Source organism: Bombus bifarius, unplaced genomic scaffold (assembly GCF_011952205.1).
Source record: "Bombus bifarius isolate JDL3187 unplaced genomic scaffold, Bbif_JDL3187 scf7180000008035, whole genome shotgun sequence".
NCBI classification, from domain to species: Eukaryota; Metazoa; Arthropoda; class Insecta; order Hymenoptera; family Apidae; genus Bombus; species Bombus bifarius.
In genome coordinates, this window is record NW_022884405.1 from 89,379 (window position 1) to 233,557 (window position 144,179).

The window sequence follows — 144,179 nt, forward strand, 5'->3', positions numbered from 1 at the left end:
TACACATAAAGTTGGACGAACGAAAGAAATAACAGCGAATGCGGAATTTCTAATTAAATTTTCAAACCGCTCATTTAACCGGTCCTGGCAAGATTAGCGTTAACCTGTCAGGTACGCTATTCAATAATTTATTCGAAGTTTCGTTTTGAACGTCTACCCACGCGCATTTCATTCCTTTCAAGATTCAACGATATTTTCTATACGTGGCTTCTCTTCTTGGTCGTAAAGTTTCCTCGCTAGAATTCCCCACAGGTTCTCGATCGAGTTCAGATCAGGATTCGATGCTGGCCATGGTAACAATTCTATTTTAAAATCACTTTATTGTAACGGTGACTGTATGAATAGCAGCATTGTTTCGTTGAAAAATTGTCTTTTTGTTTTCTAGGTATTTTGCTTATGAAACGCAATGGTTCGCCATGTAACGTCTCCTCATATCCCATAGCCTTCAATCTACCCTTTGTCCTGAAATATCTAGCCTAATCTACCTGAAGACAATTTTCCGTGACATATCCAGACAGGATCAGTGGTTTCTTCGAGATACCGAAGAATTAATATCGAAAATGTGGCTGATTGTATAATTATTCGTATAGTCATATACTTAAATATGCTACGAGTAGATGTAGAATAGGAAAATCTACTTGTCCACTATTACGTTCCATAGTAAAAACTTCTATATCCTTTTTCAGTCACACTTTGTCCTTCGCTTTGTTTCATTTAGCCGTTCGTTTTCCAGTTCCTTATAGCTTTGACATTCTGCAGCGAGCTCGCATTAAGAACCTGCTCGTAATCCTCGTTCTCATAAACCTCATCTTCCTCTTTCGTTTTCTATGTATTTTGTCCTTTAAATGTTTTTCGTCTTTTCTTTTTATCGCTCCTACTATTAACTTCCATTATAGGTTTTGTACCTTTTATTCCATTTTTACGTTTTTAATCAATACTCTATATTTTTCTGCATTATTCCTCCTTTAAAATTTTAATCCTTCGCAATGTTGCCCTGCTTATTTATTTCCCCATTTTCTTTTATATGCTTGTCACCTTCCTCAATACAGAAATCTTTAATATGTCTTTAATAAGTTGTAATAATAATAAGTAAATCTTTTAATAAATAAGTAAACTTATATTTACAAATAAATAAACTTTACTTACTTAAGTAAATCTTAAGTAAGTGCTTGTCACCTTCCTCAATACAGAAATCTGTAATATGTCTTTAATAAGTTGTAATAATAGTAAGTAAATCTTTTAATAAATAAGTAAACTTATATTTACAAATAAGTAAACTTTACTTACTTAAGTAAATGTTAAGTAAGTTAATAAGTAAATCTTTAATAAGTCGTGTGTGTTAAATAGTCAGCTGTACATCAATTTCTCAAGAACCGACGTATTCCTTTTGCAGAAAAATTTGCTTCGCTGTCGATAGCCATTATTGACGAGGGCAATTTCATTTCGATCGCATATAATGTTTATCGACGAGAGAAATTTCAATTTGGTCGTTCAGAATGGCGTAAAGTGTTGTTTCGCGTTCGACTGAAACGATTCTTCGCGTCCGCATTGAAACTGCACTGTGTTTTTGCTGCACTGAAAGAAAAGGGCAACTAAAAGGAAAGGCGATCTCTCCACTCTGATTTGTTCAATTGAATTTTAATTTAGACTTTTTATTGTAAATAAAAAAATCAATAAATACGATTCTCTACCGAATGAAAAGGTTTTTTCGAAATTCGCATTGTTCCAATTTATTGAACATCGAAGCGCCGAATAATTTTCTCTCGAATTTGATATCGTTCGTAATTTGAGCCAAAAGTTATACTATTCGTAACGATGAAATATAAACTTCAAAAGCGAAAACCTAATCCGAACGAAATCAATGTTTTCCTCGTCGACAACTACTATGTGTCGTATCGAAATACAATTTCTCCTACCGATGACTGTTACGAGCTATCGAAATAAATTTCCCTCGTCGATAATAGTTATAGGAAATGAAAATGATTTTTCGGCCACTCGGTACGGTTGGTCCACAAATTCGTGCGGTTCTAATTTCATACCGCGTATTATCTCGTAACAATTGGCTGCCTGTCATCTATGATTTATACGTCATTCGATAGCTTTTGTTTTCTTCTTTCACGCGATCCTATGTTTTTCAGTACTATGCCGATAATAAAGCGACTAATTGTTTAAAAAGCATGGAAATTAACAAAAGACGAACATTTCCGAGATGTTTGCAAATTTGAGAAAAGCGGCGCTTCAAAATGTCGCGAGGCAAGTTCTCCGTCATCCTACTTACCGCACTTCGTTCCAACCACTTAATTATCATTCATTTCCCTTCAAGATGGTTGAAGTGGCGTTTCCTTCCACAACGATGCGAAATTCCGAAAATGACCGAAAGATCGTTTCGCTTCAAAAATCGCGGAGTTCTTCAAGCGAGCAATCTAAAAATTACCGGGACGTTGGCAACAAATTGTAAATAACGGAAGAAAATATGTAGTAGATGAATTTGTGTTAAATATTTGAAAAAAGTGGACATCTTTTTACATTCAATAACACAGCCGCATCTCATAGACCAACTCATATATATATATACATGATATATATATAATATAATAATAGTTGTTATCCTATGAATTTTTTCATTTTCTATTTTATGACTAAACATATATATATGATTATTATTTGTAAAAACATTTTAGTCGAAGAAATAGTTGTTATTCTATGAATTTTTTCAGTTTATATTTTATGATTAAACATATATATATATAATTATTATTTGTAAAAACGTTTTAGTCGAAGAAATAGTTGTTATTCTATGAATTTTTTCAGTTTATATTTTATGATTAAACATATATGTATGATTATTATTTGTAAAAACATTTTAGCCGAAAAACAGTTGTTATTCTGTGAATTTTTTCATTTTCTATTTTATGACTAAACATATATATATGATTATTATTTGTAAAAACATTTTAGTCGAAGAAATAGTTGTTATTCTATGAATTTTGTCATTATATTTTATGATTAAACATATATATATGATTATTATTTGTAAAAACATTTTAGTCGAAAAAACAGTTGTTATTCTATGAATTTTTTCATTTTCTATTTTTTTATTAAACATATATATATGTGATTATTATTTGTAAAAACATTTTAGCCGAAAAAACAGTTGTTATTCTATGAATTTTTTCATTTTCTATTTTATGACTAAACATATATATATGATTATTATTTGTAAAAACATTTTAGCCGAAAAAACAGTTGTTATTCTATGAATTTTTTCATTTTCTATTTTATGAATAAATATATATATATGATTATTATTTGTAAAAACATTTTAGTCGAAGAAACAGTTGTTATTCTATGAATTTTTCATTTTGGTAGTGGCAGTTATGGTCCCTGATATACAGCATCGTTTTCCTTTCCATTATTTTCGCTTTCTTTCGTTTTGTTTCTCGCCATTTCTTTCCGTCAGAGATCATCGATGTCACGAAGAATTCTCGTTTCGTTTATTTTACGATCGACAATGGTCATTGGTGGCGCGAACGAAAAGACAAGTTACTTCTTGGAACCTGCACTTTCGCACTCTTTATAAAGCTACTGCCGTGGCGCCTCTTTTAAACGCTTAATGACTTTCTTTCGTGTCGCGCTGGCAAAAAATCAACTTAGGATTGTGCGGCCACGGAATACAATGAGCGGATTCCGGTGGCCTTAAAGTGGCAGTAATGATTCCCTGGACTATTATGATGATATACGGGTCGCTGGAGAGAAAATGCGCTTTTTCTCTGCGACTCACATTTTTGCGTTACTCTAACGAACATTATATTACTATCTCGCATTACGTAATAACGAGGCAAAAGTAATTTGCGAATCAGGAATGAAAATGCAATTTGTAATTATTAGACTGCGGATATTTACGCAAATTCGTTAACTAAAAAAGTGGGACTTTGGGGAACACCTGTTTTTCTTATTGAATATTATGACGAGTACTGATAGCTACTTTGCATACAATTTTACATATTTTCGCTTATAATGTAATGTGTAGAAATTCTTGAACGATTTCAACCAAAAACACTAAGATCCTTAATAGATGCACCTTGGTATATCACCAACGAAACAATCCACCGCGAGCTCAAGATACTCACTGTCAAAGAAGAAATATTCAAGTTCAGAAGCAGATATAACACGAGAGTCAACAACCACCACAACTCATTAGTCACCCAACTACTTGACACGATGGACCAGATCCGCAGACTAAAAAGAAAATACCCTTTAGATTGAAGCATTAGATTCAACTAGAATCAACATAATATAAATTATTATAAATCAAGTTATTGTACCACGCCACATAAAGTTACTTAAAATTCTCAACTGGAATTGATTGTAAATACTCTACCAAAAAAAAAGAAAAAAAAATAATATAATGTCTACTATTGCATAATGTGTATATGCATTTCTGTAAATTCGAATTCGAATTAATAAAACAACGTTATTTAATATAACAACAACGGTAAATAATGCAGGAAATGATGAAACTTCTGCACTCACTTAGTATGTAAATATTTAATAATCAAAATGAAGCATACGATGACGATTTTACATATAAAAGTTCGCAGGATAAAATTTCATATATTGAACAGTTAATATAAAATTCAATTACGTTTAGAAAATGTTAAACTTTCGCGATCATCTTCTTCTTAGATCTTCGAACTTAGGATTAGATTTGGGTTTTGAGTGAAAATTTTCAGGTTTTCTCTGAAAAAGTGCGCATTGCAATGTTCGCGAAACATCAGAAATTGAGATCAGAAGAATCGCAAATACGTCGTCAGTTAATTTTTTACAAATTATGCTACACATGATTAAATAGGAAAGTACTATTTATTTTATAATTTCGTTTATTTCAATAGTATTACTTTATTATATTTAGTAGGTTATTATACTTGTATCTTCTTATTCAACAGGCAAATTTTGTATGGCCACGTGTCTACGTGTTGTAGCAGGTATAACGAAGTCGTAAATTAAAGTGTTAACTAACTGCACCCGTTGATCTCGCCATATATAGTGTCACGCGGTATATAGAAGCCCTTTGAACCTTCGACTTCAAAAGTCTTTCATTAAAACTCTTGCTCACAGTATTTCATTAGAACCTTACGGTATTAAGTTTCCTCGTCTCTTGCTCAATAACCTGCAATTCTTGCTTAATAATTTGCAATTGTCAGAGTTAAGACGTATATTTCCAGGAGAGACAGGAAGAGCTGACTTTGAGTTCGCGATCTTGCAGGATCTTTGGAATTCTTATGCGCTCTAAAATGTCCAAAACGTTCAAAATATCAAAAATTCCCAAAATGTATTTCCCAACTCTCGAAACACGTCAACTTCACTTTCTGTCCGATTTTACAATCTCTTCCACCAATACTACATATCAAAAAATTTACAATTTCACAATCTAAGGTGACTGTGCCAAATTAATTAATTTATTTGTAAAATATATGTAATTGTAGCGACTGATACCTTAGCAGGTTACGTAACGATGAAGAATAAATAAATCAAAAAATGTACGTGTATTATCGGGTCTCAACTTGCAAGGAAAATCACCAAATTTTAACATTTAGTTATCAGGTCCTTGATCGTGAGAGCCGCGACTATCGTATTGAACTTGACAAATAACTAATGGCTACGTAATTATTTACTAACTAACGACACTAATCTAAGGTGACTGTGCCAAATTAATTAATTTATTTGTAAAATATATGTAATTGTAGTGACTGATACCTTAGCAGGTTACGTAACGATGAAGAATAAATAAATCAAAAAATGTACGTGTATTATCGACTCTGAGCTTGCAAGGAAAAGTAATCACAATTACTTGTGGATATTTAATCTGCACAGAAACGTTATTAATGACGCGTGCATTAAACAGCAAAGTAATCCGAGAGCCAAGTAAGAACGGAATGCTCATCGAACGTTTAATTTTCGAAAGTATTTTCCCAGTGATTGCAACTTGGTTTACTTTGTTCGCCAATACATAAATCTAAAGGAAGCTCACGCCGAGTAAAGTTCTCCACTTTCGATTTAATCGTCCCTCTGAGTCTCTTTGGCTTCCTTCGTGGTTCTTCGTTCCTGTACCAAAGAATGAATGCGGCAAGTAATATTCGTAATGAAGTCTCTGTGCATGGAAATGTATAGTCCTCCGAGTGTTTCTCATGATTACAATTAATCTTGCGTTGCTTTTAAAGCATGTTTCGCGCGGAAGCGATATCACTGGCAACGTTCTTAATGCAAATTTGTTTCTTACGAAACATTCTTCGCGATCCTTCAGCTTCTCAACATATTTCAACTATTTTATTCGACGTTGCAAAATTAAACGTTACGTATCAAACTTTACGCAAACTGAATATTCCCAATTCATCCATTTGAATTTAACCGCGCTACGTCTTTTCGGTCATTTTCGACCCAGTCACGTTTTCCGCCAGCCTTCAAAATGTGTCTTCAGTCTCGAGAAAATACGAACAACAGTCTTATTGGTACGTATAATGTATGTTAAACATCGGTTTAAAATACCATAAATTCTTCTTCTTTGCTAAAATAAAGGCAAGATCGAAATATAAAAACACGAGGACAGTGGCGGGGTAAAATAATTTGTATTACTCGTCTTTAAACGTTGAACAGCTTTTCGATGCAATCTGTGCCGCGCACCATCGTTTCAGCGTGACTTCTTTTCATTCGCAGCATTCGATGACGCACGCTGTCATTCGTTTTATATTCGCTGAAAATATCACTGACCCGAACGAAAAATTCAGCGGGTATCAAAAACAGTAGATATATGAGCCACACGCAGAAATCGAACTGTTCAATTCCATCAAGATTAATCGTTCAGCATCTACGGTTGATTAGTTTGATTTCTGGCCGATTTATACAGCGGCAAACAGGGTAAATTGAAAAGCGCATTCTTTTCTTATTTTATTGTTTTCAACGTTCGGATCTATCAATGGACGTATTAGTACGGATATATGAATCACGTTAATTCATTTATGGCTATCGCTAGACGCCTGTGTACGCATTCTCTGCATTTTTCCGCTTTTAAATTTCCGATAAACGCGTAAAAATCCGCAGTCCGATAATTTTTATAATTCCTATAATCATATCTATATGTTAATTGCAGTTGGCTTCTTCGAATCATTAGCATATCAGTATTAGCATATCTCAATATGCTATCTTTCACATACCTACATACTTTCCTACCATTCTATCATTACAGTTATTTTCTGTTGCACCGTTTACCATCGAGTATTTCTTTTTTTTTTCTCTTTCGTTCTTACTTTTGAATCATATTTCCTGCCATTGTCAAATTTATCACCGATTATAACACATTTATACAAATCCATAAATAAGTGAAATATTCTAATCGTTTCACGCTTCTTCGTTCGCATAAATTTACTGCTAACTCTAACTAAGTAGTAAGCGGCATTTTTTTGGTAAAAAGTTTCAACTTTGAAAATTTTTGTTAGAATTTAATCTCGGAATTAAGATTAATAATCTGTGGAAGACACAACGTTTGTGTTGAAATAATATTATGTGATATTTATTAAACAATTATTGCAGGGAATATAAGCGAGTGTTGTGGAATGTAGACAGTTGGCTAGTTATTCTCAGACTGACTGACTTAGTGACCCATGGCCCTTGAAAAGGTTTTGAACCCCACTCTCTATGCAGTAAAGAGTTTGAGAGAGATTTAAAGTTTATTGAGTCCAGAAAATACAGTCTTAGGTACATTATTCACAATAAACATGAATTTTTGTAATGGTATGTTAGGCAAAGGTACCGATACGCGGCGGTACGACGTAGCCATGCTGTATTATGTGTCGGCGCTTTACATTTTTCGTTGTATGATACAGTTTTTGGGTTTAAGCCTCTGGGGAGCGGAGCTTTTTTATGTATTTTTTTTTTATTTTTCTGTCCTGAAAACTTGGTCGCAAAACAGGACGCTTCGGTAGTTTGCTTTTTGGGTGCTGTGTAATTTTGGGGAGGGGTGGGATGAGAGGGATGGGAGGGGGGGGTGTCAAATAGGATTATTTACAAATATTTACAGTGTATGCAGTAAAGAGTGTGACCTGAGTAGATGTCTGTGTGACGTCACATGTGCCACGGAACCTTCTAGTAGCTTCTCGACGTGTCCAATGTTCCATCCATATCCTTACGCTTCTTCCGCCGAATTCTCGAAAGAGCATGCACGCGCTAGCCGCCGCGGTACATCTCACGAACGCACGCTAGTGAGGATATCCGTTCGATCAATCACCTCATCTGTATGCGATTAATATCGTTGTATTCCAACAATTTTACGTAGAGTGTCGACTCTAACATTTGGACGCTGACATTTGGCCAGCGCTTGACGACACGTTGTCGTCACCGCACGTGAAGGCGTCAATCATAAGAAAAACATAAGGAAACGCTCTAAAAATTTGATGTTATGTCGAGTTTCTCTAGAAAACGTGCCGGCTATTGATCTTTGGAATTATATTAGAGATACGAGAGACACGTATTCTGCGATATCTTAAACAATTTTGCTCTCGTTTATACGCTAATTCAACCGGATATAAAATGAATAAAAAATCTGGCTGCGTGTAGTTCTTACGTATACGCACATGCAACGTGAAATCGTCGTTCTTACTCGTTAAATTACAGTACAAACTGGCTATAATACGTGCATTTGACTGCAATTTGTAGATTACTACCAAGGCTCTACCTAGGTACACAGCTGAGATTTAACTCGATTCCAAATGGGTGCACATAATCCATCCGGTACATTTAATGGAGTTAGTCGCGTTCTGGTTATGGCAGAGCATTATGAATAAGCTCCTATGTAATACCATAGTTGCTGTTACTTTATATAGACATACTTTGCGTACAAAGAGAATTAGGCGATCGAGATGGAGATCTTCTGAAAAACAATCATCGAATACAGTTATCCTAGAACACAGTTGCGAGCTTATATATCTCATACGTGAGAAAATATTGCTTTCAACCTTCTCTTTTCTTCTTTTTTCATTTACAAAAGGGTTTCTTGCAACTAAGAAACTTTTCGAGATTAGTATAATTAATTCTATATAAATATAGAAATTTACATGTAGTTTGTCTGTATCTTATATTCAGAGAATATACTCTAGTTTGGTAGAAATAGAGATAATCATGAAAAGGTAGCGCAAAGTTATACTTGATCCAAAAACTCGAGCTCCAACTATTTTGCATCGCATTCTAATCATCACAAGGGCAAACTTGTGAAAGGAATTGCAGACTGCAATTGGACCGTACTTTCTTTAAAACATGCTATTAACTGCCCCATATGAACTGTTTGACTTTGTGCCAAAGAACCATTAGTTTGTGGGATATTTATCATCTACCATTCTGTCTTGCTTTGCAAATTTTTCAATAAAACCGTTGAGATGCTTTAGGATTATTCTTCAAAGAAATCGAGCAACTCCGGCGAACGACAGAATATTTAAATGAATAATATTTTATTTGAAGCCGAAGCTGATGTTTGCAATTGAGAATAACAAATTTATGCAAAATTTATATTTGGCCGGACTTCGAAGGTAATAAAAAATAAGAAGAACAGCTTGCTCGATTCCAAACTTCGATTGATTGATCAGCATAATTAAAAATTATTTAAACTATCCTACAGCTAGGTCAGAATTTAAAGAAAATGAAGATAAAGTCCTCTTCGGCCTTCTTTTCTTTCATTTTCTTCAACTTTCCCATCACGTGTCGGATAAACGCTAACATTTTTTCTTCTTTGAGAGATGCTTTTAAACGTTCTGCAAGAATTTTTAACATCCTCCTTTCTTATTCCAGGTTCTGCTGAGTCCAAATCTCATAAAGCAGAAACACGCAATTCCGACACACCAGTCGCTAAGTGATACTAAATTTGCGAAAAGTGTATCTAAAATGCATCCAGTGAAAGATAAGTGCAACGAATATTCAAACATATAATTGGAAACGAGAAACAGAATCGAATCGTCTTTCTTTTTGAGATTGCAAGAGAAAGAATTTTTCAGGAGAAGGTTTGATACAATATGTAGAAGATTCAACTGCTATTAGAAATTGCTATTATTTACGTGAAACGTTATACGTGCATATTGTACACGGTAACTATCCCATGAGACTCATGACGATATGATGGCGAAATGAAGTCATAAATATGCGGTTGAAATTGGCCCCATGGATTTCGCAGCTTGTTGAAAACTCAGGAGGAAAACTACCCGGCAATCTTTTTTCAAACAATTTGATCAAGTTTTAATGGTGAACACACGTCGAAATATCGGCACGCTTGTATACATGTACGTACAACAGACGATTAGTAAGAAAATGAACGCATAACGTATTAATATTGAACAACCGCGCAGCATTTCACTCTTTACGAGCTACCATGTAACGGTAGATAAACGACGCACGCAAAATTCCGTCGAAATTGTGAATTTAATTTCACTCCGTAAAATGTATTCCAATTTCTTTCAATTTTTAGAAGAATGTCATTCATTTCAAAATTATATTCTTTGCGATTACTGTAGGTCATTCGCTGTGTGTTTATCTCGTAATAAAATTCTTCTCGGGTCAGCGTTCTACTGTGATATTAGTCGGCCAATATATCGGTAGGAAACAAAAATTCGAACTGTAACGTGGCAAATAAATGGAAACTTGAATTTTACGAAATATTCGACTAATATCGTGTTTTACGAGTGGCTGCACAGAAGAAATTCATCGTTCCTTTTCTATATTAATTTTGCACGTCATCGGCCATCGCACTTCATTAAACATCGTTCGTAGCTCGTAGTATAACGAAGAAAAAGTAAAAAAGTATAAAGTAGCTGTAACATATACTTCGCTCAGACTTTACTTTGAGATCGAAACTTTTAGCGAAACCATTTAGCGATCCTTTCCAGTGTACCCATACAAAAGAATTTAATTTCGTTCCGCAAAGTGTATTTCAATCGTCTTCTTTTTGCAATGTAAGACAGTAAAACGTAAGCTTAGGTAACGAAATTTCTAGGCTATCGAAAATTGAAGCCGAAAATACAAAAATTCAATTGATAGGTTTGCCTGGAAATAAGAGAGTAAAACAAAATGAAGTTGAGAACGTAAAACGCGCAGACCAAATCGTAGAGGCGAAACTACATTTCGTGTTACTTGCTCTACTGGCTTTTACAACAGAGGAGGATATATTACTCGCAGCTCTATCATGGAAAATGTTGTAAAACCAGCATATTTCGAGATGCGATAAAATGTCGGAGGGAACGACCATTTTGATATTTTTCCGTCACGCTGCCGCTTATATGCAAATGGTATTTCCTTTGTGCCTTTTAAATCTTGAAAATTCTGCTACATTCGAAAGAACATTCCTCTTCGTCACTGTTTTATGCATTTTAGAAACAGTTCTGTAGCTTGCCGTATAATTGTAATTTTATTATTCTTTTATGCCAAGTTAGAAAGTCCCATTGTTCGAATTATCCTATTAACCAGGGACCATAACAGTTCTAACCAAAAATGAACAAAATTACGACATAAGAATTAGATTAATTGATAATTTTCAACTTGGATTAGTTTAATTAATTCTGGTTGCGTATAATTCCTCAAAAACGATTAAACTGTTGTTTGGTTATCGACAAATATTATCCGCGAGAGAATTTCCTTTGGTCGTCAATAATCATTATTTGTAAGAGAATTTTCTTTTCATCGCTAATAACCATTATTCGTGGCGGAATTTTTCTAGTTTCCGATAATCATTATATGTATATGAGAATTTTTTCTCTTGTCTTTAAGCATTATCCGTGAGAGAATTTTTTCGTCGCCAATAACCGTTAATCGTGGCGGAATTTTTTTTTTATTATCGGACGAATATTTATCGGTAAGCAAAAAAATCCTCTCAGCAAGGTCCGAAAACGATTTTTGGAAAAAATGCACTTCCATTCCAACATATATAAGATACGTACGATAATGTCTGATAAAAGTTCAGTACTTCTAGGAAAGTAAGGTATTTTCACGAGATTTAGGATTGGACACATATTAGAGTGCTATGGACGCATATATGCGTCTGGCGAAAGCTATCGGTGTGGACTAAGGACACACATATGCGTTTTCTGTAAGTGTCCGGCATGGACTAAGGACGCATATATGCGTTTGTCAATTTTTCCGAACACCTACGCAGAAGTAATACTATTACGTTTGTGTGAGATAAATATAAATGCATTTCTTATACATAATGCATATATTTTATATCAAAAATCTACTGCTTCGAAACAAAAATTTAGTGAATTTCATTTAGCGTTGATAAGAGACATTTTACGAAAATATTTCCAACGTAGAAGCATGGTAGGAGGAGGGAAGAGAAAGTCTGAGGATTTACCATTTCGTTTAATCGATAGGCATTTTCCATCAAAATGCCCTAATCGTGCCTGCACAACGCAATTATCAAGAAGAAAATGTGTCGTTTGTGTGAGAAATAAGAGAAGGAGCGACACGCGATACGAATGCAGAAAATACGATGTCGGATTATGTATGGATAATTGTTTTGAAATTTTTCACACACAACTGAATTATTAACTCGTGTTATATTTACTAAATTTAGTTTTCTAGTTCATCGTTTTCTAGTTTATCACCCAAATTCTAGTTCATTGTAAATTTCAATGTTTATAATAAATAATTAATGCTAAAAAATAACGCTCTTGAATCATTTAATCTCGTGCAAAATAATTACTATAACTTACTACGATTTGCGTTTCGAATAGTCAATCAACAGAGCTCGGTCTAGCGAAAAAGCACTCCGTCCACAGCGATCGTCAACGCTGGCCGCGAGTATTCAGCACTTTAAGAGTTAAACTGATACATCCTTGTCTTGTAATTAAAAACGAGTCAACTACGTGCAATCACTGCAACTGTACTCTGTCTGTAGATCGTCTTAATTGTAGCAACGTCTCCCAATAGAAAATTAAATTTCCTCTTGCAAACGAGATTCAGATATATTTAAATAATAAAAAGCATTGCGAGAATCTTTCTCATTTTATCAAATACATTAATTTGTATCACCAATTATGATATCGTAAGCTACCAACTTAGTTCTAACATGTATTATATTAATTTAAGCTTCGAGTTGTACCATACTATATACAACTGTACCATATCGTACTGTGATTGTACGTATGTTCGAGATGTATAGATATTATTTAATATATAAGTTCGTAAGTTATTGTATTTTACACTTTGTTTTTTTGTACATATATTCTCGTTATGTATTTTGTTAATCGCTAAATTCCAGGACAAATGGCCGGGCGTAAATAAAACGAATAATAAAATAAAGATAATCCGTGCGTTGTCAAGTATGATTAAATTGTCATCGCTTCACGAGAACGGATATCCACACGTGTGGATGTTATGCAATAAAGTTGAAGTGAAAAGGTAAGGCTTCCTCAATAATAAACTGTAGGTAGAGGTGTCGGCCTTTCAGGCTTAAATTCTACTTTAATGTCCACTTTCAGAAAAGCCATAGGATACCGAGAGCTTCGCCGACTCCTTTTATTGTCAGAAGACAAGTTTCGCTATGAAGTAGACGATACGGCCGTGATAGCGGTGAAAAGTGTAAATTAGAATCATACCTTGAGATATGATTCGTAGGTGGCAGTCTTAAACAAAGTGGTTTCAGACGTCGTCCCTGACGATCATGGTATGTTTAAAACATTTATGCAAAAGCACTGTTACATTACCAATGTACTTACGCAAATTACTCATGCAAATGCATTGTTAAAATATAGCGATTTTTAATCCTTTTTACGGCAAATGAGCATGAAAATTACAGTAATGCAACGACGTAAGTAAACATAGAAGTATGTACATACGTTTGCTTGTAATTTGTTTGTAGTTGTATCGAGGACAATCGATAAAACTACATTTTATGAAATTCTTCGTTCTTTATATCCTTTGTGAATCTATTCTTTGCGCATTTACGCTATAATATTATTGAAAAATTGTTAACAAATTATTCTACGTGTATCGTAAGACTGTCATATAAATTTGTCTTTGTATTTCAAACCATATTAAACCGTATTAAACGTATTAAATTGAATTGTATTAAAAGTGTAATCAGAACGATGATATTTTATAACGCGTTTATATTTAATCTGCAGTTATAAAATTTGCCAAAATTCGGTCTGTATGATACGTAGTATCATTTAGTGACAATCGTAAAACTACATAAAACAGATCAAAGGTATACAGAGCAATGTATACACTAGAATATCGAAGTTTCATCATTTTTTAATGTCTGTAAGTTATAATACAAACATCGTAATTCATTAAAGAGTACAAATACATTTTGAAATTTAATTCTCAATGAAAAATATTTCTGGTTCACTTTACATCGTGTAATTGTAACCTGCATAAGCATACTTATGAAATATCCTAAGTATAATGTATTGATAGCGAAAAAGGGCAACGTATCTCGCACAAGAGAAACTTCTTCTATGGATATAACTAAAGCAAAAGACAAAAGAGAGGGATGATTATGAAAGAGAAAATCGCGATTGGGCCAGGTAACTCATGACTCACGATTACAAATGAAAGAGCGTGTCGCGCCAAAATTGCACATATTTCTCTGGAAAGTTATACGTTAACTTAATGAGCAAGTTACGCGGATTAGAATTTACGACGCGAGTAGTGTGCTTGCTGCTGACGACTTTTATTCCCACCAACTGGTATAAAGTAAAACGTTTCGAATATCACGTATAAATTAATTGACGTAACAGCAATTCTTGATTTATTTAATTCAGAGAATTTCACAAATATTTCACAAGAGAGTATCACAGATATGCATATGTTTGTCCATAAAAACGTTACATTATGATTTGAGCGGGAGAATTTTAATAAGACAGTAATTAAAAATGAAAACGACCTGCTAAGTTCAACAACGTAAATCCTTTAAGAGTATCGTTTAAAATAAATACTTTAAAAAGTATATAAAGTATAGTAAGTAAGATAAACAGGCGGAAGTTCATAGAAATTTCAAAGATATAATTATTAAGACAAGCAGTACTTCGATAAAGAAAAAGTATATTTAGTTAAATGAAAGGATTTTCATTATATCGGATCGACCTAAAACATAAAAATGTTTTCCTTTAAAAAATAGAAACGTGTTATCATGTTCTTCCCCTGTAGATTTCAAATGCAACATTTAATTTATTTAAGTAACATTTAATGTTACTGGAATACAAATGGGAAAAGATACTATATATCCTTGAGAAACATCCAGGCGATCGATATTATCGTTGATATTATTGTCGATATTCTGTATGGGAAGAGCAATTATACAGGGTGGTTGGTAACTGGTGGTACAAGCGGAAAGGGGGTGATTCTACGCGAAAAAAGAAGTCGAAAATATAGAATAAAAATTTTTCGTTTGAGGCTTTGTCTGCGAGAAAATCGACTTTGAGTTTTCGCTCGGTACGCGTGCGGTACGTTATAACGGATCTCACTGTAGATCGTTGTCTTGATGGAAAAATTAGAAAAAAAAAATTGAATAGAATCACCCCCTTTCCGCTTGTACCACCAGTTACCAACTACCCTGTATATAAGTATATTTGTAATAATAAATAAATACGCAAAGCGAAACTAGTAACCTAACAAAAAGATCAAGACTGCGTAGAAAACATGCCAATGATCTTTTTCCTCAACATAATACGTTCTAACTCTGTGCTGATGTTTTCTAATGAAAAATGCATTTACGTGATATATAATCACGCTAAATCAACTTATGTCCTTACTGGACAAATTGTAAAGTTTCTCGAAGTTATGAAACAGACATTGTCAATATTTAGGGTTCTCAACGTTGCATTAGCAATACAAATGGTTCGTCTAGAATGTCTCTCATATACAGTGACGTTGAGAACTCTGAATATCGACAACAATATGGACGATAATATTGATCGTCTGAACGCTCCTTGCGAATAGTATAGTAATAATCTCTACACTATAAATGAAAATCGTCTCACCTTTCCCTCGGATGAACAGTGGACAACTTCTTATAGATCAGCTCACTTACCTGAAAAGAAACAATAGAATTCGTCAAGGCACTCAACAAACAAATGCACAATAAAAAATAACAAAAAAGATGACATAAATATGCAAATTACTTCTTTGCTCTTAACATATTGCGACTCTCTGAAGCAAAAAGCTAGAACAGCGTTGAACGTTCGTTCCCAATTTCCCGTTGGGAAATTGTATCGTGAAGCCCACGAAGCGTGGCTTCATAGTAAGGGACGATTCACGTTAAGGAACACGGTACGGTCAGATCACATGGAGTCAGGCACCGGTGAAAATCGCTTACACGCAATCCAACGAGAGCATCTACAGTAGCCGGTTCGGTCAACTCAAATGAAAATCTCTTGACCGGTGCCTGACCTGACGTCATCTCACAGCACCTTTGACCGCTTGTCTGAATCAAGCTTTAGTGCGAATACCTCGGTAAAATCCTACATTCTAATTGATCGTGATACGATAGAACCTTTGACCGTCAGTGTGAAACAGGTTTTACACGTAATCCAACGAAAGCATTCACAGCAGGCAATTCGATCAAGTCGAATGAACATTTCTTGACCTGTGCCTGACTTGACGAGATCTGACTGTACCGTGATCGCTACTCTGAATCGAGCTTAAGTACGTTTCCATGCAGCGGTCATTGTAAAGTAACGTGCATCTGTCCAAGTGTTCGCGAAAAAGCAGTGAGTCGTTTTCATCATGACGACTGGTATTAACATTGTCGATGGCAAGACGTACGTTGCAGCTATAAACCTAAATGCAGATCAGTCGTTGTCCGCGTGATATCCTTCAGATCATACGTCTTTCTTTGTTTTGACGATTAAAAGAACAACAAGGGCAGCTTCTTGGATCTCTTCAGGGTCACAGCTTCTTCCTCACCGCTCGACGTTTTAATAATCAGACAAAAGATATCTTACGGTACATTTTGTAGCTTGAACGTCACAGATGGACGTATCGTCACGTCTAGTAGACTACGTTTACGCTTTTATGAAGCGACGCTTCGTGGACAGTGGGTCCAATAGCGAAGCCAGAAAAGTCAGCACAAAGGTTCCACTGTCTTTAATCGGCCAAATTAGCTTTTTATCGATCCGACAGGGAATCGACGCCGCTTCAGGAGGACAGACGACGGTGGTTGATTCTGCGAAAGGACGACCAGCTAGGCTTTCTCGTAATTAGTTTCAGGAACGTGGAAAAGCCGCCAACAAGATTGCCACTGTTCTAAAGTTACTGTCCCAAGGCATTCGGTGACCAAGCGCGAATTGAAGCTTCGAACAATTGGATCGTTCGAAAAAAGAGAAACATCCTAACGACGAAAAAAAACATATTCCGTGTCCTATTTGATTCTACTGTTGCGAACGTGAACAATTGTACAGATATTGTACAACGTAACACATTCACTGTCATTACAATTACCGATGACCGACAAGGTGCAAACGGAAAGTTATGTGCTGGTCACGAGTCACGAGTGACCATGACCGGTGAATGTATTAAAACCTATGATGCGAGCTGCATACATTACAGTAATAGAATGGTTTACGCAGTTAATGACGTGGGAATCTCTTGACTTTCTCCTTTCTCCAATGATGTAAGAGATATTCAATTTAATATAATTCCCTTCAAAAAACATGGATAGGATAAAGAACGATGATTTATCCAGCATGTAAATGATAGTATAATGTATAGATAATATATATATTATATCGTATATATTATATCATATATCTATATTGCCTTATATTATATTATAATTAATAATTGATATAATTATTACATTATATATATTATATAAGATGACATAAATTAATGACGTTCACATATGCAGGTTCTTTCCTATGTGTAAGAGACAAAAATTACAGATGATTAAATTTGCAAATCGGTAAATCGTTTTTGTTGAGGTGTAGCAGCATAGGAGTCAGAGGACGACGCGAGTCGAGAGCGACTCATGCTGTTGTTTTGTCTCAGGACATTGACTCAGCCTTGACGCAGAAATGTAATGTTGCCGCTACGTGCAACCATCGAATGAAGACGAATTTGAATTTGTCGACTCTCCCCCGACCAGTATAAATAAACGGACGCGATCGCCAGCGATTCAGTATCGAACAGCATCGTACAGTATCTACAGAGTATCTCCGAGTATCTCACGAGTATTTATCGAGTTACGCGACGAGCATTAACGAGTATTTATTCCGCGATTTTATTCTGCGATTTATATTTCGTACTAACGACTCACGTATACGGCTGTACATTAATTTATTTATTTATTAACTTCTTCAAGAAAAACTCTACATCTTTATTTATGTACATCCGTGACCCGGAGACTGCTATTACGCAGAAATATTCTAAATAAGGAGTGGTGCATATTATTGTACCCTTGAATATACATTATGTTTTGGGTTGCAAGGTCTAGGAACAAAGGTACTAATAAACAGATTTCTATTTATGTTCCCTGTAGCCCCTAGCCAAAGCTATAAGCTTAACTTTTTTTGGTAATGTCCTTTTGCTATAAATGTATGAACGTGCTCCCTATCATTCCATTGTATTGTAACACTAAGAGAGTAAGGATCTGAATCAGCATAAGCTTGTACATTATACTTATACCTTTGATTATTTCAATATACTTTTCCATTACAAATTCATCCACTCGTTCTTCAATCAGTCGACCTCAACCTCGACAGTTTTCATTCTCCCTTCGTTACACAATGCCAGGATACGTTGCAGAAAAATTATAGAAGCGTGATCGTTCGCAATTACGATTCCAAATTGCTAATTTGAAATTAGACGCAAGTGACATGGATATTTCGAGAACAAGAACGCGTTCGATGATACTTGCTATTATTAATATCAATTCACTGGATTCATTATAGTTTATTTACCACGGCCTGACTCTTCGGGCGAATCGATCTTGCAGAACGAGAAGTCTATAAATGTAACTAATAGACTCGTTCTCTTTTATCGCATATTGACCAGTGTGCGCATCTGCACTCGTGCACCGTATGTTACTCGTAACTTACGCGATATGGAAATATAGCTTCGACTTATCGTAGACAGGAGAAGCCTGCTTTATTGTGGTACCCGTACTATGTAGGTATGTACATACGTACATATTTGATGAATTGTATGGTGCAACGTCAACTTCCGATGATAGACAGCACATTTCACGGCTAACTGCATACATGAAACGTAAATCGACCTTTCAAATATGGTTTACTGTTAGACAGTGGCGGGCAAAAGTAATATTATATCAATACTGACTTTGTTCTACTAAACGCTCTTCATCGTGCTGATAACTATCATCTATATTATATCTATGTGTAACGTAATTGTTCTTGTCAACTGCAACTCATTTTTCTAAAATTTTGCTGTTTCCTGTATCGCCTGCCTTTTAAACTTTCTTTCGTCCTACGCTGGATATTAAACAATAAAAATGTTATATTGCGTATCCGGAGGTTTAGTGTTCAAACTTTGCCAATGTGCTTTACAAATAAGTAGTAAAAAGAATGATAAACCGTCTTGTAGCGAAAAGTGCATAAATGCTTCGTTAAAAAATTGTAACGAAAATATGAAACGCGAAATATGAGATACGTACGTCGTACGTCTCTTAGTCTAACACGTTCGAACCGACATGACCCACCGGCGGGTCACAACCTATACTTCTATCTGGCAGCGTGGGCCACCGGTGCGTCACACCTCTCTTTTACCATCAGGCGGCGTGCCCCACCAGTGATTCGCGTCGTGTTTTCAATTTAAATTCATAAAATTGTAATTTAACGAAAACTGGAATAAAATGCACGCCATTGGAGAATGCGCGTATGGACAAGCACGATGTTCATAGCACGTGTTAATACAAGATAGATAGCATAATTATGCTGTATGGTGGCAAATGTACGCCGTTTCGTCTCAGTTTCATTCTGGCTCGTGAAGTAATACAATAACATCGCTGTTGTGCTAAGTAAAAGGGGCGTATCCGCAACTTTCGTCCAAATCAAGCCATTTCTACCAGACAGCGAAAAGAAGAAAACTAGTTTATCCGTGCGTTTATTAAACAAGACTTTATAAACAAGATTTTATAAACACATTAAACAAGAAAGTCGTATCTGCATTGAAACTGAATTGATTGTTAAATACCAAAAGTCAGTTTTCTCAGGATCATCTTTTCGCCAGAAACGCCTATTTGACACGACAGATCATCCAATAGTTTTTATCGCTACGTATACCTTAACTTTTCCAGAGAAAGCAAAATCTAAACAAAAACATGGAAAAAGCGAAGAATTTTTGAAAATTTCTGACAGAAAACGACCCAGTATCCGGATGAAGGATTAAATATTTCACGCGAGAAAGCATTTCAAGCAACGCATATCGCACTAACAAACGAATTGAAATTGTGCCGTGTAATAATTATCGAACGCTTCTCCAGAATAGTAATTCCAAATTATCTAGAACAGATGTAGCTCGTAAATAAAGTGGAACACGCGAAAAGTGACTTCTCGATGTATACTAACCAAAGATAAATTATCCTCATAATGCGTTTCCCAACATTGATAAACGCGAATAGAGCGCCGCTTAACCTGTATAAATTTCTCGTTGATCTTTGCTATTTGTAGGTGATATCGTTTGGCGTTATTCGCATCGCAGCACAGATAATTGTACCTACACGGTTCTCTCGAAAAATGAACTTCCGCTTTACTTCGTCGTGTTTTTATTCAGATAACATGCATCTGCGTATATGGTTCAACTTGTTGTATAAGAGCAGCGCAATATCGAATTTATTACCCGCAATGGCTTCGCAAACTGCTATCACATTCATGATACTTTACAACGCGCTCGGGATTATCCATTTCAGCTATAATTGAAGCAGAGAATAGTAGAAAAGATGGGCCGCTTGAAACTGCTAATATACGCGCTATCGTTCTTCCTTCTTGTTAATTTCAAACATCGAAATTTCATATGGACGATATGATTTGGATGAATGTTTTCAATTAATCAATATACCTGACGTTTCAACATCTATCAAGCTTCTACTGTGCACAAAGACCTGCGAACTGTATTAAATACTATCAATCCTGCGCGATATGGTTTTTCGCTAACGTGTTATGTCTAACGAGTCTTTCATTCCCTAGTTTGATTTTTTATCGTTGTGAATTTTAAAAAAATCCAGAAGACTTTTGAGATACTTATCGTTACTTATCATAATCTGCAATTTACTCGAAGTAAAGGCAAGCGATACATTAGCCAAATCTGTAAACTTCTTAGCGATAAAAATAAATGTTTGACGAGGGGTTACGAAAAAATGGGAATTTGCTTGACGAAGGTACGCACTTTTGTAATAAATAAATAGTTAAAAAAAGGCAATTGCAGGGCTTCATTCGTAAGACTACGATCTTTGGAAAGAGTATGAAGAAATTCGTCTCCTTTGAGACCTAAATTTGCATGATTTTTGAGTGGAAAGGATTTATTAAAATTGTAAAAGTTACAAAATATATAAAATGAATATTTTGAAATGAATTGAACGAAGTAAATGGTATTTGAACAAATCAAAGCCTTTGCCCAAAGCTCAAAGGTGCAAGTAGCTGCAAGTTTTCTTAGAAGAGTCTGACACGTTCGTTTCGGACAAATCAAACAAAGAAAATTTCGCCTGGAACTCGCATTTCGCGACCAATTACGTTGGCGGATAATTAAATACTATTTTGAATATTTATGACATAATGAAAAATATCGACGATGAAATATAATGAATTATTGGATAATGAAAAAGATCGACAAATGGCTATCTTTTCTACGACTATTTTTGAAACCTTTATTATATAAAGGTAATTACTCTACCATTAATTATCCTGTTAATTATATAAGATAAAAAAGATACTTCTCTCCTTATATGAAAAGTATATACTATATTTAAATTAACAGTACTGTTTATATAAACCATATAGAAATTACAGTTGTCATAGATTAGAATATAATTATTATATCGTTAGAGTCGATAATATAGAAATTAATTGAATTAGACCGCATATTGTAATCATCATAGGTAACTTAGGTGTGGAAGCATGATTTAGGATCGAATCCCACGACCCAGGGGGTCGATGTTATCAACTCGCGCAACCTGCTTATTGAATCTCACGGCTCACTGTACCACCGATCATTGAATATCATGTCACAGTCACAGTTAGCTTCTCACAAAGCAAGTCATTCGTCTTTAATAAATACAATATTGAAGTCGTATCTTCTCACGCACGTATTTTTAACAATGAAGAATACGGTGGAAGATAAAAGAAAGTTTCAAATCGATATACTACGAATTTTTGTACTAAAACTTTTTAACATATTATGTGGTATATGTTCATTTATTCGTCGCTCTTATTAAGTGTGGATCCATTTCGTAAAACTATGTTCGTTTATACTTCTTATTTCGTAATTTTTCTTTTATCCGCCATTGTACATGCATTTTTGAAATCGGCAAAAATTCTGTTAAATTCCTGGAAACTCACAATTGGAATCAATAAGAAGGTTTATATAAATGAAGAATAAAGACGTATACGGTCAACTTTTATACGAGCTTTTTTTAAATTGCAAAGATGCAAAGATGCAAAGATACAAAGATGGAAAAATACAAAGATGCAGAGATGGAGAAATACAAAGATACAAAGATGCAAAATACAAAGATGCAAAGATACAAAGATGCAAAATACAAAGATGCAAAGATGGAAAAATACAGAGATGCAAAGATACAAAGCTGCAAAGACGCAAAGATGCAAAAATACAAAGATGCAAAGAGGCAAAGTACAAAGATGCAAAGATGCAAAGATGCAAAGATTCAAAGATGCAAAGATGCAAAGATGCAAAGATACAAAGATGCAAAGATGCAAAATACAAAGATGCAAAGATGCAAAGCTGCAAAGATACAATTTTACATGATCGTTTTAATATTGTGCAAGATTTAAATTGCAGATAAGTTGAAGGAAAATAATTCGGGCCAGTAAAAGGTGAAGCTATTTTAGAATTGAAATAGGTAAAACAAATAGATTCACATTAAGTCGATAGAAAACTATTGTAGAACTACTATGTTGAACTATCATCGAACTTATAGAATTCAATCTACAATGTTACTCATTGAATGTAAAAAAACAAAAGTACATATCCGTAGCAAACTACTGAAAAAAGGCTATATATATTACGAGTTTTGTAATGAAAACAATATCACTAAAACGGTAGTTAGCAATTAAGAAACAAAACAGAGATCTGTTGATAAGGACGAAAATAATTTGAGACACCATACGTCTTCCATAAAATTGATTTTGTGTTACTTTTTACGAAAAAGCATTTTCTTATACGAAAAATTACTAATTATAAAAAAAATGAGAAAGATGTTGAATAGAATACAACTAATAAACGATACATAGTTTCATTTGCAAAAATAACTGCGTTGTTATTATATTTTGGAAATAAAGCAACCGTAAGAAGAAACATACGGAGAATCTTAAAATGCTTCAACAATTTGCCAGAAAATTTCACTTCTAAGCAAAGTAGAAATAATTTTGCAGTGTAAATATATCAGATATTTATCGTCAAATTACAAGGATAAAACAGGAGGTTCCTAATTCACGTTACGAACAGCTGACTCTTATGTGTAATTGTCCCGACGGAAGTGGATTGCGAGCAAGGAAATTAATTCCGCTGGTCGTAATTGGCCTAGCTTCCATAGCCGAAAAGTAAACCCCGGAATTAGAATGCATCACCATTAATTACACGGCTATAAAGAACAGTGGCTGATCTGGAGCAACAAGATTACATCTTTTCCTTATACTGACGCAACATAGATACAAGTAGAATATCAAGTTCAGTATGTTTCGCTATACCGCTAACAAAATTGTAGGATAATTGGTAAATAGAAAATACCATAATTTTGAAATTTAAATATAAAACAATTATTACCTTTCTAATATTTATTTACTCAAATTACACTCTGTGGACGATGAGTATGTGGAAATTTCGTGATGTTAATTTAAATTTAATACCAAGTCTAATACCACTGTTTTTGCTTTTTAACTATTTTACTATAAATCTGTTAATTTATTCATATCGTACGCGTTTCATGCGCACCGTATTAGTAAAACACTAAACAAACTAAAATTTGCAAGAGTTTTGGAAACAATCGTAATGAGTACGTGTCTTAGAGTAATGAAAAGTGTATATATCGTAAGATATAATATTAAAAAATATATTTTCATACAGTCATAACATAATCTAGAACTTAGTAACGAATGAATAAAGACTAGCAGCGAGAATGTAAGAAGACGAGGAAGATACAAAGCAGATTTTAATTATTTCGAATTGATCCTAATGTTTGTAAATTTTCTACTTCAGTGCAATCCAATATAAAGTTAAATTAGCTATTTAAAAATAAAGAAATGAATCAAGATCACGTCTATTTTGTATTCCTAGTGGAATAGCGTTCGTTTAGACAATTTCAACGATCTCTCAATCGTTCGCAAGATCATTCAATGATAAATAAAGGAGTAAAACAATGAGTCTTACGTCATCTCATAAGAGATGCTTCAAGTGATAGGTGTTTGGATCGATACAACATTCTAATCATACGGTTTTCCACATCTCAAAATTGTTTATAGCGGCACTGAGCCTCTGCTTCGTACACGTGACATTGCGCTTCTTCAATCACTTTAATTACAATTATACATAGGCAACGCAAAGTATGTGGAAAAGCGAAACGAAATGATAACGCATGTAAATAGCAACTTTAGTTGCTAACAAAATTTAAGACTTCCTTTCATTGCGATGCGTAGATCCTTCCAGTGGATCTTTCAATTCATTTGCAAAGGTCTTTGAACATCAGAAGATACTATGCGCCAGAAAAAAAGCAACAATGGTACAAGATACGGGATGAAGATTTATTGCAACTTGTGTTACAGTCAATCTGGAAATGATAACAATAGGTATACGGGCTTCATCAACAAGTAGAAGATTACAATGTTGCATTGAGGCAACAAACATCGCTTCGACCAACTCTTATGACATAGGACTTGTTATTTTGCTCTTTGTTATTTAGTATCAAAGAGGTCGTTGAAATTCTTTAAGCACACGCTATTCTATTGTAAATAAAAAAAGTATAGCATGCCATTTAAAAAAATAGAGATGAAGTTGAAATTTTAGAGAAACCTCCACCTACAAAGGAATTGTTACCACTATGTTTATGGCCCCTGGAATTTTGTAAAAGGAAAAGAGATATTTACCATATATTCGACTATCATATGTACCTTATACTTGTTACTAAAATGCAAATGTTTATGCAAATTCATAATTTTTACAAGCGTATATAAACAAATGGGACCTAAGTAAAAATATGTTTCACTCACAAAATTTTGCTACACTTTGGATATTTTCTACATTTTGTATATCCTATGTACATTCCATAAGATACTGCATGTGCTAATCAACTTATTAATAATTAAGAGTTGAATGTATATATTCATCCTTGTCGTTTTCTGTTGTAAAGGTAATACATCCATCGAAGTATCCATGTTTGAGTAGATGTCACTGTATTTTAAATAGAAAAACAATTGCTGATATATAAAACTATTCTCAAACCGACATGGGCGTACGCCTACCAATTATGGGGCACCGTCTCGAACTCCAATATACAATCAATAAAGAGATGGCAAAATAAAAAGTTGTGGGCCATTTTGAATGTAGATTGGTACACGTGGAACAAACAAATAAATAAAGCAACCGGTATGTCCACTGTAAAAGAAGAAATCGCCAGATACAGCAGGCTACATTAACAACGGCTGAAGAATTACTCCAACAGCCTGGTCACGAAATTACTATAGCATACGTTACTGATTGTACATCGTGGTGAAAAATTTGTCAATATTTCAGTCGCTGGTTTACACGACATATTGAGGAGAAATGTTTAAAAAATGGGAATTGCATAATGCAATTTACGTGTACAAGTTACGTGTACACGTTATTCTATATTTTCGACTTCTTTTTTCGCGTAGAATCACCCCCTTTCCACCACCAGTTACCAACCATCCTGTATATATAAACTATTGCAATATATTTTGATATATACAATACAATATATAGGAAATCCATAGACAAAATTGAAAAAATAGAAAAAAGATACAAAATTGTCACAATAGATAATAATAAAGGGAACAATATACAAAATATTGCTCTGATTAGCGATTCCAATGGACATAAACAAAGTTACGATATCGATTAATTTTGATACATTTAGAAACAGGAGAAGAATATCTACAATTCGAACGAGTGCCTTGAGGCTTCCACGGTTATTCTCTAGACTGCGGATTTTTATGCGTTTGCGGAAAATTCGAAAGTGTAGAAATATACACAATGCATATGTACATAACTCTGCAAATTCCATCATGCACGCAACAACGCCTTATTCCCATGAATATTCTATTTTCCAGTTGCCCCCGGTGGTTTCTGCTTTCGATTGTCACCTGTATCTACATTGCCTACACTCATTTTTCATTGCCCATAACGCAGCGCTAATTCAACGACACAAACGTCAGTCCGAAACGACGTTACTTTCTGGAATTCTTAATAAAAAGTTGAATAAAAAATTCCCAATAGACGTAACAGGCAGTGTAATGGTTCAAAGGCCAACAATAATTGCTTGCTCGCTATTACCGCGTGTCGTATTCCGTACTTAGATCAGAGTTTATGAGTTACGCAAGATTTAGAGCCGAAATTCCCACTTCCTGAGACACTCAGGTGAGTTAAAGCCTCGTGCTTTACTTGGGAATTAACCGTTGCCGCGCGTTCATCGGTCGCGCGATACCTTCGCTCGTAATTTACCTCGGCTGCGGTGCGTTGTACGATGAGAAGACGTTTGCAACGAAGAGGTAACACGTCGTTTGCCAAAGGGACAAGAAATTTCAAATTTGGTGGTCAGGTGATGTGACGTTAAACGAGGGTGCTTCTAATAGTTGGCAGCGAGCGGTGCACAATGAACGTTATTTTACCGCGAGTTCGGTGCAGTGACACTGCGTGTGACAGATCTAACAGTTGTCGTGAATTATGAGAGACAGTAGCATAAGCGGAGATTAACAACGGATCAAGAGCATCTTACTACGTTATTCTTTTCACCGTCTCAAATTATTGTAGTTTGCATGGTGAATAATTAGAACATGATTAATTCATGATACATATTATTAGAATATTGGGACATAGTTATTAAATGTTTCAGGCTTTTGTGTTTTAGACAATCCTCACAAATTCTTGAATACTCTTTCAAGCTTCTAGAATATCGTCCAATAGCTGTTATCGCCTCATGGATAAGGCAAAGTTTAAACAGAAGTGTGGGAAAAATAAAATATTACTTAAAATTACTGGTCGAAAATGACCCAGTATGCAGATGAAGGGTTAATGCTTTGTATACTTTCGAAGATATTGGACCTTCTTGGAACCAAATTTCTCTTTTAACTTGCAAGGAAAATTGTTCTTTTATCGCATTTTTTCGTATGATTTAGTTAAGAAGATACGATGCTCTACAATCTGAAATCAGTTTAAAGAAATTAACAACTTACTAGAGTATAATGTATCGTCTACGAAAGATCGTGCGTGAAAGGATCAGCCTGTAAAATGGTGATCTCGACTTCACAACCAAGAAACTAATCAAATATTTTTATCTCTCGGCAACCACTGTATCTACGAGTAACTACAACTTAAATTATCGTTTCTTGTTATCCGCAGAATGTTATATAGACAGATTAGCTACAAAAGGGTTTCAGAGCAGTCACGCACGCCTATCCATGTATCATGATACATATATGTAGCTAGCAAGGCCTATACCTCTGGTGCAGAGATGCGATCTGAAACACTTCGAACCGCTTCGAATCTGTATGTGTGGCGAGTAATTCGAATCGCTTCGAACATGATTCGAAGCTTGAAACTCTTGGAAGGCTTGATAGGTCTTGGGTTATTAAGGTCTCGAAAGGTTCGATAGTTTTGCAAGTTCCTAATATGGAAGAACGTAATCCTTTTTTCTATCGACTATGAACTTCCTTCGAAATTCCTCCTGGATTTCAAAGTCTTGATCGCATTGACAGATTTGGAAGTCTTGAGAGTTTTAATAGATTCTAACGGCTTGACGAGTATTCGGTACCTCGCGGCCTTTGAATAAGATCCTGTTGCTAAATGAATAATAAAAGCATTGTCATCTGATTGTTAACACTGTAACTGCCACGTTGGTCATATTTGACCGGCCACGGTTTCTCCTGTGACGCCACCGTGGTCGTTGATGACCGGAGCGCTTGAACTTCTTACAATTGTAAAAATTGTATGAAACTTGACAGTTAGGGCATTTTGAATAGAACCGATAAATAGAAGATACTTTGAAATAAAAAGTGCCCAATTGAGCAATTATTTTTATTAGAACATCGATAAAAACAAAATGAGAACAAATCTTGCATCTAACTGTGCACTGTGTTTGCATCCATATCTTTCAGGGGTAATCTACGAATATTATTATAAACACAGCTTAGAAAATAATCGTAAATGCTGCTTTATAATCGTACAATTGAAGTTAGAAGTGTGAACATACCTTACTATTACATATAGAACGAGCAAATACCGTTTACTAATATCTTCTACACGTTTCAACAATATATTCTGGCGTTTTGCTTACGACGAAATAACGAATGCCAATGGTTTGTTGAAATAAACGAAGCCTCGTTATAATATGTCGCTATCAACTGTTACCAAGGCGCCACGGTGGACACCCGTGACCACCAATAAGATAAACGGTCCATTGGGGAAGAATGTCGTCTTACATCATCGATTTATTATTATTTTGACAATATGTTTTGAATAATAAAAACACCCCCGTGGCGTGGCAGAAAATATAGAATAACATTTTTTTTTTTTTTAATTTTTCCATCGAAACAACGATCTACCCTGTATAATCACTCTACTACGCACACGTGCGTGTTACATTACATTATGTGCAATACTAAACTTCAAATACGACATTTTTATTCAACGAGCAATATGCACAGGTCATAAATTTTGATCGATCGCGTCCCAATTGCCGAGAAATTTCTATTTCTTTCCTATCTCTTTCCTACTTGAGGAACCTTTCCAATTTGGACATTTCAAGTGTCTGAAATGCCGCCACTGCGCGGGTGCCGCGGAAAGCAAAAGAACGAAAGCTATCCAACCGACACAGAGTTGCCATAACTGGCGATTGACGAAAGAACGCGAGTACACGTGCTCAGAGTGATGACACGGGCCATTGTAGCACGAGCGCAGAACTGGATTACATAGATGGGCGCGGCAGCGATCCACCGCGTTGGATTGTTGACATTCTTTGTATAGGTGGCCAGTACGACCATCAATTGCTTTCTTTCCAACGCCCGGCGCGAGAAGCTTATCGGGATGCAATTTCGTTCGTATGTTCCTCGAGAGTTGAACAAATGGTCGGTTGTATATCAGAGGGCGTACTTTAGAATCTCCATTGGTTCGCCCCGCCTCGTTCCTCGCTCGTGATCCAAGCAAAGAGAAAAGCACTGGAATGATCGTACCATCGTATTTTTGCAAACGCGCGACCATTAGCCGGCGAGAGAAGATCCGAGAAGGGTTGGCCCAGCCACACGAAAACAACCGACTGGAAAACGTTTTAATCGAACGGCTGGAATTACACGCACAACTACGTCGATGGGGATGCAAGCAGCGGCAATTATGATGTTAGTCGGTCGATTTATTAAAACACGCGACCGCCGTGTTTCTCGGCTGGTTAATTAGCGGTTGCAGCTTGTCGTCTTCCACGGCTGCTAATTAAAATCCTGGGATAAAATCGAGTCTGATGCTTGGCCTTTCGGTTTCGAATCTGCGATCGCACGTAAGAGAAACCGTCAACGATGGATTCTGATCGATTCGTATCGCAACACTGTTTTCGTTAAACCTCCGGCCAAATTTTCATTTTCAAGTAACAATTTCTTATTACCAGACTGCGGATGTTTTGCATTCGTGAAAAATTGGAGTGTGCGAAGATGTATAGAGTACAACGCGCAAGAATATATGAGATATTCAAAGCGTGGTAAATATTTGTAATAGATGGAGAGTGAAAAGAATGTTTATTCAGTTTCCATTGCTCTGACGATGCACACGAATGTTTAAACTTGCATGAACACCCGCGGTCTGCTTATTACACTTGTGTGATTTCCTGCTTGAATGTCACGCGTGATGTAATCTGAGCAAGGACAACGAACTTCTACGAAGAAAATACAACGAAACATATTAAGAAAGGTACTTTGTATTAAATGCGCGGTACTACAAATTGTAAGCAAAATTTCATTTGTTTACGACTTCGCGTGAAAGGAAGACCCGAAGCTGAATGTAATCACTTTCACACACGCGCGGCTGAATTAATGTATTGCGCTAACCATAATTATCGCGTCCGCCCATTCTCTTCCATTGCTTTATTAAATGCCACCGCACGAGAAAGCGATATAGAACAGCGTAAAACCGCGGTGAATTTTCAGGCTCGTTTTCTCATGACATTAAAAAACACTAAAACAAGTAAATACTTAATAATACGATGCAGCCGTATTATTATATCGAATACATTGTCCGGAACAACTCTATTTTTCGAGCAACCTGCTATTATCCTCCTATCACATACAGTCGAAACACGGATATTAAGCGGCACGAACAAGCGAAAAAACGTTGAAGATACCGTACGAACGTTAACAGAGTAATCTAGCGTTAATCCGAATGGAGCCGTTTCGATTCCACCATTAACAGCGCGCCATAATTACTACGAGCGTGCGAATGAACCGTGAGGTCATGGCAGAAAGTATCCCCATTCGGCTCGTTGTACGGTCCGGCGACCAGCAATCAACAAGATTTCGAGGACGATCGATAGCCGCGTGTCCGAACGTTCGACGTCGAGGGATTTACTACGGACGTATCATAGTTCATAACGGTACGAAAGGAAGAAACGTGATGGGGTTTAGTGGCGAGTGGCAGAATGCGGCAGACCGATTGGTCGAACGTCGACCGGAAGGGAACCAGAAGAAAGCGGAACGATAGTGTCAACGACAGATGCATCGCGATATGGATGCCACTGTTATCCGCTCGCGTTCTTTTACTCGACAAGTTATTACGGCGACCCGCAAGATGCTGATCTTCCGCTGTGCATCCAGAGCCGGCTTGACCTTTCGCGGGGTCGGGTTGAACAATTTTGCGGGGCCTGAATACACATTCAAATCCTACACTTAATTGTTTATTTACAAATGCTGTTACATATTGTGTATTTCTTATAAGCAGTTTTTTAAACAAATCCGAGTAATATTTTTTCGCATCCATAATTTTCTTTCAAGGAGCAACAAATTCAATGAAAGTACATCTGTAATATTGTATGACTTTTGCAAAAAACTATCGATGTAGTTTAATTTCTCTAAAAACTACATTTCCCTGGAAGCGCCTGGATTTTTTTATCTAAAGTAAATAGTTTCCAGGATATGAGGACTTTATGGAGTTATACTGAACTTTGATGATTTTTCTCACTTCTTTAAACTGAATCATCGCTACTAAAAAAATGTCTTGCATCTCTTAATGGTATCATCTGTTCTGTAAAAAGTTAATCAAAATCGATGTTTTTTAATTGGGTAATTTTCGTAGATCGCGGGCCCTCTCAAAACGCCGGGCCTGATTCCGGCAAACGGATAGTAGCGGATGAAAGTTTAAGCCTTGTTAACGATATCTGAGAAGAGACGAAACCGGGTACCCATCAGACAACCGGATATATGCAAATTACCCGGATACTCGTAAGACAGCCGAGTATATAGAAATTATCCAAGTACCGTGAGACGATCAGACACATAAAAATTACCCGACTACCTGTGAGGCAACTGGGTATACAAAAATTGCATACCAGCTACCCGAGTATCTCGTGAGATGCCCGAATACGATGGATGAGAGTTTTGATACCCTTCGAAGTTAGGCTACTAAGTTGTGTAATAGAGAGCATACATTGTTGATAGTCGGTTTCATGGTCGTACGTGTACATATGTGAGAACTGAAAATAAGGCTACCCGAGTACCTCGTGAGATGCCCGAATACGATGGATGAGAGTTTTGATACCCTTCGAAGTTAGGCTACTAGACTGTATAATAGAGAGCATACATTGTTGGTAGTCGGTTTCATGGTCGCACGTGTGCATATGTGAGAACTGAAAATAAGGGGACCTTGTTTCGAACGAATCAACACACACAATGCAGATGATATCAGGACAAGCGTCAATTACAGGAAAACTATTTTTTAATCAAAATAATGTGGGATGGTGTGACGTTAGCGAAAGACGTGGCTGATTGTTTATAAACGTTGTTAAGATATGTTAATGTTGTCAAGGATTATTGTGAGCGTTACTAAGGTTTGTTAAAGGAAAAATGAGCGTGGTAATGTTGTCAGAGTTGAATTAATCGTGGTCGAGAGAAGTTCATCGTGTTGCTGTGACGTAGAAATAGCGAAAAGCGAATTCGTGAAACGCGATATTATATTCGATTTTGTGAGAGTGTAACAATATTGTGTTTATCATACTTTCTTTTCTGTTAATTTATAATAAACATTCCTACAATAATAGTCATCGCAATTTACAGCTTTTTGCCAACAAGAAATAAGTCCTTCAATCCCAGTAACTTAAAATTCCGGCGTCCTAGAATTGATGAATTCTTTGAACACGTTTTCTCGAGTAGTAGCTTGATCGATGAAGATCTTCGCTTGCATGCTGTGGTCGAGGTGTTTGAAAAACTGGTAGTCTGTTAGCGATAGGTCCGGGGAATATGCTAGATGGGGCAGAATTTCTCAGCCTAATTCGTTCAACTCTAGTAGCGTTGGTTGTGTGACACGTGGCACTAAGTAGTTAAGAACCTCATTGCGAGAGTCTAACTTGTTACAAGTCCCAAAGAAAAAGTTGCTGATAGCACATTATCACGACATCTCTGTGTTTTCATAACTTTGATATCAAAGAACGTGTGTCTCGGAAGAAGTCGATATTGTCAGTGGTAAAAAATCAGAAACTGTAAATTGCTTTTGCTCAAGTGCACAAACATTGTACAGTACGAGATTGAGAAAAAGTGTTATTTTTTAATGAAATTCAGCAACGAATAAACTCACGAATTATTGGTTATTTTGTGTCTACGATACAGTACGAGAAATAGTTTATTAAAAAAGGCAGTCGTCTTAAACTTTTGACCGCCGCTGTAGCAAATAAACTTCCCATCTCCGCATCGACGACGGTTATTTTAGATTAGAGAAATTTTTCTTCTCTTCTTCGTTTCTTCATTCACAAAGTTCGCGTTCGTACCACGTCTCTGCGTTCTCGGAACGATCGATCTCTTCGCAGGAACTAATTACATATCGAAAGTCAGATCGAGATAAGTTGGTTCGAGTACTGGCGATTCAGCAGTATAAATTACATATTTGTCATTTATTACTGTGAATTACACGATAGACAGATGTTTCGTAATGTCTGCTTTCAATTATAGTTTAGCAGAGGCATTCGAAAGACGAATAACGAACATACCAAATTTTTATTTCAGACTAAACGTATTAACAAGTTTAGATTTTATGTTCTCACGATCAGTGGATGTCATGCTTGCGATCTTTTGGTAGAAAATCGTCCGATGACCTGTACCTTTGCGGTAACATTGCAGTTGACGAAACGATAGCGCAAAAGTGTAGCTCATCGCACGATTAAGAAAATTCTTCGACGATTGAGATAAGTAATTTGAAATTTTGTTGTTGAAATTTGTGATATTCAAGTAGACTCGAGACTTGAGAGTACGACATGTTAGAGATGTAGCGTTAAATGTTTTTTTTTTTCTAAATCCTTTATCTTTCTAACTGTAAGTTAAAAATTGTTTTGGCTGTTTCCATTCTCAGGACAAGCGTCTTTTTAATCTTTGACAAATACGTCGAAATTTCTATTTGCAAACATTTAATTGAAATTAAAATTTCAATAATTCTGTACAACACTAGCAGACCAAAAAGAAGCTGCTCGAGATAAATCTATGTCGTTTTAAGTACGTCCTGCTTTGTACCTACTATATTTGTTTAAGTACCTTCAACGTTATTATAACGAATTTTAAAAATATTTCTTTCTGATATTGCATTCGAATTCCGAAATGGTTTGACCACTTGAGCTGCAATTTAATTGGAGTGGTCACGTAACACTGCTTTTATCTATTGAAGAAATTTGTATAATACAAGTGGACTCTATATATTTCAATTTTTGTATACTGCAAAGATGGTCCCTTGTTATATACGTTACATTTTCATTTTGAAAAAGATTACACAAATAATTGGGACTCTTGTGTCATTTCTGTCGAACCAAACCGCTGTACTTCACAGCATATAATATGACATTATATAAAATAACGAGAATTGTACGAAGATCAGGATTGCCCGACTCGTCATCTTAAAAATTTTCCGAACTTAGCCTTCTCTCTCGAGTTATTACGCAACCTACAGCGTAAAGATTCGACGAACTTCAGAGAACTTTGTATAATTAAAAATCAATATCGTAAATACGATGGATCATATATTTAAATGGAGCTATACAATTTTATATATACCATTCGACGCAGTTTTTAATTCTCCACGAAGAGATCAAGGCACTTGTATCTGAAAGTGCTTAGTTAAAAAGATATTTCAATATTAACTGCGTCAAATTGAGTGGCTGAAACACCAGGGGAACATAAACACAGACGCGTTATCTTTCCTTGTCTTTCGTACAATAAGTTTCACAAGATTAAAGTTACAATATCTTTGAAACTAATCATTCTTCGACCTAAGTACCTCCGTACTTTTTTTTATAGAGAATTAAAAGATGCATCGAATGAGAAAAGATGAAGTTTTAATTAAAAAAAATAACTTTGACCATCAACTTGCAATCTCAAAGACACGCTCACCTAAGTAAAATTTATCACCGTCAACGTTTCCCTCGAAACAAAGTTACTTTTATTCGAAACACTTTCTCGAACGATGCATAGTTTAAGAGATGTTCGCGTCATGGTTGATTAAAACGAGACACCCTGTATACATATATATGCGATAAATATGCGCTTACGCATCTCCTTCCTCTATCGTTTACACTTCCTTTTATTTCCCCTCTTCCCACTAGGTGCTGTCTTCTTCCCTTGCACAATTTGCAGTATATTACGCTGCAGGATGCAGAACATTCATATACATGCATATGTATAGCGAGTACTTGGCAAATTAGCACCTTACACGAGCATACAAATAAGCCATCTGGCTGCGTGCATCTAACCAACCTATCTGTTTTTATCCTCGCTCTGTCTGTCTTTGGCTACCCTCTTTCCCTACGCGTGCAACATTCGTGCACGCGAGCACGCATACGGTAAACCGCATATATTTTCTATCTTTCGTTACCTTTCGTTTCTATCAGGTTTCCTGTTACATTTCAACTAATTCACATACGAAAAGCAGGACAGAATACTCGCAAGGCGATCTTCGCTCCGTTTGCAACCGATCGTTAACAAGTGGCTGCCACGAGAATTTTGTATTATTTATTAAGCCTAGGGACGACTTCCGCTTGCTTCTTACAATCTGCAGCAACTCTGATTATCATCTACAATAAAAACTCCTCTTTCATAGATAACCATCCTTCACGCGAATTTATATATTCGGTGTATGCAAAAGTCTCAGTCTTTTTTCTACTATTACTACTGTGGCGGCGCTCAACAGCAAATACCACCACTCGACACTAACTAGTGTCAGACGACGGATTGTATTAAACACGAAAAATGTAAAGCGCCGACACGTCAGTACAAAAATTCTCCGAACACCAATATGTATTTAAAACTGTATCTTGGACTAAATAAACATCATTAAAAAAAAAAAAAAAATAAAGTGTCGGACGACGGTAGCGCAGTGGTTAGCGCCTTAGGTTACGAAGATTCGGAACCCGGGTTCGAATCCCGGCGACCCCGATTTTTCTTCCACGCATCTAAATTGGAAGAAAAATAGCATTAGCGACATTTCTACAGCCAGTATCTACAATTATCACGGATATACACACACCTCGCTATAAATACATACAGTTGTTTGACGTAAGTTATATTTCTTTAGTTACATATGAATTTGTGTAAATGCCTTAAAATTCGTCATAGTTCGTTAAAAAGGACTTTTACAATTATCTGATAAACTTTCTATTTATAGAAAAGGTACTTTCTAGTTATAGGAAAGGTACCTAATTGCGTCTGCAAAGATTATTATCGTTTAGAACGAGAAAATAAGGAACGTCTTCTTGTGGAAAAATCAATTCTACGAGATAGTACTGTGATAGGTGTATAAGGATGTGATAAAAGGATGTGTTATCTGTTGTTCAGAATCGATAATTAAGCGAAGCAAAATGTATGTGGAGGCGAGCTTGGGAATCTTATCGAGGTTAGATCTTCCTCATCGATTTGTATCGACGATAGTAGTGAAACGATTTTGCAAATGAGTGCTGGGAATAGGAGACGCGTGCGAGAGCATCAGCGCGTATTATCATTATAGGTCACTATATCGGAATTGAAATGTACTCGCTTCGAACATTCAATATTAACGAGGTACGTAATATTGGTAATTATATATTTATCATACATAATGTAGGGTTATTTGTGTTTCATAAGGCTGTAATTTGATTTGTATAAAATATTTATAATTATTATAAAATGAAAATAAAATTATTATAAAGCAAGAAATATTTCTAATTGCTAAACTGCGCAGATTTATTCATTTTGGGGAAATTTAAGATTCCAATTTCTATTCAGATTCCATTTCCTTCGATCGTGTTCGTAAGAATATGAAATTGCATAAACATTCGGAACGCAACACACAGTGGAACACAATTGGCAATAAAAAATAAATATATGGACGAAGTCGTAGTTAAAAAGATTCTTTTCTATAACGATATATGTATAATATAAAATAATAAGCAAATGTTCTACGGGCAACTTGGTAATTATTATTGTTCGTTGCTGATTATTATTTTAAGTCAGGCCAATTTTTCGAGTCTGCTTTTTACTTCTTGCTTGTCTTGGTGTGTTAATTCTTTAATGAGTGGATTGCCATGATCTATGTTGCGCTTTTCCTGTTTTACTGCATCAGGTTCAATTACATCCTTGATGAATGGTACTTAAGATCTTCGTGAAGTGTCTAGTTAGAGATATACCAAGGAGCATTTGTCATGATTTGAAGGATCTTCGACTGGCAAGTTTGAAGGATCTTCTTGTTAGATGGCTTGGAGCAACCCCATAGTTCAACTCCATAAATCCAAATGGCTTTTAATACTGCCTTATATCTGATTACGTAGTTTATTGTTTAATGGCAATTGCGATCCTCCTCCAACCAGCCATGGCACCTGTTTCATCTTCAGAGTTAACTGCTACTTTTTTGGCCAAATGTAGTGCCAAGTATTTTACCTGGCATTTTATGGGTATTAAAATAATGAAATAATGGGGTTTATCGGTTTTAAAATAATGAAAAAGAAGGGAACAAGGTAAGAAGATGAGAGAACAAAATTTTATTTGGCAAAATGAGATGCTTTTGAATAGTGCGTCGTAGAGTGAAGAAGCGGAGGGCTTTTGGAAATATGAAAATCACTCCAAAAGACACAGTCTTTTAAACAAACAACAGTTATAGTGTGGGAAAATAGCGTGAAATGTTTTACACGGTTAATATCTAGTTATTTCACTAGAATTCCTTTGACGATAGTCAGACTCAGTACAGCATTAATCATTAGAAGATTAATCTTTAGAAAGACCAGTTCCAGGGAGGTCAGCAGCGAGGGTCGACATTTACAATTAAACATAGTTTCCAAATATCATTTTCGTAATCCTTCGAGTTTATAAATAGTTTCTGCGATATTTATTGATCATGGGAAAAATCAGAATCGCTGAGCTCTAATGATAGATTAAAATGTATATATTCAATTATTTATTTTAGCATTAATTTAAGATCATTTTAAGATTTAGATCTTAAGAGATTTTCGTTTTAAGACTTTCATGATTATTTTACGATTATTTTAAAATAGCTCTTATGCAAATTTAAAGGGAGATAATGCAAAGGAACTGAATAAAGCATCAAGGAAATCCCAATTTATAAAGAAATCAATGTTTCCACTAAAACCACAGTCTAATTATATTATTTCAATTAAATGGACGGTTTTAATAAAGTTTGCCTCCATTGAGTCGATCGATAGAAACATCGTTAGGGCCATCTTCAACGAAATCATTCGCAAATTGATTGTTGCAGAAGTGAATATCAATGCAAGCTTCTTAGGAGTAAAAAACTGTCATTTATGATTAGGAAAAATCTATTATACTATGTCATGGAATTATTATATTATATATTACGGATATATTATGAAATTCTCTTATAATATGCTCCTGTTAAAATTTAGTTGCTCACAGTAAATTAGGCACGTCGATCAATGTAGCATTCTCGTCCGGCATCTATTCGAAACAGCGGCGTTTTATGAATGAATAACGATGATACGGCGTGGTATGATTTACGATATACACACGAGATAAGGACACGAGATAAAAATATGATGCATTGTCGGAATCATAATTTTATAATTCGCAGTAAAAAATTGATGAAATGTTCGTACAGATTAACAAATGTGCATTCATCATAATATCAAGTACCGTGTGATTTTTACTGATACAATCAGGGAAGACAAATTCAGTCAAAAGAAATCGTCAATCGGATCAAACAGATTTTTAACTTCTTAGAACAGAATAATTTCTTTTCGTAAATCCTCCACGTTTTAATGCATCATTTCTTTTCTGCTGAAAATAAATAAATTGCTGAAAATAAAGTAAAGTACGTCGTACTTTTATTATTTGCAGGAACTAAAATCGATCTATTCGAAATTAGACGGTCCTTATTAACTTTCAGTTGAATAATTATAATATAATAATTGTAGAAACTTGCTGACGACTGATTCGGTTAACAGGTCAAGTAATTTGGTACGAGAATCTCAGTATCGAAGGAGAATTTCGGTGCAGTGAATATTTCCAATAAAAAATACATTTCAATTCTTTCGTCTAGCTATATCGTAAAACACGTTACGCTTAAATTCTTGCAGCAGGAAAATTTGGGCCAACAGAAATAACTTACATATTTCTATATCCAATAATATCCTTGATTAAATATTTCCCAAGATTAAAAAATCAAATTTATCACGTTATACATCTCGTTTACATTCTCGTATTACGTTTCACGAAAATAAAAATAACATGGTAGAAATTCCCATGAATTTTTCTTATTTTTATTCGAGAAACCTCGATAAAGGTTTATATGAAACGTAACAAAATACCAGGTTCCCACTGCGAGAGCCAATTGTACATCCAACAACGATGTTAGAAATAAAAGATTCATATAGACATGTCCTATTTGTCCTCCTTTATAAGATATAACGAATTTTGCGTGTGTGCAAAAATTACTTGTTGAAAATGTTGAAATACTAAGGATCAGAATAGAACAAGTTTTCTCTCAAATTCACGGAACACCAAAAAGTATGTAACCTTCATTCAATTCATGGCAAGACAATTTACCAAATTCACGCATATTCATTCATACCAAATTCATGGTACAGGCTTCCTTTGAAACGCGAGTTGGTCATTTTTAGCATTTTCTGTAATTACAATTAGGTAACGCAAAATAAAGACGGAAAATTCTCGTTGTCTGGCATTGACAATGCCACCATTCGTAGATTCCAAATTTCCTTCTATCGAATACAAAGTTTACATCGTGTTTCTATCTTTATCATGTAAAATGGCATATTTACAATTTCATCAATTATACGTCAAAGGGCAATTACACCAATAAAGCCCGTATTTAGTTTATTTTCAAAGATATAAATCTTACGAAGCCTGCAAAATGTACATTTTTTAGGTCGTGCTACTATCAATGCAAAGCAGCCACATGATTCTTTATATTCGTTGCTTTCTTCGTTGTTTCTAGATGTACAGTCAGCTGCCGAGGTGAGTTCCACTCGTTCTGTCACGCTCTGTACACGCGTGTACGTAAAAAAGGAAAGCGTGAAGCCTGTGTTCGATTACAGGAGCAGAGACTTCTTTGCTGTTGATTTCACGTATCGTTAAATCCGTGCGTGTCAGAGATACTAACAAATGGAAACACGTCGGACATCGTTTATTTCATTAAGTCTGCTGCATCTTGTTTCGATGCAATTTCCATCAAAGCGCGATAGGCAGCGCATCGTCTCGGTGAATAATGGTGAAATCAATTTGCGGGTAACGAGACTACGACGACGTTAAGGTTAATATCTAGTCGCTGTTAGACCGCGACGCGCAACCTTCCTTAGAACTAAATAACTTCGTCCAGTCGACAGTCTCAATTTGCGTGTAGAAACGATTAACCGTGCAACCAATGGTCTACGTTGCATGCTGCTTTCACCTACGGGGTGTCCAATTATCGCATTCCATTCAATCTTATGCTTTCTATTTTTTAGCCTGGACAACTGAAAACGAATTTGCTATTACTATGGCAATAATCGAATTCCTTGTTTGTCAAATCGGTTAACACAAAAAGTGCAGAAAACTGATCGATTTTTTTAGCACTAAAATTTCAATAATTTCAACGAAAAGGGAATTAACTACTTTGACTTGTGAGGTGGTGGCATGCTGAAAAAGATTAAAGCACAGTATCTTCTCGTCCATAACATTTTTGCCTGAAGCATCTTTTTGTAAAAGAAAATAAGAGAATAATTAAGGGTGGCAGAGTTAACTGGGACACCGTGTACATAAGTATGTATAATAAATAAAATTGTCCATCTTTCGTAACAGTTATAGAAACGTCAAATAGTCAAAAGTCCGTGAGAAGTTTAAATACTTTGAAAATGTACGCACACTCTGCGTTAATTGTCAGAAGCAGCAACAAGTACGTATAATAATAATATTCTATTATAAACTAGCAAATACTAAGCAAACGCGTCTATATAATTATATACTTTATATAATTCATATATATAATATTATATAATATAATAATATATAGGATAAATAATACCAAGCATAGCCTGTCCTCAATCGTACAGCTTATCGGTTTTAATTGGACGAGGAGAACAAGGGAAAGTAGTCAGGGAATCGTTAGTGATTTAATTATCGAGGAGTAATTAAATTTAGACACGGAAGTATCAGGCTCGGGTGAAACGCTTTAAACGTTTTATTGTCGTCAACCAGGATTATCGATTGTAACCAGCGGAAGGGTATATAGCTACCTATCTAACAAAGGAAAATTAGACAAATTTTCAATGGCGTGTATCGAAAACGAAATATCGAATTTCTATGTCAATCTTTTCCCTATGAATATTGGCGATGCGTTCCAGCAACTACGTTTAAAAAGAAAGTTATTTCGTGTGGATTTTCAGGACAATTATTTATCCATTGGTTAATCTATAGACCCCATAAGATAACTAACTACAATAAGAAATCAGACCCGTTAAACATATAAATCAACCATCGTTGACGCCTACAAATGTTAGCAGTTAGGGTCCAATGAACTTCAGAACAGTCGGAATAGTTTTTTCGTGTAATAGATAAATTCTTGCTGGCAAATAAACGCAACTAAAAAGAAATAGCAAAGAGAGATTTTAAGACAGAAAATATATAACGATTTGTGTTATAGTCCTCGGCGCGCTGATACAACGCACGGGCTCCGCAGTGGATGGGTTAAAAAAAAATATATGGCGGCAATAATAACGATAGCATCGATAATAAAAAGCAAGAAAGGGATGTAAATTGGCGAAGCGAAGACGCGAGAAGCGAAGCATTAAGGGGATCGTGAGATTTTTAATTAAATCCAAATAACAATCGCCGGTATTTCCCTATCCAATTTCATATTCAATATTTACTTTCTTCAAGGGAATTATAACGCGCGCGCGCCCAAAGGCAGTTACCTGGCGCGTAATTAACGCGTGCACGCTGTGTGAAACGATCAGTGGAACTTTAACATCGCAACAAAGTTTCAAGCGATCCGTTATCGAGACATTAAGAACGGGTTTACTTCCTTTCGAGCATCCGCAATTAAAAATATAAATTCGATTCCGCTGGATGGAATTAGTCGGCCGGCAATAAACCGTTGGTACTTTCAATCATTTCCTTTGAATGATCCTCGTATTACGAGATAAAATTATACTACCATTTTCCCACATTACCATCCCTTTTGATCGATAAAAAACGCATTTCAAAGACATTCTCTATTAAATGAAACGGTTCCTTCGACGGAATTATCCATCGTTCAAACTTATATCGAGTTCTGACCGCTTGAAATAACGTAGCGAAGTATACTCGACAAACCTGAGGCACACTCGGACTCGGTTCCTTTTCAGCTCGGCGAAGTAATCACAGGGAAATCGCAAACTCGACGCTAGCAATTATTCTAACGAAGTTACGGCCACGAATAAAATCATTATCCGTAAAATTATTCGATCGAAGCCTTTGATATACGAATCTCTACGTGCATGTATATACGTACGATAATAAACGGTGCAACGTATTTTAATTCGTCCATTGAAATCTTGAAAATAGCAATCGTATTTAGTTAAACCTTTCGATTAAATATTATGTTAGCGTGTATGTTTAATATAATAATAAGCAAACAGATTTAGAAGTTGATATTTCTTCCGTTTTTAATAAACATGTTCGAGTCGAATCGAATTAGCTAAACATTATGTTGTATCGGGGGAAAATCTCGAGTAATTAAGAAGGTCTATTTGACCATGAGACATGTGCGTGCCAGGTATACCAGAGCCAGGGTATAAAAGCTAACCGTTAGTGAGTTAACGGGCTTGAGTGTGGCCAGAGAACTGTTTTAGCGCTGCCAGCGGAGTTCTTTAGCGTTGCCGGCGGAGTTCTTTAGCGTTGCCAGCGGAGTTCTTTAGCGTTGCCAGTGGAGTTTTTTAGCGTTGCCAGCGGAGTTCTTTACTGTTGCCGTCGTTGTCGAGCTTTAATGTGGACAGAGAACTCTTTTAGTGCTGCCAGCTGAGTTCTGTAGCGTTGCCGGCGGAGTTCTTTAGCGTTGCCAGCGGAGTTCTTTAGCGTTGCCAGCGGAGTTCTTTGGTGTTGCCGTCGTTGTCGAGCTTTAATGTGGACAGAGAACTCTTTTAGTGCTGCCAGCTGAGTTCTGTAGCGTTGCCGGCGGAGTTCTTTAGCGTTGCCAGCGGAGTTCTTTAGCGTTGCCAGCGGAGTTCTTTGGTGTTGCCGTCGTTGTCGAGCTTTAATGTGGACAGAGAACTCTTTTAGTGCTGCCAGCTGAGTTCTGTAGCGTTGCCGGCGGAGTTCTTTAGCGTTGCCAGCGGAGTTCTTTAGTGTTGCCGTCGTTGTCGGGCTTTAATGTGGACAGAGAACTCTTTTAGTGCTGCCAGCGGAGTTCTTTGGTGTTGCCGGCGTTGTCGGGCTTTGGTGTGAGCAGAGAGCTCTTTTAGTGTTATCAACGTTGTCAAGAAGTGTGGTCGACGTGAAAGAGAGCCGTTATGACGAGACAAGTTAGTGACGAATGACGACTGCGTGCATATAGACGATATTGGGTCGCGTCAACGATATTGAAATAAATCATACCGTAACCAGTTGATTAGTAAACTAGTACTAGTCAGTTAACTAGCACTATATCTTATTATTTTTATCCTATAATTATGCATTACGCATTTCATGTACGCAAATTCATTTGAAAATTATTATTTCTTGTACTTTTAATGAACGTGTTGATTCAAATCTAATTAGATAAACATTCAGCGATAGGGTGATAAAATTATTTTTTTATGATAGGAAAAGTTTTACAGACAAGTGTACACACAAGTCATCGTACTTCTTAATATTTCAAAGTTCATAATTTGTAGACAGGACTAGGTCTTGCTATCATGATTGATTGTGGACAATGCAAATTGAATGTATCATTTTGAGCATTTAAATAATAGCATATTAAAACAAATGTTTCTTTACTAATTGTCCCATCTCGTAGTTGTTTCATCATTTACACCTATCGCCACATATTTTTGTGTTTTCTACCTAAAATTACGGAATCGTAAATCGTCACATTATTTATGCAGTGTTATGTCACGATAGATAAATGATCATAGAACTGTATGCACACATATCACAAGTATTATATTTGTAATTTAACAGTTAAAAATACTAATTCTATTTTTATATACATGTTTACATTTATAGATTATATATATATATTTATTATGTGCATTTGCAGTATATCCGATTTAAAATAGCGCACTCACAAAAATGCGAATAAAGTTTAGCAAATTATTTGATTTGATACAAAAGACTCGATGGAGTATTTAAATTGTTTTTGAATTATTATTTATGGATATTTCAGAATCAATTATATTCTTTCTATAATACCACGTGTTCTTATTTCTACATCATACAGATACCTTTATGAATATCAACGACTGAATCTATATCCTGTATTACGCAATTACTCTAATTAGTATTCTCCACCTTTGTACAGCTGGTTAAAAATTGTCTAACCAATAAAATCTCAGAAAATAGTTCGTCATACGGGTTACGTTCAAGCAACGAGAGACATTCTGCCGTAAGAATGTCTCTTTCTATAAGGAAAATATGAAACCATGGTGAGGAATCTTCTGCTGAGAATTCCTCTTCGAGAATGCAAGAACTGTCACGGCTTCAAAAATTCGAAGATGGTATCTCACTGGGGGTAGCCATCCACATGTTATATTATTATACCACTAAGCTATAATATTTTACCAAATGTCCTACTGGACAAATTGTAAAATGTAAATAAATAAATAAAAAAAAAACGGTTTCAAAAATACAATCTCGACCACTCACACAAGCGAATAAAAAACCACAAAATCCATCACCACATACAATTAATTAATTAATAAAAATAAAAAAGTACACTAATAATTAAGAAAGTACACTAAATAATATGGTAAACTGATATAGAACACATACGTGTTAAATTGAATGTAACAAATTGAATGTTAAGTTTATAAGTATAAATTAAAAATCGTGTTGGGCAACCGTGATTCAAACCCAGTTTGAACCAGGTTTACCGTAATTAATTTCGCATAAGTTTCAAACACATCGCGGATTCATCGTCGCGAATGAGTGTAAGCAGAATTTATGACCTCGCGAAATTCGAAAACGACAGGTTGCGCTGTATGGAATGCTACAAATGATTAATTCATAGCCTGGCACAATGAAACGCTTAAAGCGGCACCATTGTAACGTATATTTATTAAAATAATAATAAAAATCTTTTAAATTCTTTCTCGTTCGATGTAACAAATAAATAAGATGCACGAAGAATATTTAGATTTAAAGAAAAATATTTAGATTTAGATATTTACATTTAAAGTTAGCTTTCTGATAATTACTACGAGACATTGCTGTTAATTAATGTTCAAGGCTACAAACAATTGTCTAACTTAATTACTTAGTCAGAAACTTCTACAGTTATAGAATTGGAAGTTAATAAAAACAAATTAATATTCCAGTTGGTTAAATTTCAAAGACCTAATGATTTTACATCAATCTTAATCTTTGTAAGTATAAATATAATTTAATAATTACGTCAGAATTGTGTAACGTAATATAATTTATTTGCCATGGATAAAAAGATGGAAGATCTACGAATAAAGAAATTGTTATACGCAAGTAACTAGGAATTCGAAAGACGAGCTACTTGGTCTTGTGCGGTTAACACAGTATAAAACAACTATGAATAAAATTTCAGTAATTTTGAGAGCGTGGTCGTGAATTTTAATCGAGGTAAAAACACATGTCGACATCATACTTAATGCAAGCCGCATTTTCTTTTTGGTCTCGACGTAAGAGATATAAGACATAATTGCATATGCAAAGAGGGGAAAATAATGTTATGTGCTTCTCAGAGATAATAAATTAGATGAATTCCAGATAAAGCTTCGTTGTATGTGCATTTTATGTATTTCTTATCTTTAAGCGTAACGTTTACTAAATTTCTTGCTACTCTAAAGTTAGTATAATAATCCTACTATAAAGTACATCAATAATTAAAGTTTTACAAAATTACTATAAAAATATTTATATCTGAAAGACGTAAACAATGATTTTAACACGTCCCTTCATTTCTTAAATTATTTAAGTCTGACTTATATAATAAATGAAGCGAATAATCCTATTATAAAATACATCAATAATTAAGTTATACAAAATTACTATAAAAATATTTATATCTGAAAGACGTAAACAATGATTTTAACACCTCCCTTCATTTCTTAAATTATTTAAGTCTGACTTATATAATAAATGAAGCGAATAATCCTATTATAAAATACATCAACAACTAAAGTTATACAAAATTACTATAAAAATATTTATATCTGAAAGACGTAAACAGTGATTTTAACATCTCCCTTCATTTCTTAAATTATTTAAGTCTGACTTATATAATAAATGAAGCGAATAATCCTATTATAAAATACATCAATAATTATGTTATACAAAATTACTATAAAAATATTTATATCTGAAGAACGTAAACAGTGATTTTAACATCTCCCTTCATTTCTTAAATTATTTAAGTCTGACTTATATAATAAATGAAGTGAAAGTGCTTTTATATTTATCACATCTACGATTTGTAGAAGAATTTCTGTTTACAATAGTCTAAATAAACAATTTTTATATCCAAAAATAGCGAACCAAATTTTGCGAACATTTTACAGATAAAAATATGATTCATTACGTTGAAATTAAAAATTACATGCTAAAATTATTATTCTTATCGTTTCTAAAAAAAAGATAGTAAATTAGGAAGATATTTATTCTACTTGAGTTGGATCTCAATTCCAATGAAATTCTTTTAATCACTTCCGGTGTCGATAAAGTGAAATCAATACATACATTAATACGTACAGCAAGTTTTAATATAATGATATTATGAATAACAATGAGAATTATGCTAAATAATGCTGTATGTACCGTTCTTGTAATATAAACACTGAAATATTATTTATTAAGCATTATTCATGAACGCTTTGGAAAACCAACAACAAGACAGTTTAATGACAAAAATATATTGCCAAACAATTCACTAAATCTTAATATACAAGAAAAAAAACATATTCATCTCCGGCTATAATGATTCTTCGAAGCACGTTCTTATTGTTCTTCTTCTTGTTTAATTTTTAAATACACGCATATCGTTTCACATGTTTTATAAATCATCTACAAACGCAAATCGGTGATAAATTAATTCACTTTTGTCTCTAATTACCATTCTCTTATTAATAGAAATCTATAACACGTTTGATTAATTAAAAGTTGACAAATAACCGACGTTTATTCTTGCAAGCTCAATGATGTACATATTTTAGTACATATTTTAGTACATTTTAAATGGTATTTTCACATTCACTATTATAATTTCCAAGATCTAATTTACTTTGCGAAATCGAATGAACGTAAACATTAGGCAGGCAAAATCTCAGAAATCCAATCGTCGAATAAAGATACAGTAGAGCTCCATTTATCTGAATTGTCGGGGAACAAACATTTACGTAATTGGAGTTCATATAATATGAACTTGGATTCGGAGAAATGAATCAAAGCAGAAAAAGTTCAATTAATCGAGCATCAAGTAAAATTTCGCTCAGATAAATGGGCTTCGCACAAATGATGTTTTACTGCAATTACAATATATTTGTCACTGACGGAACTGACCAATTTTCCCCGCTACTTTCTATTTCTCGTTCGCGTAATAGAAGCTCACGTTCGGACAAGTAAATTGAAGCAGGAAAAATCCAATTAATCGGGTGTTAGCTAATGTTTCGTCGCAATGAATGGAGTTCAGAAAGACGAAGTTCCGCTGTAAGAAATATTTCAGCAAATAGGCGTCTGTTTACATTCACGAAAATATCTACTATTTTTCAAACAAACGCAGCCACATTGGCTCCCGAGCAGAGACGACGTCCCCTAGCACTGACCGACCCCTGTAATTCAATTTGCATTTATATTATATTAATTTAAAGAACGGTGAGAGTACAAGCTCCAAGCGACGAAGGGAAGATGGAGTTCGACGAGAGTACAAGCTTCAAGCGACGGAGGAAGTTGGGGCATAGAGGGTAGGTAAGATTCGAGATCGCGAGGTAAAAGAGAAGAAAGGCAAAAAGAAAGAAAGGAAGAAAAAAGAAGGAAACATGTAATAGATACAGTAACGAGGAAGCAGTTTACCCGCCTTGCTGACTTGAATTTCCCGAATTACGCGCGCCATGAAAGCGCGATAAAAGCATCCACTGTGCTCACAATCCACGAAGAAAGTTACGGCCCACTTCACTCCATCCTCTTCTGTCATCCGCATTTTTCCATTTCGCCTTTGAGATCCCCTGTACATCCATTTACATTCTTTTCTCCAAGACGACAGATCCGCTACAGAATCTGTTGCGAAAGAATGACCGGTATCTCGATAACGCGATCATCGATCAACAGCTTCGCCAAAATACACTCCTGTGTATGAGTATTAGGCCTCCTCACGAGGAGTTTCGTATAGCAGCGGCATTGTAACGTCAATTCACATCAGAGACCAGGCCACACACCGCGGACAGGATGGCACCCAGATGTCTGCACATCCTTGGCGCGTACCCTCAATAGTCTTAAGTACCCACCAAGGGTCTTGGAATTTTCATAGTTAAGGTCCTTCCGGCCAAGCGAGTGTTTCTTGTCTTAGATTCCCTTTTACGTTTATTGTCTGTCACGTGTTAGCATAGAAAGTTGGTTTTCTTCGCATCTGGTATGTTCCGTTAGCAACTTTATCGCTAGGGCGTCTAAAACCCTTCCTGGTCCACCAACCGTCTTATTATCCAATCGGAGACGGTGTCTACTGCCCTCGCTTCCTTAACCAAAATTGTCATCAACAAATCCGATAGTCCCGTGTCCTTAGGCACACCCACCCCTAGCCTTCCTCAGACACAGTATCGTCAGTAACACGCACTTATTCTGCACCCTTAGAATAGTCAACGTATCTTTACCGGTCTTCACCGGTTTATAACAGTCGCGTACTTAACGTATCAGTGTAACTAAGTCTTACATAACGTGGTTGGAGTGAATTGTGATTTATGTTAATTCAGTGTGTATTACATTGTGATTGCTGAATTCATAATAAAGTTTACTTAAAACAAAATTAATAGTAGTATTTTATTTCATCAACCAACCCTTAAGTTTACGTGACAGCATCTTCGTGACGACGTAATAGCAGATAGTCTAGAGCTGTTTAGTCTTGCCATAATTTACGACCTTGGCAGATTGCTCAAGAGAATGGAAAGTCGATAGCCGGCGACTCGAAATGGCCTAATTATGAGCTGTCGACGATACATACGATTGTTTACTAAACAGTGTTTAGGGCAGAGATATCTCTGCTACTCGCAAACAAATTATACCCCTTCTGAGAGGTGCCTTTGCTATGAGCCTCAGATAAATAAAAGAATATCGCCGTAGCATTCGTATCGCTGTTTCAGCGTGTAAACCTGAGCTTTATAATGGGAGCTAGCAGTTAGCTAGACGTCCCCCGTTTAGATGATGGCATGGGATGTGACCCGACGTTGCATTGCCAAAGAATAGGGACTTCGTCTGAAGGATCTGGCCATGGAAGACAGTGATGATACTGTTGGCCATGATCTCGCGTTGATGCAAAATAACGACGCAGAGGCTTGTAGGGACCTATGCATTGCAAGATGAACATAATGTGTTAAGAATCATACGTATTGGTCCTCACAGTCTCCTAACTTAAATCTCGTTGCAAGTGTTCAATTGCAAGTGAAATGGATGCAGAACTTACAATTAGAGAAGTTTATTAAACATCTGAATCGACATTTTTAATTAATTACGGATAGAAACAGTAGAAAATTGTATAACGTGATCGTTAGAGCAGCAGTCGAGAGCATCGTTGTATACGTTGTGCACTAGCATGAGTAATTAAGATGAGCACAATTTATAATGTCTGGCCATTGTGAATAAAGTCAAACATCATAATGACTAATCCGAACCTAATCTAAACCTGATTCGAAAAGAATATGCGTAGCTTTATTCCTAATGCCTGGACAGTTTACTAAGTTCTATCATTATCAGTCTTCGCTAGGTAATGACCGGTCATTATGAATAATAACCGATTTGTCACTTGGCCCGTAACATACGAAGTCCAACACAAAGGAAAGAACACTGACCTCATAGGTCTGGAACCAAGAGTGTGAGGACAAAGATGAAGAAACAGTTACAGAAGATGCATTATTGACTAGCAATAACGTTACAAAACTTAGTTTGACTGCTTCACTTATTGCCAGTGAATGCATTTTCAAATATATACGTGTCTTTACACTCGGTTTAAAATTCCAGGCTACAAAAGTGCTTGAAAAGCTAGTCAGTTCTGGATTCCTGCGACGTCTACCTCCTGCCAAGGATCAAGTCAGTGATCAAAGGAACTCATTCTTTGTCGATAGGAAGTATGAAAGCAAGAACAATCGAGATCTCGACGATCTTACGAAATATGACCCGTGGAATTGCTTTGAACATGGGCAGCATCGTCTGTAACTGTATGTCAACACAGAAGTCAGCTACCATGAAGGCAATTGTCGTCAATTTTCTGAATTTGTTTGATGGGAACAGTTGCAGTGTCGTTTTCTTGTTTGATGAGATGAGATTTTTATTACACGATGAGAACACAGCAGTAGAACCGCGATGCATTCGAATCAGCTGCCATCAAAAGTTCACGGAACCCACGTGAAGACTAAAAGGAAGACTACTACCCGCTTGAAGACTAAAAAGGAAACATCCACACGACCCAGTTTCAGCATAAATGATTACTTCGATAAATCTTGATCCGGCTACTCGGTGATCAAGTTTATACACGCAGATTGCATTATGAAATTTCTATTTGCACGTGTAAACCGCATAAATCTCTTACGGTAATAATAATAAAAAAAGAAAGATTAATATGGTCGTTACAAAGGTATGAACGTGTACAACCTATGCTTATGTGTATGCATTGACAATCTGTGATGGTTCAATGGCGATGACCACTCAAGTGCTACAAATCCTAACGGCTACGTTAATCTGTCAAATGTCCTGACGGACAAATTGCAGAGGAAGAATATGGAAAATAAAGAAATTATAACAAAATCAATGAAAAGATTATAACATTGGACCTATAAATTCTCTATATATCTTAAGATTCTATAGCTTCTATCTGCCTTTACGTAAATTCCTAGATAACCTGGATAACAATTCTGAAATATTTTTACAGCTTTCTGTTTTGTCACTTTCTATAGATGTTCGAATACATACGAAGGGGAGTGTGTGTCGCTTAACACTAGAGCTGCCGATAGTTAACACGAAGCTATTTTTACCAAAATCAATCAAAATGACTGGTCTTTAAAAAATACGCAATAATAGAATATTTTTATATTTATTAATTTATTACTTTCTTACACAAGCAATTCCATGTTATATAGTACATTTTTGGAATTATTAATCCATCTAGGACCATGATCCTTAGACGAGGGTTGACACAATTTATAAAATTGTAGAACCAGTTATTTTGACTGATGTGGTATTTCTAGTGTTAGCATCTAGCGATCTAGCAACAGATCCGGAATTTTCCTAATAACTGATATCGTCATATCGAATGATACGCGGTAAAAATTTTAATAACGTGTGGCAAATTGTACAAAACAGGGAAACTGGTTAATTGGAGTTCGATAAACAGATTGCAGGACCCTTTTGGTATAAGTATCCTTGATACAAAATTATTTCGAGTTCGAATACATAAGGAACAAAATAAAATTCATTATATTATTCTTTTAGTTATCGTTGCGAAAGTCATCGCATTATTGCGGAAACAAATATAACATGAAGTAAGAATTTGAAAATAAAATTGTAAAACCGGTCAATCTGACTGATGTGGTAGTTCCAGTGTTAAATGGCAGGGGTGAGAATTCGCGTTAAGCTACGCACCAGCATAGCGGTTTCTGCGGACTAAATGTTCCATGTTTTGGCGGAGATAAGCTTGAAACCATGAAGAATGTAACCCGCACATTGGGCACGTGTATCCCGACAAGAGAATTTGCTGGACGCGAAAGAAACACGGCAAGCTATTACAGAGCTCAGGTTGCATAGAAAGTGACGTAACCGTAGATAAACGTAGAACGGGTTAACTTTGAGTAACGTGACAAGCATCATCGCTCCACGACTTCCTATCGGTACCCATAGCTAGCTTTACCTGATACGTGTAAGCGACGTATGCTTCGTTGTTTTGAAGCGTTTCCTATGCAAATAAAACGCAACTGAAATTGATATTCCTGTTTGGAACGTGATGAAATCGAGAGGTCCGATTAATACAGTGAGCATACGCCTCAGAAAAATGAAGTTTGTATCATATTGCTTTACCTACACACTTATCCACGTCCTTTTACTCTTCATTTCTATCCCTACGTATTTTCTAATTTATCGATCAATTTTCAATTCATGCGACGTATGTAATGTAAGAGTTTCGGAATAAATTTCGTGACAATCCAAAGTGTATACTCACTTTTGACCGTGGCTGTAAGTTCAAAGTTGGTGAAACCAAAGAAAGTTTAATGGAAAATGTATTCACGACAAAGATTAGAAGACAAGGATAAGAATTGAAAGACATTGGTCACATCTTTGTTCAGAGGCTTCTGTTTCTGTTTAACATCGATATTTGAGTCTCTCAAAATCGGAATTCAGAATCGTCGAACTAAGGATACAGATAATAGTTAATTCTACGATAAATGTAAAGAATTATGTTTATAATATCATCAAACTTTCTATACGTTTTAATTTACAGACTCGATCTATATGACTTTTGAACGATTCATTTATAAAACAGTTCGCGATAAATCACTGTCTGGCGTTTGAAAAGAAAGTAATTCTATCCGCTCAGCACGTCGCCATAAGTTTCAACAATCAAGGTTTTACCATGGATAATTTGTCCAGTTCGATCGAAAATCGATCAAAATGATCGCTATCTGATCAGTGTGTGTGTAATGGCCACTGGAACGTCGACTGTTATTATTCCAAAATTTCAACTTACTCGTTTGGTAGGAACAGATCGTTGAAACGTATGTATCGCGCTATCTTCGATCTCTGAAAGGTCTCGCAACATGTTCTCCAAAGCGATGCGTTCTTTGCAATCTAAGAGGATTAAAAAGTATAAATCTCGTTTGCATTCTTCGCGGTTGAGCCTCGATTAAAGATTTCCGTTGATCGACGATAAGATACTGGAAATGCGAAGTTATGCGCTTTGCGCGAATGTATTGTGTCGACAAGCGTAACTCGCAAGCCCGTTAAGAGAGCGTCTCACATTGGCTCGCATAAATGCGCGGCTCATTGGCGGTATACATCATATAGATCATAAGATGATGATAAACTGGACGTAGCATCGAATGTCGATTGACCTATGACCTATTTGCACGATGCATGCAGTCTGTCAATAGCTGTGCAAGAAATGAAGATGATGAAAGATAGGGAAGATACGCTCCGTTGCTTAAGATATACGTTAGCCTCTCGCGGACGGTACACGTAATGTGCAGAATGCAACGCGAGCCTAAATAAATAGTTGCCACGGCTCTATGAATACGCGTGTCCGACCTTTTTCGATATTAATGCATAACGAATTAGCTGCATTAAGGTTACATTTTGCGGACTCGCGATATAATAAATTAAAGATCGAATGAGAAGCTGGCGATTTCAGATAAATGCGGGCTCCGTTACGCAGAAACCTATCAACCCTAAACATTGTAAAAAATTGATCAGACACAGTGTGTATCTTGGAACGTTAATTATCTTTATTGGGGAAAAGGTTTCTAAAACTACCAAGCCATATAATCTCTTTGGTCTTGTAATTATCTTACAGGAAACTTCGAAACCATTCGGTTGTGCAAAATGAATTCTTCGATCCTTTTGAAATAATAAATCTGAAGAAAGTTACTCGTGCCAGATACTCTGACATTGTGATCAAATTTAGGGTCAATATTTCATTGTCGTGTGTAGGGTAAAATTAAGCGATTATTTGTTTTTAACTAAAATCCTACGCGTACACTGTACTGTATAATTTTAATTATTCAAGTTCGATTAATAAAGTTCGTCGCATATGGGACACCGTGGTACGTTGGCTAAAGTTAGATGACTATTTGTTTCTAACTGAAATCTATTCATACAATTGACCGTATGATTTTGATTATTTAAGTTTGATTAATAAAATTCGTTGCACGTGGATCTTAATTCATTGTTCAAGCTGTTCCACGGTGAATTCTTTCTATTAATACATACAACGATTTGCAGATGTTTCCTTGGTCGTCGTAGCAACAAAACCTTCATCCATCTCCATAATCCTGAGAGTTTTTAAAAAGGCTCGTTCGCTTGCGTTCACGCCATCATTTGGCACCACTCGCTCCTCCCTTGTTCTCCTTGCTTCACCCTTAACATCAACGTATACGTACGTGTTGCTCGTGCATAAAGTATATTCAAGCCGTCATGGATCGAAGTTGCAAGCTGCACGAGGGATCTCGCGTGAGCAAACTCTGCTGCTAGGCGCTACTTGAAATTTTCAAGCAAGAATGATTTATGAGGAGGCCTCGACCTCGCCACTAGTCGACTCTCGACGCATTCGAGAAGCGTACATTTTAATCTTAGTCACCAGCACACAGACACGGCCAGACAAGGGCGTTACAGAGCTGTACGACTATCCGAACGACGTCTTCCGCATCGTGGCTGTCCCAGTATATAGCTCCACTACTCGTCCCCTGTCTTTAACGGGCAAATGCCAACTCGTTCCTACAACTCACGTGTATATGAAATGCCACTTTTGATAAAAGCAATATACATTCGCCTTTTGTTCGTATACAGTCGTACTTGTTCCTCGCCCTTTACTTCGCTTCCACGTTATCATATCCAACTTAGATAGATAATCGTACATGAATTTATGACCGTTTTATGGTGCTAGATAGACTGCGGATTTCTATGGATTTACGGGCGATTTGAAGAGATTTTAGAAAGCAGCACGGAATACACATAATGCGCAGAAATATATGGACCGTTTATTTTGTAAGTGGTGCGTTGATTTTTTGAAAAACATTCAGAAGACCAAGGAGTTTACGTATACTTTAGTGTGACCTTTTTATTTACGAACAAGTGATAATTGAAATTTTATAATATACCAATAAAATGTTTTAACACTAGAACTACCGATAGTTAACATGAAGCTATTTTTACCAAAATCAATCAAAATGACTGGTCTTTAAAAAATACGCAATAATAGAATATTTTTATATTTATTGATTTATTACTTTCTTACACAAGCAATTCCATGTTACGTAGTACATTTTTGTTATTATTAATCCATCTGGGACCATGATCTCTACACGAGGGTCGACACATTTATAAATCCAGTCCTTTTGACCAGTCGTTTGACTGGTGTGGTATTTCTAATGTTAGCATCTAACGATCTAGCGATCGATCCGGAATTTTCCTGATAACTGATATCGTCATAGCGAATGATACGCGGTAAAAATTTTAATAACGTGTGGCAAGTTGTACAAAACGAGGAAACTGGTTAATTGGGGTTCGATAAACAGATTGCAGGACCCTTTTGGTATAAGTATCCTTGATACAAAATTATTTCGAGTTTGAATACATAAGGAACAAAATAAAACTCATTATATTATTCTTTTAGTTATCGTTACGAAAGTCATTACATCATTGCGGAGAAAATATAACATGAAGTAAGAATTTGAAAATAAAATTGTAAAACCGGTCAATTGACTGGTGTGGTAGTTCTAGTGTTAATTGAAATTTCGTTAAGAAATGGAATTGTATAATTATCTATTTTGAAAACAGTGTAAGTCCATTTCCCGTAATCTGTAGCCTGTCCAAACAATCGAGGCAACAATAACGAAGAACAAATGATAACAAATGTAATCCTATCCTCTTCACCTCATATAATATTGCATGCGCGGATGTGAACAACCTGTTTAAATACGATTCAATAATATGCTCGTAAATTATTATTACCTTGCGAGCATCATTAAATTAATAACAGTTTTGCATTTATATCGAGTTGTTATGAAAGCGTAAATGTAAGGTGCAAGGAAGTGGGAGGATCTTGATAATTATTTCAAATAATTCAGTAACATCTGCAACTCGGTAAACACTTTATTTTATATCGAGAAACTTTACTCATTTATTTAACATCTTAACGTGGATTTAATATGCGTAATATAAATCCTACAAGCACAGTGCTCCAGTAAATAAGAAAATTATATTGAAATTAAATAGCAGTATAGTAGTATCTTCAGTTCTTATCATAAAGGAAAATTAATTAATTAATTAAAACACAGAACATAAATTTTAAATAATTGAAATTTAATAAATTGTACAATTCGCTAATTTTTTAAGTAGGTCCATTCATAGCGTCAAAAAAAGATATTGATCCAGTTGGTTCTCAAAAAAGCTACTGGTACAGTGAATTTACATCTATTATACTTACACACATAGGGACGTGAATACACCAAATAGATTGCGATGGAAACGCAAACTTTTCAATGTCCCCAAACGAAGAAAAAATGGATTTCTACTACTTTCAAAATAAACGATCTATATAAAATATTCAAAATACAGAACTCCTTACAATATTCGATAGATAAGACACTTTTCTATCCGAGTCCCATTTTGTAAATTACGCATACAAAAATATACATCTACATAAATATCCGCATTTTTATGTTACATATTTATAACTTTACCATATCTTTGTATGTCATATTTTTATTCTCATTAATGTTCTCTCGAACGTTTTAGGAAATTTTCCCAGCGTGTTGTTTCTAAAATATTTTTTCTTCAAAATGTAGCCATGTGACAGCCGAAGCATAAGCGATCAAGCGATAACATAGATCATGTAACTACAACTTTTAATTATTTCGAGTGACTGGCACGAAGATCGTAATGAACGCTGCGTACGTAAGAGACCAAGCTGTTCCAGAAACGCAGAGGGGCGAGCATAATATTGGCTTTCCTGCGACCCACCCTGTCATAATTTGCAGTGGACGCCGTACAGATATCGCTGTATTTATCCCCATATTGCTGTTTCTGTGGCACCATAGAAGTTGACCGACGGTACACCTTGGTTATATACCTGCAGGGTTGCAGAGGGCTGCTTTCAATTTGATTGCTATTCCGCGTATGTGGTTTACGGTGGCCTGCTCCAAGCAATGGATCCTTGATGAGAATTATATGCTGGCTGCCTCGTCGCGAAGCACGGTCCACTCTTTGTGTCAAAGGGTTTCTCTGTTCGTGTTGTCTCGAAAACACACATTGGATGCGCAAGATAAACCATCGGATCTGGTAAAAGTATTTGTAACGCTACTAGTAGGTGGCTAAATGTCGCCAACCTTATACCACTTTGACTTTCGTAAACAAAATTTCGTGATACAGTGAAGATGCGTTTATATGGACTCCACTTATGTGTTTGTTTCTCTTGCCTTTGCATCAGCAAGTCAAAATCCAAGCGAGGATTCCATAGGTCGATTTGGTGGTTTAGAGTTTTACGTCTCTCGTATGTCAAAATATAACGTATTATTGAAATATAGAAAAATCCGCGAGCTACTGTAAGTCTTGGAATTGGAAGCGATTCGACTTGATCGCTGATATACAAAGAAAATGTTCCACGTGTTGGCGGATGCGGAAATCCTTGCCCCTTGCTGCGATTCGACGGAGGAAGGAAAAATCCATTAAAGTAAAAGAAGAAACCCAGACGGCAAGCAGCGTCGTATCGCGCACAAACAAGAATTTACACGATTGCAGTAAAGCCATGGGGTAAGCCAAGTTACGAGGTGGACGTTTCAAATAAAGATGTCCGCACGCGATAAACAGTGGCACCGTCGCGACGCGTTCCTCTAAACATTTCTGGCTCTGCTTTCCACCTCTTTCTATCTATCTACCTACCTTGCTTTCTATCCTCCTCAAACTCCGTTTTCATCTTTATACTTTCGATAAAAGCGTCCCCGCCACGAAATCAGATTTACATAGCAAAATGCCGGAAGTCCGAGCCGATGTGTGTCTCACAATGAAAAGTTCTAGATCAGACGAGGAAGATCGATGAAGGAGGACTCGTACGTATTCACGTTTTATCAGTGTTTTACGCGCACTTTATGTGCGTATAGAGATGTTCAGTTCTCTCACACATCCGATGATTAGAAAATGATTGCGTAATACGTATTCAGAAAGATATTATTTAATAGGAGAAAATTTTATTTAAGTGTTGTATGTTCGATGTTGCGTATACGCAGGGTTGTACTTTGACAGGTTACTAATTAAGTGATATAATTAATCATTAATTATAAAATTCATTATACTCAGTGAAAAATTGTATTCGATTGTATTTCATGCTCGATGTTGCGTGCTTGAGATATTGCTAATTAACTGATAATTAAACGATAAATGTATGTTTATTGTCGGTAAAACTGATTCCAAATTGTAGTTAATTATATTTTCTCTATAGCAAGGTAGAGAGGAATGTTTGTGTTATTAAATAACCTGTTAAAAGAGAATTTTCCACAGTTTAAAAAAGATTAGATTCTGAAAGGATTAATACGAATATGAAAATGTTCTCGTATGTATATATTTCTTACAATATGGTTTAGAAAGAATGACACGCGTGGAGTAACAAGGAACAAAATTGTATTTTCGCGATTTGTGAAAAATTCATCTGCTATCAATTTTCAGCAATCACTTTCATCGGCTACGCGATGATTATTTTGTGCTAAAATAATCGTACATTCGATTGAATTAAAATTTTACCAAATTTCCATGGATACGATTAAAATTGTGATTAATAATATAACAAATCATACCTAATAATATAGTAATTTGCAATAAATATAATATTTGATCAATCTCATTTTAGGAGATTATGCTATCGTAAAAGCTTTGAAAAATCAGAAAATCCATTTCTCTTTAATAAATAGTTTGGAGCTCTGAAAATAAAATAAAAAGGTTGTGGATAAAATACGAATTTACTTTTGAGTTACACAGCCTCTAAAATGCACTCGTACATTTCCACGAAAGATTATACTGTTAAACATTCAACACGTTTTCCGTGAAACCACGAATGTATTTCAAAATGGATTTCTAAGCTGTATTTATCCAGACTGAGATAAATATTTTACAGCATAATTCTCATTAATTTAAGTAGCCATTAGCCGATTATAGTTTGAGGACCATTATTATTCTAAGCAAATGTATAAACAATTTTCTTGCAAGAAAGATAATTAACCTTCAAAAAATTTATTTTCTGAGCAATGGCTTTTCCAATGCCTAAGGAGTATCATTAATGATTAACAGTATTATTGTCTCTGTTTCTTTTCTATTCTATTCCATTGTTACTTCAATTACTTATGGATGGCGTGATTGTGAATGTTTCACAGCCAACATGATAAAAATGTTTACATCATTCAAAACAAGTTTTGTAATTAATAATACGCAAAAATAAAATACCAATCAGGAGAAAAAGGACACCTTGTTTCACTTACTACAGTAAGATAATCCCTCAAGTGACTTTACTTCAGTCTTTATGGCAATAAAATATTATATACGTTATTTATTTTTTCCATTTCTTTGTTTATTACAAAAGAGGATGATAGCAAAGTTTTATCAATTATTTTTTACGTATAATATAAATATCAACTTTTATCGTAATGCAAAATAGCGTTTGAAGTTGCGAATGTGTTCCATTTGCTAGAAAGTTGCTATCGTTCGAAATTAACGATTACCAATTTTTCACTTTGTACGCTTCACACTTCAACGGCTTTTCATACAATTTTCCCATTATATTACTGGTAAAACACTGTGCTTTTAATTTCAATTAATCTAAATTTAATTCCTTGGAACCTATAATAGAACTATGCGCCATAAATATTTTTGGTACCCGTGCTACACAAAGATTGGCCATTCTCTACCATCGGCCTTTAGTGATTACGCGATAATGAAGTGAAACTAAACGCTAAAATTATGTATTACCTAACTGTACTAAACCAGCGTTAATGCACGGACATAGTTTAACCGACGTACACAATTTATGACATTTTCTTCAGGAAACCCTATTGATTTTGCAAGGTCATTATTTAACGAATAGAGAATAGAAATACTATCTGGGCATGGTCAGATTTAAACTTGTTAGTAACGGTACCGTTGATCTACGTACACGCGATACATACAAGGGAGAATCATTTTACATTTACGGAAGCATACGTTACACAGATGCAAGGAGGAAACCTCTTGTAACATGACCGAAAAAATATAAATCTACAAAGATGATATCAAGTTTGTACGTAACATACGAAAAGACACCAAGTAGAATTAATGTCTAACGGTAGCTAAGCTTAAACGCGAACCGAGGTATTTATGTCCTGGTCATACGAACAAATTGTCATGTAAGACAAGCATAAACTAAATATTTGAGGTCTTGTTAACGGCCTAAACGTATAGTTAGAAACTGTCAAGTTGTCTTGCATTAATAATCGTTCAATTAACGTAATTTATATATTAATATATAATATATTGGTTGTTCTAGGAGTTACATTAATAGAAAATCCATATGAAAATATAAGAAGAATTGTACCTTCGTTTCTAATGATCAGCTTTTCGTAGTCATCGATTTTTCAACCATAACATATAGCATATAATAACTCCACATAAATTATGAAATTGATGGTTCAGGAAATATTAATAGGAAATTTCGATAGTAAAGTATTTTCGATACTAAAAAGATATTTAATTTATTAAAGATGAACGTCTATCGTATTAAAATTTCATCATAGGCTGCGATTTTCAAAGTTTCAAAAATTGCTTTAAATCCTCGATGATAGATAACGTATCGTTATTTGATAAATAACTTTATACGTTCAAATGCAATCAAGATACGAAATCAAATCCAATATGTCCCCTAATTGGATTTATATTACATGTAATTTGTGAAACAAATAATTTACATCTACTTAGTAATAATCAAATAAATATCAATTTATTTGTAACTTGCTTTATAAGGAATCATTAAATTTCTTCAATTAGAGAATTCCAGTAATCTTATATTATGCTTTAACAAGGATGCAAAAACAAACGTGTGAAATGTTGAAGAACATTTGCAGGTGTTCGTATCTGTTAATAATACTTTTTCTTATGAAACCGTGGAAGATTTATGACCACGTCGTGATTCATCATCTTTCCATCCACGATCATTGTAATTATTTAAATATTATTTAAAATAAAAAGAAATATATTATTTATTTTATTCACAGTCGGATCGACTACCATGGTCATTAACGACTACTTTTATACTCCATGGCATATTAAATTCTCTCCAATATCTTACTTTCTTTACAAAAGTGTGGATATCCTCACGATTCTCGACATTTTCCTTTCTTCGTTGTATGCGCGCATCTATACCATGTTGATGATTGACTGTCTCACAATGCAGATGCCGCATTTAACAGAAGGACTATACAATCCAGAATGCGCGTACATGTCAGCTGAGTCTTATCCCGTTCAACGTGGTTTCTTCTTTAAGTTGTTCATTTGTCTCGATCGTTTGTCTTGAAATCGTAGAGAAGCTAGAGATTCATTTATGCAGCGAGTTTATATCTTCACTTTGTCATAATACAAATAATACGTTCCAGTTTTGTTTGCATATCGTTTCACCGTGTTTTACGATGTCAAATGATGCGTTGCATATAGGAAACTGATTTGCTTCTTCCGTGGTTACAATTTTTTGCTGCTAGATCGGCTAGTTCATTGAGCTACTTCAGCTCAGACAAGATACGTTATATCTTTGTTGCAAAAGAAACAAAGAGCAAATACACGCTGAGCCTGCGTGCGAGCTACTTTAAGGATAGATATTCTCTTAGTAAAATTAGCCTCCTACCAAGCTTTACAGAATAGATATTATCAGAGACTGGCCTATCAAGACGATAGCAATCCAACACAGTTCCGCCCCTAAAGCTGTGTTGCCGTAGATTACACGCGTATACAAGGTACGATTGCATAACCAAGGAAAGACATCATGCAACCAGCTGAGATAAGACAACTATCACGTACGTGTAACAGCCTTTCGTAGATGAGATGTCGTGGAGTGGGAGCTAATTACGCGGAACTGATGAGATCTTCATCGTAGTTCACATTATCTACTCGGAATCTACCTGCGAAGCTTGTCGCCTTGTGTCGGGGATTCATCTGCCCACGTGAATGTCCTTCATGCTACGATAGTATGTAGCCCTACATGAAATACATTAGAGAAGTTCGTTGTTCAACATCAAGTTACTCCCACGTTAGCTGAAACTTGTCTTCAACGTCTGTTTCAAAAATAGCAAATTACTGTGCTCAACTGGTTGCAAACAACGAGATAAATATTAAGAAACGATAATTAGCATTTTGTACACTTCTATCGGATGCTTGTACAAGGTGTTCGAGCAAAACTTTATCAGCAAGTCTTGGTGGTGTTCCGAGTATAAACAGGAGACTAATGTTACATAATCGTAAATCGTTTGAAGCTTTATCGAACAGCTATGCGCAAGGAACGTGCAAAGAGAACAATGTTATTTGATTTTACAGCATCGCAGCTGACTCTGAGAACAGCTAAATTAAAATTAGTTCGTGTGTAGTGGACCGATACGAAAGATTGATTGAGATGAAACAAAACCGAAATGGGCTTCATAGGATAATACAGTTATTTCTTTATCTTTGTCAGTTTCCTATCGATAGAAACAGTGAACATTTTGAAATAATAATAATATGTTTGTTATAATCTCTACGGGTCAGTACCCTTTGTCAAGCAGTAGAAAATTACGACCAATGATTCGACAGAGAAGCTTTAACAACTATAATAAACATAGAGTGAAGTTAAGCTTATAATACGATTTACACGATCTTCGCGTATATTTATGTGTCATTCTGCCTTACTTATACCTATAGAACAAACCAATAAAGTTTAGTATAAAAAGCTGAATAGCAAGTAGTAATTAAACCTTCGCACCGTTCTATCGTTTTGCTACTAAGAAGCTTCCATTATAAGTTATTTTCAATGTATAATCGGATGAAGGTTTTTTCAATTGCCAACCAATATTCAATAAACTGATAGGTTGGAGGCATAAATTTGAGAAGAGGGCAGGCACAAACTCGCACGATGTACAAATTAATTCCGATAGCTGCGTAGAGAAATTGATGAGTAAGAAAGTGAAATTGAAAGTTTCAGTCTCGTTTCAGCCGCTCCTCGTTTCTTTTTTCATGCGAATGGCTGGACGACCGTAATTTGTTTCCCAAGCATGTAATATAAAACACAGCAGTCCGCAGTGATCTCAAAATTGCGCGATATTTTAAAATCGCTAACACGCTTCCAGCAACTGGTAAGTGTCATTATGATGCTCTTGCCTACACCGATATAAGCCGCTCCCATTTATTCTACAAGTTTATGCACTTTATTATTATCGTCCGAACAGCCAGTATAATCCATTCCTCTCCGTATGCCATCTGCTTTCCGGACTGTTGCTCGTGCCGACCGGTATGCTAGCCTGTTCCATGCCGGCGATGAGCGCATAAACATGTTGCCTGAATGGTTTCATTCATTCACCCCTTTCCACTTCTGCGTTTCTCTTTTCCTTCGCGCCTCGCTTCCATCCATTCACTTTACTGCGTTCCCCCTAAACAGCAGCGGCCACCTTCGTGTTACTTCCATTATTTTCATAATTACGACGATCTACTGTTTGATTGGAAAATTTATGAACGATATTTCGCAACAAACTGTTCTTTTATTATAGAGGGTGGATGGTAACTGGTGGTACAAGCGGATAGGGGGTGATTCTACGCGAAAAAAGAAGTCGAAAATATAGAATAACAATTTTTCGTTCGAGGCTTTGTTTTCGAGAAAATCGACTTTGAATTTTCGACTTTGAAAAATTAAAAAAAAAATTTTTATTCTATATTTTCGACTTCTTTTTTCGCGTAGAATCACCCCCTTTCCGCTTGTACCACCCTGTATATTGTCAGTTTTAATAATCTGCAGATACATTTACGTTTGTGCGAGCGTGGCTTTGGCTTCTTAATCACAGCGAGGCGACTTGATTTTTTCAGTACAAGATACTGTTTCTTCTTTTTTTTTTTTTTCTGTGTAATCTGCTCCCTCAATTCGCAACTAGTCCGATCGAGTCATTTAACGAATGTGATCTCATTATCCAGTAGCAGTCCTTCAGAGTTATTTGGTTTAGGTCTTATTCTGTGCAGAGTTCTGAAGGTTTAATTCTTTTCAACCGTTCTATTCTTGTTAGGTCGTCGATGAGACGAAATCAGAATGAACTTGGTGTTCGGGTTCTGCTCAATCTTCAAACGTAATTGAAAATTACGTATCGGATAAATTAGCAACTTTCAGATATTAGTAAAAAGGAGAAGTAAATATGTTTGAAGATAGCTTTAGGCTAAATATTAGGTTGTCCGTAAAGTTTCTTTCGTTTCATAAGGTGATAATAGATAAACAACAATTTCTATATTTTATTGAATTAGGTGTGATCCATTTCGTTCTATTTCTATTATTATGTTCGCGCATAATTCGATAAACTAATATGAAACGAAAAACATTGTGCGTCTATTATTTCCTTATAAAACGAAAGATAATTTTTGGACAACCTAATACAACCTAATATCTACACAGTTATTATTCGCGTATTTTTAAAAGAAATTTAGGAAATTAGATATGAAACTACGAAATTATGAAATATGACGGTATGAAATTACATAAAAAGTTACAAAACCTAATATGTATACCTCGCAGATGTGTATTATAATGTACGTTATCTTAATTACTGCGTTACAACACGTTAGAATATTTAATTTTGGACAAATCATATTCCAAGATGCGTTTGTACGTGTAACAAATTTTAATCACACACGGAAGAGAGAATTTTTATAAAATTACTTACAGAAGCATCGAACTATTTGTCGAGGGAAAATGTTTAGGAACTCGATGCAAGATTATTTCATACGCTATAATCTAATACATACAGGGCACTTTCTGCTTAGTATCAACCTTGTAGCGACGGACGAGACATGAAACCTTAATTAAGAGAAAAGAAATACCGGTTCCATGGAAAAGGAAATAATTTACGTGTACACTTTGCACACTAAAAACTTGTGAAATAATTTATCCACCATAGAAAAGATAGTGAAAAGAAGAAAAAGTACTGGCTTAAAGGATCTCCATCAGCGTGGTACATTTAACTGAAGAAATAGTACGTAAATGTAAAAGATACCTGATTCTTATCTTTCAAACTGTACTTCCCGTTTGATGCTCCTGTTTTATGACGCATTCCATCGTCCAATTAAAAGTCAGATGTATCGAACAGGAAGCGCAGGTCGTCTCCGAGATCATCTGCCTCTACGTCAACGATACCAACACCAAGAAACAGGTTTGGTTTTAACGAACCGACTGTTGTCGAGACGCGGCAGAGCTCAGCATTTCGACGAGACGCTGTAATAACTTGCACCGCATCTATGCATCGACCGTAAGGATCCGTTTGTTGACATGTACGAGCAACGAACAGTATAACTTTCGTTATCGCAAATACGCAGCGATGTATCACGTTGTCTGGCGCTCGGCCGCTTGTACTTACACGTGGGGGCGATAACTTCGAGTGGCATCCCTGTGCTGTAGATTTATTCCGTTTTCAAGCGTCCGCGCCCGCTCGGTTGTATCACCAACGATGATGTGTTCTAGTCAAATCTGGACAACGTTGTATCTTTGCATCTATCGCATTCACAAAATTGCGACATAACTGCTCAGTCACCGTATACTGTTCGAAAGCACGTGAACGCTTGGTTACTTTTATCGGAATGTATTGGGTTGGCAATTAAATGATTGCGGCTTTTGTCATTGGGTGATAGTGACAACATCCGCAATCACTTAGTTGCCAATGATATTCAAGTTTCAACGTTACTGTTGAAGTAACTGTTGAGAATTGTGGATCTTGATAGCCGAAATAATGTTATAGGAACACTAAATTTACACTTGGAATTAATATTAGAATAGTTATACAGGGTGGTTGGTAACTGGTGGTACAAGCGGAAAGGGGGCGATTCTACGCGAAAAAAGAAGTCGAAAATATAGAATAACAATTTTTCGTTTGATGCTTTGTCTTCGAGAAAATCGACTTTGAATTTTCGCTCGGTACGCGTGCGATGCGTTATAACGGATCTCACTGCAGATCTAACCTAACCTCAATCTACTCGCCTGGCTAAGAAACGTCGAATGGCGGCGCCTGTATCGAAAAATTCCCGTTACGCTTCTTTTTGCAGGGATTTCGCCAATTTCTCGATTCTCGAACCGTGGCAGAAGGAAATCGTGTTGTAAGAATACCGTGTTATGAACAGTTTTTAATTTAAGTTGATTTTTCAGTTTAGTTCAACTAGTTGCTTCAATTTAAATAGCTCATTATGGTTAGCTCGTTTGAATGTCGAAGTGTAGATACCTCTGAAGATTAAGACGAAAAGCAAGTACGAACAAGATACAGTTAAATACTGCAAGCAATTAAGGATATTGATATATTAAGTAGATTAATGTCTATGGATATATCTTAATGAACTTAGATCTTAAATTAACCCACCAATTGGAGGTATCGATCAATGCAATGACATTCAGACTCATAGTCCGAGGAAGTGATAATCTCAATACGGAATATACAGGGTGGTTGGTAACTGGTGGTACAAGCGGAAGGGGGGGGTGACTCTACGCGAAAAAAGAAGTCGAAAATATAGAATAAAATTTTTTTTTTAATTTTTCCATCGAGACAACGATCTACAGTGAGATCCGTTACAACGAGACGTGATAAAGTGCAGGCGTACCGAGCGAAAATTCAAAGCCGATTTTCTCGAAAACAAAGTCTCAAATGAAAAATTTTTATTTTATATTTTCGACTTCTTTTTTCGCGTAGAATCACCCCCTTTCCGCTTGTACCACCAGTTACCAACCACCCTGTATATACGTTCTTGAGATCGGTAATTACAATTTTAATGAGTTGAGAATTTAGAAAATAAATTAATCCTGGAATCCCCCGACCTTAATCCTGGAAATCCTGGACCTGGAAATCGAAATAAAACACTGGAACTCCGCATTATTAAAAGAAGGAGTCTTTTACTTCGCTACAATCATATGAATTCTTCTGAACCAATGACCGAGACGTATACCATACGTATTCGCTTCTCGTTTGTGAATTTCTCGATGCCGCAATTACAGGCCAAAGAGAACGAATTTCCATTCTCCTTGGAAATGAACAGAATACGACTAAGGGAGCACAGAAAGGTTCAGAACTGGAATAATCATTGTAGGTACGTGCCTAGTACAAGTATGTGGCTGCTTATGTGGTTTTTTAAAGCGATCAATAAGCTAAGTTACAATATACATGTATCACCAGAATTGCTGATAATTTTATGAGCAATATTGAGTGTGAATTGCGTTAAATGGATAAGAAGGTGAAGTTACATACACGTTCATTAGATACACATTCTACGTTTTTAACAGACACTGTCACACAGCTATATAATTGTAGTCTGTGCGCTCATAAATCTTCGTAATTAGCAAGTTCCTACGATCGGAGGTTTTGTCACGCTACAATCTGTACAAATAAAAATTAGGAATAACGAGCATATAACATTATATGTGGAAAGTACGATAGAAACGGATTTAAAAAACAGAAATGGCAGATGAATCTTGTTTTTCAGTTGCTATGTGTCGTACTAATCGTGTTGTAATAATATTTTCAAAGAGATTGCACTAGATGACTACCTCCAGCCTCGATACAGCTATACTATGAGTATAATACATCTCATTATGAATTATCAAGTGTCGCATAGATTTGCGTGTAATGGTGATCGATACGTCGAGCAAGTGTTCCAATATTGACAACTGTTATTTTATAAAGTACAGGTTTGCCGTCTAAGTAATAATCGATTAGATACGGGTCTGAAAATCGATATGGCCAGGAAATGGGACCTACGCGATTTATCCATTTGCCAGGAAACCGATTTAATTACAAATAGCGCGTGTTTCCTCGATTAAAGTGTTGTACAGCTTCGTGGTATGGACCATGCAAAGCCTTTTCGAACGAGTTCGAAAATTCGTAATGAAGCGGGAGATAATTGAAGCTGGAGAGGATCATCGTACAATTTCATTGAAAGTAACAATGCAAGTATATACTTATACTACGATAGAATGCAAATGTGTTGGCTGTAGAAACATATTACAAATTACGCTACCATATTTTACTTGCAGTAACAATACAGCTTTATTCGCGAAGACTGTAAAATCAAAATTTATACGTGACGTATGTATATGCTATATGAATAACTTTTTGCATTAAAACAAACGACCCGCGAAGCCAAAATTCTCTTGCATACCACGGGAACAAATTATTTCTATTTTATTTGTCAATTTCGAAGATAACAACTTTATATCGTACACAGTGCATATGTATACATACATGCGTACATAAGCATATGTAGTAGCAAATAAAACGATTATTTGGCAACTTTCCAGAAACTTTTTGCAATAAAAACCGAGATATTATTATTCGTTAGAAAATACACACATCTTTGTATCTCTAGCGGCATTTCGTTTATTATAAAAATTATAGATGCTTGAAATTGCAACGGCTGCGACATAAATTTTATAATTTAAAAATATTAGGTTGTAACACAAATCCGTAGAGTTTTTATATTTATTCCACGATGCGCCCATCATTTTCTGGCGTGTTTTTTGCCTTTTTGCTAATGAAAATATAACGAAAATGCTGTTTATTTCTTAACACGTTCAAGATTTGCAAAAGATACTAAAGCTCACTAAAGATGCTAAAGATTATAATGTAAATTTTGGTTAGAGTCATCGTTGTAACGTAACTTTCAAAACGATATATTTGTTGGCGTAAAATTGATAAAAAAGAACAAGAAACAAAGGCGATATCACACCACGAATCAAAGAAATCGAGCTTTAATCTCCTAATTTCTTTGTTCCGTTATGGAGGTATGTTTCACGGAGACGAAACATGTGGCGCAAAGATTAAAGCACTGCTTGATAAGGGTCTGCTCAATCTGAATGTCTGCATGCTTCGCGGATGTAGTATATTAGCTTGCCTCTCGCTACTAATTTTTGGTAAAATTTCAGGATATACCAGGACCTAAATTATTAAAGCCCCTGGGTTCTGTGCCGCGTCACTCAGATAGAATAGTCTATAACTCTGCCAAGATCTGTCTTCATTCTGACGAAGTTGTGACTCTGTCACTCAGCGAAATTGAGTTGCATTCCCTTTCGTGGCAACCTTTATGCTTAACATACTATTAAATACATACGTACATGTCGACTAGACATCTCTATCCAAGTCTATCTTCGCGTCTCTTCAAGTACGAAGATGCAATCAGGTACAAAAGTAAATAGACAGGTAGTAGGAGTAGGTCTCGATGAACTTTCGCTAAATGCAGCTTGTTTATACAAAAATGTAACTATGATTTCCATTATTTACCATATAATCTATGTACTTAAATGATACATAACAGATAAAATAAGTGTACAACGCTATTACTAGCTCCATCTTCAAAATCCTATTATACGGTCAATAAGAGTGCAACAAATATCCAAGAAATGCCTGTTTTTCGCAAAGATTTGCAAATTTATCTGAAACAGAGACTAGGAGTTGGAGAATATGATCATTGGCATCCAATACGCACGAGATATTGGAAAGCCTAGCAAATAAAAATGCAGCGCTTCTTCTCGAAGAAGAGGTCAGCTGACTCGCGAGACTGAGAATTGGGTACACTTACACTGTCATGACGGCCATACTAGTGAGGCACGCAAATCCAGAAACTACAAGAACACATCACAAAAATAGAAAAGTGGCTGCAAAACAAAGAAATAAAAGCGAACACCAGTAAGTGCAATCACATGACATTTACACTTAGAAAAGGAAAAACACCAGATATCCAACTGAACGGCGCCCGCATAGCGCAAACAAAGCAAGTCAAATATCTAGGAATACATTTAGACACACACATGGAAGCATCCCATAAAATCAATAATAAACAGAATACGTGAAAGAAGGAAGCAGATGTACTGGTTAACCAATAGAAAATCTAAATTAAGCATAATGAATAAACTAAACATATACAAAACAATAATCAAACCAATCTGGATATACGGAGTCCCACTATGGGGGACGGCAGCAATGAGTCACATAAATAAAATAGAAACACAGCAAGCAAAAATTTTAAGGACAGTAGTTAACGCTCCATGGTACGTCAGAAACGAAGACTTACGAAAAGATTTAAAAATTCCAACAGTCAAAGAGGAAATTGCTAGATATGCAAAAAAGTATAAAGAAAGACTTGTAACACACTCAAACCAGCTGGTTGCTGAAACGAATAAAACCATAACAGAAAGAAGACTGAAGAAGAAGTATCCCGCAGACCTCACAATAGAAATAAAATAAACAACTTGGAAGATGGAACCCCGCTGGGGGTAACCATCCACATGTTATATTATTATACCACTAAGCTATAATATTTTACCAAATGTCCTACTGGACAAATTGTAAAATTTAAAGAAATAAAAAAAGAACACACTGTCATATTCATTAAACGAAATCCGAATCCGAATATGTGCAATAATCGCAACTGTATTTTCTCAATGCTCCATTCTACAATTTGCAGAAATGTCTTGCGAGTAGAATGTCAATGTACGATAAGCTATAATGTTATAAATTGTTATAAATCGATATATTTGTGCGATAGTGTGTCTTTATGCGTATCAGTGCATTGATACATAATTATTATTTATAGAGTATTATGTACAACATGCGTTGTACATCATGTGTAATGCAATTGTATCTTATGTAATGATAATTCTGGTCGCTAATGACCGTAAAGTTGATGCAACCTTCTATAAATAAATATAATAAGGATACTTTATAGATACTTCCACAAGCTGTCCATTTATTTCTGTCTGCAACTTATTTTTCATTTCTGACTCTAACTATAAATATACGAATTGTCGTTCGTTTTTACTATCAGAATATATTATATCCTCAAGTTCTAAAATTACTTGGTAGTTTAACTAACGGGTATTCCGCATCGATATATCTTGAATGCTCGAGGCGTACCACCGGATAGCAGGTTACGAGATTCACAACCCTTTATCCGAGTGATTCCCAGAGATCGTGTGGCACTGGTTTGCCCATGCTTTCCATAAGTGGCTCCTGGTGTTAGTCATACAGCGAACCGTATACGAAATCGTAGCTCGTGGCCCCTAGTGATCGTGTGCTATTGGTTTGTCCATCCTTCAGTTTCCGCAATTGGATATATACACTGGCTCGTCCAATCCTTTGATAACCCTAGACCTGCGTGAGTGGTCGGAATGACCAGTTCGTAATTTTTCATAGGAATTTCATGGGCTTGCAACGGTACATTTCTAGAGACTCGAATGATTGTTCATGAAATATACGAATACGGAGCTCAAATATATCTCTTATTGCGTTATAAATTTTATCGCTTTTCTTGCACTTTCGTTTCTTCCATGCAAATTTTATACTTTCGGTAATCGTATCACTAAGAATCCTGCCACAATCTGCTCCATCCACAAACCGCGTTCACGCAACTATACCTGACTCGTACATGCTTCGTTTCACACATCTTCTTGGTATTTCTTTGTTACGTGTAATTTACGTTCGTCTGATACAGGGCACTACTTTTACCATAGGTTTTACAGAATAAGAATTGAAGTATCTGGTAAATTAATGATTTTTCGACATAAATAGATAAATAACTTTATATGGGTTAGGCTAAGAAGGATCGATCGATGTATCGAAAACTATGCGGTTCTATTTAAAAGAACGACGATGGCCTCGAAGAGTCATGAAAAGTTAACTTTCAGATAAAGTTTCACCCGTCACTGCACTTGCCTCTTCAAACAGTATAGCTTTGCCTTCTGGAGACATTTCATACGCCCATTAACAATGGAGATATTTAGCTGTTTCCATTTAAATGACCCAGTCTGTGTGATACGCACACGATAACAAATATCATACATCGCTATTTATAGATTATGATTCCGCAAAAGAGATCATTGTTTCGCGTTCAAATAGCGAAATACTATGGTCTATCTGTTACGATGACCGATCTATTGCTCCAAATTACCGAAAACGATAACGCTCATCTAGTATATTACCGGTCACTTTACGCATTACGAAAGCGCGTTGCGGTTCACGACACAATTTCATGAACCGTAAATTATCGTTGCAGATGACGAGCTGTCTAGCGATACGATATTTCTGCGTAGAAACGAGCAACGATGTAAAAGGCACCGGCCAAAAATATTCGGACGCTTGGTTGCGCTTTTAACGAGACATACTTCTGCCATAAAACTACAAGTCACTACAATCAAGCCAAATTGCAATAATTTTGCGATGTCTGGGTATAATGCGATATCGTAACTCGATTAAATTCATTTTCAAAAGACATGTGATGATAGAATTGGCGTTTGTAACTCTGATACCTTGGAAAACCACTTTGTCACTTGACAAAATCCTTGTCCTCAAACCCTTTGATGATTGAATTGTAGCAAAGATCAAATGCGATATCGTAACTCGGTTAAATTCATTTTCAAAAGACGACATGTGATGATAGAATTGGCGTTCGTAACTCTGATACCTTGGAGAACCACTTTGTCACTTGACAAAATCCTTGTCCTCAAATCCTTTGATGATTGAATTGTAGCAAAGATCAAATGCGATATCGTAACTCGATTAAATTCATTTTCAAAAGATGATATGTAATAAAAGAATTGGTGTTTGTAAGTCTGATACCTTGAAGAACCACTTTGTCACTTGACAAAATCCTTGTCCTCAAACCCTTTGATAATTGAATTGTAGCAAAGATCAAATGCGATATCGTAACTCGGTTAAATTCATTTTCAAAAGACGACATGTGATGATAGAATTGGTGTTTGCAACTCTGATACCTTGGAAGACCACTTTGTCACTTGACAAAATCCTTGTCCTCAAACTCTTTGATGATTGACTTGTAGCAAAGATCAAATGCGATATCGTAACTCGATTAAATTCATTTTCAAAAGATGATATGTAATAAAAGAATTGGTGTTTGTAAGTCTGATACCTTGGAGAACCACTTTGTCACTTGACAAAATCCTTGTCCTCAAACTCTTTGATGATTGAATTGTAGCAAAGATCAAATGCGATATCGTAAATCGATTAAATTCATTTTCAAAAGATGATATGTAATAAAAGAATTGGTGTTTGTAAGTCTGATACCTTGAAGAACCACTTTGTCACTTGACAAAATCCTTGTCCTCAAATTCTTTGATCGTTGAATTGTAGCAAAGATGAAATGCGATCCTCTAAACTGATAGAAATGTTTGCAATATTAATTATTATGATAAAAGCAATGATAAATACTTAAGTAGCGAATGTATGTAGCAATATATATGGCAAGCTGGAAATCATAGCGACGTAAATCAAGATTCCGAGAATCTCGATTCAGTTGGATATTTCAACTCTTAAAAGTACCACCCGCGTAATCTCACGATTAATTAGGATATAACTTTCTTCCTTGTCGTGATATATCTTCGTGAATTGGAAGAATATAATATTAGGTTGTCTGAAAAGTTTCTTTCGTTTTATAAGCAGATAATACATGAGCAACAATTTCTGTTTTTTATTATTTTATTGAATTAGGTATGATCCGTGTCGTTCTATTTCTATTATTATAATTATATTATAAAATATATACTATAAAAACTATATTATAAAACGAAAGAAATTTTTCGGACAACCCAATACATTTCCTATAACAACGAATGCGGAGCTCTATTTCCTGAACACTAACAATAGACTAAGTTACGTTACTATGATTCTTAGTCATCCATATGTAGAATGTGTGGACTTTTAAATAGTAAGTTCAAAAATATGTGTGTGTATGTTTCCTAGAAAATACACGAGTTTTCTTGTGTTTTATAGAAGATTGTCAGGACTGATCTCCTGTTGAGGGAATCACCTAACAGCCACTTGTGAATCAGGAGCCAGTCAGCAGCAATCAGTTGCCAGGACAAAACGTATTTTGCCAAAAACGTTGTCTAAAAACGTGTTCGATCGTGTTGTATAGTTTCGCGTTACGTCGTATCTCGTTGTATTGTCGCGTTACACTGTAGAACAGAGAGGTTGTTTCATTTCCTGTCGCATTCCTTGAAATTCAATGAACACGCTTGTCAACTCCAAAATCCTACACACTTTGTAAATATATTAAATAATAAATATTTATTTACATCCATACAGTTTTAGAACCTAGCAATCCCATAAAACGACAGCGAACCATGCTTCTATTAGGTTGTCCGGAAAGTTTCTTTCGTTTTATGAGGAAATAATAGACGCACAACGTTTTTGTTTCATATTATTTTGTCGAATTACGATCCATTTTGTTCTGTTCAGATAAACACCGCGACATTTCACAGACTTGGTTTCACGTTTGTGCGAAGGTTCACTGTTGTGAAAAAAACACGTTTGCGAAAGAAAGACACTTTCCGGACAACCTAACAACTACTAATTCATCGTTAATTCGTTACTTTGATAAAATTCACACGCTATTATTGCAAAACCAAATTTCTCTCTACGCTTACAAAAGTTGCTATACATATATAAAGTTTAATTCTAGGATAATTCAGGTATCGGTTCTGAAAATCTGAAAATCGAGTTTATTGTGAAAATACTTAAATGAAATACAGAAGTAAACAACAATTAATAACAGCAATAATTAAATAAACAACAACCAATTAATAACAGTAAACAATAAATAGCAAGTTCTGTGCAATGTCTACCTGAAAATCGACAATCGATTTTCAACGTCCTCAGCTACCGATCTTTCTCCGTCAGTGTTCAATGTCTTAAATAATTATTCTTTCTTCTGCGATCTTGTCTATCTCCGATGTTGATCTCTGTCCGTACGTTTGGGAAATGCGTGTCTCTCAAAATGGCTGTCCGTAAAACAAAGAAAGCCGCTCTGTCCGCGAAACAAAAGAAGTCGTGCGTCGAGAGACGGTCGTACAAGCGTATTCGCATTTGAACTCTTAGAGAGTTTACACATATGCATCCGTATGATACGCATAAGAAGGCGAAAGCGACTTCAGAAGAAATAGAGCAAGAGCGAAAAGAAGAAGGCAAAAAGAATGGACAAAATGGTATTACGTACGTATCTCGTGCCAAGGAAGCGATATCATTGTCGTCATTTGTCTTCACCGGTGAAGAGATTTCACTTTGGCTCATTTTCCTATTCCACCTGCGTCACGGAACTTTCATGTTTATGAAATGGCTCGTCGCGCGCGGCACGAAGCTCAGAAATAACGCAAATCCTAGGGAGTGAAACGAGCTGCAGTTGCAGAGTAGAATGCAAATCTTTCGATGCGCAACCTCGCTGAGGCGGATAACCGTACGGGAGCGAGCCGTACCGAATCCCTCTTGGCGATATTGAAATCAAAACAACACCGTAAGCCTGGAATTACGGGCTTGCGTTCGTTTCTTTCATACGCTGGCTTGCCAGCAAGTTTCTTTGCTACTCCGCCGCATGCGATTCTCGACGTTTCGCGTGTATCGACGAACGATACGGAATACCAGAAGTGCGCACGCCAAGTTTCGCGCTCGTTAACTTCGTTTCGAAAGTGTCGGAAGACGTCTGCCAGCGTAACAATGGGTTAACGGAAATATCGTTCCCTCGGCTGTCTGATCGGATGCTTTTACCGTGCAATGCGATGACTCTGCTTACCGTCTACGTGGAGAACCTGGTTACATTTTCGCTTAAATTCAATGCAAATGCAATGGTTTGAACTACTCACGCGTTTAGTTTTCTTGGACGCGTAATTTTGTTGGACGTGTAATTTGACCGCGGATATTTGCAGATTGGAAGAATGGAATTTATGTGGAAAGTTATTTGAGTATATTCGCTCATCGATCAGATGGATAAGTGTCCAAGAAAATATAGAATACAAATGGAACGTGTAGACATAGTTCGAGTTTCTGCAAGAGTACGCGATTCTTTGATACGAAGACGTTGAACGCGTTTGCAGAAAGAAAACGTATATACAGGGTGGTTGGTAACTGGTGGTACAAGCGGAAAGGGGGCGATTCTACGCGAAAAAAGAAGTCGAAAATATAGAATAAAAATTTGTCGTTTGAGGCTTCGTTTTCGAGAAAATCGACTTTGAATTTTCGGTCGGTACGCGGGCACTTTATCACGTCTCGTTATAACGGATCTCACTGTAGATCGTTGTCTCGATTGACGTTATTTTTTTAATTTTTAAAATTTTTATTTTATATTTTCGACTTCTTTTTTCCCTTTTCGCTTGTACCACCAGTTACCACCCTGTATATAAGGAATCTTAAGTAATCACGAGAGAAGAAGTTACGTAGCTCGATAGTTCCTGAAGCGAGCTGAATAGTTTTGTTTAACGGAAGTGCAGAAAATTGCCAACTCTGAGAACATAGATTTTTCTAACGCAAATTTGTTAAAATTCCTTCTATTTCGCGAATGATAACTATGTTTGAAGTTCTGAGTTTCCATTTTTTCATCATCCTATGTTCATGATAAAAACAACGACAATTAAACTTCAAACAACACCCGAAACTTTTGATTAACACGATTTCTCAATTTTCCATTTTTACATGAAAACCCCGTGCTCTTTCTTTTACGTAACCATCGAGCAAAGTAGTTTGCATAGAAAATTACCAAATCACGCGAGTTCTGAAAATACGATCGGAGCCATCGAGCAGCGAAACTAACATCTGTTAATCAACGAGCCTAAACGATTCGCCGATACAAGCAATTCTCGATACGGTTTTAAGCCTGATTCACACCAGCGGTTAAAGTCAGCTGACGATGAATCAAAACCTAACCTAAATGATCCGAAACGATCAAATCTCGCTGCAGTCTCTTTATTCGTTCACTCGAAGAATGAACCACGTCTTTCTCCAAGTACACTTTGATAAAAATCGCCTTAGTTTTGTCACTGAAATCGTACAAGCTTCATGGAATTTCGCACAAATTCATTTAAACGCTTGCTCTCCATGTTCCTTTTCGATTGCTGACAGCGGTTTCAATCGCCAGCGAACCGACGTCACGGCCAACAGATTTTCATTCGACTTGACCGAACCAGCTACCGTGAATGCTCTCGTTGGATTACGTGTAAGCGGTTTTCACAGGTGTCTGATTCGACGTGATCGTTGGTGTGAACGAAGCTTTAGACCGTACGATCACGAGTAGAATTGAAAGTAGAATGGGATGGTTGTGATTCGTAAATCCGCAGTTCGTACGGGACAACGTTTCTCGATCACGCTTTTGTCGCCTCCATTCGGCAGAAACGATTTGACAGTCGGCGGCAATTTGGCTGATTAGCGGCCGCCGATTATCGATTCTCTGATTGCCGTACAGTTCGCGTCCTGACTCGTCGGCGCGCTTTATTCCCAGGTTTTCGCGGCTGGCAAAATTGCACGGCATACGGCAATCGTGTTAATTAATCACGTTAATCGATGGCCGTGTCTGCGCGGGTTGCGCAGTTAGCGCGTGCATCGACGGTTACCCGTGTTATCCTCGCGCTGACACAGCCACGAAAATCATGATATTCCAATGATCGAACGCGTCATCTATTCGCACAGAAACAGTATTTAGCTTTACGCTGATAATTGATGCGAATCGTATGAAAGATTAATTCTTCGAGAAATTTCATAAGGTTCGCGTAAATATAATAGAAAATCCACTGCGCTCATAAATAAATGAACGTCTTGGTCGATTTCTGTTAACGATATACGAATGTTGCGGTAATACACGAATCAGTGGCAAACTAATGGTCGAAAATGGTAATTATCGTCGTCTCGGGAAATCCACAGCTACCAATTGTATGAAATAAAAATTGTGTATTCTGCACATATACTGTTTAACCGGAAACACTCAAGTATTTGGAAAAATATGAATATGAATATGAAATATTCAGGCAAAAGTTGAAGTGTCCCGTTCTGCAAAGGTGACATTAACATTTTTTACCGGATACCACTATTCTTTGTTCCTTACTTTCTTAGCTGACACTCGGGTGTCTTCAAAACACTAGAAACTTGTGTCTTTCGCGTCACCCGTTGTGCATATGTGCATATATACAGGGTGGTTGGTAACTGGTGGTATAAGCGGAAAGGGAGTGATTCTACGCGAAAAAAGAAGTCGAAAATATAGAATAACAATTTTTCGTTTGAGGCTTTGTTTTCGAGAAAATCGACTTTGAATTTTCGCTCGGTACGCGTGCGGTACGTTATAACGGATTTCACTGTAGATCGTTGTCTCGATGGAAAAATTAGAAAAAAAAGAAAAACTTTTTTGTACCACCAGTTACCAATCACCCTGTATATAAAAAAAAATAGAGATTTGCATTTAAAGATTTTGACGTCACGTTCGCAGAAAGTTTCGTATCTTTCGTTGTACACCTTATCGTATTACTTTATCATCTTGTTCATTTTTAGATTAACAGCTTGTACAGAAATATATGAATAATAAATGAAATTTGAGGAATAGGAGAAAACTGGCTTTCTAATTCTCAGCACAATCCAACAATATTGTTCAGACGGGAATTTGAAATGAATATTTATTGCAAGCGGCCATGAGTTTCAAGTCCCAGGGATGCATAACGCCGAGAACCTAATTCAAACCGAGCATTTGGATTAGCGCATATCATACACAAGTTCTTCCAGATTTCAACTCTACATTTCGAGCAACGATATAAAACATTATTCACGTAAACTATACAAACATATAACAAGCAAGTATCAATGAATATTGCCTACGATCAAATGTTAAAAGTTATAATTAAAAATGATGAATGTTGAGAAAAATACACATCAGATTGTAGATTATCTTCATACGCTGTAAATTATTAGCGTTTCATTATGATACAGTTCGTTTGTGATATTTGAAATTGGTTGTCCCGAAAGGTTTCTTTCGTCTTACAAGAAAATAATAGACGCACAACATTTTCTGTAATAGAACAAAATGGATCATACAAAATTCAGTAAAATAATATACAACAAATATGTTAATTGTATCAATGAATATTGCCTACGATCAAATGTTAAAAGTTATAATTAAAAATGATGAATGTTCAGAAAAATACACATCAGATTGTAGATTATCTTCATACGCTGTAAATTATTAGCGTTTCATTATGATACAGTTCGTTTATGATATTTGAAATTGGTTGTCCCGAAAGGTTTCTTTCGTCTTACAAGAAAATAATAGACGCACAACATTTTCTGTAACAACTGTAATAGAACAAAATGGATCATACAAAATTCAGTAAAATAATATACAAAAAATATATTAATTGTATCAATGATTTAGAGGATGTAAAATTGCTTACATTTTTTTCTACAATTTTTTGATAAAAAGACATCTTAAAAATTTTATTTGATTCATTTTATTTTTTTTATTTATTTGATTCAATATTATTCTTATATCATTTATTTGATTCACCTGTGACTACATTATTAATACATTATTAATATTCTAACATATCAATTGTATCGATAATTTAAATGTCATTCATATTTATTGTTGACATTTTTTGACAAGTATACGAAAGTGTTAAGAAGTGAATAATTTAGGGTAATTTACTCGATCCAATTGTAACTACGTTACTAATATCGTACTATATCTGTTAGTAGCAATATTTGTATCTATCGTATTCATAATTCAAAGAATACAAAACTGCTCGTATATATTTTCGGCATTCTTTGATAAATTGAGTTAATTAGAAAGGTTAAAGTAAATAATTTACTGGATCCATTTGTAAATAGATAACGGAACATATGTACAGCATTGATACATATTGTATCCTTACATATGTCAAAGCAACTAATGCGAATGAATTTATTACACAGCTTAATCAGTCTTATTGCGATAAACTGAACCACGTGCTGTGCAATTCAACGAAGGTTAAAGTAGCTTCCAAGAACAGATTAAGCACATTGCACTCGCGCCAGCTCGATTATGCGAAAGTTCTTGTTCGGCGCTAACAATAATCTGGCCACCACATCTGTCATGATATACCGTACGAATAATTAAAAGTATTTGAAAAGTCGCAGATTAATAGGAAATTCGATCTCGGACGATGCATTCGCGCGACGAATAAATCTCTACAGGAGTCGATACCTCGCGGCCGCTGACTTATCCAGACGTTCTTTTTATTCTACGAAAGAGACACAGTGTAATTAAGCTCGCCGACTTTATCTGCGTTCCTTACGGGACCGGTAATGAAGTGGCAGATATCGTAACGAAGATATCGTCGAGTACCGGTGTTTTTGCGCGCCGCGTCTCCGCTCGGCTCGTTCTGTGCGCGAGATCGTGTACTCGCGTGTTCTTACGTTACCGTAATAAACGTGATGTTAACTGCTCGGATCGAAAGTCCACGTTCGATGTCTCGCGATGGAATAAACAGGACGGAAGGAGGAGGAAAAAATCGGCGGAAGCGTCGGTTGCGATAAATCGCGAGATGTCTTCACCGTTGGATAGAATATCTATGATTTATCGTAACAAGATATCAAGGCGGATAAAGAGCTTCCGTGACATGAGACGCGAATCGATCTGTTTCTCGATACCTCTCTGATGCGAGTCATTACAGCACACCGAGCAATTTCAAGCCTTGTCGATGTGCATATTGTCTCGGTAGATACGACTTTGCCACAATTACAAAGAAAGATTCGAAATTAGAAGCAATTTTGTGTGTGAAAAATTCCCAGAAGATTATTTATTCTTGTTTACTCTTCTCACGAAGCAACGCAAGATTCGATGATATCGACGAAAGGTGTCTGACTTTGGTCTTGACACATGTTGTCAAGAGCGACAATTGATAGCCGGTTAATTAAAAGAACAAAAATCTGATACACATCATGGACGCATAATACGATGGCTAACAATTAAAGAAATTTTCCATTGATTTCGGCTCGAATTGAAATTCAACGGGAATTTAATATAAATTGATTGAAATGAAACCAAAACTCGTTTGATAGCTAGCCAACTTGATAGTCTGCTTAGGTTACTTTCTTTGTGTCATTTTAGATTACTTCCGATTACGTTTGCATTACTTTCTTTGTACTCATACTTCATACTGACGCACAGTTGCGCCGGTGATTATGAAACTGGCCGAAGTTATTTATACCTTTCGTTTCGAGATATTTAAAGTCTTGCCTTTGATTATGAACTATGTTCTGCTTAACGAAGCAACAACCAACTCAATCCAACGGTTCAACCTCTACTACTTTGGAAACATGGTTTCAGATTATTGGAATGCAAATAAGCGACGAACTCATTCTTTTTAGATCCTTAACTCAGCCCACTTGCATAATTACTTGTACGATTACAGCCAGGATCCACTGTAATGGTAAACACGGGAAAAGATATTTACACATGCACTGGTTCAAGTATGTGAAGTGATCACCACATCTAAGAAAACTCTACATCTGGTCTTTTTAGTTTTCTCAGGCACTGAAGCGATCGACAGTGTATAGACAATAGACTGGGACGAAGGTAGACCATAGACAGTAGACAGGCAACGATGGTGTTTTTTTTTTTTTTTTAAGATGTTTATTAAGCCCAAGATACAATTTTAAATACGTTTTGGTATTCACAATAAACGGTGAATAGGCAACGATGGTGTTGTCACGTAAAATTGATACTTGGGTTGTAAGAGAAAAGAAAGCTGAGTCGTAACCCAACCATTAATTTTCTTTTATCGAACTTTATTATAATTTTGGCACTTACAATAATAGAACAACACTGAACCGTAAAAAGGGTGTTGTACAAGAACAGCAATTAGAGCAAGAACAAGAACTGCCCGAGCTGGGTGAGGTCTCGGTTTATATACGTTTTGGTTTGAGGATGTTGAGGGGCTCGGTGTGGGTTATGATGTGGAAAAGTGTCCGAAGGTCGGGGGTCGATGTCTTGTCTTTGATGTGGACTAAGGTGCGTCACAGCCTTGGTGTAGGCTATGATGATAAGGTGGTGATGTGTCCAAAGGAGTCCGAAGGAGTCGATATCCTATCTCTGATGTAGGTTGAGATGTGATTGATGTCGCAGTGTCATGTAAAATTGACGCTTGGGTTTTAAAGACAAGAAGGTCGAGCCGTAACACAACTTCATGTTTCTTTTCTATCGAACTTTATTAAATAACACAACTTTGTAAACACAGTTTACGCGACTGATCTGAGAGATGTTGACTGATGAGAGTTTGTTGTTTCAGTCCCGGGATGTTCTTGTATTATTACGGAGGAAAGCTCGGTGTAGGTGTGCCCTTTGAACTAACAACGCGGATTCGTTGTTCACAATTTTCGTTAGGAAAAGTGAGGCTAACAATCCGCGACGCCAATTGGTTATAACCCACGTTAATAAATGAAGATAGGAGGAGGAAGCCTCCTACCAACGTGACTCGTAGGTGACATTGTTCATGGAGAAAATCAGCTTTCTCGTTAGGTAAATACCCGCTTTTCCCCTGTGATTTGTACGAACGTATAATAAACCTAAGGACTGTTCCAAGGATCATTCATAAACCAATAACACTCACAGGGTTAATAAACTAAAAGTTTAAGTTTATGGTGGGTCCTTGAGGTTACTGAGGGTACACGATGAGGACCTGCACACATCTGGCCTCTAATGTGGATTGACGTCACAATGGCTTTGGGGTTTTCAGCTATAGGATAACACTGCTAGCGTGCGGATCTGGACCAGCCCAAATTATATTCCTGCTCGTACTTACACTTCTGTATTAAAATATATTTTCTACTTTACAATGTATTCACACGTTCCTCTGTTCATATATCTAATAACCTCAACAAAGTAGATACAATTAACCCAGCAAAGATAGAGATAGATAAATCAGAGTTTCGACAGTTCTAAAAGACACGTTCTTCGAAGTATTAGGTTAAGTAAAAAGTTCTGAGCGTTTTTCGCTAGATGTCTTTAGTGAGCCATATCTCACGATGTGCACATCGCATCGAGTCATAGTATACACCGATTTCAAGGTGATATTACGCATCAAAAAGGTTCTTTGTCAGTTTTGTGTTCGGTGAAGCCAGTTGTGTGTTACAGCGTTCGAAAATGGAGATAAAAAAAGAGAAAATTCGATACATTCTTCAGTACCACTACGACCAAGGTGAAAAGGCGGAGCAGGCGGCCAAAAAAATTTGTGCTGTTTATGGACCCAGTACAGTATCGAATGCAACAGCAAAGCGGTGGTTCCAACGATTCCGTTCTGGTAATATGGACGTCGAAGATGAGGCACGCTCTGGTAGGCCAATCGTCGAAAATGTGGATAAAATCATGGAAATCGTCGAGTCGGACCGGCATGTGAGCACTTATTCCATTGCCCAGGAACTGAAGATTAGCCAGAAAACCGTTTGGAACCATTTGCATAAGGCTGGTCTCAAGAAGAAGCTCGACGTATGGGTGCCACATGAATTGACGCAAAAGAACCTTTTGGACCGAATTGATGCCTGCGATTCTTTGTTGAGACGTAACGAAATCGACCCATTTTTGAAGCGGATGGTGACTGGCGATGAAAAATGGGTCACATACGAGAACAACAGCCGAAAAAGATCGTGGTCCAATCGCGGTGGGCCGGCCCAAACGATCGCCAAGCGTGGATTAACGGCCAAGAAGGTTTTATTGTGTGTTTGGTGGGATTGGAAGGGAATCATCCATTATGAGCTGCTCCCATCGGGGCAAACACTTAATTCGGACCTCTATTGTCAACAACTGACCAGACTGAAGCAGGCGATCGACCAGAAGCGGCCAGAATTGGCCAATAGGAAAGGTGTTGTGTTCCATCAAGACAACGCCAGGCCGCACACATCTTTAACGACGCGTCAGAAGCTCCGAGAGCTTGGCTGGGAGGTTCTATCGCATCCGCCGTACAGTCCAGACCTGGCACCAAGCGATTATCACCTTTTTAAGTTTTTGCAAAATTTTCTTGATGGTACAAAACTGGCCTCAAGAGAGGCTTGTGAAAATGAGCTGGTCAAGTTTTTTACCAATAGGGACGAGGACTTCTTCAACCGCGGAATTATGAAATTGCCTTCAAAATGGACAAAAGTAATCGAACAAAACGGCGCATATTTAATCTAAATCGAATAATCTTGACTATGTTAATTTCATCGTCGAAATAAAGCGAAAAAGCGCTCAGAACTTTTTACTTCACCTAATATCGTACGTTTCACAACATCGACATTTCCTGACGTTCAAGCTGCCCTCTTTTCTCACCCAGCGTCGAAGAAGAAACGAAAACCGGGAAGATATGGCGATAAAAAGGAACTTGAGAGTTATCAGATCTGCGACAGCGTGTCCGCAGGACGATTCGCTCGGGATCTGATCATCGAATTGAACACGTCGCTGCAGCTTTTCCTCTTGAAGGGCAAGGCTTTCCCAGGATAACGGGAAACGAAGGAATTTTCTCTTTTCTTTTGTCGTTACTTGTCCACGGTAAAGTGGATCCTCCACCGCCCTCGTTGCAATTTACAGTGGCAGTACACCAACAGGACTCTAAAAAGTCAGACGAGACACGGAACGACCCGGGGAAACACAAACTGCCTACGATCATGAAGAGTCGGGGTTTGAGAAGGAAGATGGGACGAGTCGAACGACCTTAACAACGTCTTCATACCGCGCGCATGGCTCAATGCAGCCAAGATTGCAGCAGGTACAGTGGCTCGCGAAAGTATTCCAACGATCCTTTGTTCTCTATTTGTTTGAAATTTGTTCTCTATACTGAGTGTGGCCGTGTACAACATTATACAAACGGCCATGAAGTGATTTCTTATGAAGAACTATGCAGAAGATACAGGACAGTTTTTTCACATATCGCTCGTTTGCTGCAACAGCGACATAAGTAAAAATTTCTGGTTTTCGTGCTATTGCTACAGAACAAGCAGTCGAGTTCGTTTAGCAGATATATTCATTTTTGAATGACGATGACGCGGAGTGTCTACTTTGTTCCTGTCTCTGTGCCAAGCATCAAGCCGACGAATAAAAGGTTTAGTGCACTGCATAAAATGCTACAGAGGCTCCATGCATATCACGCGGTCACACGTGTATCATTTATTTGCCCAAATTGTGTTAGGAAGACAAAGCAATAAGTGATTTCTTCATTCTAGGTGATAATTTTAACTTTTAGTCTTCCTTTTTAGAGTCTCATAATAGGGCCACTTGCTTAGAACTAAATATCGAACAGTGCTCATAGAAAAGACTGCACGTGCTAAAATCGAAAATGTTCCACATTGCAATGAGAATATTGTAGTGCAGAGTTTAAGTGCAATTCACCTTCCTAAATAGTTATTAATAATCCTAGAAAATATTATCACAAGTCGTTTCTGTGGAGAACAATATAGGGACCAATAAACATTAATTAATTGTTTCCTTGTCTATGCCATCTATCTTAACGAATGGGGCATTGAATTTTATCTATTAGGTTGTCCGAAAAGTTTCTTTCGTCTTATGAGGAAATAATAGACGCACAACGTCTTTTGTTTTATATTATTTCGTCGAATTACGTACGAACCATTTTGTCCTGTTCAGATAAAAACCGCGACGTTTCACAGACTTGGTTTCACGTTTATACGAAGGCACACTGTTGTAAAAAAACTCGTTTGCGAAAGAAAGACACATTCCGGACAACCTAATGTAACTAAGGGGTGACACACATAGGTTTCCCTACAAACACAGCTTCCTTTTTCGTGAATTTAATGCACAGGTTTTCTTTTCCTCCTGAGAAACTTGTTCCTTGACGCCTGCAGTGCCTTCTACCAGCAGTCCTCAATTTTCTGCCACTTCATATTCTCATAATCTTCCATACCTTTGCAAGGAATAAAAGTATGTACGAAACTAATTCTTTTCTTCGGTATATACACAAGTTGGCTGACGAACGTGGAATTACAAGAATCATTAATTCTGTCGCTTTCTATTAGCCGATGTTTAATCAAGCATAAATGAAACGAAGCGTACGATTTAATCGAACATATATTTTATCTGCTGTGTGTTGGAATACTTTCCTCGGCTATTGTACGGCCTGAGAGGCAAAGGCAAAGAAAAATAGAGGAGACAGCACGTACAGCGGGATTGAAATGTATCTTGATCTTGCAAGTGGATTTACATAATTGCTTCGACTCTGTTGCCTTTTTCATGGCAGAATCGACGGTCCTCCGCTAGGTAAAGGTTTCTCTACGCGATATTGGATTTTGCAGCGTAATGCGCGGTAAGAGGAGGTCTGGGACGAAGAAAAGGCCGAGGAACTCGTAAAAGGGATGCAAGGACCGCTGTGTCGAGCGGAAAACGATCCCAGGTATCGCGATCTCACGCTGCATCGATCGGTTCTCGTAAGAAGAGATGATATTACGTGGAGTGTTGTCGTCACGGTTGGCTTATCGATATGCCGATTTCACTTGGTCGCATGTGCCTCGGTAATCTGTTGCGATCCACAGCGAACACGGAGATCATTATTCAAGATGGAGAACAAGTTGCATGTAATGGAACGTTAGGAACCAGGCAGAGCTGTTTGCTTTGCAGGAGAGCGGATTCATGCAGACTGATTGTGCAAATTAATTCTATCTGAAAGCTTTTAAGAAATTACCGTTCACGGGAAATCTAAGTGGTCTAACATACATCAATTCTAATAATTGCTTCAAATAGACCCACGATTATTAAATTTAATATCTTTCTAGAGCGGGATGCTACTTTGAAATCGTTAAATTTGAAAGAAACTCGATAAGGAATTTCAGGTTACGTGAACCTTCTAACCGGAGACTTTAAATAAATTAGCATTCATGAAAATCCGGCTACTTTCCAATTTTGCGTTATAAATTTGGTGAATTATTTTGCCAAATATAGCCCTAATTAGAAGAAGTAACTTTTGTCTGAAAACCTTTTTCCTATCTCTTGCAGTTATAACGAGATTTTCAGAGGTCACTCTCACCGCCTTAAAGCGAATTTGCACGTCAAAAAGAAATAGCGTAATGCGTACCTGTATATCCTCTATATATCCCCAAAGCTGCACAATTTTCCGAATTTACTGCTTGAGGATATCTTCTCGTTAGTTTTTATTGTCCTCTTGAACATCGCGTAACCAGTAGTTGTACCGTTTTAGATTTTTTCTACAAATACCACTATATTCTAGTAAACGTTTATGAACAACGTGTAACACGTACATGCTTGAAATAATAACATACAAAATCTAGAATACATGGGATCAAATCATAAGCTGCTGCAATTGCTCTACTCGCCATACTTTACATTAATTTTTTTTTTATTTATTTAATATTTTACATTCACAATTTGTCCAATTTGGACATTTGGTAGAATTTTTTAGCTGTTTGATTATCATGTGGGTGGCTACCCCCAGCGGGGTACCATCTTCGTGTTTGTTAGGTTATATCCTTCATGATACTTTACATTAATGAAGACTAATTTGATGAGATCGAACGTACAAGTTGATTTTGCAACGTATCAGTTTTACACGCCGCGAAGACCCGGTTCCATGTAAATGCATAAGCCACAGATAAGAGTTGTAATGATCAATGATATCTAAATCGCAAAGACAGTCGTTGCAACGACCACGAGACTCTAGTAGTTGTTGCTGATAAAGCAAACTGGACGGTAGTTTCCGATAAGCCAAATCAAAATACACTCGTCGCACAGTGTAGAAATTAGAAACTAGCAAGTTTAATTGCCAATTTATTTCCCAGATGAGTGGAACAGAAATCTGATGAGTACGAATTTTCATCACACAAAGTGGAATATTATGATCCGTCGATCTAATACCAGTTGACCACTTGGAAAAGTAGCGGAGGCGGGGAACGTAGTGGCGCGTAAGCAAGGAATGTTTATGGAGCATGAGGCACTTGAAGATAAGGTTCTGAATTTTAGACGATCACGGCTGCGGTGCTCTAATACATAAAATATCAAGAGCAAGAGTAAGTCTTCATAGCTATATTTTGACGACCGAGAAGCAGCTAGAAGCGGACAGGGATATAGACGACCGACAGCTTTCCAAATTGAAATGCTTGTTGCTCGTGTTGTTGATAGTTCAAGCTGTCAAAGAATTGAAAGATTTGGCGAATAGAAGAAATATAACTGTCCGCGGGAAGGAAAGATCTTGTAATAGGACGATAAATGTACAGTCATAGGAATTGAAAATTTGTTGGCGAAAATTAGTTCATAAGCACTGCAAGACTGTATCAAAGATTTCTGTAAGAGGAACAAATAATTAACTAATGAACTAAATGAGGAATCTAAATAATATTAATTTTTGAGTAAAATGTGCTCCGATTAACGCGTTGACTGTCACAGTGATCATTGGTGACCCGTGTTTTATTAAATTTTTTAGGACGATTAAAGTAAGGCAAATTTCATAGCCTAATAAATTTTAAACAACGCGAATGATTTGGACAACATTGTCAGAACAAAGAGCGCCAGTAAAATATAATATTTTGTAAAAATTACATATTGTAGTGCAGTATATTTTAATTTATTGTAGGTGCTAGCGCAAGATATATAAAATTCGTGTGGCAGTGAACGTGTCGAAGAATAAATTAGTTGTCTAAAAATTCAAGGGTATTGCACCTTGTAAGTGGGATATTTTACGGCTCGACAGATTATAAGCAACTTCTGCAAGTTCATCGCTCGTTCGTGAGAATCATTCGTTTCGCAAAAATAATCTGCATCAGAGGATGAATTGGTGATCGTAAATTTAAAACACGTTTAACATCACGTGATACATTTTTACCGAAATTTTATAACCAGAATCTATCTATATTTTCATTCGCGTCTGTACAAACACACACGGTCTAATTATAAATGATATTCAGGAATAATGAAATAATTGAGATCTTTGCTGAAAGTTTCTAAAATAAATATTCGACATCATTTGATATGTGTATGAAAATTCAAAAATAAGAATCCGGTGCAGGGTATAAAATGCGAGAGGAAAATATCAGCTATACGAAAATATTTGTTTAACAAATTAATCCTGTAATCATGATGTTCAATCATCCTCATATTTAGAACAGAATGAATTACGTAAACGAAGACCCGTCCAATTTAATAAATGCCGCATATAATATTTCAATATTTTCAAATTATGTTTCGCAAAAATTTGTGCAATCTTATGTGAAAATTCAGATAGTGATATATTTAACGCTATATATTTAACACGGTAGAAATATCTATCTTAAAATATAATACTTATTAACGTTGATATTTATGAATATAAATTATAAATTTATAATAATATATATTTTCGAAAGATTTAAATTAATTTTCACGCTGCTCTTTGATACAATAAAATCAGCAATGCCAGAAAAACAGACTGCAGTAAATATCTCGATATTTTTCAGAACTGGACACGACGAGTTTCCATATTATACCTCTCAATTGTTACAAATGAAATAGAATGCAATTAAATTAAAACGTCGCATGCCCAATACTCATTCAGGATCTCGCGTAGGGACACAACGTGTATAGCTACATATGTTACACAAACTGGAGATCAACGATCTTGCTTTTTTCACATACGAACATACCATTGCCGTCTTGCTTACTTGTAGTGGCCATAGATTCTACGTGACCGGATGACGAAACGGCTGACTGTCGTTTTCTACGCCGGATGTAAGTAAGAAGAACCGAGTATTCTACTGCTGCAATCGCCACTGTTCTTTTACAAAACCCTTATACGTATCGGTAAGAAGGCCAAAAAGTTAACCGAGTTGCTGTTACTCGTGTAACGTAGATACGTGCTAGTGATTATGCCACTATACATGGTGTACACCAAACTATGTATGTACTTGGTTTTATCGCGTAACAAATTTTTGCGAGGAAAGATGCAGCGAATTGTAACTGTAAATTACCAGTACTGACGCGGATGCAGAGAGAATCTTTTGCAGACACTTTTTTCCACTTCTCCTTCTTTAATCTGCGATTGCCCAGTTTTAGAGGAAATTATTCAGCAAAACATAGTTTTAAGAATACAGTCCGTCTTTTTGTTACTGCTATCCGGTGCAAAATTATTCGTAGGAATATGTGTACGTCATGTGACCGCAAATCACTTACAACCAGAAATAAAAAAAGAAAACATCCCGTCACGAACAATGGTTGTCATTGACCCAAAAAAATTCTTCCGCAGATAATGGTTATCGACAATGGAAAAATAATTCTCTCGCATAGATGTAATGGTTATCGCCAACCAAAACAAAATTCCGTCACGGATAATGGTTATTGGGGACCAAAACAAAATTCCGTCACGGATAATGTTTACCGGAGACCAAAACAGAATTCTGTCACGAACAATGATTGTTATTGGCGATCAAAAATAAAAAATTTTCCCACGGATAATAATTATTGGCAATAAAAAAATCCTCTGGCAACTAGAAAAAAATGTTTTCAGCAAGCAAAAAACTTCTTTCATAGATAATTGTTATCGTTAACCAAAAATATTTTCATCATTTACAATGGTTATTCGTAACTAAAATTAATTAAACTGATCTATTAATTCTTCTACTGAAACTTTTTTTTCATCTTGCTTGTAACTCTTATGGTCCCTGCTTACAATTACAATAGCTGAAGTTCATGAATAAATTGATATTCTTCGTACTATTAAATATTTTTTATATACAAGTCTCTGTTATGAGTAAACTTACAAGTCGTGCAAATCGTTCACTGAAACACCCTGTATACAAATGTGCATATATATATCCCATTGGACGTAAACGAGTCATTTTACCTGCTACTAACGTCGACAAGGTCCGTTTTCACGGGATCAATGAATTATTTACTAGAATTGTGTGGACATGATGTGCTGTATACACTAGATGTTGTCATCGGCTGTTTAGCGACGTATAGCTGAGCGGAATACACTACACGTATTCAGGGCTAAGGTGCCGAATCGCATGAATCAGCATTTCACAAAGCGATTATTTGTTCGTTGCTAAAGTAGTTGACAGTGATACGTGTGTGACCATCATGAACGAATTTTTACATTTTGAAAGTAATGTTGACGGAACAGTAAAACCGTTACCGTGATAAAACTTAGTAATTTACTTTCCTCAGTGAATATTTTATAGAAATATTGTTTAAATCTTTCAATTGTCTGATATTTTTGAAGAACATAAATAATTTTCAGATACTTTTCAATTGTTGGATTAAACTAAAAGTATTCGCAAATAATGTTCAATTATCTATCTTCAAAGTTAAGGGAGGAATTTTCAATTTAATCCGAATAATTGAGAAACATTTGCATTTGGGAAAATGCTAATTGACTTTGTAGAAGATTGATTCAAAACTATTATATTCGTCATTGAATTGGGTTAATGAATTGTAATCGCAATAATGCTTCGAATAACACAAATAGTTGCGCGATGTTTAAAACGCTAAATTGAATAACTGGCATGCATTTATATAGTCTGTATGGTTGATTAGGTTATTTAACATAGAGTTATAGGCAAGGGTAATTAAACATGTACATATGCACTTATCTGTGAAACAATATTTAGATGCACTCCATGTAGTCACCATAACTTCCCGAGTGTATTTGACATAGATTGTAATCAATTGTATTGCCTGGCAGAAGACTAAATCGATGATGGACCGATTTCAGTGATAATTATTGTTTCTACGATGTAATATTGCTGCGTATTTCATGTACTTTTGTGTATTGATATTTAATATGCGTTAATATTTGGAGGATTGATTTCATAATAATAGTCTCGATTACAAGTGCATCTAAATATAAAATAATAACAACAACGATCTAAGTATAAATATATGTATAGTTAATATATATGTTTTAATTTAGTTCCTATAATTTTTAACATACGGTACAAACTTGCAATTGTAATAAGTTTAGAATTAATTAATTATTGTTTCTACGATATAATATTCCTGCGTATTTCGTGTACTTTTGTGTATTGATATTTAATATGCGTTAATATTTGGGGGTTGATTTCATAATAATAGTCTCGATTACAAGTGCATCTAAATAGAAAATAATAATAACAACGATCTAAGTATAAATATACGTATAGTTAATATATATGTTTTAATTTAGTCCCCATAATTTTTAACATACGGTACAAACTTGCAATTGTAATAAGTTTAGAATTAATTAATTATTGTTTCTACGATATAATATTCCTGCGTATTTCGTGTACTTTTGTGTATTGATATTTAATATGCGTTAATATTTGGGGGTTGATTTCATAATAATAGTCTCGATTACAAGTGCATCTAAATAGAAAATAATAATAACAACGATCTAAGTATAAATATACGTATAGTTAATATATATGTTTTAATTTAGTCCCCATAATTTTTAACATACGGTACAAACTTGCAATTGTAATAAGTTTAGAATTAATTAATTATTGTTTCTACGATATAATATTCCTGCGTATTTCGTGTACTTTTGTGTATTGATGTTTAATATGCGTTAATATTTGGGGGTTGATTTCATAATAATAGTCTCGATTACAAGTGCATCTAAATATAAAATAATAACAACAACGATCTAAGTATAAATATACGTATAGTTAATATATATGTTTTAATTTAGTCCCCATAATTTTTAACATACAGTACAAACTTGCAATTGTAATACATTTAGAATTAATGTTACTACCCACGTATATAAAAAATTTCGACACTGTTTAGTGTACTTATTGTAATAATGACGTTAAAATTAACGAACAGGTTTAAGGCACAAATATCTCAATACTTTTCTCTAGGGCAATCAACGCAGCTACAACCTGCAACTGTAGAATCACTTTAGAAGAAAAGTGTAAATGCGCTTTTACAATGCGTTCAAATGAATAAAAAGACAAAATTGTTTCAAAAATATAGCTCACTCGATATCGCTTCACTTTGTCCTGCGGCGCCGTTATTCATCTTTAACGGTTTTAAAGACATCTGTCCTAGTTACGTGAGAAATCTTGCACAGTGGAACAATCGAGCCAGCCAAATTAGAGTCTCCATATCACTTTATAGACGCAGCACTCCTACATTTCAACGAGTCATACGAACCATCGAGACCGTACGAACTATCGTAAACCCATGACACGATACACGAGCAACTCGTAAGCTAGAAAACCGCTGCACTCTGAACCTAATCTCTCTGTTGGCCTGCTAACCTTCCAATTATCAGCGAGATTTATAGCGACCAAATCATGCTCATCACAGAGTACGTGGCTAAACAACTTTAAAAATTGAGTGCTCGTTCGTCTAAGATTTCTTACTACTTCGTACACTGCTTCACTATTTCGCCAAGTATGTCGGATTGAAAACGTTCATGATTAGGGTAAGAATATTTATACTTTTGAAGGTGCACAAATGCGTAGAATACACAGAATATGCAAAGGTATACAAAATATCGAAAGTAATACGATCTTCTACCTATGTTCCATTTTTACTTCATTATGTTTATAAAGATATGAATTTGCATGAATATGCACAATTTATTTATAATCATTAAAGTAACGTAACATCAAGTTGCTCGTTATTTTTAGTATTCTCATATTTCTTTGATATCACCAATTAAGAATTACATGACCACATTGCGAGTCATATCTGGATATCCACATTAAGAATCACGGAAACAAGCTACGTCGTTAAGAAGCGACCTATATCGCTAACGTATAATTACGAATAATATGTAAAATTATTAAAATTTTGTTTAAATTTAAATATTATGTAAAATTATTAAAATTACATAGGCAGAAAAATTATGTCAATAATAATTTTGAAGCGTTCTTGTAATACTTACTTTAAGGCGAGTTACTTGAAATACCAGCTTTTTTCCAACGGTAAAAAAAATGAATACTTCCATTGAAAACTTACCTGAAACAGAAGAAAGAGATGTTGTTCAATTTTGTAAGAAATATTTAGTTTTCATTTAGAACCAAAATATGTCTACATTTGCATACCCATTGGGTATATCTATCGCATCTTACCTATATATATTTACCTTTTTTTATCTTAATAGAGAAATTAATATTTTCTTTTACTAACATGTTTTAATTTTAATATTCGACGAGATGACATCCAAAATACGTCATTTTCTTAATTACACAAATATCGCAAGTAATTTTCATTCGATGTTAACTTTGTGTGTATTAGGTTGTCCGAAAAGTTTCTTTCGTTTCATAAGATGATAATAGATGAGCAACAATTTCTGTTTCATATTATTTTATTGAATTAAGTATAATCCATTTTGTTCTATTTCTATTATCATATTTATGTACATAAAAGAAAATATTTGTCTATTATTTTCTTATAAAACGAAAGAAACTTTTCAGTCAACCTAATACATATATATTCAGTATTGAATGCTCCTATAATATATTTTTTTATTCAATAATACGTAGTAAGTCTGGTACAAAATAAAATAATATTTAATCTTTTAATTCAATAAATACGGAGAATAACTAAAAGCGTATCTACATTACTGTATTATAATTTCGATCGCACTTTTACGTATTACATTTACGTTGCATTTACATATTTTACAAATTTTTAAGCTGCTTTGTGAAAATTTTAAACCCACCGCGAGATGAAACATTGCTTCTGTTCGAAACAGTAAAAGGATACTACTGCATATATTTTATATAATACTTGCAAGTGCGCTGTTTTTGAAATTTATGAGATTATTTATTAAAATAAAAGTAGTTATTTGTAGTTGTATATCCGAGTAACATGAGCCGTTATAATGTTACCTTCGACATAGATTAAATTGAATTTTTATTTCGCAATAAAATAAAACAGTATCAGTAACAAAATGTACGGTAATTCTTCTTTCCGAGATATATATAAATTGTAATAAAAAATTCATCACCAGGAATATTTCTAACAAAATTACAATAAATCTATAAGGAAGAAACAAAATACTATCGTCAAGTTTCATTGAATTATTTACAAGTAATATAAATCTAATCTAAAGAGATTTAGAGAAAAAGAGATACAAAGAATTATGTTTAGCAATGGAACGAACAGATCTGTCAAGACCTACATTCAAAGTTTTTGGATCCCAATTCTGAATATTAAAAAAAAATCCCCATTTTGCAGACCGCGTTCTGCTTTGCAAGAAACAATGGATTTACATTTGCCTCGCGGTAAAGAGGCTGCTTTAACTGTAAATCGTTTCTTACACCGTTTCTCCCTTTCAATCGACGATAGGACATTTCTTAATTACATAAAGTAGGTCTCGCAGCGTTTCTAGTAATTACGAGGAATTAAGGACGCCGGTTTAATTCTCACGGCCCGGTGAAAATGATCCCTCAGCGGAGTCCGCAAATTCGGTATAATTATCAAATAACACGGCTAACCGCTTTTCTATAATGATAGTGTAGGCAAGCCTGTTACGGCTTACACCAATAGAAACACGCAAATCGTTCGCTTCTATCGTTTCATCTTTTCACCGATAGAAGCCTCCCATTTTGTCAGGCAAAGAAACGCGTTTTCTACTTTCTAGTTAACCGCAGACACTTGCGAGAGTTTAATGGGAGCAAGGTTAAGGGTTACTTCGCTTGATAATACGTACACATTGAGTTCGGGCATTAATATAGCAATGCGCCGGTTCGCTAGAAACCACCAAGAACTATGGTTCAAGCTACTTTATCATGAGTTATGGGCCACGTGTCTACCTCGGTTCAACCAACAACGTTCGATGTTTTCTCTCCAGCGACGCGCATCCACGTCACATTCAGTGACGGATCGTGTTCCTTCGTTTGACCGGATCCTAAACCAAGTCCACTAAGTCCAATTTATAACGCTTTACGATGCTGTAACTTTCAGCCGATTCGAATGAAATCGCTGCTGAAAAATGGCAAGTGCAGTTCGTACCATAAAGTTGATAGTTTTATCAACAGAACTACAGTACGCATTGTTGATACAAAATGTACAGCTTACGTATCGTTGTATACATATGTTGGGTTATCATTAGGATTTAAGGCGCGTAATGATTCTTCGTTTGAATTAGCCATTGTTTTACGAAACAGAGAATATACTTACGCGAATAAACAAGATTTTACAAAATATTATGAATAATGAGTTTAATAAATGATAAGATTAACAAACGATAAGTTTAACTAATAATTAGATTAAAGAATAATAAGTTTAACGAACAATAAGAGGAACGAATAATATGTCTCACGAATAATAAATTTAACGAATAATGAGATTAACGATTGATAGGTTTTACGAATAATGAATTTAATTAACGCCATTAACAATGTTCCGGGATTCAAACGAATCCACGATCAACGGGATAACTCTTTACTATGCGTAGAATAATTTTAAACACAAAAATACGATTGCTGAGACACTCGGTAAATTGCTCGATGTATCACTTTCCAAGGCGATCACACGAATCAATATCTGATGAAAATCTTTTTCGCTATACGACTGCATTTAAATCGATGGTGTAAGACAACATTCTTCCCAATGGACCGTTTATCTTCTTGGTGGTCACGGGTGACCATCGTGACACCTTGGTAACAGTCGATAGCGACATATTATAACGAGGCTTCGTTTATTTCAACAAACCATTGGCATTCGTTATTTCGTCGTAAGCAAAACGTCCAGAATATATTGTTGAAACGTGTAGAAGATATTAGTAAACGGTATTTGCTCGTTCTATATGTAATAGTAAGGTATGTTCACACTTCTAACTTCAATTATACGATTATAAAGCAGCATTTACGATTACTTTCTAAGCTGTGTTTATAATAATATTCGTAGTTTACCCCTGAAAGATATGGATGCAAACACAGTGCACAGTTAGATGCAAGATTTGTTCTCATTTTGTTTTTATCGATGTTCTTATAAAAATGTTTAATTGGTCAATGGGGCACTTTTTATTTCAAAGTATCTTCTATTTATCGGTTATATTCAAAATACCCTAACTGTCAATTTTCATTCAATTTTTACAATTGTAAGAAGTTCAAGCGCTCCGGTCACCAACGACCACGGTGGCGTCACAGCAGAAACCATGGCCGGTCAAATATGACCAACGTGACAGTCAAAGTGTTAATACACTAAAAGGAAGTTGATATTTTTATCAACAGATGGCTTTGTTGATATAAAATCGTTATAAATAACGACATTAATTTTTTATGTACAGCTGTTACGTACATTTGTGTTATATATATATACATGTCTTTTTTTGTCTGCCGACTACGAAATGAACTTGATTTACACAGATATCTCATTGACGCTCTCATTCAACCTCAAACATCAATGACAGTATCCATTGAAATGGTTTCTACGCAGATTAAAGTTTGCTTCGTAAAGAATTTGTGACGTTAATAGACTAAAAGGAAGTTAATAAGTCAGTAGAATTAAGCAGTTTGTCAAAGCTAGGAAACAAAGACTTCCATATATCCCACGGTTCCATGGGTTAAATGGCGAGATTGATGTGTACGTAATTAGAGAAAGCAGAGATTAGAAAGAAGCCGTAAATCCGAGAGAATAGATGAATATGTGTTGCATAAAAGATGAACTGCTTTACAGTAAATATGTTGCTAAAATCCAATTTACTAAACCTGTATCTTCGCAAACTGATGAAACATTATTAAAATTTTGTGGCTCAATGAATTGAACAGTTCTATATAACGCAATGTTACTCAGCGACACGAGCCAAATACCGGTTTTCTACTGTGTCTGATCTAGAAAAATACGTTATACCGGCACAAACGTCCATTGTTTGAATTTTTCTTTCGCGAGGCTTTCGAATTTATGCAAGAATGTAATTGAATTGTCAACGCGTAGTATTTCATTAAATCCTTAATGAAATACGACTCATTTTCAGGAATTACGTATTTAAATAAAATTCTTTCACTAAGTGATATTAAATAACTGCAATCGATTTTCAATTTCAATTTTAACTTTGATTTTACTTTTAATTTTAATCGAAACGATTATTTCACAAATATAGTAATTGAAAGGTCATGCGAAAAATAATTTTTTTGGAGGGGAATGTTAAACGCGTTAGATCATTGTAACGCAATAAACCATATCGGTAGCTATTTTAATAGCAATCTTGGTACAAATTATAGGATAGAATATTATTTGACGATAAGCGTTTCTTCCAAACTAATTTTGATGTTTCGAGTCATGAAATACGTTGAAATAAATTGTACGTTCTCTATGCGGAACTTATTTACCTAATTGAACTAACGAAGTCTAGATTAAGTTCTGAAACGCAATACCACGCCACACGTATCGTTTACAAGCACGTGTTCATGTTATATATACCGCGCTTTCAGGAAATTACTTTGCGTTCAAAGCAAGTAATGCAATGAAATTATTGAGCGATTCTATCTTTGAACGAAATTTAGTATTCAGGAACATGGTTCCAAAACGATGATAAACAGCTTGTGCACATATCATTATCTCCATCATTTTACTATACTCTCTATGAACACAATCATATTCATTTAGGACAAGAAGAAAATATCGTAGTGCTTTTGATCACAGCTTTCTACTTCCATCTGAAATTTCGTAATTAGCCATTTTTATAAATAAATCGTTTCACGCTGGTATTATAACGATATGTCGATAAATACAAGTGGCTAGTAAGCGGATAAAATGAAATTTATGAAACATGAACACGCACGAGGATACACAGGATGGAGCGGTCAGGGAAATTCCATGGCTCAAAAGAAGACGAAAATTAAGAATAACGAAATTGCGTTGGAGGTTTCGTTTTTTGAGAAAATCGAGTTTGAAAATGTATGAGCTGTGCGTGAATTTGACCAATTTCCGACTGGACAGGGACGAACAATTGGCAGGAGACTTCGTTTTGGAGGAAATAAAATTTGAATATACAGTGGCGGGCAAGAGAAATTTGATGACATAAAGAATATAAAAAGACACTGTAATTTTATCAAATAAATTTGCATTTGATAAGTGCAATAAGTAAATGTTATTCCATACGCGAAAATGAATGAAGACTTCGTTTTGGAGAAAATCGGATTTGAATCTACGGTGGCGGACAAAATAAAATAATTTTATAAAATAAGAAGTATAAAAAGACACCATAATTTTTCAAAATTAATTTGTACTTAATAAGAGCAACGAATAAATACAAGAAAAGTTACTAAAATTCATAGTGCATCAATTTTATTATTATTATTATTAACATATATTACTACTATTATTAAACTTTCTTTCGTCCGCCACTGTACAAATTAGGCAAAAATTAGCTCGGTACGCACGAGTCAGGCAATTATCAAATTCGATTTCGTCGATAAGAAAATCGAGACGAAAAAGATGTATTCCACATTTTCCACCTATTCCCATACATAGAACAAGCTGCTACGTAGCTGGGAACTAAGTAAATTCGTTGTACTTGACAAGTTTCTAAATTCGATTTTCTCAAAAGTCGCCAACGCGATTTTATTCTTCATTTTTGTCTTCTTGCCTGGCTTCATTTGTATTACGGACCATCCTGTACAGGTTAAATTTACAGTAGCGAACACTTCGGATCTAGGAGTGTACGACATTACGCGGCATTTGCAGGCTGGGCGAAATTGATTACACACGCGAGGCACGTTTCCGCGTGTTTGAACGGGAAATCTTCCATTCCGCTATCGACAGGGAGAAATTTTGCTCTTTTACATGCAGCAACGTAAATTCTATCGGCGGGGAAATTCTTAGCGGACGTTTGCGATATTCGTTCGCTTCGTCCCCGTCAGAAGAAACATTCACGATCGGACATGGTTAAGCAGTAGCACCGAGTCACACAGATTCCGGCAACAGAGAAGAACCGGCGCACACGCGTAGCCAGGCAACGGCGTTCAGCACAGAGGCAAAAAATCCCGTTTAGCTAATAAAAACGGATATTTCCTGCAGCCGAGGTTACAATTTGCTGGCTGGAAACGTTTATCGACGGACGAGGCGCGTGCAACGAACCGGATATCCCGTAAAAAGTAACGTAAAAATGGGCGAATTGAAAACGCTGGATGGAAAAAAGGAGAATGTCTGGGGTCTGGACATGTCGATGTCAAGGGAAAAGGAATTAGTTTATCGCGCAGGCCGCACGGACGTCGCTTTCTTCGTTTCGTTGGCCGAATGCGCGCCATGCAAGCCAGAAGAGGAGAAAATTTATTAACGATAAGAGATAGCATAGCGATGGGCGTAGCCATGGCTGCGATTCGAACAGGAGAAAAAAGGAGGACGCAACAGTTTCTCTCTCGAACAAGTTCCCAGCTCGATATCAGCAGCCAGAGCAGCTATCGTAGCGCGAGGTGTAATTATTATAAATATAAGAAGGTGCAAGCTGAGTTATTGCGGCTGGCCACCTTTGTCGTGACTAATAATGCCGCTGTGCTCCGCTGCATCGGTAGATCGCCCGCCAACCAGATAATTTATCGACTGACGTCCGCTGCAAAGACTTTCAGCTGCACGATCCGACCAATGCTCGCGAAAGTAGTCACGAAAACGTTGTTTTTCGCCGACAGTCTTAGCCATCTTCCACTTCGAAATACGTTTTACATTGCGTTGGAAAGAAATATTCGAGATGTGAGAAATATTTCGTCGTTTATCGCTGGCAAAGCAAACAAACACGAATGAACGCAAATTGGAAACTCGCTCCTCTGTACCGGCTCTTACTGTCCTTGCTCTTTTCTTCAAGACGATATCGCTCATTTGCTGCGTCAGTGACACGGCTGAAAAATCACGGTTTTAAGAAAGACGGTAGCTTCGATGAGAGGCGCTGATTTGTCATCGTTGTATTATTGCGGTGTCTGCATCGAATTATATTGTCAGACGATGCACGAGATACTAGTCGGACGTCGGCAGATCGTGGAAGAGCGCGAGATCGCAATTTGAGAAAACTGAAGCAGCGTTTTGTGACAATGATGGAAAACTTCCGATGCGACATAATGTGTACGAGACTCGTATCGGCCGTTTTTGTCTTGTCCCTTTTGTCGATCGAGTGTCCGATTGTGGCCCGTTGGGAATTGTAGACTAAGTTGCGCATTGACGATCGACTGACAAGAAATTTTGTTAAGCCGCTCAGTAAAATGGGATTTGCGGATGTAAAATGGTCGAGTTTCGCTGGTCGACAGCCGATAGTTGCAGTCGCAGCAACAATGTTTTGTTTACATTTACCGATTCGTCGACGGAGCAAGGCTTTGTTACGGTCAACTAGTCGATTTAACCAACTCTAGTCTACCGATTTAGTCAACCGACGAGAAATTGCAGTAAGTTGCTTTGTGTAAATGCAAATTTCGCCGACTGGCTTACAATTAGTTAGCCGCCAGTCAAGGTTCCAATGGCAGGTAAAGTTTTCGTGTGCAAAAATCAAGTTGTGTAGGTTGGTAGAACCTAGTTGTGTTCAGTCGTCTAATCTAAAGTTTCAGATTTTCTGGTCGAATAGAGTTTTTTACCTGGCGCCCTTCACAGTCGATCCAGTTAGTCGACTAAATTTGCATTTGCACAAGGCGACTTACTAAAATTTCCCGCCAATCGACCACCTAGTCGTCTCATCTGTAACCGCTCTTGATCGATACTTGATCGTCACACTGTGTACATGGCATATTCTATTCTTCCACGTTTTACAACATTCTGTATTATCGTACACTTTTATGTTCCAATTTTGCGTGTATGTTAAAGAACGAAGCCATTGCGATTGGGCAAATTGGACATTGTCGATGTCCAATACGCAGAAAATCAAGTTCGGCTGATCTACTAAAAAATCGCACTATCAATGCAGAAATGCTCGTGGCTATTTGCCTGGTTGCGATTGATTTGGCATGCTTCGTGCCGCACTACAACGGTGTTTAAATCTTTCCCTACGATTCCGCTGTTTGCTCGACCGTGTACAATTGTTGTACACGTTGCTCTGATCATCTAACAAAAATGTTTTTACACGTTACTATCGATTGACAATGTTTAATTCAATAGATAGCGAGGATTGTTGACTAAGCCACATTTGTTTTGCTAATTCATCCCATTGAACTTTTAGTTGCTACACGAATAGAATAATAGCAAGTTATAAAAAATGCATTGTATACAGGCAATAGATCAGATCAGTAAAACTAAGAAGAAATGTCATACTTACGACCATAGACTGACGAACAGTTTTTTAAGTAATGTTGTTGGAATACAACGATATTACACACACAGACACAAATAATCTTATACAGACACCTACACAGGCGTTTGAACAGGACACTTACACAGGTCATACTCACTACTGTATAGAGAGTGGGGTTGGAAATCTTTTAAGGGACCATGGGTCACCATGTACAGTCAGTCTGAGAGTAACTGGCCAACTGTCAACAATCCATAAATTCTTCAGCTGCACCCTTTGTTAATTATACCATATCACTTACTTGTATTTTAAATACATTTGGTTCTGTAATTCTGTTTAATAAATATCACCTAATATTATTTCAACATAAACATTGTGTCTTCCTCAGATTGTTTATCTTAACTTTAAGATTAAATTCTAACAAATGTGTATTGTGTAAGATTTATTATACAATTATTAATAACGATCGATTGGTGTTTTCGTTTAAATATCGCGGTAGAACAAACGCGGTAAATGCAAATAATTATGAGAGTGATTTTTTCAAATAAAGTGTATAATAAAGCAATCCCTGTTTAACAACGCTTGGAACGACATTAGTAATAATTTATTAAATTATTTTTATAATATATTATAATTTAATGTAATCATAATTGTCGATAATATATGCACGCTATTTAATTCGTGTGCACGCTGAAAGGATTGCACATTTATGACAAAATTTCGTCAAGATTATTCACGCGTATTAATTCTTCTTTTTTTAATAAAAGATAAAATACCAATGGAATATTCGGAAAATGAATAAAACATAATGTAGTCTGTGATGTGTATAACGATTCTGATTATCATAATGTTTATTAATCAGGCAGTTATTCTGAATCAATTCGCTGTAAATTATCCATAAGGGATGCCGAGTAACAAAACTAAATAGAAGCAAAGTCTATACATAGCAGGTAAGCGCAATCTTCAGAAACATGATGAGCTAAGAACTATTTAACCCGATGAGAGACTACATGAACTATATTGAACGCCCAAGGCCATCCAATATCAGTGTACCAACACTTGATTAAAATGCTATGCTCCACGATATTGATATAAATTACCAAAATATCGTATAGCAGTATCTTTAACTGATCGCTTTAATATTTATACAATAATTTTAATTCATAAGTATTAATAATTATTAATAATTCTAACTCTAATTATATTGTATATGATTTGTTGGATTAGCAAATTGAAATAAAAATTGAGAAATAAATTTGTTTCAAACGACGAATACTACAATTTTCATCAAATTTTACGTATTTCTTACGAATTGTATTTTCTTTTGTTTTACAGTTGTCAAGTTACTGATGCTGTTACAATTAGTTTAACTCGTGTTTTTTCGCCGGTAGTCTTTTTCGATGGGTTTAAAGAATTCTAACAGCAGATTTCTAAGGAATTTTAATAAGTAGAATTTTCATTAAGCTTCGTTTTAATTCACGGTTTGCATAGTTACAGAGCTAACGCACATTTCATCCGGTGGAAGTCACAGGTATTTGCATACTCCGAGATACTTTCTTATCTTTTCATTATAATTCTTGAAATAATTATTCAAGTAATTGTAATCTCTGCTATTTTTAGGCGACTGAATTGCAACAGATTGTCGTCATTCGTTAGATGCAATGGTCCTCAAAACCTATCGTTTAATACTAAGTACATCATGCCATAATTTTTATAACATTTTTTCAACAAGCAAATTAATTCTTTCCTTGCGTTTAAGTAACTGTTTAATAGGAAATAAATGTAACGTCACATATTGCCTCTTCTTTCTTTTATATCTCTTTCGTATACTTTGCAATTTGTCAGTAGAACATTATGAAAATTGTTTCAAATATGGCAAAGTAGCACATCGTCAATGTTCCCATCGAGACAACCTCATTATCATTCAGATCGGTCGATCTGAGTTATTTGCAGATGTTTACTCGTTTATTAAGTCTGCAGGGTGTGTTCTTTTAAGCCTACGAGATATATCGATTGAATATTATTGGCTAATAGTTCAACGTGCTTTTCTATCCTTTTTTTTGTAATTGCTGGTAGCTTGTAACATATCGTTCATTTATTGCAACAACAAATTGCAACTCAAAATTTGTGGTTTCTGAGTCATTGGTACAAAAGAAACAGTTGTTTCTTGTATTTTCTATCGGTAGAATCCTGTAAATGAATTTGAAAAATTCACAGTCGCTATTGCGTTATCACGAAACGAGTGATGGAAATTTTTGTTGATAAGTTTATGACATTTTTCTGAAGAAAACGATCTGTTTTTTAATCAACTTGTGTCAAAAAATTCCTCCGATAATATCTTATATTGCATTTATCCTATCATCTGAAAATATGAATTTACGAGAAATATACCACAAAAAGACCTCAAAACGAAAACACGAATAACAAATAAACGTAACAAAAAGAAAAAGAAAACGAAGGAAATTTGTTTCCTTTGCAAAGTTAATACAATTACCAAACGTCATTCTTAGAACCCGCTGGCGTTAATTTCAACGCGCAAAATCTTGTTTGCTCCGATAATTAAAGCGCATCATATATATTCATAAGACTAATTAAAACTCTTTCATATTGCAGGTCTTTAATTTGATATCAGGATGCGGCTGTGAGAAAAACGATGCCGTTTGTATGAAATCTCTTCTAGTTTCCTGAAAACGTTTCATAACTTCATTACGAGTTTCACAACATTGTTTCGTTAAGTGAGCAATAATTAGATCTTGGCGAATTGCAGTATATAAATTACAGGAAATAGAGAAATTTCATCAATCACGAGGCCGTTGTTACATGAAAATTCACGTCGAAGCTGCGACAATTTTTCGTCTTTCTCAAAATCCGTTTACCGCCGAATCTCTTAACACATTTATTACAATTTTACTCTAAAAGTGATTTATTGTGACCTAATTAATTTTATGTTTAATTTTATTTTTCATCCACTAACATTTACATTATTTTTCTATCGAGAACAGTGGTTCGGTTAGGAGCTCTCGTAGTCTCGAACTGAAAAGAATGGTGACAATGTAATTAATCATCACGTGATGATCATCAATGTGACAATCATGGATTATGATTTTTATAATGTATATATAACAATATATAATAAGTGTTATGTGTAATAAATATCACATAACTTATTCATTCGAGTCCAAATCGGACAAATTGTGAATGTGAACAACTAAAGAAAAAAAGAAAAAAGAAAATTCGATTCCCTGAGCTCAGTATTACCAAGCAGTTATGACAACGACCATCCCCAAATCCACGCCATTCCGTATCACCTGACAGCGAACCCTTAGGTTTTGACATGACCTTCGCACATGGTCCAACATTACACTTTCCCCATTACGTAGGGCAATCCTCCCCTTGCCACCCAACACCTACAAACGCAAAATATAAAAACTGCAAGCATTTCGACCACGAGATTTGTTGAAAATGACAACGTGAGTTCGTGCTCGCCATCCATATGCAGATGCGTTAATTATAAGAAATAGTAACCAGAAGATAATTCTAATTACAATCGATAGATTTAATCGATAGGCTTAAGATGCTTTTTTGTTTTTATCCTTAGCTTTTGTAAGCGCGTGCAATAAAGGTTTGTTTGGGCTCAGAACGGTGTGATATTATTTTATTGAATGGATAAATCTAACTATAGTGATCCTACCTCTGAGTATAGAAATAACAACAAATCTTTAGTCTAGTTTTTAGTCTTTAGTCTTGAGCCTTGTGTACAGTTTGGCCGTGATTTGAGCAACTATTTTAACTTCGCCACTTCATTGTAATATTATACTTAATCATTTCCGTGAATAAAAGCCTACAAAATTGTAAAAGTACGGTCAAGTTAAGTTATTGCTCGACTACTCCTTTATCATTAATTTTACGTGACACAGTAATCGCTAGTTACATAAAAAAACAAATAAAGAAAAATAAATGAAAGGGGCAAAACGATACTAATAACAAAATCACGTCGAAGCAAAAGGAAACAAAGTATAATATAAAACAATATTACACTGTGCGCATGATATAAGTTAGTACAAAGATCAATTTACAAGCAGAATGACTCGATGCTGATTAATTAAAAAATTAACGTGGAGTTTTAGTTACTCGAGTTTAACAGCAGTTCCGTATTATCCGAGGTGCTCTGAACTGTACCGTAACTTCATCCTTTTGGAAAGTTTAACACAAAGAATACGAAAGTATGAATAGCCCGGTTAAAATTGTTAAAACGGTTGATCAAACTTTTAATCAATTAAATGTCATTATTTTCAATCAAAGTTATTTTTTCAGTTAATTCAATTGTAATTAAATAAATATCAATCGATCAATTAAATGCTTACTTAATCTTGAATACGTTTACAATATTACATTATCAAAATGTTTATAATTTACGAATTTTAATGCATAACATTCCAACGAACATCGAACCTTCCGTATAACTCGAGTTTTCGATTATCCGAGGTAAAGCTAGGTTACGGTTAGGATTAAGGTTAAAATTCGGTCGAAATCAGGTCGGATAATCGAATCTCTACTGTATAATCTATTAACGCTTGCTAGAAAAAATTTAGATAGAAATACATTTTTTAATTATTTACATGAAATAATAAACGGTGTGGGACGATTTACGATCTTGTTCTGTATCGTTCAAATTTTAGTACACGTAGTTTAGTACCTGAGGCAGGTACGAAGCTGCGACAATCGTGACAGCTTGTGATCCCTCTAGATGGTTAATTTGTGTTTCACGGAACCTTACGTTTCTCTCGTTCGCAACTGTTCCGTTCGCGATAACGACCATCGTAAATTACGCGTAATATCTGCTCTTAAAGCAGCAACAGACACCGTTACGCGGTTCGAGAATGAGAAAGCAGCTACTGACAATGTGAAACAATGTCTAAACGACCATAACTTACCAAAGAGATTACATTTAATACATCGCTGTATTTTTAATTTCTTCCAAGCGAAGATAAATTGGATACGACGTTTCCGATTCGTTAGACGACTAATTAAATAAGAAACAGTGTTTTCATAAGAAGCAACATTACCGTGCTTCTATAATCTGTCCAATGCGTTTCCTAAAACCTTCAGGTTTCTTATGGTGCGATACACAGCGAAGGTACGCGTTCAATCTCATTTCGACCAGACTTTTGTATCAGAAATCTGTCCGAGAAACGCAAATTGCGTTTTTCTTTAGTAACGTCACTTTTCTTGTTAATCGATCAAGTCATCCTATTAGATTAGGCGAACGAAAGAGGAAGACCAAGCCTGTCTCATTTGGATCTGAAATTGCTAAACTTGTTGCCATTTAACAACCACTTAATCCGATTATAAAGATCTCGATTATTCTGGATCGGAGATTATTATGAATGTTACAAATATCCAATTTAATTATTATAAATATTTAGTTTCAACAAAATCTGATTCCAGGTGAAATTGCATTAACAGGTCTTAATATTTGTACACCATTGTAAAAATATTTGTACACCATCGTATTTAATACCATAGCGTTTATACATATTAATTGATTAGGTCCAAGTACGTTACGTTTCGTACCGTTTTTCACTGCGAAGCTCGTATCTATGCAAATGCTGTTCGTATCAATCGAATGTAGCTACACGCGATCCGAACAAGAGTGAGCTCGACACCACTAGCGATACCTTATACTTAGCTTAAACCACTTGGCTTAGGTCAAGGTGGCATAGTACTACGGCTTAACGATCTAAAGTCGTTGAAATAAACGTCCCTGGATGTCGGGGTTTCGCCATTTCAGATAACAGCGTACCTCACGCTGAGACATGCTCTTAAAGACAATGTGCTATTTCCGTTGATTCTGCAAACGCAAACAGCTACGGCTCTCTATCGCAACCAAATATTAGAAAAGTCCTCGAGAAAAGCTCATTAGCCCTTTGTACGTGGAATCTTCCGGCTTTACGTTGGAAAACTTTGCGCAAATCTCGAGAGACTGTTACGATATTAGAGTGCTACAATAGCAGTACTTTTACCATCTAAGTGTAAAGCATTCAAGCAGATTTTCTCCAGTTTTCTCCATGTTTGTATTCGTTGGAACATTTTTTAAGGTTTGTTTTAGGAGTTTCAGGAAATTAAACAATCGCTTCGCGATTTGTCGCGATCTCTATGATTACGAAACGTCGCTTTTATGTGAAACGCTTAACGATTTCTTTTAACTCGGTTAACTATGTTTTCTAAGAATGTCGAATGTCAGATTAAATCGTAAAAATTTTTTAGTATAAAATTAAGGATAGATACATTTTTTAGGTAAATTGATTTGGCTCTTTACGACTTCCCACAGTAAATTAACTTTGTATGGAAAATTTAACTGTGTGGAAATTGCCACCTTTTCATGGAGACGCAATTTCATTTTACGAAACGCAAGATGTTACTAACTATAAGACGAAATAATAAAACAACTGATACGCGGTGCCATTTAAGAAAGTTGCGGATTCTCACAATTCCTTATACTTAAAAATATTAGACTTTGAACCATTTAACAAGCCCAAATTACAGGTTCACCCTGTATAGGTTGATTCCAGAAGAAAATAGTAAAGCTCTGATCTTCAGTTTGCCATTAATTCACACGTCTCAACGACGTTTGTGTATTCTTATTATAAATCGATCATGATTACGTATCTATAACTATCAGTGCATGTATTAGGTTGTCCGAAAAGTGTCTTTCTTTTATAGACACGTGTTTTATAACGATGCATCTTTATACAAACGTGAAACCTAATCCGTCGAACGTTGTGATCTTTATCTTGATAGAACAAAATGGATCATACGTAATTCGATAAAATGATAAAAAACGAAAAACGTTGTGCATCCATTATTTCCTTCTAAAACGAAAGAAACTTTTCGAACGACCTAACATATCAGTACACATAGATCAAAAACTAATTTCGTTGAAGCGATACTTCAATACGGAGCAAACTTGTTGCAAAATCAATATATCGTTCTATGGATACAATGAAACAGAAATGTCAAAATGATTTCTATTCAGCGTGGATTAGAAGGCATCACCAGATTCGATTGAATGGCCGCGCAACGAGGCTGCCAGTGTGATTCGAAGTCGAGCAACGCGACAAATTGATCGCTAATGTGACCAACGAATAAATTTGCTATTCAGCGATCTGGTGAACGGTAAACGTCAATTTCCGTGCGTCAGCCTCCATTCTACACAGATTTTCAATTTGCATCATCGAACGACGTTAGACGGGTATTAATAAAAATTTGCTAATACAATTTGGCATTCCTAATTTCTTTTTGTGACGGTACTCGACAACAAATACCGCCACTCGACACTAACTTCCACCGGACGACGGTAGCGCAGTGGTTAGCGCCTAGGTGGAGGTACAACATGGCCCTCCCTCTGAAAGACACTAAACACAAACACAGAAAAAACACAAAAAAATATTGGTGAATACCAAATCCATAATAAAATAAGAGAGAAAACCATTAAACCGATTGAACTCAATTTTGCCAACATATAACACAGGTGTAAACATTATAAATATTGTAAATTATGTAAATAAACCTATTTAACATCCCCCTACCCTTCCCTCTCATCCCACCCCTCCACAAAGTTACACAGCACCCAAAAAGTAGACTACCGAAACGTCCTGTTTTGCGACCAAGTTTTCAGGACAGAAAAAATCAGCTAAAAACAAAATCACATAAAAGCTTCGCTCCCCAGCGGCTTAAATCCAAAGATTATATTAAAATACAAAAAACACATAACATAGTATGGCTACGTCGTACCGTCGCGTTATCGGTACCTTTGCCTAGCACATCTTACCAAAATTCATAGTTTATTGTGAATACCCAAATGTATTAAAATGTATCTTGGTGTAATAAACATTATTTAAAAAATGCAGTGGCTAGCGCCTTAGGTTACGAACGTTCGGGACCCGGGTTCGAATCCCAGCGCCCGTAGTCCGATTTTTCTTCCATGGCACATAAATGAGAGGAAAGCAGCAGTAGCTTAATAGCGACGTCTGCATCAGCAGCAGCAAGCAGCACTATCGCGATGACTACTATTACACCTCACTTGAAACTTGAATGCATCGAATACGAGTATTGAGAAAGGTAAAATATCGCTTGAGGAAGTGTGGTCGATTCGTAAACGAACTCTACTCCGACGTTGATCGTTACAACTCTGCTTCTAATGAATCAATCGCCATTAAGAGGAGAATGTTGAAAAATTCTACCATTTCTCGATTTGCTTACGAACGAAACATTTTTGCGGCACATTTAAGAGCATCTCTCGAGCTACGAAAAAAGTGTCATTAGCGTTTATCCGAAATGCGAAGATGGAAGAAGGTGAAACTTTTACCCACGTGTTACGCTTAATCCTCGTTTTGACACGCATTTCTACGTTGCAAAAGTTTTCTATTGACGTCGCTATTTTTACGATAGATCGTGTATTCGTAAGAGTTAGACAATGACTTTTAAAAATTCTGCGCTGGTATGGATCTTCTGGTGAATCGATGTGATGAAGTAGACTGAACTATGAATGTAGAAGCCAGTACGTCGTTTCTGGTTGCGTTCTAGGTATTCCAGTGAACGCGTAGCTGGAGCTGAGGATTTGCGACGAGCACGTAGCGCAGTAGTGTTGAAATAGTAGTATACTCTGCTATTCTAGCCTGGCTACGTTGAAAGCGTTGTAACGTGTACCGTGAGACGCCGCAACGATCGACGTAGCATATCCGACGTGTTGCTGCAATTGGTGCGGCTGAACATCGTAGTTCCATAAATAACCTTGAGGAAGAATTACGAATTTGGACGATGGAGCTGTTGTTGCTGCTGCCTTGGCTTGTCACGTGTTCTTGTTTGTTCTTTTCCGCTATTGTGTGCTCGATCGGGATCTTCAATTTATAGCACTACAATGGAAGAGAGGAGAAGGAAGAAAAATGGCAGGATAAGAAAAAATGAAGAGAAGATAAGTTTTGCCAGCCGCCTGCTTGTATCAATAAGACTCTCTACAATATCTGTGTTTTAGACTTACACGCTGAGATAGTCGACACCGTTGCCATCGTCTTGCGCAACTGAATCGACTTTATTAGTGAAATTTTGCGAAACACAATTTACAAGATACAATTATTAACAAATATTCTTATACAGTACAATAACAGAGGTTTGGTAATGAAAGAGATGACATTTTTTACAAGTATTACGAGTTGTCATGTAATCTTCTTCGATCACGAATTACGAAGAACATAATTTATAACTTATAACTTGCAAATTTATTAAAATTATTAGCTGGTAAATTATTGAAGGAAATGGCCTAGAAGACGTACACGTTTTGTATCCAGAGAATTGTCAGACGAAAACTTCTAAAAATTCGATGTTGTAGATCCCTTCGGTGTAAGTACAGGTATATGCAACTTGTTTCATACACTGAGAAGTTTCATACATCGTGCGAGCCAGTCAGAGTAGATGAAGAAGCAAATTATGCAAAGTATAAGACCGTAACTTGAATTATTTTCAACCTAAAACATTACATTCACTTGGGTATGAATTATGCCTGCATAATTAGTATACTTATGTACAATCAAGGCCCATATAATCTACAAAAAGGGGCAAATAAGAACTTATTTTTCTCCAATCTTTTTATGTTAATATAGAATATCCAAAATAACTATGTAGAAACGATGAAGTTGGAACTGTAAAAATAGAAATCCCCATTTCTTTTGACGTAGGAGTTCCTTTTCTGAGAAAGGAGACTGCACAGAGATAAGACCATAGTAAGTCGTAAAGAAAAAGTAATGATCATGGAATGGAAAAATAAAGATCTCGTTATTGTCACGACAAATAAACAGTACCTGGCGTTAACAAAACTTGAAATAATCAGAAAAATTAGTCCTTTCACTTATTGGGTTGGTAACTAAGTGATGGGGAATTTTGTCAGTAGGTGGTAATGACCTAACCTAACTCCAACATAACCTCAATAGTTTGAGAGACTGAAAATACAATTTCAAACACGAAAGACAATTTCAGCTTTAATTGATAAAAAGAATTTTTAATGTTTCTTCTTTGAGAACTAAATGAACTTCTATAAACTTTTGAAGTATTTTTTAGTTAAACCAAAAGAACCATCTTGAATGTTATGGTGACAGATTCATGCTGCATCCTGTAGAGCATATCTGTGCCATATTGATAATAAGGTATCAATAACTTATCACGTTAAGATTACCTCTAAGTAAATCAGTAATTGATATCTGTCACATGCGATTTCTGATTTCAAATTCATAAATCATACCGAGCAACAAAAGTTACACATATTAAGTTACAATGTATTATCCAAAATTAGTAATATTTTGCGGAAACACGTATTACGGTTTTATTATTTATTCATTATTGAAATATGTTATCATTATTATTTAATTTTACAGCTGATACAGATTATTCCGGTTTAGTTAGTTTTATTTAAATTACATATATAAAATATTAAAATGGTTAATACTATGCTGACATGCAGGGAGCATATCTCCTACATTCGCATATATTTTGCATACATTTTGCATATTTCGACATATTATACCTGCATAAACATCAGAAGTTTAATCATATAATATAAATTTACACGAATATAATACATACGAAAATTGTAGCATGTATAAATGACATACTTTTTTATTCTCACACTTGTGCGAATTCCTGTGCGAAAATTAGTTTTTATCTGTTACCAAAGTTATTATAAACAAATATCAATAAATTTCACGGATCTTCTAATGAGAATCATAGTGAGGAATAACAAGTTTCTAATATGAATATAAATCTTATCAATAAACTGCAGATTTTTATGTATTTATAGATCTAAAAAAAATATGTAAAATATCCAAAGTATAATGCTTTCTATAAAACTTGATAAGTAAAACACCATCCTACAGAGGATGCTACGTTTGTTTATTAAAATTCAATACATACGTATTATGAACCACCTTGTTTTTAACGCGATCCATAACAACTTGATAAATATCATGTATCGTATTACATAATTTTGACAATATCATGTATTATAATAATTTTGTAGCGCCAGAAAAATATAATTTGATGGCCAAATTCAAGTTTCAAACCTGCGAGAAAGGACATTTCCCGTGCAACAGTAATTTTCTTCTAACGGTGCAACATCTATGTTTCTTTCTTAATCTGTTTTGATAAAAAAAAACGTAATTTTCACGTTGTCCGGGGTATAAAAAACATACCAACCAATTACATTTTATCGCGTGTATCGTACACATAGTGACGGCGCGTCATCCAAGTCCGAAAAGGACGAACATACCTACACAAATATTTGATATTGATTTTGTTGAAGGCAACCGGAGACGTTCAAATAACTTCGGATATTCTATCGTGGCGCCGTGTACTTCATACGTGTGAACTGCAAAATCTATCGATATTGCATGGCCACGGTACGTACACGCTTCACGTTATTAGATATTTGTCAATGGTAAATATTTCTGTAGTGCAGCTCGTGATCCACGTAACGATCGCTCGTAGTTGAAATGTTTTTCGAAACAATAAAAGCTTCCGAACAATATAAATGTTTCGTATATACAGGGTGTGCCAGTATTGATACATCGGAAAGTAGCTGTTTCTTTGCTGAGTCTTTGCAAATAATATTTCATAATCATCGTCCATCAATATCACGTGAACTTTTCTAAATAAGAAGGAAACATATCATACAGTAGGAAATATATTATTGAAGTTTATTATATTTATTAAACTTTATGATTACTTCATATTATTTCATTATGTATTCCTAATTTTCCGTTACGGCAAAAACAAACTTAAACTGCGATAATATCCATCGAGACAACGATCTACAGTGAGATCCGTTATAACGAGACGCGATAAAGTGCACGCGTACCGAGCCAAAATTCAAATTTTTATTCTATATTTTCGACTTCTTTTTTCGCGTAGAATCACCCCCTTTCCGCTTGTACCACCAGTTACCAACCACCCTGTATACTGGATCATCCCATAAATAATGCGGTTTTTCCGAGAATTAAGTCCAATACGATGAGAGTTTGTTGCTGTCGGTGTTTAAAAAATTAGAATAGAAAATTTGATAGAAAAAGATGGTGAATTATAAAAGAGCAAGGGAAAGTCATCACTAGTATGTAGTGATACGAAAAACAACAACCGCGTTGATTACGAGGTAACGCAATATGTATCATCGCATCATTGAGAATGCTTCAGAATAGAGGTAACATATATTTTCTAACATCAAGGTAAACATTGATAACAGTATTTCTTTATATAACGAAAAGATATGAAGATGTCAATAAATATAAATTACTGACGATTTCTTAGACCTTTTTCTAACACTGTATTAATTTCAATAAAGTTATAGTATACTTGTTACAAGCGTACCTACTCTACATACGAAAATAAGTGAAAAATGTGGAATAAAATTTCCGTTTAAGGCTTCATTTTCAATAAAAGGTGTGAATACGTTTAGCGAAAAATTGACTCAGTAGCAAATTTTCAAATTTATTTTTTATTATTATTATATTATTATTATTATTATTTAGTCTATTTATCTACTCCTGGGTTAATCATGTGCAAGTATACCTGATAAATTTTCAAGCTCTACTCACTAAAAAACGGAGCGTCATACGAGAAAATCTTATGGTATATTCTCTTTTTATTTTCTCACAAGAAATACCTGTGTGTCCATGTTATTCGACAGCATCCAGTATATCTAAAAATACATCTAAATACGTGGGAAAATATTCATTAAACCCATTTAGCCACTACTCGCATTTCTCTGGAATTTGTTCAAAGAATAAATAAATTTTTGTTTGTCGTCAATAACGCTTGGAGTACACGCGGAGCACAGTAACTTGGCCAAATGAATTCCCACGTTGCTTTCAATTGGCGTGAGCGGCATGACAGGAAACACAGGAACTGTGCAAGAAGGGGGCGAGCGTTCGCTCCCCAAGATTGCAATTGAAATTCTGCTCGTGGAAATGTGAAACGGCAAGCCACATGGCATAGGCGAATATTCATTTCGCACATAGTCGTAATCTGCCTAACAGCGACGGTTATGAAATAAATTTTACTCTTCCGAAGAAAAAAGCTGACAGTGACAATATTTTAATTTTATTGCTTCCATTAGTAATACTAATGTTTTCCTGTTTGATGTTAATGTATTACATCGTGAAATATGTTGGTTCGCCTCTCGGCGTTAGCTGCACCCAACGAACATACGATAAATGAGCCACGTTATGCAGAAAGCTACCAAACTCTCGATAACCTGAAATTGAGGAAATATGGTTTGGAGGTTTTAATTTAAACGAAAATGTAGCTCTATTTATTGTTGTTATTTTATATATACTTAGTGGCTTATTTAACAACGAGTAGTACCATCAGCACGTGGTTTAAAGCTTTCGCTAAAGTTTTCTACAAAGTAACTATTAACCTAAAGTAGAGTTACAGTTTGGTAGTTTGAATAATCGTACGATGTAAGAGCTGTACCGTGGGTTAATAACATCACAAAATTGTGCAGCTCCTACTGTGTTCAACTAATTGCTTATTTTCGCACGATTCGACTCAAATATTGTCTATAGTCGTACCATTTAATGACAACGATGGAACAGAAAAGAACATCGTGACACGAATACATAGAATCCAAACATTCAAACGCTACATTCAAATGAAAGTCGATTTGTAATACCAGAACAATTCTAAAAATATAATTGTCTATAAGAAAAGCGCGCATAAAATGATAAATTAGAAATGTTTGCGTTCAAATGGTCACAATATCGAACACGTGCACATAGAATGCGAATACTCAAATACTGCATCGTAGATGAAAGCGAATTTTTAACACTGTATAATACTTAAAGTAATAATCAGATAAAGATTAGCCTGAGATAATAATAAACTAATAAATAAATATCCCTTAAATAGACGATTCCAATTAAAGTGGTGCGAAGAAAATAATTTCCATCTGGATAAAATCAAAATACAATAAAAGATTAATTTTATCAAAAACACTTGTATCCTTTTAGTAACTAAAAAACCAAATCGTCATTTATATTAGCAGATATCTTTGCCAGCGTTATTGATCGATTAATTAAACGAAAATTAATCACCAACCATACGAGAGTGACGTGTGCGTTATTCATTATCTTAATTTAAGTGCTCGTGGCTGATATGATGACGTTCAAACTTTGTTGACTTTACACGTGGCGTGCTAACTTAAATAAATTAAAGGCGACCACTTTGATATAGCGAATGACTAAATTTCCTACAAGGCACGACTGACTAGAGCTCAAGTAACTCACGTTTTCTCGTGCGTCCTTTACCGCACGCTTTCAGAGAAGGAGCAGCAGTTCCAATATTAGCGAGGAGTACGTGAAGTTTGATAACGATGCGGAGTTTCCTTCGGGTCAGATTCTCCGGTCTCCAGGATGTCACAGCCAAACTTACCCTTCGGAAACTCCTAGTTTACGACACATCTTTAAGCAATTGAGGACGAGGGGAGCGCCTCCCTTAAAAGTCTACGTAAGCAATTCTTAACGTCTTGGGTAGGGTGTAGCGTGACACATGCTGGCAATAAAACACAGCCGTAAACTCAGAAATCGCTTTCTTTCGCAATCACGTGTTATAAAGTGTACCAGTAAAGATCTAATAATACAGATATTTGCAATAGTAGCTTTTCACGCGGAAACATCGTTGACATTAAACTTGACTACCTTCTTCAGAAAGTTCCAGACCACATCGAACCAAACGCAAACTACTCGTTCGTTCATCAATTTCTACTTCGTCAGTTTCAAAGTGATCCTCGTTGCCCGCAATATATTTCTGCCAACGTTTTGTTCACGTTTCGAGATAATCTAAAAATTCGGTTTCTATGACGACGTTTAACTCTTTGTGCGAATATAGCTTTTCATCGCCTAAATCGATCGAAATGGTTCTGGTTGTTTCGACGATGGAAATGATCGAAGCGATTGTTTTAATCGGCAGCATCCGCGACCGAATAACGAAGTACGTATACTACTTGTTCCAAAAGTTCCAGGACAAGTCAGATGAGACGCAAACCATTCGCTCATTCGTCAATTTATATTCTTCAGCATTCCGAATTTATAACACGGTTGCGTGCGATTAGAAACGATGCCACCTTTCTACGCGCAAAGTATCTGCTCATTCAATCGCTCAGAGGCTCAAAATTAAACACTGCGACCGTGACATAAGTCGTGTTAGCGGTGATCTCTAACGTACACTCTAATATATTGTGTAACTATCACTATGTCGTAGTCTGTCTTTCGGAATGTTGGAATACCTTACTCCCAGGAAGCGTGAAATACTAGTGAAATTGAAGTATATCACATATTAAAATCAAGTATTTCAGAAATGACCGAAACGTGATGTTCATTTCTGGTGATATAATCCCAGCAGTGTCGAGCTGAGATCACATTGCTCTAGTAGCGTTCCAGTGTAGTGACTTCACCCAACACTGGATCATAACTGAAATAATGTAAACAGTGTTTCCATTTCAGCAAGCAATCCAGTGAAGGACTGCTTTTTATAATTCAGTGTTTACATCCACTGTCGAGAACTATAATCCCAGCAGTGTCGAGCTGAGATTACATTGCTCTAGCAGCGTTCCAGTGTAGTGACTTCACCCAACACTGGATCATAACTGAAATAATGTAAACAGTGTTTCCATTTCAGCAAGCAATCCAGTGAAGGACTGCTTTTTATAATTCAGTGTTTACATCCACTGTCGAGAACTATAATCCCAGCAGTGTCGAGCTGAGATTACATTGCTCTAGTAGCGTTCCAGTGTAGTGACTTCACCCAACACTGGATCATAACTGAAATAATGTAAACAGTGTTTCCATTTCAGCAAGCAATCCAGTGAAGGACTGCTTTTTATAATTCAGTGTTTACATCCACTGTCGAGAACTATAATCCCAGCAGTGTCGAGCTGAGATTACATTGCTCTAGTAGCGTTCCAGTGTAGTGACTTCATCCAACATTGGATCATAATTGAAATATTGTAAACAGTGTTTCCATTTCAGCAAGTGATCCAGTGAAGGACTGCTTTTTTTTAATTCAGTGTTTACGTCCGCTGTCGAGAACACGACATTCCAGGGTTACTGAAAATGGATAAAGATGGTTTTTATCCAGTGCTGGCTGAAGTGGTACATTGTATCCATTGCCACTACAATTTACTATTTTCAACGATTCAGAAAAGACTGAAATAATGCAGACATCGAGCGATTTTCAGTCAAACGACTGGAATGTAATCTGTAGATTACAGACTGGGACTAAGTAGACCCAGCATTAAACAAAAAGAAAACCAAATACTAAAGCAGCATTGGTATAGTACAGCAAACAACTTTATTTTTTAATTCTCGTGCAATACTCTACGTGTAGTTTACAATGAGCAATTTTGAAATTATAATGTGTTACAATAGAATTTCACAGGGTTCAATAAATAATTGGCGGCAGTAGATCGCAGATAGTAAGAAGGTCATCCTGAATGAGCAGTCGAGTGGAACAATGACAATGTATCGTATTGTATCGCACCGCATTGTATTATTATTATTATCATTTGTACGCAAATACGTACATAAATCAATGTAACAAATGCTTGTTGCTTACAGTGAACGGCAGCTTCTGACCCATTTACTTTTAATTTTCAGAAAAGCTGTATAGATGTTAAATGGTATAAAATTTAGTAAAACACAAATTTCAAAAAATTATTCGTTTCAAAGTAAATATCGGAGCATGCATCTTAAAAGCGTTTGTACTTGAATCGTAAAATTATTGGAATTTATGAATCATTCTATTTCCAATAATAACTGGATCGCTGATTTTTATGCAAATTCATATTTGCAAGATTATAAAAAAGCAGATCTTCGGTAAAAAATTGTTTGCCAATTATCATAGAAAGTATTAATACATCATATAATACTTAGGACGTTTTACGTAATTTTCCACAGCATGTGCATTTTATATAATTTTCCAAATTTCCCACAAATGCCTGAAAATCCACCATCCAGTAACGATCACTTGTATCTCTTCCTTCGCACTACGTTCATTTATCCAGTGTTGATTTTTCCATAGCAAAACATTTAATTATGCCAATATTTTTGAAAATATAAAAACAGGCCACTTATTGGCAATCAAGCCTCAAAGTAAAGTAAAACAAAGAAGTTGATGGAGCAGATTTATCGATTAATAGGATAACTAGCAGGCTCAAAGTTGCGAGGCTTGCAACTGGAAATTGTTTTATATTTCAATAAAGAGCAGAACACCGGCGTAATCTACGCCCACGTCAATGAGTAACGCGCATCTACGAGTTTCCTGGATGTAAATTATCAGCAGTTACGTAGAATCACGTCATGAAATAGTGTCGTAATTAATATCTGATAGACGAGATACATGTTATGCCATGATTTCACGAAGCTTCGGTTACTCGTGTAAACTGATACACAGCCATACACGGTAACGAAATAAGATAAATTTCTTCTTCGTTTAGCCACATTCGTCTACAATATGATTACACATTTTGTTAATTAATGTTTGTTGATTAATGTTGTTATAATCGCTTTAATTCCACGACCAATGGCATGCGAAAGTTTTTCGAACTGTTGCCACGTCGCTGAGATTGCTCGGATGCTTAGTCTACTTATGGAATATATTACAAAAGCCAACTGTCACCTAAGTTTCCCAAATAATTTTGCTCGTCTTTTGGATGGAATACATTTTTGGTGTCGAAACTATGTTTAAAACAATCAGGTACAAACATTTTCTTAGATAAAATAAAACTTCTACTTGATAGTATCCGTTGTAGGCTATCTGCATTTATTGTATTCAGTATCTGGTTGAAAATACGTAAGGAAAGAATATTTTTAAAAAGACAATTAACTTTATTTAATACACGTCATATTTGATTTGAGCATTTCTTTTCATTTCAGTGAATTATTACAATAAATCATTCATTAAGACATTTCATTATCATGTAGATAGCGTATACCATAGTTTGGAACCATGGAGCGTTAAATGCAGAATCATTGAAAGTTTTGTTCATTATTATTAAAAAAAAAAAAAAATAGAAGAGAAGGGAAAAGGAAAGGAAACCATTAAGCACGCCAGAATTATTCATGATAAGCTTTAAATGAATTATTCCTTGTTTCTGGATGCAAAACGTGGACCGTTATTTCTTCCTTGTTTCTATACGATTCTACACGTTTCTTCGAACCATAGAATTAATTCAAAATGAACAACGTGAAGTTCTTTATCGCTTTATTAATACGAACCTCAGCAATCTTGATATATGGTATTGTCGTTTAACATTTAAGACCTCGATAATTATAATAATATGTCAATATCTAAACTTTTGTATGTTATTGAACACTAATTATTAAGCTACCTAAATAAAAAAAAGTCTTTTAAATATACGCTTTTACTTTTATCGACAGTCTATAAATCATTCGCTGACAGTAACTAACTATTAATTACATGTAGACATTAAAAGATATTAGAATAGGAAAATATTGTGGAATAACTAGAAATTTTATTTAACTAGAAAAATATACGTGAGAATAAATGATTCATGATATAAACAAATTTTATATTATGCGATTTTTCAACCTTGTATATTGCAAGGTACATAAAGAAAAAAGCAATGAAACTTTTTACGACTAGTAACAGTGGTAAGTGCGGCATTACACGACCCTTTTATCACTTGTCAACGAAATATCGTAGATCATAATGATTGCTTTTAGACGTGATGATAAAAATAAATCTGACGTTGCTCGCGATTATAAAAAATATAACGATTTTAATTTAGCTTGGAAATAATCCTTATCGTCTCGCCAGACTGTTCGCTCTCCTAAGATAACACGATGAATAACAAGATGAATAATATTTTCTGTGCCATATTTCTGCTACCGTTTGCTGGCGAAATTATTAAGTTAATTACTGAACTCATTCACGTTAACTCTTATTACCTTTACATAAAATCTGCATCATCAAAAAGTTACTGATATATCCCATATTTTTAAAGTACACAGTGGCGGACAAAAGAAAGTCTGCAAAATGAGAAATATAAATGGAAACCATTTCGCGTCTACCAAATTATATTTAATAAGGGCAATGAATAAATATAATACTCATATATTTATTTATTGCTCTTATTAAACATATACTCATATATCCCATATTTTTAAAATACACAGTGGCGGACAAAACAAAGTCTGCAAAATGAGAAATATAAATGGAAACCTATTTGCGTCTACCAAATTATATTTAATAAGGGCAATGAATAAATATAATACTCATATATTTATTCATTGCTCTTATTAAATATATACTCATATATCCCATATTTTTAAAATACACAGTGGCGGACAAAAGAAAGTCTGCAAAATAAGAAATATAAATGGAAACCATTTCGCGTCTACCAAAATATATTTAATAAGAGCAATGAATAAATATAATATACACATACCACGGAATATATTGTTATCAATATAATAAAAGATTTGTAGTGTGAAAGCTACCAAAATTAGTAGCGTATCAATCTTTAAACTTCCCTCTGTCCACCACTGTATGTCTATCAGAAAATTTAAGTTCCTGTATCTTCACATTTTTTAAACAACTTCCGTAACATTCTTTGAAACGTATACTATATACCACTGTATACCATATTACTCAACATTTACCACAAATGCAATATTATTCACATTGTCACACTTAGCACAGATAGGTCAACAGTGCTTCGTACGAACATACGAAGCTTCCGGAAAAGTGTCCAAAAGAATTCCGACGTTCTGCCAGCATCGCAGCTGTCTCCATCAGAGTGTCCAAAAAACGTGACTTCTCAAACGTTTCAAAACATTCCTACTGTCGGATCGTCCGACGATCACAACGTCCGCTCATCGACGGTTAAATGGTATCACCGCAGAGTGTTACAGTGTGAACAATGAGAATGTAAGTGCTGAACGCTTCAAGACTCGCAAACGCAATATTTATGCTCTATTTGTACAGTAAAGACAAACAAATACACCGATCAAAAAATTGCCAAATTCTTCTCTCAATGTATAATTTATTCACGAGTTACCCCTCCTTTTCCTCCCTCATCTAGCACACGGTCGAACTACTTGGATCTCCCGATTTGCTTTTAACCGATGCCCTTTCCTAGAATATTAACACGTTCCCTAAGTTAGCCACAAAGTTTCTCAGTTCAGGGGATTTCCGGTATAATTGCAATTAGGGATAGTTAACGATCCGCGGTAGCAGCGACTTATCAGGGATTAGGGCCAAGGTAGCCAAAAGGCGACCTCTGTACAACTGACAGCATAGCGAAGTACCTAGCGGGGGCTGAATTTATGCCACTTAAACTTACTAAGTTGCCAACTCACCATCTCGATCGGTCAGATAATCTATCTCCTTGTCCTACAGTCCTGCCTGCCTCTCTCTCTCTCTCTCTCTCTCTCTCTCTCTCTCTCGCACAAAATAGTCTTTAACATGTCTGCTGTGCACGACAAGAACGTTTGACGGACGATCCCTGTTGTATCGAGATACAACGTAAGAACACAGCTTGATAAGCTCCGTTATACTTCGCATGATATTGAACTCTAATACGAAGTGCTTACAAGCACTAGATCCTGATAACGTTTGTAGAACGCGAGATAAAAGCACGGAAGCAAAGTTTACGTGTATGGCGTGCTTATTGATTACATGGAAATGGTGATTGTATCTATTTTCAAAGGCTCTGAAGTACGCGAAGTGGGCGTTTTCTTGCGAAGTATACGCATTTAAAGTCCCTCGGTGTTTTAATCCATTAAGGACCAACCAACAGTTTTGGACAATGTTATTTTATTAAATAGTCTTTAAAACTCTAAATGGGAAAGTAGAGACGAAAAATATATAAAGCTTTCGGTTGGAATTCTTTTTCATGGTCACGATGCAAACAAGCTGAATTCGATAATGTAAATTGAATGAAAAAGATGAAAAATGAAACGCACTAACGCAACGTTTGCTCTTAATGGGTTGGCTCTCGGAACACAAACTGGTCGAATCCAACGTTTTTCAATTTCTTAATTTCGTTGTGGAAGTACACGATTGATATTTAATTTTCAAAAAGCAGATGACTCGCTTCCACGAGTTCGTTTGTTACAAGAGAATGACATAAATAATAGGAAATTTCGAGTTAAGTTTAAAAACCGATGCTTGTAACACCATCAAATTTTTCTTATTCAAATTTCTATTAATTTTTCCCATTTATAACTTGTGAAATTGATCAACGTGGCTTCTGAATGAGTCATGTGGAGGTTTGGCTGAATAAAATACAGCCAATGACAAAAGTATAAAAATATTTATTATTGTATCTAACTATGTAGTTACTGATTTAATTAGATCTGACATATTTGTAGTGGTACTTTTTTTTTAAATTACAAAAGTTTGATACTATGGAAATGCAATGTAGAAGATCATAAAAAAACACTACATAGAAAAATAGAGGTAGACTTAAACACTTTTTGTAGCCACTATACATTAGTATACTTATGCCTCTAAAAATACATATTATAACGAAGACATTATGATTATAGCACCAGTAGCATCTCTATCATCAAATTTTGTATTAATTGCACTTGCAATAAGACACGTGTTTAAAAAAATGACACGATTTATTGCATTTCACATTTGTCGCACAAAATCAGAAAAAGATGTTTCTGATATTAATATTTTGTAGACGCTACATAGGCCTGGGTCTTCTTCGATAAAAGCTCGTTCTAAAAATATTTTTCCAAACTAAACGTTTGCATCCTCTTTCGTTAGTTTTGCATCTACTTTTGTAGAAAGTATTGTTATATATTTTTCAACGAACAATTTCCCAAGCTTAATAAACTTGTTAACAATACCTACGAACTACTAAAAAACTACTCAAAGAATACGTAGAGATTCTTCGTTATTGTTCAATGATAAATTAAACACTGGCAGTTAAGTGAATTTCACTGAGAAGAAAAAGAGGATTAAATACGTAACAAGGTGTAAGAACGTTCGCCAAAACGACTTTGCGGTTTTATTAAGTTAGGACGCGTAAAGAAACTTGATCTTTGTTCTAGATAACTATTTCGTGTGAAGGAAGCTAGGATGAAGTTCCACAAACAAATTTCATACCGCCGCCACGAACGACGACAACCAGTTAGAAATCTTGATGCAGTTCGTAACGAGCATGCGGATAAAGGATTACTTAACAATTCGATGCGATGAAGTTAAACTAGTTTCGTAATTACTGGATTGATACAATCTTCTTCGACATCTTGATTTGGATGAACAGATAGCGAGATGCAACGAACACGTGTTCAATTTCATAATGCATTAATATATTTTCATTCAGTCATGTATTTTAATTTAAACATATAAACGCTTTATAGTATATCAAATGTAATGGCGTATGTGAATATATGGACATCATATTTTCATTAAGAAGATATCGTGTAGCTATATATTTTATAAATACGTGTTTTTATACATATTGTAATACGTATAAAATATTATATGTAATATACGTAAGTATTGTATATTTTGATACAATGTATTTAAATAATAATATTAGCGATAGCCAATAAATGAAAATATTGCATATGTAGTTATAGGTAAACCAATGTTATCAATTGCTGAATTATCTCATGTTTCAATTATATCCAACGCGTACCTGCAGAATATTATGCCGAATTTATATATAAAATAATACAGCTTTTCATTATCTTAACTGAAATAATTAAAAAATATGCAAGTCTTGTAAAAAGTGATATCTGATCAATAAAATCACATATTAAAATCATATGTATTATATCGAATATTGTTTAAGTTGCTGTTTCTATTTAAAAGAAACGCGTCTTAAATGAGATACAACTTACAACAAATTTTAACAGGTTTCAATTGGAAATGGCTTTTGTACGTACACTTATTCTATATACGTTGCTGGCCGCAAGCATTTGGACACATTGCAATGTTAATTTAAGTCGAACGCTTTCCACTGCTTTTACTTCTTAATTATTTTGTTACAAATCTATCAATTCGTTCGCGCTATAAGCACCTTGTAATACACATAGACTGTGGATGTTCGTGCATTTATGGAAAATTGAAATGTACAGAAATATACAGAATACGTATAATGTACAGGAATATATGAAATATCCAAATACTATTTGCAACAGATAGGGCAAAAGAAGAATTTGTTATCACGTAGACAAAAATTTCAATTTACGTAAACAAATCTAAATGTGAAATTTGTTGAAACTTTTCCAATAATCGTATTGAGTAAGTATCCTAAAGGAGGTGATCGTTGATATTATTGTCAATATTTAAGGTCTAAATATAAAATACTAAATGAACTAAAATTTGTTAAAGTTTCTCAATAATTGTACTGAGCAGGTACCTTAAAGGAAACGATCAGTATTGTCAATATTATCGTCAATATTTAAGGTTTTCAACATTATAGTCTGTGAGAGATTCTCAAAATATATTGTCAATACAATAGGAATCTTAAATATTGACAATAATATTGATCGTCTGAATAGCAATGGAGAAAATACCCTGTTCAAAAAAACCAGGCTAGACTCGTCTACGAGAAATAATCGAATGTTGTGTCACTCGTTTTCGTTCTATTTAGCTACTACAGCCTTTTACAATATACAGGGTGGTTGGTAACTGGTGGTACAAGCGGAAAGGGTGTGATTCTACGCGAAAAAGGAAGTCGAAAATATAGAATAAAAATTTTTCGTTTAAGGCTTTGTTTTCGAAAAAATCGACTTTGAATTTTGGCTCGGTACGCGTGCGGTACGTTATAACGGACCTCACTGTAGATCGTTGTTTCGATGGAAAAATTTAAAAAAAAAAGGAAATTAAAAAAGAAAATTTTTTTTCTTTTTTTTTAAATTTTTCAATCGAGACAACGATCTACAGTGAGATCCGTTATAACGAGACGCGATAAAATGAACGCGTACCGACCGAAAATTCAAAGTCGATTTTCTCGAAAACAAAGCCTCAAACGAAAAATTTTTATTCTATATTTTCGACTTCTTTTTTCGCGTAGAATCGCCCCCTTTCCGCTTGTACCATCAGTTACCAACCACCCTGTATATGTTGTTTTTATCAAACGAGATCCGAGCAGGCTGCGATCTTCATAACGTCGAAATTCGTCCAGCAACACTTGGATTTTGTATGGTGTATGAATTTGTATGATTGGATGACGTGTGAATATGCTCCAGGCACACCATAATGTTTGGTCGCAGCTTTTTCGCCAAACGTTCAACGATCCTCGTTCCGCGAGCGCCGTACTCGCCCGATCAGGTTCTCAATTTTTCTATTTTCCATAGAATATTTTCCATTTCCAATCGATCGAGGTGATAAGACAAAATTCGCAGAAGGAGTGTCTTTTAGAATGTTTCGAAGCATCCGAAAAGACGCTGGCAGAAGATAACAGTTTGCAGATAACAAAATAGAAACTGATTGACGAACGCGTAGTTTGTGCTTCGTTTGACTTGTCCTGCAACTTTCTGAACAAGGTAGTGCATACGTGTTTCATTATTTACTCGCCAGCGTTACTGCGAAAACGGAGCTACAACAAACAATAGAACGAAGAACAATTTGACAGCGTGTTGCTAATCAACGCGAAATGGATCAGCAAAGCTAGCAATCAAGCACAGAACGACGATTGCCCAAAATGAACATTAACGCGTATATGGATTCTTCCAACAAAGGAACAAGCAGGCAAAAGCTAATTAGAGGATCTAGCCATTGACGGTTGGCAGAACAGACACTCTTGGCTACCGCCTATCGTTGGCATTCGACACTCCTATTTCCGTTATACCGTGTCGTGTACGCAACAGAAAGCTCCGCTGCTGCTAGCAACGTTACGTATACGCATTGGTACGGCATAATGAACAAGCATGTCGTGAACATAGCCAGCCTCCGCATCGGTACGTAACAACGACACCGTTCTCGACACTACCGACAACAGCTACGACACACAACCACGCGATCCTTCCTGTAGATGTATATCTCGCGCCAAACCGGTACACTGACCTACAGTACACCAGACCGCGGCTACTTGTATTGCCAGACGCCCATTATACAGGTTTCGCACGCGATAATTACAAAGAGACAACGAGAACAGCAGAAAGATAGGCTAACTAAACGATAGTTTCGATGACAGACGCTGATGTATCATCGTTGTATTATCGCGACCGAACGGTACTTGCACCAAATTATACGTCAGATGTTAGATGGCTGTGAAAGAACTTGGAAACGTGATTCGGACGATACGTACTGAACAATCTGTTCGGTATTTGCGACCTCTTTTAGTATTTGTTGAGGTTGAGATGAATTGATTGATGAACTGATTGAAAAACGAGTGGATGAATTTGTAATAGAAAAGTATATTGAAATAATTAAAGGTATAAGTTTATGCTGATTCAGATTCTTACTCTCTTAGTGTTACTAGACAAAGGAATGATAGGGAGCACGTTTATATATTTATAGCAAAAGGACATCACTAAAAAAGTTAAGCTTATAGCTTGGGCTTGAGGCTACAGGGAACATAAATAGAAATGTGTTTATTAGTTCCTTTGTTCCTAGACCTTGCAACGCAAAACATAATGTATATTCAAAGGTACAATAATATGCACCGTTCCTTATTTAGAATATTTCTGCGTAATAGCAGTCTCCAGGCCACGGATGTACATAAATAAAGATGTAGAGTTTTTCTTGAAGTAGTTACTTCAACAGTATTCGATATATTCGAAAGAGATGTTTAAGGAGGCAAAATGTTACGTAAAAAGTGTCGCGAATAATTCTGAGTAATTATGATCCTACGTCAGAACTGAACTTTAGATGTAATCTAGAAGTAACTATATAAATTAAGTGGCAGAAAATGAACAGTAAACGGCTGGAAAAGAAGCTTAATTTAGATAATGTTTGTTAATAGAATAGTCGAATAACAAAACGTTACGAAACGTATAACAAACAACATTTTTTATGCATTTATGGAAAATGCGAAATTGCACAAAATGCGCGTAATATGAAAAAATGTAGAGAACATTCAACGTACAGTGCTTTCTATGATCCTTAGAAGAAAATTGCAAGAATTATTAAGAAACCTCGAATGATTTTTAGGTCCTTGGGTTGATGGTAAAGCAGCCCCAAAAGTATTCGAGCGCGTGGTCCTTCGTTTTCGAGAAATTAATCGAGAAATTATGCTCTTGGTGTAGCAATTTTTCATGTTTGAAAAGATTTCACTACAATTTCCAGTCCCTCCACAAAATCATAAAAATATGCAGGAGCACTATAGTAAATAAAAATAAAATTTGATATTAAAAAACGTAATACCGATATTGGAAGAATATGCAAAATAAAATATAAAAAAAATTTGTTAATTTCTCGAGAACACAGGACCATGCACTAAAATTCCTTTTTACTACTTTACCATCAACTTGAAGCAACGAATGTGCACGTACAGCTCATTCGAAATTCCGCAGTTCTTGCCATCTGCTTGTTAGAAGGTAAAACATCTTTCTACCGATATTCTACTGTCTGAAGTATTAGGTTGTCTGAAATGTTTCTTTCATTTTATAAGGAAATAATAGACGCACAATGTTTCTTGTTTTATATTAGTTCATCGAATTATGCACGAATATAATAATAGAAATAGAACGAAATGCATCACATCTAATTCGATAAAATAATATGAAACAGAAATTGTTGCTCATCTATTATCGCCTTATGAATAAAAACGAATTTGCACAAAAATTCGCAGCCTATCAATCGGTTTAAGGCTGACGTGGTCGCTGATCAGCTCGTAGTCGATGCGACGTTAACACGCTGTTAAAAACAGAAAGGAAGAATAAATCACGATTTATTCTTATTATATTCGTATTAGATTCTGGCAACGCGTGACTGCGTTAATGTGCTAAAAATTTCGCAGAGCTTGTTTTTACTGTAATATTTTATATTTATGAGGTGTATACAGTTATGTAGACTTTTGTGACTGACTGTGTACTATGTATGTACGCCATACACGTCGCTATCGTTATCGTCGTGGTCGTTGCCACCGCAAGGGATACGAATAGGTGTCGAATTCGCCTGGATTCTACGACCTTCTTGAAATGGAATGCTTTACATAATGCGACTCTGCAGACGGCATTGTGAGGAAGCAAACTCTCCAATTCCTACTGTTTTGGACGCGATCCAACCTTGAAAAGGGGAGAGACCGAGGTAGGTACTTCTATGACTGCGTTGTTGGAGTTTTCTTCGTCATTTCCAGTCAACGAAGGATTCCTTAATTAGCTCTGACATTTCATATCAGAGTTTCGCAGCGGGTTATCAACAATTTGGATAGTTTAAATCTTGTTGGAAAGATTCTTTCGTATTCTAAAAATTCTTCTTATCGTAAGATCGAGAGCAATGTTGAGCCAAGGACGAGCGCGGATTGGAAACATTTCGATGAAATTTTGACTGGCAGGAAACCAACTCGAGATTCTTGATGTCGTTGTTATTGCAAACGAATCGCAACAACAATTAACAATTAATTGAATTGTACATTGTACATTGAATTGTACAATTGAATTGTGAATTGTACATCTGTCATTATTTTATCTGTAATTAATATTATCTACGCTATAGTTAGACGATATTATCTATATAATTCTATTGATAAAAAAAAGAAACGAAGTAGTAATATCATATCTAGATATTATAGTTTCTAGATACGTTTCTAGATAGCATAATTCCTTGAGTACATGGCGCTCTACTTGATTCTACTTATTACCAACTGGTAGATAAAATATATGTTTGTCTCCGTTTAAAGGTATGCTTTAAATTCTTTGATTATACGATAACTTAATTGCTGACATCAGCAGATCTACAAGACGCTACTGTTTTTACTCAAACAATAAATCTGTCGTGTAGCATGAAATTACGATCTTTTGACTCTTCCTGCAAGGAAGCAATAAATATAGTATATGCATAACGTTTCGCAACATTTTAAATTCTAATAAAAGTTGTTCGTGCAACTTCGAAAAATATGTATAAATTTGCAAGTGTAATCGCAAGAAAATATCAGTATACTTCATGCTATACTCGTAGATCGGTATACTTTAATAATATCCCACGTAATAGACAAATATACATGCAGCGTGCTCTAAACCTTTCCTTACTGAAGATGACTATAGTCATTCAACATTAGGTGCTCGCTATGTACCGAAGGAAATTATAGTCATACGTCAAAATTTCACATTAGTTAACAACTTCGGCTGAATATAGCATAACTTGATAGCTCTGCTATTAACATATTATTTTCTCCAGTTGCCAAACTTGTCATGAAAATATGTATGCGTATTCCTTTGTCTACTGTTAAAGGATTTTTACAGCTTGACTATTTTGACACGTATTCGTATACAATTCTTTAATTTTTCTAAATTTTTCGCAAGGAAAAATATTCTATATTTCTACAAAAGAGTATTGTCAAGCAACTAGAATTTGATTATTCCGATTCGTATTTATTTACAATTCTATATTAATTTAAAATGACTAATTATTGTTGTCGAGTTTGTCATCTAAATCCGTACGTATATTCCTGTCATGAAATTTTCCACGAAAGTATGCTATTAAATAATTTTTGAAACCTGCTTCTTCCAATATTTCTTAGAATAATCACTCGAATAATAATTTATAATTCGAAACGAAAAATTAACGATTTACCAAGACGTTAGAGTCTGCTTGCGGTAAACTGATGGCTCAGCTAAAAGCGATACCGTGTGGTAGCATAACAGCCAATTGCGCCGTAGCGAAAGGATTAATTGTACACGTGATATGCATAAAATCGATTATTAAATTATCATTTATTAGCAAGTGGCGAATTTTTATATATTCATTTTTATGCATAGGTTAATTTTATCACGCGCTAATTATATGCCTAAGAAATAGATAATATTTCCATTATCATAACTTGCAATTTTTGTCAGAGAAAGAACTAAGTACTCGTAGGTGAAATTATATAAGCTAAAAGAGAAATGTAATTGTTATAATTAAAACATGGGGTAATTGAATTTGCTATTAATTATTATATCGTTGTTTTGAAAAAGACCAAGTTAATTCGACATTGAAAATACTACATATATTATCTAATACTATGTATTTATTATACAATAAAATACAGAAAAGAAACTAATTTTAGCTGAATAATTTTACAAATATACAAAAGCGAATAAATTCTGTTGCTTACTTTGAAACCAAAACATTTAATACTTGTGAATATTATTTTCGTATTAAAATAAATCTATCTTCCACCCATTTAAAAGAAATGTCATTTCAATGCGGTTTTAATATTTATATTCTTTAAAGAATTAACTACCCAATGCTAATGTGCAAAATTAATTAATAAATGCTGTGAAATTGTGCAGATTTAAAAATATTACCGTTTCATATTTATATCAAAATCATTGAGATTTATTATTAAAATTTTACAAATTATAAAATCAGCTTCCACGATTGGAACCGACAGATGTAAACGTACGATGAAATCAAACGAATACCAATAATAATAAATTATTAAAAAAAAAATCATCCTTCGAAACAGGAAAAACACGTTTGTTAAAAATTGTACCTGCATTTTTGATCCATACACGAAAACACAAGCACTCTTCAAAATACTCTTAGAACAGCATAATCCATTATCCGCTCTGAACGGTTTATGAACATTCGTGAGCCTCTTATACGGCTGCTGAAACTCGTAATTATAATGAAGCAACTTTTACATATCATGCGAACGGTAGCAGTGTACTTAGAAGTGTTACAGTTATAGAACACGTCCGAAAGATTTATCCAAAAATGAATAAAATTCAACCGACTAGAAGAACATTGTTCTCAATTAATTACGCCATATCAATTAGCTGCTTATCGACGACGCTACCTTTCCTGGAATCACTATCATTATCGTCTTGTATTAGCGTACCTGTGCTAGCAAGGAATAGACTTATACCATCGACTTAATTCATGCAGTTTGAATATGTACAAGAATTAACTCCAAAATGAGTTAAAGACAAACTTACTGCAAATCTTGGAATAGGATTTCTGATGAATAATAAAAACAATGGATATATGTGTTTCTTTATTGAAGGACGTTTTAGGAAAGAATTTAAGCTGTGAAATATATTCTGTATTAATCACATAATTGTAGTCAAAATTACTGATTGGACAAATTGTGAATGTGAAATATAAAAAAAAAAAAAAATTACTGATACTATAGTATAGTAGTGTAGTAGATAACAAGGTAAATAAAATGTATATTTAAACATCTTTCCTGGAGAATTTATTGGCTTGCAGTGAAATTTATTGTCGGTGTTTATTTACTGGTATTGGCATTCCCATTGCTATCATTTAGAAAATTGTATCTGATTATGAGAAATAATATCACATTCAATATACGAGTATATTTCGAAATTTACAAATTTGTTATAACGCGGCTGGTGTTACGATGACACTGATATGTTGACTGATAAATTTGAATATTCCTCGATGAAAGATAAAATAAACAAGCTTGTATCTAGATACATGTTACTCGATTAACATTATAAATAGTTATATCGAATATCTTATACTGTTTGCTTGTGCTACTACATGCTTGCTTCTGATACTATCCGAATATTTTAATCGGATAATCGATAACTAATATAATAGCTAATATACGGCACCATTTTATCAGATTGAATTCCACCTGTTTAGTTAGGTAGTCGGCTTTATATCAGACTAAATTTGTGGCTAACTCGAGGTTCAAAGTCAGCTATTTCCATTCGAATGATCCATTCTGACAAAAATGACAAAGCACATCTGCTTAATCGTCTACAATGTTCAACTGTGAATTTCTTAAGAAAGCCACTAACCATATACAGGATGTCTCATTTTAATCGAAAATATCTCATAAATTACAGGTTATTCGAAAGAGAGTTTCAAATAAAATCATTTTAGCATTTATCATTTATCATTTTAGTATATATCTGCTACTTGTTATTAAATAAAATATGAAGAAACTTATAAGAAATCAAATATACCCAACAGTAATAAAACTATGTACTTTTTCTTTCAATTAAAAACTTCAGACTACATTTACTCAATTTCAGATCATTGAGTAGCTTTCTGCATGACTTGACCCCAGTTATGTACCTAATTTCTAAATACAAATAAGTGAAAGATGCCAGATATTTATTATTCTTACTATAATTATTATAGTTATAGCTAGACTGCGGGTTTGCTCCATTTTAAGGGGCACGCCCTGTGACGATTATCAGATTTGCCTAGGTGGAGGCGTTTTCATTTTGTTATGCAGAATTCAATATAGTTTCTAATTTTCTATAAAAAAGCATCAGTATCTGTAAAAGAGTGCTTGTACCTGAAAATACTTAGTTTAAAAGATATTTCAACGTTAATCTCATCGAATCGAATGTACGAAAGGCGAGGAACACATAAATACAAAAACAGCGGATTGTCTTTTCTTCTTCTCCACACGATCAGTGTTAGAAGATTAAAGTCAGGATATTTTTTAAACTAATCATTTTTCGACCCAAGTTCCATAACACCTCCTTTACATAGAATTAAAAAATACACCGAATAACGTACAAAAAAGTGGATAAAAATATTTCCATTAAAAAACGACAAAGACTACCTCGAAATCTTGAAAGCACGTACATCTGGATAAGAATTGTGACCAACGCAAGACGTCTCACTCGAATCAAAGTAAATTTTATTCGAAACATTAATTTTTCCAGTAATCTATAGCTTAGGAGATATTTGTGTGGATTAATTAAAATGGGACACCTTGTATAAAAAGAGCATGGAATAATGCTTTCCATCGAGTAACGGATTATAATTGTTTAATCATAGAACAGCGATATGACATGGCGTAAAGGACGTATAAAGAGTTCGCGAAGGCTATTTACATTCCTAAAGCCAATACTCGACGAGTAACGGTTGTCAGACACGTTTCGGGGTACACCGTCGGCTTTATGAATAATGATAATAATTCAATTGACGATTTTTTGATAGTCTCGTCATTTGAGAAATTACGGGGCTGCGCGGCAGAAACATTGATTGTATCTGTGTACAATCGAGCAAACGTTCCAAGAGTAAACGTCGTTGTCCACTTACATTAACGGTATTCTCTAGTAGAAAACACATACAATTACAAGCTATCGTTACCATAACCGCACTATTCACACCTACGCGTTTACCACCGTATCGATATCGCAATATGCCTTTCGAAAGCGAACGATCGCAACGTATCGTAAATGCGCCTCCGTATGACCAATATCTACGATACTCACAATTTAACGAAATTATGCAGAGATCTACGAATCCACGAGATGACAATAAATTCGATGAACACAGTACGGATCCCATAATTTTGCGATCTTTAATTTACGGAAAGTTATCAGCCCCTAGAAAGTATTGAAACGAAAAACTATCGAGGCATAGTTTCATTTTAGGCTTCTAATTATTTTGCAGAGAATTTCCAAACTACGTATTAATTATATATCTGTTACTTATTATTAAATAAGATATGAAGAAACTTACAAGAAATCAAATATACCCAACAGTGATAAAGCTATGTACTTTTTCTTTCAATTAAAACCTTCAGACTACATTTACTCAATTCCAGATCGTCGAGTAGCTTTCTGCATGACTTGGCCTCATTTATGTATCTAATTTCTAAATACAAATAATGGAAAGATGTCAGATATTTATTATTGCTATTATAATCATTATCGTTATAGATAGACTGCGGGTTTGTGCGCATTTATGGAAAATTTAAAGTTGTAGAAATGCATAGAACGTGTATAATAGACAGTATATTCGTTATAATTCTTAATATTGTAAAGGAAATCGTCATTTGAAATGTATTTCTTTAGTTGTGCTTGTAAAAGTATAAGTTTGCATAAAAAGCTACGAGAGGGAAAGCTTTACATTGGCAATTCATCAGATGTACATTTAATATGTGCATTTAGATTTTGGATAGAGATAACTTAATTATGAGCGTGACAAGCAACAATAATGACAGAACCAATAATATATTTTTTAAACTACATTAAACTTCCTAACATCTTTTACGATAATACGTAGTATGATAGATCCTTTTATGTTTAAATAAATCCTTTTAGTTTTTCATTGGAAGCTTTATTTTAGACATAAATAACATGGATTGTCTATACATGATACCATAATACGCGTGTTATCCGATAAGGAATATAATTTATCTAAATTTTTCCGAAATTTGCAAACAATGAATATAATTACAAGTCGGAAGATTCTCAATAATTGAAAATATTTGTCGCGCATGGATGCACATACCTTGGTTCTAGTCACTTGTGTTCCACGTAATCATTTTTGAGTTTGAGGAAAACGTGCGCTGAACGTATGTAATTTTTGCTTTCAAGAATGAAATAACAAAAGTATGAAACTTTTTATACTAACAAGTTTAATACCGGATGAAATGCTCTATCCCTTCCTCTTCCTCGACTTCGCTTCTCTTCCTGCTCTTCCTTTGCATTACTGCACCGCAATTTTACAGAATTTATTATTATTCGTATTATTACTATTATTACAAAGTTATCATATCTTCGTAAGCGGGATAGCTTGTATGTAAGGATTAAGTGGAACGGTTAGTTCTTATCCTTTAGAAGCCATTAAACGTTCAACAAAGTGAATTACCTTCTCTATAATATTACATTTCTCACCCATATCATTATGTACTATATATTATGTAATATTACGTAACAAATAACAAGTCGAATAAAAGAAACTTTTAATTTCTAATACTGCTTTACGGTAAAAAGAAATTGAGAACAAAACTTCCCCTATAAAGCATTATGCGCTCTACGAATTCAATTATCTCCTCATGAATATTATATTTTTTATTTATATTAACAATACGTAACAAATAACAACTGAAATAAAAGAAATTTCTAATTTTGCTTTATAGTAACAAGTTCCTACTCTTCCAATTGAATTCTTCGTACCGAATTTGTTAAAAATTCCTGTTCTTCTATATAATAAATTTGAACGAGGAATTGAGAACAAAACTTTCCTCGTGATGCATTAAGCGCTCTACGAATTCAATTATCTTCTCATGAATATTATATTCTTTATTCATATTAACAACATGTAACAAATAACAACTGAAATAAAAGAAATTTTTAATTTTGCTTTACAGTAACAAGTTCCCATTCTTCCAATTGAATTCTTCGTATCGGATTTGTTAAAAATTCCTGTTCTTGTATATAATAAATTTGAACGAGGAATTGAGAACAAAACTTCCCCCATGAAGCATTAAGCGCTCTACGAATTCAATTATCTCCCCATGAATGTTATGTTCTTTATTCATATTAACAACATGTAACAAATAACAACTGAAATAAAAGAAATTTTTAATTTTGCTTTATAGTAACAAGTTCCCACTCTTCCAATCGAATTCTTCGTATCGGATTTGTTAAAAATTCCTGTTCTTGTATATAATAAATTTGAACGAGGAATTGAGAACAAAACTTCCCTCATGATGCATTAAGCGCTCTACGAATTCAATTATCTCCTCATGAATATTATATTCTTTATTCATATTAACAACATGTAACAAATAACAACTGAAATAAAAGAAATTTCTAATTTTGCTTTACAGTAACAAGTTCCTACTCTTCCAATTGAATTCTTCGTATCGGATTTGTTAAAAATTCCTGCTCTTCTATATAATAAATTTGAACGAGGAATTGAGAACAAAACTTCCCTCATGATGCATTAAGCGCTCTACGAATTCAATTATCTCCTCATGAATGTTATGTTCTTTATTCATATTAACAACATGTAACAAATAACAACAGAAATAAAAGAAATTTTTAATTTTGCTTTACAGTAACAAGTTCCTATTCTTCCAATTGAATTCTTCGTATCGCATTTGTTAAAAATTCCTGTTCTTGTATATAATAAATTTGAACGAGGAATTGAGAACAAAACTTCCCTCATGATGCATTAAGCGCTCTACGAATTCAATTATCTCCTCATGAATGTTATATTCTTTATTCATATTAACAACATGTAACAAATAACAACAGAAATAAAAGAAATTTTTAATTTTGCTTTACAGTAACAAGTTCCTATTCTTCCAATTGAATTCTTCGTATCGCATTTGTTAAAAATTCCTGTTCTTGTACATAATAAATTTGAACGAGGAATTGAGAACAAAACTGTTGAATTCTCGCGAATTAAAATATCTCGATAAATCAAACTGCACATTTTTTTTTATGGCAAAGCGATAAATATGGATAATGTTAACGGATACGTATCGCTGTTAAGATCCGCGATACATGCTTCGTAAAGATTCATAACACTCGAATCATGGGAGACGAGCACGTGTCCATCGCATCATTAGTGCAGCAGTTGTAAGCTGTTCGGTTCCACGTGGAGGCTTTCTCATAATGATGCCTGCTATTTTATACATACAAGTACCATTATGCTTCTGGTATAGCTGACGTTTTCAAGTTAGACAGAAACTTATACAAGATTCTTCCATCACCTTCCTTTTCCCCATTTTTTTCTCTCACATCGTATTATCTTTTACCGCTCTTCCTCCTCGAGATATTCCTTCTAATGGCTTACTTTTTCATCATTATTTTTCTCTCCTACCTTTATTGCTTCGTTATATTATACTTGTCTGTTCGTGTAAGTCAGAACGAGAAACTATTCATGGCATGGTATGCATCCACTCACGCGTTTCCACACTGAGCAGTAATAAACGTGAATATTTAGAATGCTCTGCTACTACATCCTTTGTTCGTCCTGCGTATCTAGTATCTCATATTTTTCTATCGTCTGTCGAAAGAACCTACGTCTCGCAAATATTCGTTATTTCCTTAAAATATGTACGTTTCCACTCATAAATCATTCGACAGTTTATTTATTTTGGGGCAAAATGATTGTTAAAACGTGGATACGATTTTGCGCGTTGTCTTTGTTCATGCATAAGCTACAACAGAGCTTCGTTTAATTCCATATAAATTTGTTTGAAGCAAACTTTAGTCGGTTAATCGATTAAATGAACTCTTGTTTGTCGAATTTGCTTATTTATTTTATAAATTTCAGATCGTTCAGTAGCTTTCTGCATGACTTTATGTACCTAATTTCTAAATACAAATAAGCGAAAAATGCCAGATATTTACTATTGTTATTATAATTATTATATAAATTTATTATATCAATTTTGGGAAATCGTACATTAAGAAAAATCATAGACAGTGGATAGAATCAGTGGACTTTTACTATAAGAAGTCCAATTATATCTTTAGCTGGATGCAAGAAACGCCAATGCCATATTTTTGCCAAACTGAGTTAGACCCGGTAAGAAGTTTGCAAAGAACTGTGTATTCCAAATAAAAAGCGACAATTTCAAATTCTATCTAGAAGAAACTATGATGGCATTTGAACACACCAATGTCAACATTTTTCATAAAATAAATAACACCTTTGAATTCCTCATAAGTGCATGCAAATACCTGATTTATTCATAAACGTTATAAGAAGCAGTATGAACGATTGTTAAGTTTGAAGACCATAATCTTAAAGTATTGCAGAAAGTTTAAATACACTGGATAGCAGAATTGCCCAGAACTTTCATTTAAAATCTTCATTCTTATATGGAATGCTTCAAATGCTTCGTTCTTACACAAAAATATTTCAATACGTATCTGCATTGTTGGAAAAATAAAAAGATTCGTCATGCAAACGTCTCGTTGCAGGAAATTACACTGAGCTTTTAATTCAGTCTCTGTACAGAAATGAAAACGTTTCGTGCGTTTTATTTTTCTTTATCTTAAAACGGACGCATTGCACAGGTGTAGCTGTTACGTTTGATACCCGCTGCCAAGAGTTCCTTTCTACAAACATCGGTATTAACCAGTCTGTTTAATTCGAGTTCACTTCCTGAGGGAGTAGTACGGCGAAATAAACTCGAATAAACAGAGAACACAATTGCGCAATTAAAAGGAAATCGTTTTGTGAAATTACGGTGTTACAGCTTCCCGTTTGCTCGATAAATCCAATTTCACAGACCTTTCTATTGATCCCACCTCGCAGAAAACGACATAAAATACTGTCGTGGTTCGTTTCATTGATACTCAGCATCAAGCAAATGAGTAAAAGTAATAGATGCAACTGTTTGAAATGGGCGCCACCTGTGATTCGTTTCACTATTTCAGTTGCTACGCGAATTGGAGAAATTCGACGGAAAGTTCAGCAATCCGGTGCTACATCGCCGGCAGCTTGCTCATTTGTCTCAATTCTATTTTCCTTCCATGTATTTGTATCACGGACAGGAAACGCGATTAACGCGATTAAAAAAAAAAAAAAGAAACCGGTTTCTGTGTCTTACAGTTCGATAGAGAAGCAGAAATTCTGCAGAAAGGGGTGATAACCTTTTCGAAGATTCCCGACAATTATCATTAATTAATTATTCTTCCTTATCCATCCCTGAGCGAATTTTTGTACGCATAATTTGTAAACATTTAACCCTGTGCTTTTCTTTATTTCCTTAATGCAAAGACAATGATGGAATTTAAAATCTAATCTAATATAAACATATATATCTATAAAGCAATCTTAATATGTATTCTATCCTGTATTATATAGTGTTGTATAGTTTTTTGAAAGGTTCCTAACACTATCATTAATCGTTTCCTTCTTATCTATCCCTGAACGAATTTTTGTACGTATAATTTGTAGACATCTAAAATGGAATCGAAAATCTAATCTAATCTAGATATATATCTATAAAGCAATCTTAATATGTATTCTATTCTGTACTATATAGTGTTGTATAGTTTTTTGAAAAATTCCTAATACTATCATTAATCGTTTCCTTCTTATGCATCCGTGAACGAATTTTTGTACGTATAATTTGTAGACATCTAAAATGGAATCGAAAATCTAATCTAATCTAGATATATATCTATAAAGCAATCTTAATATGTATTCTATTCTGTACTATATAGTGTTGTATAGTTTTTTGAAAAATTCCTAATACTATCATTAATCGTTTCCTTCTTATGCATCCGTGAACGAATTTTTGTACGTATAATTTGTAGACATCTAAAATGGAATCGAAAATCTAATCTAATCTAGATATATATCTATAAAGCAATCTTAATATGTATTCTATTCTGTACTATATAGTGTTGTATAGTTTTTTGAAAGGTTCCTAACACTATCATTAATCGTTTCCTTCTTATGCATCCGTGAACGAATTTTTGTACGTATAATTTGTAGACATCTAAAATGGAATCGAAAATCTAATCTAATCTAGATATATATCTATAAAGCAATCTTAATATGTATTCTATTCTGTATTATATAGTGTTGTATAGTTTTTTGAAAAATTCCTAATACTATCATTAATCGTTTCCTTCTTATGCATCCGTGAATGAATTTTTGTACGTATAATTTGTAAACATTTAAAATGGTATCTAAAATCTAATCTAATATAAATATATATATCTATAAACCAATCTTAATATGTATTCTATTCTGTATTATATAGTGTTGTATAGTTTTTTGAAAGGTTCCTAACACTATCATTAATCGTTTCCTTCTTATCTGTCCGTGAACGAATTTTTGTACGTATAATTTGTAAACATCTAAAATGGAATCGAAAATCTAATCTAATCTAGATATATATCTATAAAGCAATCTTAATATGTATTCTATTCTGTACTATATAGTGTTGTATAGTTTTTTGAAAGGTTCCTAACACTATCATTAATCGTTTCCTTCTTATGCATCCGTGAATGAATTTTTGTACGTATAATTTGTAAACATTTAAGCCTGTGCTTTTCTTTATTTCTTTAGTGCAAAGACAATACCCGAATCTAACTATCATATTCATGTACTCGAGTAGGTTTTTAAAAAATATATCTAACTCAATTTTAATATGTACTGTATCGCACCGTATTCGTTTATTGCATTAACATTTATGCACGTTACAATCTTTTTGTGTATTTGTCCGCCCGATACCCTTTGTTTCTGTCTGAGTTTATCCCTTAAAGCTAAATATTAGTTTCCTATTTATCTAAATATACAGTAATTTACTACTATACGCGTTGCTATAAATTTTCTATGTGTCAGTCTTTGATGTTTCGTTTCTGTTCGTCCTTTTTTGATTTTTCTATTCACAATCTGATTTCTGTACGATCTTAATACGTAGCTATATCGTTATTTTTTAGGATCGTTCGCATCACTTTCTGTATCTCGTGTGCTTTCTAAAATTTATCAACGCCGCAACTATCGACCGAAGTAGCAGATTTACGAACAAGATAGTATTTCAGCAAAAGTCATTTAAATCCTGATAAATGTTGTAGTTTCATAAAGATTTATCGAAAAGAGTAAAAATTCGAATCTCGTTGCCCTTTCGCCTCACTCGTTTTCACAATCAGTATAACCATCTTCATCGTCGTGTGGAATGTCATGCAAGAAAGTTACTATTTCCCGACTAAACGATTATGATGTTGTCCTGCGATCATCTGTGCGGAAAGTGCATACTGTAATTTGTAACGCAGTTTGTTCCATCCACACGTTTTATCCAGCGATGATTTGTACGATTCAAGACTCTTTGTAGACTTGCAGCCGGATGTGTCTCGTTATGAAACGCGACACTGCATAGTAGTGAAGTCAAAACTTCCCTTTCTACCATTCGCGTTTCTTCTTTCTTACTTTTACATCTTCGTGGTGCTTGGAAACTTCACTGACTTCGCTCTCACAAATAGGGAGATCGTTAAAGATACGAGAATGCACTAGTATGGACACTTTTTCACGTTGCAAAACACGATACAGCCGGTGATACCAAAGTTGGAATATTCATCGCTGAAACTCTTGCTTTCCTTTGCGGTACACGAAGACATACAGTTAGACATAAAAGTTTATACGCTCCCCTTAAATATAAAATATTACAGGAAAAACGTTAGCTTCACAAATCTCTTTGACACATCGAGACGAAAATTATTTAAATATAACGTAATTTTTATTGACTCTCGTCTTTATTACGAAACAGGAAGAATAAAAATATACAAGTTAGGTCTGAGATATGTTTGTGTTTATGCATTAGGTTGTCCCAAAAGTTCCTTTCGTTTTATAAGGAAGTAGTAGATGTACAACATTTTTTGTTTTACGTTATTTTATCGAATTACTTTTGATCCATTTTATTCTATTACTATAAAATGAATCATACGTAGATCCATAAAATAATATAAAATAAAAAATGTTGTGCATCTATTATTTCACTTATGAAACGAAAGAAACTTTTGAGACAACCTAATGCAGGATTATTATAATTGCGGATTTTTATGCATTTATGGGAACTTTGAAAGCGCCAGTTTGTACCAAATGTACATAATACGAAAGAATGTATGAAATGTCCAGAGTATCGTACTTTTTATATTTGGTAGGTTAAACAATTTTCTGCCAAGGTTCTATTTTCCCCAATTTTTAATTATATTCACAAAAATATGCATTTCATTGAATTTAATGATTATGGTTAATACGTTTAAGTTCGAGGTGAGTTCAAATTTGACGACTACATTAAGTTCACTTTTGACTTCAATTCGAATTTAGTGAGTTTATAAGGTGAGATATAACTGGAAGCCATCCAAAGCCGAAAGGCTTATAAGAGGCTATTAAAAACAAATAAAATATGCGTATAAAATACAATAGTAGAAAAATTACATGCCCCTGCTATATTTGCGTAAAATCAGAATAATAGTAGGTTTGATATCATATTATAATACCTTGCAGATACATATATCGATATTATATTAACACTAGAACTACCACATCAGTCAAATTGACTGGTTTTACAATTTTATTTTCAAATTCCCACTTCATGTTATATATATTCCCGCAATGATATAATGACTTTCGCAACGATAACTAGAAGAATAATATAATGAATTTTATTTTATTTTTTATGTATTCAAACTGAAAATAATTTTGTATCAAGGCAACGTATACCAATACCAATCAAAGTGACTGGTACTCGTCAAAGTGTAAAAGGGTCCTGCAATCTGTTTATCGAACTCCAATTAACCAGTTTCCTCGTTTTGTACAACTTGCTACACGTTTTTACAATTTTTACCGCGTATCATTCGATATGACGATATCAGTTATCAGGAAAATTGCGGATCAATCGCTAGATGCTAACACTAGAAATACCACAGCAGTCAAAATAACTGGTTCTACAATTTTATAAATGTGTCAGCCCTCTTTTAGGGATCATGGATTGATAATAACAAAAATGTACCACATAACATGGAATTGCTTCTGTAAGAAAGTAATAAATCAATAAATATAAAAACATTCTATTATTACACATTTTTTAAAGACCAGTCATTTTGATTGGTTTTGATAAAAATAACTTCGTGTTAACTATCGGTAATTCTAGTGTTAATATCTTGTATCAATAATGTCCTATCTCCTTGACGTCGATTGTTAAATCGATAAAGAGCGTTCCCGAGAAATTTCCATTTCAACTTTTTCGTATCTCAATGAATTATCGCGATACAACGCTGGTTATTTACAGACATATGTAGAAAGATTTGAGTATCATATCACCAAGGGAATATGCTGAGAAACGCTCTCAACGTTCGTCGTTATTTCTTTCGTTCATCTGACTTTATGTAAACTTTTATATTAACAAAAATTAAGAAACTGATTGATCAGATAATATAAGAATTTACATAAAG